General features: G+C 39.0%; 2 protein-coding genes and 1 non-coding gene across 4 annotated transcripts; 1 reads left to right on the top strand and 2 right to left on the bottom strand.

The window, feature by feature from the left end:
- Window positions 1-3,619: 3,619 nt before the first annotated feature.
- LOC140227253 (ubiquitin-conjugating enzyme E2 L5-like) lies at window positions 3,620-24,764 on the bottom strand. The gene is made up of 4 exons (XM_072307675.1): window positions 24,613-24,764; window positions 7,815-7,910; window positions 6,184-6,370; window positions 3,620-4,173 (listed from the first exon to the last, which is right to left on the bottom strand). The coding sequence occupies exons 1-4, from the start codon at window positions 24,637-24,639 to the stop codon at window positions 4,025-4,027; spliced, it is 459 nt and encodes a 152-aa protein (XP_072163776.1). The 5' UTR covers window positions 24,640-24,764; the 3' UTR covers window positions 3,620-4,024.
- Window positions 24,765-34,076: 9,312 nt separating this feature from the next.
- Window positions 34,077-116,851, top strand: LOC140227251 (uncharacterized). Of its 2 annotated transcripts, none has more exons than XR_011901031.1 (3): window positions 34,077-34,317; window positions 74,918-75,003; window positions 76,533-76,659. XR_011901031.1 is itself a non-coding variant. In XM_072307674.1 (3 exons), exon 3 carries the CDS (start codon window positions 113,645-113,647, stop codon window positions 116,408-116,410), a length of 2,766 nt encoding a protein of 921 aa, XP_072163775.1. In that variant the 5' UTR covers window positions 34,077-34,317; window positions 74,918-75,003; window positions 113,540-113,644; the 3' UTR covers window positions 116,411-116,851. The 2 variants fall into 2 exon arrangements, 1 of the variants encoding a protein (XP_072163775.1); XM_072307674.1 differs by lacking the exon at window positions 76,533-76,659 and adding an exon at window positions 113,540-116,851.
- Trnas-gga (transfer RNA serine (anticodon GGA)) lies at window positions 102,592-102,664 on the bottom strand. The gene has a single exon. It is a non-coding gene; the product is annotated as a tRNA-Ser (tRNA).
- Window positions 116,852-144,179: the final 27,328 nt, after the last annotated feature.

The raw sequence follows: 144,179 nt of genomic DNA, 5'->3' as shown, positions 1-144,179 counted from the left end.
AATAGCATTTATTACGCAGCAAACATTCATGTATGTATGGTGTGTATCAGTGTATCATATGTCTTATAATCGATGCAACAAATATGTTTTCCATAGTTTATACGTGACTTTTGTGTCAAGATATCTACAACATACCAATCTGACAAAAAAAAAAGAAAAAAAAAGAAGAGGTCTGGTTATTCAACAATAACTTGTATAATCATCATTCTTAGCAATTTTATTTACTGGAAAATTTATTAGGTTTTACACTATGGATTATAAAATACAGCATGTTCAGACAATGATTTACCTAACTTCACACTATAATGACCACTCCTTCACATTTACTGTATCCTAATCAGATTCTACATGTACTATGTTGGGGAAAAGAGTACACTGGTATTAATGCACATTCTGAACACACACATAGCTTTCAACTATTGTGCATGTAGGTGTTTTGAAGAAAAAAAAATAACAACAACAGAAGACAATGTGTTATAAACTTCACAAATACATCTTATTGACATGAAAATTCTCAACTTTATTACATGATCAAGAACACAAAAGGAAATTATGTGAATATAAATCTACACATATATTCCACTAAGGCATGAAAACCGAAACTTGGCCACAATTACATCATGTCTTCGGTAAACACACCATATTAGTTTCATGTTAAAGTGTTTCTATCGATACTCTATACTACAATGTACGAGTGATGTGGTGGCGTGTTATGCCAGTATACAAAACCAGATGCCGCCTCAAACACACACCAAGTTTTTTTTTCCCCCCCTTACAATACCCACCTGTTAGTTCAAAAAACAAAAACAAAAATGTTTAATAATGCAACAATTTACTAATTGGCAATAGCTGTGACTGTAAGTGCCACGCTCTGGCCACAAATAAAAACAAAACACACACAAACCTGCCAAATATAACGACACCAACATTAGGATCATCATCACATTTGTGCCATATGCCCCCAGTTTTAGATTTGCCTCGCCAACTGCCCCACACTAAGGTGTATTTCTTTTCTTGTTAATTGCAGCAGCCTTGCCAATATACTCCCAACCCCTCCCTTCCTTTCCAACTCCCAAACCTAGTCTTCCCATACAGGCACTTCCTCATCAAAGTCCTTGCAGACATGGGACAGCCACTTTGTACTAACCTCGAAAATCTACCGACAGAGCTATTAAAGACAGATCCAATTATTCAAAAATTTGATCCATTTTTGTTCTGCTTGTTTGATTAGTTGCTGGTTTGTGTGCTTTTGTGTTGTTGTTGTTGTTGTTTTTGCTTCTTTTTTTTTTTTTTTTTGGTCTCCAGCCTGAACAAATTTTGCTCAACTGTCCCAAAGACCACAAACATAGCATTCTGTAGGATTCCAAGTGACAAAAAAAAAAAAGTCTTGTAGTCATCTTGGTGAATGTGAAGTGCAACAAGTCACCCCCCCCCCCCCCCCCAAGTCATGGCTGCTCCCACAAGTACCTCAATGCAATGATTCAGGCTATTGAGGTATGTTCTCCATAAAGTTGTGAATTTTATATCCTCCAATCCTCCCCCACCACCCCCCCCCCTTCCCCCACCCCAATCCTCCTCTAAGCTAAGCAATCGCGGCAAACTATTCTCAGGCGCAAAATTAGGAACACTGCTTTGCTGCTTCTCAATCTTTACTTTCTTACAATAGATATAAACTGAAATATCACCTCTCTCTCTGACCCACTCTTGAATAAGAGGAAAGTCAATCAAAGCTGTATATAGAAAACAAAAACAGAAACAAAAAACAGATTGCAAGAAGAATTATGTTCACCTAACTACAAATATACACAATAAGCACGAGCACATTCTGTGGGATCATATCATGTGGAATTGAGTGGCAGACTCATATATATTCAACGGTAGTCGGTTTGATGTGATTGGTCAACGAAGACATCGAGCCCCTCCCCTTTGTTTATTCCTTCTTTCTCCCCCTCTGTCACCCCTCTTTTTCTTTCTCTTTCTTTTGCGGTTTATTCTCTCTCCCATCTCATACCATTCCATCCTTTTTTGTCTTCTTTCTTCCTCACTCTTCCATTTTCTCTCCAACTGATGAAGTGATGCTGCCATTCAGTAAATTCCCTACATTAATCTCTTCTTCTTCTTCTTCTTTTCGTTATAATGGCAAAACTAAATCTTTTTCAGTGTATACCTCTGCCTTCTTTTTTTTTTTTCTGCAGAATAGACAAATTTGACCAAATGCTACATGTTATATTTCCATCACATCCACACAAAAAGGCAATCAGAATCATTCACGCAATGAGACAGGATAGACTTTAAAAAAAAAAGAAATATGCAGACATAATCCCATTCCTCACAGATCCGATAGTCTGGAGGATCATAACAGGAAGAAGCAGCTACACATTTTTATGAGTGTGGCTACAAGAGTCCACTAAACTCCATTGTGAAATTTGGGAGAAAAAAAAAAGTAAACAGGACTTAAAGGAATGGGGTACTTCTGTTGGCAATGAAAAGTGTATCAGAAGAATTGGGGGTGTGCGGGGTGGGGGGAGGTTGATGACAAAGACAAAATACCACACGCATCAGTTCACCCACTTGTCCAAAAAATACTTAAAAGCACAGTAGGCATTAACATGCACTACCACTTCTTTCATTCTCTTTCTTTTCAAGAGACATGAATCTGTGTTATGTTAAGATAGGAAATTTGAAATAAATTTCAATGAACTGAACTGACGCAACGGAACAAAAAAACATAGGGGCAGTAGTTGCCCCCCCCCCCCCCCCTTGCACTTGGAAACCAATAAGCAAATCTTCAGGTTTCAGACACAAATATGAGAAATAAAAAGAGATCATTCTCTAGGGGTGTGCAGGCCACTTGGCTTGGTCCCATACCATCTGCCAAGAAGGGAGCCTGTGCAAATGGATCTGTCCCCCGTTGGGTCCGAGTGTTAATACTAGCAGTGGACTACCTACGATTGGTGCAAACTACCATGGCAACATGTAAACAACCTGGAAACCTGATTGGTTGTTGCTGTGGCAACCGGCACTGATGCAAATAACTAATAAAGTGACTTGTTCATTCACTACGTTCAGATACAAAAATGCTATCACTTAGATTTTTGCACATTATCAGTTACTTCAAGTGGATACAATGACTTCTTGTTGTTCTGTTCCTTGCCCTTCTTTGCTTCTACTTTGTTTTTAGTTGCTCAATTGAACCACGCAGATTCCAGCCACAAATGACATAAAGCCCCTATGGGATTGGTTTGACCAAATAATGCATCAACTGGTTTGTGTACACTGCTGTAATCCAAGTCAGTGAGAAGCTACCACTGTCATCGAACACATCCCCCACCCCTTTCCATCCCAACCCCTCACCATTCCCCCCCCCCAAAAAAAAAAAATAAAAATAACGTCAGACCCTCCAATCAATGATATGACCAGACCACTTTCTCTGTAGCAATGCCACTGGAACACCTACTCCAAGTTCTGTCCATCCTTGAGCACTTCTTGTTCATGGCTTTGCAAAATAGTTTATTCCCTGCAACTGTCGTGTATGATTATCATGGTTTTAACGCCTGGTTTACCTCGTCTATTTCTCTCTCTCTCTCTCTCTCTCTCTCCCTCTTTCTCTCACTCACTCTCTCTAGGTACATGAAGGAACAGCCCTAATCTGGCAAAAACATCACCAAAAAAAAAAGAAAAAATAAAGAAAAGAAAAGAAATTAACACACGGTACATCATAGTGAAGATCCACTGTACATAGCATTGTAAAAGAGAATTTCTACCAAAAACACACGGTACACTATGCACCGATACTCCAAGATTTCATAGTTTGATTTGCCTGCTTATTTTAAAGAAATATTTTCTCAGTCTGCTAAATTCCTTATATAGCCATTGCATAAAGGAGGAATTTTTCTCTCATTTTCTGATTTTGTTATGTTTTTTTTTTCTCTCTCTCTCCATCTTCCTCCATTTTATATCCTTCTTGTTATGTCTTCTTCGTTATTTTGGTGCTACATTGTTTTGATCTCTCCGGCCTCGCCAGCTAGTCCACCTTCTCGGCGTATTTCCTCGTGTGCTCCTCGGCGTTCTTGTTGAACTTCTTCCTGTCGTTGGTGTACTCCTCGGCCAGGTCGCCCCTCAGGGGATGCTCGGGCTCTGGGTCGTGGATGAGGGCTACCAGGGCCTGGATGACTGGAAGATTTGCACAGATCACAGAAAGAGACAAAGGAAACAAGAAGACATTATTAGATATTGTAGAATGGGCTTTAGAATCTCTGCTATCTGACTCATCAATCATCATGCATTGATTTGCACTGATCCACGTGTCCCGTCAAACTCAAATGCATGGCTCAAGCCTTGTATAGTGTTGTTGGTGTAACAGACGCATAATGGGGAAAAGGGTTGAATTTATGAATTTACGAGCCCATTTTATAAAACGAATGATGCACAGGCCTTCTTCGTGGATCGGTAAGAATTGGATGCTCTTGTTTTAACTTTTGAAACAGTCTACTTTAAAGGGGATGGCTAGTAACTGATCAGTGGGAATCAGTGGGAATGCTGGGGGATGATTGTTCCAATTCTTGTGGGATTCATTTACATGTAAGAGTACATTATATATCTATATATTGTGTGAAAATTATTTGCTTCAGAATGGTCTCATATTCAAGTAATGTGCAGTTTAATGTTTCCAGGTTAGCATGCCTGAACAGTGACGGGGCATTAAAGTGCACATTACTTGCAATTATCCCCCAGCATTCCCACTGATCAGTTACTAGCCATCCCCTTTAAACAGTTCCAAATTTGAACTTGTGCATCCAATTCTAACCGATCAACTCTGTCCTGTGCATCATTTGTATATTACCATCTACATGTATATAGCAAGTTTTAGTGGCGCATCAAAAATGCGTATTGTTGTCTGCTCACTTTTTACTGTGCAATATGAGAACATATTGAACAAAATGCAGAGGCCAATGCATTAATTCCCCACAGGCTACTGTTGTTACTGGTCGTTCAATAATACACCGTATTGCATTGTCTTGTCAGTTGCATGAGTGCTTGCTACATGTAAGTGTGCGGACGCTTGGTATGTGCTAAGTGCGCAAACTTTAATTGTTACAGTTCACAAGTGCGCAAATATCTTGCTACGTACAAAGTACAGTGCAAGTAACTTGTTTTTCAGTCAAGTGTCGACTTCAAAGTACTGTACAGTAGAAGTATGGTTCTTTTTGAAAGTTTGATAATGATTACAGACGATAATAATTATATTATAGCTTTAATCACGGGCGGATTCAGGAATTCCATAAAGGGGGGAGTTTACAAAACTAGAGGTGGACGCATGTGCCCCCCTCCATTTTTTTATTTTTATTTTTTGTTTTAACCAAAAAAAGAGGGGGTGCCTGGTGTGCCCCCGCCTTGATCCGCCACTGGTAATTCATGGAATACCAGGGAATATTGCACTCCTTAGGGCCAATATTGCACTCATCTTCGTTTTGTGCAATATTGGCTCCAACTCATGTAATATTCCCTGGCTTTCCAGTCACTGCCATCCAATATAATACAATTCTATAAATCACTGATTGGTCAAAAGTATATCATGTGACATGGTGCAGTTCCATCTATCATTGCCTCAGGGCTTTGACATATAATTTATCTTACTGTACTTCAAATTGAAAAAAAAAAAAATAAGGAAAAATCACAGCATAAACAAGTTAACGCTTTGCAAGTGGGTGACAACATTCACACATCAAATTCTGGTTGATTGCATAATCCCTAACCGAAACCTTTGTGTGCAATACAATCTCTTCCCTATAAAATGCCCTTCAAACTACAGTGCACTTCCGTTATAATAGTCATGGCTATACTATAAAGAAAATCTCGATGCAACTGAGTAAAAATTCAGATCCCAAAATTATCACCTACACAGTGGACTCTCATTATAACAAAATTCTCAGGACCAGCAATTTTCTTTCGTTATATCAAAATTTTGTTATAACCGAATGAATAAACAATAAAAATACATAGAGTTGACAATGTTGCGGCCCTAAATTCTACTTCGTTGTAACCGGAATTTTGTTATAACGGGAGTGCACTGTATATCTTTATAGACTATATTGTTCAGCCATGATAACGAAATTTCAATATTACAAAACAAAAACTGCAGGTCCCGAAGACTTGATTACAATGGGAGTCGTCTATACTCACTTTGGTCCGTTTTTGTGGCCGGCTTCCAGTTTTCTGGAGAGACGATTGGAAGGCACACTTGGCCCTTGTCGTCGATGTTGGGATGATAGATTTTTGTCTTAAACGTAATCTTGGGCGGCTTGAATGGGTACTCAGCTGGGTATGCTATATTGATAATGAAGCCACCTTTGTTGAAAGGTGGACTACTCTGTATGGAGCGCAGAAAAAAAGAAAGTAAATCAGAAAAGATAAACGTCACTACTGTTAACATGAGGAATGGAAAGAAGAATAATGAAAAAAAAAACCCCAGAGTTTAATCATTTTCTATGCAAAGATTGCCTTGTAAGTTTTAAAAATTGTAACAAATACAATGCATCGTATAGGTAAACAACGAGGGAGAGAGAGCTATTCACTCGGTGTTGAAATTTTCACGTATTTCGCGTAACTAGAAGCTAGCGCAAAAATAAAAGCACGCAAATATTTTTGCGTGTCATACGTTCCAGTGGTGGATGTCTTGATTCCGCAGAATTAAAAACACACGAAACCTATCTTACCCGCACAAGCGCGAAAAATTAGTTGCATGAAAATATCCACTTTTACAGTGTATCCAAGGTGTGACTTGTAAAATGTGCAAGCATTGCTCATTAATAATACTTATGTTTAAAAGTATTTTTTCTTTCTTATAAACTATCCAGAACTTATTTGAAGAACGCAGACGTATTCTATATTGTAAGTTCTCATTTAAGAACAAGGAGTAGATTTTCATTTGATGTTTCATACACACACACACACACACACACACAAAGTTCTTATGCCAAGTAACAATCAGATATTAACAGACTTTGCACATAGTGTAGATACAAGCCTTCGTCCTGACATATGAACTGCATTATACACAGTCCCTGACTGTAAAGTTTAATAGTGTGAGTCAACAGCAATAACTCCTTCAGCATCCCATCTTCGTAAACTCTTGAGTTACTGTTTGAGAGGCAACACTACTAATTGCAAATAATGGCTATTGACATGACATTATGGGTAAATGTAGGGCTGCTACATGTCATGGGTAGATATTTGATGAGGGTATTGGTATCATATATAAAGAAAGGCAGGCTTTCTTTACGTAAGTTTAAGTGAGAAGGATCATCAACATAGGATATATACGTACATAACCCATAATTCATTAGAGGACAGTACTAATAACATTTTACAAAAATTTGGAAACCCTTTTTTCAAGAGGTACATGTAGTTGAAACTTGTAAGACATGTTCTGCATGTACAGAATAAACAAGAGAACTTTAGTGATTTTTTTTTTTTCCAGCTCTACACATTCAATTCAGGGGAAAATTTACCAGCATGAAATATCTTGTCATCTTTCATAGATCAAAGCTGTACAAGGAATCAGCCTAAATATGCGAACTGAGGCACATGTGACTACTGTAAAACCAGAATCATTCGCCATATTGAACTTTCAAAAAATTGGAGCCAAGGGCCAATTTTGCAGCATGATAAGAAACTTTTGCAAATTGCAAAAAGCAAATCTGGGTTCGTCATGAAATTTGCAAAAGTTTCAAACATGCGAAAATGTCTGGTTTATACAGTACTTTGACAAGAGTGTCAGGAAGCTGACCATCTCCGAATCTTGTTGCACTTACCGGCGTTAAAAGGAGCTCCCAGTTGAGTATATTTGATTCGTCTACTTTCACATTCCGTAACACACGAGATGTTCCTCTCCTTATTTCATCTAGCTCCTGCAAATGGAAGACAAGAGATCAAGATTGGCTATTGAAGCATTCATACCTACTTTCCATGTTTAACCAAAAAAAAAAAAAAAAAAAAAATATATATATATATATATATATATATATATGTATATATAAATATATATATAATTAAAAAAAAAAAAACAAACACAAAATCAGTTCACTTCATTCTGTGAAAAACCACAGCAGTTCATTACTACGATAATTGCCACGGCAACGGAGAGCAAGAGACCCGGGGGTCACGCGCTCACCCGAGTATCGCAATTTCACCTTTCATGCATTCTTGCACACTCTTACCTGAGAACATTGGAAACTTAGGTCTGCGATCCCCCCCCCCCCCCCCCAACTCCAGGGTGGGGGGGGGGGGGGCAGGCAGCCCTGGATCTGCAATGAACAAACTTGGAACTAAAGTCATCGGTGTGCAAACTCGTGGTATTACCTTTGCTTTATCATTTCTGGTTCTATATGTAGAGCCCCCTAGGGCCGCCCCCCCCCCCCCCCCAAGGGGGACATGGTGCCCATTTGAAGGAATTGAGATTCTATCCCCCTAGGGATGCTACCTGCTGGTCAAAATTCATCAGGAGGTTTTCAAAAAGAAGATGAACATGTAAAATTCAGGCCCCATTAATTAGGACCCATCCCCATCCCCTCTTCCTGGGTCCCAAGGGGGGGGGGGGGGGGCACCCCTGATTCTGCCAATCCCATGAACAAACTTGAAACTACAGTTATCAATGTACTAACTCATAGTATTATCTTAGCCCTATCACTTCTGGTTCTAAAGATGATTTTTAAAGATTCCTTATTTAGGGGGTTTGGGCCCCCCTGGGGGCCCCCAGGTGGGCCATGGTGGCCCATTTGAACAAATTGAGATTCTATCCCCCTTAGGATGCTATCTACCAAGTTTGGTGAAAATCAGACATGGGGATCTCAAAGTAAAGATGAAAATGTACAATTTAGGCCCCATAAGGACCCCTCGCCACCCCCCTCCCCTGGGTCCCAAGGGGGGCACCCCTGATTCCCCCATGAACAAACTTGAAACTACAGTCATCAATGTACTAACTCATAGTATTAACTAAGCCCTATCACTTCTGGTTCTAGAGAAGAAGATTTTTAAAGATTCCTTAATTTTAGGGGGTTTGGGCCCCCTGGGGCCCCCCAGGTGGGACATGGTGCCCATTTGAACAAATTGAGATCCTATCCCTCTAGGGATGCTACCTGCCAAGTTTGGTGAAAATCGGTCATGGGGATCTCAAGAAGAAGATGATAATGTAACTAGAAATGTCGCTATGGCGACTGGTATGCCTCCGCCATAATGCATGATTCTCCTAATAGGTCTATACATGTGGACAATGTGTGATTACATTTTCACAAAACTGGCAAAATATCAAAATGACATGTCTGTCACAAAAGTGTTGAATGTTCACCTTCCTTGACATAGGTTTAATTGGACGAATAGGAGAGCACGTATTTGGGGATTGAAGGATTTTAACTTGACTTTGACCCTTTCATAAGTTTATGCCTTGAGTAAGTTTCAAGGTATGGAGAAAAAAATGCAATTTCTGTATTGAATAGTAAATTGTTACCATTTTCATCTGGCCATTGACCCTAAAACTCATACGAGAATTACTGTCAGGCAGAACATGCATAAATATGTACTAAGTTTCATGATAACTTGAGCCACTTCCGAGATATGGAGGAAGAAGTAAGTTCAGCACTTTCACTTGATCTTTGACCTTTTGACCTTTTTGGCAAAAAAACAAAAACAAAAACAAAACTTTCTAAAGAATCACTATCAGGTTAAAAATGCATACACCAAATTTTAAAAAAAAGATCCTGCTGGCATTGCACAAATATGAGGGAAATAGTAAAATTTTGAAGTGTTGCCCTTGACCTTTGACCCCATACCTTTGACCCCATGAACCCCAAATTCCCTAGCTAATCACTGCCAGTCAGTACATGCATATATACTATGGTCCATGAAGATACCTTGAACTATTTCCAAGATACAGACAAAAAAGTTCAATTTCACGTTTAGTTGACCTTTTGACCTTTGACCGCATGATCCCAAACTTTCACTAGAGAATCTTGATTGAGTAATACATGTATACACTATAAGTTTCAAGAAAATATCTTCAGGCATGGCATAGATATGGGGGAAATAGTAAAATTTTAAACATTTGACCTTGACCTTTTGACCTTTGACCTTGAGCATGTGCACCCAAAAGTTGATAGGCACAACTTCACCCCCTAATACACATACATGCCAAGTTTCATTAGGATACCTCAAAAGGTTTTGGTAGTTACCCTGTCCAAAAAATTAATTACGGACGGACGGACGGACGGACGGACAACCCGAAAACATAATGCCTCCGGCACCACTTTGTGGCGGAGGCATAAAAAGTTTACGCATGACGGACGACGCACGACGCACGCCGGACAAAGAGCGATCGCCATAGCTCACTTGAGCCTTCGGCTCAGGTGAGCTAAAAATCCTATGTTCTAAAAAAAAAAAAAGCTTAGCTTGTTGTCATGGCATCAAGTTCATTGTGTAATTGCAGGTGTTTCTATCTTTCAAAATCGGCCCAAGGTGATATGATGAGCTAGAAATGCAAGAGCCATGCATAGCATACAGCACAGTGTAAACCACAAGGCCTAGGGAACCCTAGCTCTAGTATTTGAACCTTCCACTGTTGGGTTGCTTTAAAAGCTAACAAAACCCACATTCAACTTCCACCATTTAGAAATTGCTTGCATTACATCAAAAGGTTCTACCAAGAAACTTGTCTGGCTGACGCAATTTGCCAGGATAATGAGTTGTTTTGGAATATTTTAAGATCAAAAGTGTAAAATAATTTTGATTGTTGTGCACAACTTTTATTCCAGAAGTGCCCTCCCCATTCAGTAATGGATAGGCAGAACATTTTAGTACATGATGACAGAATCCTGTCCTAGCAGTAGTAAAAAAACACAGTAACAAGGTGCATGTGATTTACAACTTTTGCAAGATGGATACTGCCATGGCCGTTACATGTACTTGTACATGTACAAACAGTAACTGATGCGAACGATGATAAAACATTAAATAGCAACCATGATTGGGTATGCAATGAGATTACAATACTTCTGGCATACATTTTTGGTTAATATTTTACATTTGTGTCATTACCACACTAAAATCGTGTGTAATACAAAGTATCATACATGTAGCATTATTTCACCCATTTCTTAGAAACATGTCTCCTCTTTCAAAGAGCAAAACACTGAGTTTATGCAGTCATACGGAAATTATGTTTCACCTTTCACACTAACGGTAAACCCACTTTTAATAGCACCAGTGTCACCAAAATCAAGCCTTAGCATACATGCATGTCTGAGCCTTTCGCCTCAGACTATTTATCACTTTGCACAACCCAGCCTTTACTCATCAACAGATGGCACTCTTCCATACAGAGCCAGAACACCTGCAGCAACCAACGCCGATGCTTTTCAATCTCTTCGCACCCAGTATTTGGAATCATCTGCTCCAAAACATGCCCACCACATCCCATCACTAGCCTTCTACAAGTACACAGAGACTTCTGTCATTTGTTTCGACATTGCCTGCTGTTTAAAAATGTTTAAAAATAAACTCAAAGTACTGTGGTACCACTCAACACTGTGCAAAAGCCCTACAAAGGAAAGTGAATTATAACCGACATCAAAATCACTGTATTATGTATTGACTATTGAGAATCATATAATAAAATGAGGGAACAGAGATTTGTCAGAATTGATCATTTATACCTGACATGCATGTACAATGTATGTGCCCTTCTATGCCATATTCTGAAAAGAAAACAAAATAATGTATAAAACAAAATAATCATAATGCTCTGGCATCCTTTGGGGTGAAAGCATAAAGAAAGAATGAAAGAAAGAAAAAATATATGAGGAAGAAGGTACGAAGGGAAGTTCGGGAGTCAAGCCATGTGACAAGAATCACAGACAGGACTATTGGGCAATGTTCCCAGAAAAGCAAAAAGCCGAAAAATGAGCTTACGGTGCCAAGCTCCGATCCATTCTCAATTGGACCATCGAAATCACGCAGACAGAATGGTTATCAGAAACTGACATACATGTAGAACAGGAAAGTTACAGAATTCAGTTACAACCACATACAAAATTAAGAGGAAGTGATGTACCCTAATAATAACAATCCTGCAAGTTACGTTCATTCAGATATTGGTCTGAATATATCACGGTTTGGCTGACAAATCTGCCACAACAATTAACAAATTAGCCTTGTAATGTCGTCCCTGCAGGGGCTATTGTAACACTGCAATATCCAGGATACAAGATCTCATTAAATGTCAATTATTTCAACAACAAAAAACAAAACAAAATAAAACAAGAACAAGAACCAAACAAGGAAATGAGAGAGAAAAAGAAAAAAAAAATAGTACAGATAAGTCTGCATGTCCTCACGATTTTTACATACACCGTATGACATTATCATAACATCTAATATGTAAGTGTAGTTGCAGTAAAATCACTGTTAAAAATGTTTTCCTTGTTTTCTTTTTTTATCACAGATGACAATGTAGCAGAAACATACATTATAATTCCTACATGAATTATAACTCGGGGTAGAGACTTTTTTTTTGATCAGCACGACTAAAGAATTTGTACATTGTGAACATTAGGCCTAAAAAAAAAAAAAAAAATTGTTTGTTTGCCCTTAATTGTCAAAACCCAAGAGGGTCGGTAGGTCGTGTTTTTTTTTTTTTTTTTTTTTTTTTTTTAACCCTTTTTACCCATGTAATTTTGTAACTTTGGCAGGGCATCTTGTAATACACTCATCCTTCTGGCAGTACTTCGAGTTCTAGTTCAACTTTGTACAGGATGTGGCGCAAGTTTAATGCACTCAAAACTCCAAGGGATTCATTCAAATTTACGTCTTGCCAGGGCCTGTATAGGCGAGGCAGAAACACTCACTGACAAACACTTATAACGTTCATCTTTGGGTGCGTTTATCAACTCTTTTTCTTGGCAGAAACAGGTTTTCCAAACGGCTTTCAAGAAATTTTTACGAGTTGATAAACGCAAAGCTGTTTTGATTGTGGGGTTCGGAAAGCCTTTTCGAAAGCCGCAAATTTGTGCTTTCAGAAACAGGTTTCTGAAACAGGTTTCCAGAAACCTGTTTCTAGAAGCCCTTTGAAGCAAGATAAACGCAAAGCTGTTTTGAAACGGCTTTGTACTGCAGTAACACTATATGACCCCTTATTTTGTTAAATTTTGCAAACAGCTCCAAAAAAGTACCTTCCAGTGAGATGCTGGCAACTGAACTCCAAACAGCTTTGGTGCCATGACAGCTGGTGACGGACGCTGCAAAAGTAGCCATCTTGGCAGTCGCGCTGTGCTGCACCGCGGCCGGTACGGTAGCTAGCTAGCTAGCGCATAACTGCGACCAGCAGCCCCATACGCATAGTGTAATGGGGCTGCGGACTGTGTCATTCAGGATCATGACAGGGTAGTATCGCGGACAAATATCAACTTAAAATCGAAAATTTTCTTCAATTTGAAGACTTACCAGTGAAGTTGAAGTACTGACAACAGGTTTCGTGCAACGTTTGGTTCTGCCAATATTCCCTTTCTGCTCGAATTGATGACTTAATGTGACTCGGTCGAGAGGAACCTGGGAAAGCTACACTGATTTGACGGCCAGCGCATGCGCACACATCACATGTGCACAAATTTCAAATCCCTTGACTGGATAAGATGTCTGTTTAAAACCGTTCACAAATTTGCAGAAGATGAAATTTGTGGGAAAAAAAAAAAAAACTTGAAAGAGCAAAAAACCCCCCCCCAAAAAAATGACCCGAAATTTCCGTGATTTTCGGTCGTTCGCGAAGGGCAAACAAACCATTTTTTTTTTTGGGGGGGGGGGGCCTTATGTGGAACTCCTTGAAAAGATGTCTGTCTTAACACCTTGGCAACACAAAGACACATGTGTACACAAATGTACAAAAGTCTGTAATTTCAAGATAGCCTTTATATAATCATGCAAAAAACTCTATTGTAAAAAACGTTGCTGTGGCTATGGTAAAGTTTCACTGATCACATAGGGCAGTGACTTGGCTCAGTCGGAAGCATTACTGCCTACAGATCCAAAGCACCCAGGTTCAATCCCCGAGTCTCACTATACAAGGTAAGCTTTCTGTCCCATGTAAATATTGTATGTGGAATATGGGTCAAAAACTCTGTCCCTCAGATAGGACATAAAATGGAGATCCCGTGTGTGAGTTGATCCAAGACTCACACACGTAAAAGATCCCAATTCCCTCATTCATCGCAAAAGAGCAGGGTGCTTACCTAGTGAAGTGGTCCACCTACAATCATATACCAACGCACACAACATAACGGGTGAGAGATGCTGATCCCTCATGGTTTGCCCTAAGTGACCAGCAATAGTCAGCAAACAGCATCAACCAGGCACATTGTGCAATACGATTGAATGAAATGATCATGTCCCAGCCATTTGCTGTAAGTTGTCAGTGTATATTGTAGTAAATTTGATTTATCATGAAGTCCAACCTATACAACTATTGTCTCCAGTGTTGGCTGAGGTAAACTTTACTTAAAACAGAGCCCAAGTCATCTGTGTACAATGTATACAATGTACAATTTGTACACTGCAGTCTTTAACGCAAACTGAAGTACACGTGTAAGTTTCACTGACCATGTTGTCCAAGGTATCTACATGTATGCACGGTCATCAGTATGACCGGTGGCAAGCTTCCCTATCATATCATTATAACAAAGAATTGTAAAACTTTCAAACAATACCAACCAAGCAAAACAGAGTGGTGATCTGTTTTATTTTTTAACTAGAAAAGCACTCCCGAGAGCGCAGACCTCTGCCAAGCAGCTACTTCTGTACTTTCCACCGATAATCTTGCTCTTCCATAGAGATCAGTGACTTCCATTCATACATGTACATATACAGAATGTAATATGCATGCTGAAAAATCGCCTAATTTCCCAATAGAGAAGCCTTTGTTACGTCATAAACCCTCAGCTGCGTGGCGTGCCTCCCCCTAGCAGAAACTAGAGCAAGCACTTCATTGTGCGTATGAAAACCTCAAAAATGCGCAGCTTGAACTCCCAAGTTCATTGACCCCTACCTTCCAAAGTATTGAAAATCCTTCATAAAATCCATAAACTTTGTGGATCACTACCAAAATTTAATCATCTGTTCCTTGTATCATTGCCGACCTTTCCTGCAAGTGTCATCCAAATTCGTGCACAACTTCTTGAGTTATTTTGCACAGGGGCAAACAAACAAACCAACAAACCAATGCAGATGAAAACATTACCTCCTCCCTTGGTGGAAGTAAAAACACATTTCCTGTGATCTAAATGTGTTGCAAAGACAAGAGACATGGGATACCATTCTGTTTGACATCATTATTGGGAAGAGCTTGGTGTTGAATGTGCCTCAAAGCACTTAGGTTGGGTAATGACACATTGTCCTTACACGCTGCAAGTACTTTTTTCCTGTCACAGATGACTCATCACTATTGGCTCCGTGTACAATGTATTTGTGTGTGTGTGCGTGCGTATGTGTATGATCTGTACAGTTGAACCTGCCTTAATGGCCACCTATCCATAATAGCCATCTGCTTTCCACAGCCACTAAAAACTCTATCCCTACCCCATCCCCCCCCCCCCCCATGAAAACTTCACTGCCAAACAAACAAATAAACAAAACACTTGCATACAACATTTGCCAGTGTGATACAGCCTGGGTAATTGGGGCCTCCTAAAAGTGTGTACTGTTAGCATGTCACACCACTGATCACGACAAAAGTGTAAGGTATAATGTCCTTTACACGTAACTTCCTTTTGAAATAAAGCAGATCTACAAATGTGTGTACATTGTAATTGCTTGAAAAGAAAGACAAACATACTACACATGTACACAACAAATTTATTTCTACATGTACATTGAAGGATAGCAAAAACAGGGTTCAAAATTGGCGATGGTCCGCTGGCCATTGGCCACCCAAAATCACGTCGGACTAGCTAAAAATCATAAAATTCTGAAGTTACTAGTCCGTCTGGCTAGCCAAAATATTGCTTCAGTTTTAAAATTGATTCTAAGTAGTCCCCCTGGCTAGTTAAAAAAAAAGTTAAGTGCGACCCCTGAAAAATCATATCCACCCCCCCCCCCCCCCCCCTTTGGTAATCAGGGCTTCAAAGGCATAAAGACAGGACTTTTGAGAGAAAATGACACCATAAGTAAACTAGACTTGGAATTTGTCAAGACTGACAAATTAGGTGATCCGATTTTTTTTTAATCAATGATTCGAGTCCTGATCGCAATAGGCATGACCATATAGGTTTCATCTGTGTTTAGAGACATTGGACGTGTGATATTTGGATTCTCATTTAGAAAAGAGAGTCAGGTCTGCTATCTTTGTTACCAAATTCGGTATACACTATAACGAAGATACAGAATGAAGTATATTTGACCATTGACCCAACTTTGCACAGCCAAGATGGCATCTGAGCAAAAAGTGGTTATTTTGTGAAATGATTCTTGTAACATGGCCTTTGCGTGTGCAAAATATGGGAAAGATAGGACATGTATTCACCAAGATACAGGTTAAAACATTTATGACCTTTGACCCTAATTTACATACCCAAGATGGTGTCTGATCAAGTAGTTGTTATTTTACAAAATAATGTACGTGACATAAACTAAACATGTGCAAAATATGGGGATGATAGGGCTGTTTTTCTTGAGTTATTGCAAAGAAAGTTGCAGAGAGAAAGAAATATCTCAATACATCGAAGATAAGTTTGATGTCAACCAAGTTTTTTGACGTGATCTCGGCGTCGTATGAAAAAATGGAGAATCACTGATGATAGCCCAAAGTCTCAGCTACAACATTTTAAAATCTGGGAGAAATTTACAGAAGAGTAAGTGAGGTAGTGCTCGATAAAGACCGTCATGTCAATTTTCATTTCCAGAAAAATTCCCTCCCATAGAGATAACACGTAAACTGGTTAAATTTGACAAGGTTACATTATATCCATTTTCACGTGGTGAAGATATCATCCGATTAAAACTTTGATTAACAAAACTTAAAGAGTATTACATTGGCTACAACATACTAAAATCTGGAAGAAATTCACCTAAGGGTAATTGAGCTAGTCGTCGATAAAGACAATCATGTCAATTTTCACATCTAGAAAAATTCCCTCCCATAGAGATAACACGTCATAATGAAGATAAAGAAAGAAGTACATATGACCTTTGACCCTACTTTGCACAGACAAGATGGCATCTGAGCAAAAAGTGGATATCTAGTGAAATGATCCTTGTAACATGGTCTTTACGTGTACAAAATATGGGAAAGATAGGACATGTATTCACTAAGATAGAGGACGAAACATTTATGACCTTTGACCCTAATTTACATACCCAAGATGGCGTCCGATCAAGTAGTTGTTATTTTATGAAATAATGTACGTGACATAAACTAAACATGTACAAAATATTGGGCTGATAGAGCTTGTTTTTCTTGAGTTATTGCAAAGAAAGTTGCAGAAAGAAAGGAATATGAAAATACATGCAAGATAAGCTTTAATTTCAACCAAGTTTTTGGGCATGATGCCGACTCCGTATGAAAAAACGAGGGGCACATTAACGATAGCCCAAAGTCTCAGCTACAACATACTAAAATATGGGAGAAATTCACGGAAGCATAAGTGAGTTAGTGCTCGATAAAGATAGTCATGTCAGTTTTCATTTCCAGAAAAACTGCACTCCCATAGAGATAACACGTAAACTGGTCAAATTTAACAATGTTACTTTTAATCCCTTTTTACGAGGTGATGCCGTCATCCAATCAAATTGTTGTTATTATATATCTGAAAGACCATTTAATAAGCTACAACATATTGAAATTTGGACGAAAATCAACTAAATAATAAGTGACATATGCTTGAATGAACTTGAAATTTGATGACGTCATTTTGAAAATTTACTTTTTTAACTTTATTAAGAAATTTGATATATTTTAATCATTTTTCCAGCATTGCCAACCCATGAGATGACATGTACAACTCATCAGCTTTCAGAATATGTAAAGAAAATGGGGGGTCACCGTCCATCCTGACGAGTAAAATCGGATTTAAAATTGGCGGTTTTTTGGCATTGTTGTACTGTATATCGCCATTGACGCGCGCGCGGAATTTCAACTTTGACGGGCCCGTATGACGTCATTTTGAGTGGGATTGACTTGAAACTTGGTAGAAATATTCCTTGACATTTCAGACATCCGATCAAAGTGAAAAAACGGGAAATTTTCATTGCATATGAGCTGTGCGTGCGTATATGTGCGCGCGCGTACGCGTCCGTCCGATTTTTTCAATTTTTCAAAAAATGCTCCAAATGGTCTGAAACGTGTGCAGAAAAATTTTGAGCTCGATTTGAGGATACAAATATTTCAACGCGCGCGTACGCGCACGTTTTAAGAGAAAATATGAATTTTGAGAATATGAGTAGAATGCGCATAACTTGAAATATATGTGACGTAAATTTCATTGAAAAACTCTATTCCATTAGTGAGATATGATTGAGAATGTGTTTTCATATAATGACGTCACAGTGACGTCACGGTCGACTGATCACTATTATACATTAGATCTGTCGTCTTTGGGACATGATACATATATGGTATAATTTTGAAATTGATAGGAAGAGGACTTTCTGAGCTAACCTCTACACAAATTTTGTCCAGAAATAAAGAAGAAGAAGAAGAAGAAGAAGAAGAAGAACCAACAAAGAATCCGTACAGATACAGAAGGTGATCCGAGAGGATACTCGGATCACCTAATGAAGCTAAGCTTTGATTACTTAAGCCGAGTTTTTCGACGTGCTTTTGTCGTCGTATAAAAAAACGGAGGACACATTACGATAGCGCAAAGTCTCAGCTACAACATATTAAAATCTGGGAGAAATTCATCGAAGGGTGAGTGAGCTAGTGCTCGATAAAGACAATCATGTCAATTTTCACATCTAGAAAAAATCCCTCCCATAGAGATAACACGTCATAATGACGATAAAGAAAGAAGTACATATGACCTTTGACCCCACTTTGCAAAGACAAGATGTCATCTGAGCAAAAAGTGGTTATTTTGTGATATGATCCTTGTCACATGGTCTTTACGTGTGCAAAATATGGGAAAGATAGGAGATGTATTCACCAAGATACAGGATGAAACATTTATGACCTTTGACCCTACTTTACATAACCAAGATGGCATCTGATCAAGTAGTTGCTATTTTATGAAATAATGAACGTGACATGAACTAAGCATGTACAAAATATGGTGTTGATAGGGTATGTTTTTCTTGAGTTATTGCAAAGAAAGTTGCAGAAAGAAAGAAATATTTCAATACAACGAATATAAGCTTTAATTTCAACCACGTTTATTGACGTGATCCCGACATCGTATGAAAAAACAAAATGCACATTAACGATAGCCCAAGGTCTCAGCTACAACATATTAAAATCTGGGAGAAATTCACCGAAGCATAAGTGAGCTAGTGCTCGAAAAAGACAGTCATGTCAATTTTCATTTCCAGAAAAACTGCACTCCCATAGAGATAACACGTAAACTGGTCAAATTCGACAAGGTTACTTTCAATTCATTTTTATGAGGTCATGCTGTCTTTCAATCAAAATTGTGTTATTACATAACTGATAGAGTATTAAATAAGCTACAGCATACTGAAATCTGGGTGAAAATTGACTAAGGATAAGTGAGATACGCTCGAGTAAACTTGAAATTTGATGACGTCATTTTGAAAATTTACTTGTTTTGATTTATTAAGAAATTTGGTATCTTTTCATCATTTTTCCAGCATTGCCAACCCATGAAATGACATGTACAACTCATCAGCTTTCAGAATATGTAAAGAAAATGGGGGGTCACCGTCCATCCTGACGAGTAAAATCGGATTTAAAATTGGCGGTTTTTTGGCATTGTTGTACTGTATATCGCCATTGACGCGCGCGCGGAATTTCAACTTTGACGGGCCCGTATGACGTCATTTTGAGTGGGATTGACTTGAAACTTGGTAGAAATATTCCTTGACATTTCAGACATCCGATCAAAGTGAAAAAACGGGAAATTTTCATTGCATATGAGCTGTGCGTGCGTATATGTGCGCGCGCGTACGCGTCCGTCCGATTTTTTCAATTTTTCAAAAAATGCTCCAAATGGTCTGAAACGTGTGCAGAAAAATTTTGAGCTCGATTTGAGGATACAAATATTTCAACGCGCGCGTACGCGCACGTTTTAAGAGAAAATATGAATTTTGAGAATATGAGTAGAATGCGCATAACTTGAAATATATGTGACGTAAATTTCATTGAAAAACTCTATTCCATTAGTGAGATATGATTGAGAATGTGTTTTCATATAATGACGTCACAGTGACGTCACGGTCGACTGATCACTATTATACATTAGATCTGTCGTCTTTGGGACATGATACATATATGGTATAATTTTGAAATTGATAGGAAGAGGACTTTCTGAGCTAACCTCTACACAAATTTTGTCCAGAAATAAAGAAGAAGAAGAAGAAGAAGAAGAAGAACCAACAAAGAATCCGTACAGATACAGAAGGTGATCCGAGAGGATACTCGGATCACCTAATAATGGGCAAGACTTCCTTACAGTGTATGTTCCCCCCCACCCCCCCCCCCCCCATTCCTACCCCACCACTTTCCAATGTGTTTTGGACTGTGAGTGCATCCATCCGTGCGTAAGCTACCCAGTGTAACAAGGGAAGGGTAGCATAGTGGTATGGGAAAAAAAATCAGGGGGAAGAGGTTACGAACGTAAACTTGTCTTTCCAAATAAAATGCTTATATTTTTGGGGAGAAACCCACTCACCATCTATCCTGTTTATAACGGTAGTATCCCAGAAGAATTCTATGCACTGCTGATACAAAATCTTTTTATAACTGTCACTCTTTCTGATATTGGATTATAACTTTTTAAGGAAAAAAACAACAACAATTTACTAGGTACTGTAGGGACAAGTATTGTATGTGGAAGTTTTTTGGTTTTTTTTTTTTAATCCAAAAGAATTGGAAAAAAGAAATCAAGACTAAACAAGAAGTAAGTTGGGCAATGCTGTAGTCATGTTACTAATTGCACAAGTACATGTAGGCAGACTCCACAAGCTTTTTTCTATTACATACCATTGTACAATGTAACACTAGAAACACAAGATGCAACAACATAGTCTAGAACTACAAGGTACATGTACACTTGAGTGCCATTACTAGACTATCTGGTATTAACATGTACAGCTGTACTAACAGGCCCTAACAAACATGCTTCCAAGACCAATATAGGAAATTTAAAAGTAAAACCTGTTACGCAGAATTGTTCAATCTTACAATTCTAAATTTTACAACTCTGGAAGACAGAAGGAAGAGGGGCGATCTTATTCAAGCATAGTGCATCATCGCACAGATAGACAACATTGACCCAAATTCCTCCAGAAACCAACATATCACGATACCCGAGGACATTCCAAGAAACTTGCTAAGACATGGCCTAGACTGGACATAAGAAAACACTTCGTCTGCCAGCAAGTAGTAGATAGCTCCCAGTTAAAGGAAGTAGACTACTGACAAGGAGAAGAAGACCTGACCCCTTGGTCTTTAAATACTTGACCGAAAGATAGGTCTGTATCTTGTCAGGCATATGCTCCGCGGAGACTGTGTCTGGCTTTACACAATCACCTTTTATTATAGACCGGAGGCTGTCATATGGGTTACTCTAGGGGGATACTGTACTTACGCATGGAAACAGTTTCGCTGGTGATCAGTTATCACCAAAATTGATAGAAGTGCACATGCACTTCTACTATCCTAGTAGTGGGCTACATTGTATGTATCACCTACTGATGCGTCCTTTTCCATTAAAATTCAACTTGTCTTTAATATTTACAACAGCTGCAAGCTGGCAAGCGCATTGGATTCATGAAATGTTCACTTTACTCTTTAAGTTCAACTTTGTTGATCTAGGACTGTGCTTGAATTAGACCCCTGTTACACATACGAAAAAGCCGATCTGAGGCCGGCCTCAGGTCGGCACCAGGTCGGCTTTTTCGTATATGTAAACGGTCACACAAAAGTGGGGCCAGCCTCAGGCCGGCTCGGCTATATGTGTAAACAGTACCTGGCCCAAGGCTGGCTTTTGGAGTTGCGGTTGACTGGTCACATGACCTTCAGCAGGGGCTAGAGCGCGGTGGAGTACCGAAACCAAATTCACAGAGCGAAATATTTGTTTACTTAAAGGACACGCTCCTACGGTAGTCGTAGAGTACGGAAAGGCGACATGAGGCCTGCCCATGTGTAAACAGGGTCCATGAGGAGCGTCATCACTTGAGCCAACCCCGAAGCTCATGTGTAAACGGTCCACAAAGCCGCCTCAGGCCGGCCACAAAAAATAGGCCTCAGGCCGCCTTTCATGTGTATTAACAGGGGTTTCAGACGCAAATTGAAGGGCAAGGTACCTCACCCAATTCTCCATCGTCTAGGGACAGCCTAAGAGAGTCCCCATACGCTACAGTGAAGTATGGCATGCTTCTGTCTGTCTATGGAGAGTCGTAGATGTCAAAAAAGAAGAAAAAAAATGATTTAAAAAAATCCCCCCTGATCCGGACAGAGGGATTTTTCTGTCCAACATTGTTGTCAGACCTATTTCCATATTGGTAAAGTTGCCTAATCTAGAGCAAAAACCTAAATTTTCGGACACTTCAGCTTTTCTGCAATATTTGTCGAAATATAAATGACAATGTATGTTAAATGTACATCAGATTACTTTTTCCCACACTGATTTTGTTAAATACATCATAGAATTTCACAAAATCCCCAAATATTATCACCTTGTCAAATCCCCAATTTTCGGACAGCCTCTCCAAAACTTGGACACACGCTATGCGCATTCAATTTCAATACGCATACAAGGCCGCTGAAAATGAGTGCGCGCCATACCTCGTTGGCGCAAGGTTGCATTGGGGACGTTGCGGCGCCCATTTGTGTCCAAATTTTAGTGACTTGGCACTTGCATTCAGCCCTTGTAGAAACTATCTACATTTATTCACTGCATCAGCACGTACAGAGATTGTCTTTTTGTGTCTTTGAGGATACCATCACACTCTGAGCTTGCGACAAGCAAAAAATCTCGCAACAGAACGGCGTAATTTTTCAATTTTAAGCACTTTTTCGGTGAAAATTCCATAACAAATATAATCTTATAATATAATCTTATAATATAATCTTATAATATATTCTATTATATTCCATAATCTTCTGATGTTAAAGCCACAGTTACAAAACGTTGGTTCGACCAATTGTTGAGTATGCTTCTACAGTTTGGGACCCATCCACCAAGAAGCTAATCCACCAAGTGGAAATGGTCCAGAGAAGAGCTGCGCGATTCACTTTAAATCGCTACCATAACACCTCAAGTGTCACCAAAATGCTACAAGAACTTGATTGGACCACTCTGGAACAGCGCAGAGAAAATGACAGGTTAATTATGATGTACAAAATACACAATAATCTTACTCCTCTTTCAGCACAGGACTATATTATCAAACAGGCTACTCAGTTAACGAGAGCCTCGCAACCACACTCCTATCAGGTACCATATTCGAGAACTGAATCGCATCGCCATTCGTTCTTCCCAAGAACTGTAAGGAACTGGAATTCCCTGTCGTCAGACATTGTTTCTGCGCCATCTGTGGGATCATTTCGAAACCGTCTAACGGTTGATCACAGTGGCTACTGTAAAAGTGGATATTTTCGCGCGACTAATTTTTCGCGCTAGGCCGGGTCAGAAGAGTTTCGCGTGTTTTTAATTCCGCGGAATCAAGACATCACGCACAGGAACGTATGGCAAGCAAAAATATTCGCGTGTTTTTATTTTCGCGCTAGTTTCTGGTTGCGCGAAATGCGCGAAAATTTCAACACCGCGAAAATTTCCACTTTTACAGTAGTTGTTTTCGTCAAATGTTCTATGTGCTTGTAAATATCTGTAAATAAATTGTATTATAATGTAAATAGCACCAGTCTGCAAGAATCTTCAGGCTATTGAAGGAGGCAGACTTAACCAGAAGAAGAAGAAGAACAAAAATGAGATTTTTCATGAAGCATTGTCAATTGACAAGCATAATCGACAGGGTCATGACACCCATAAAAAATAATAGCAAATCGGCGTCGGCCGTCGCGATCGCGTACCCGGGTTGTGAAATTGTGAATATCTAACCTGTTACAGTGATAACGAGGCGCTGGCGCGCTATAGCGCTATCGCGCTATGGCTATAGTAGTATACAGAAGGGGACCCATACAGAATTGCAGAATGATGTAAGAAGCACACGCGTTACCATACGCGAACACCAATAGATGGGACCACACAGTGTGTTCACGCCTAGTTTTGTAGTCATTACAAAGACAGGTTGGTAAGGACATCTTTATTAAACAACAACACTAAATATCGGCAACAACAGTACCGGAACTAAGCCAGGTATCAGTTGAGAATGGAATGATTAATTTATGAAACTGCATTTAAGCGAACAAATAAAAAAATCGTGAAAACAATTGCTTACTTTTGTTAATCTCCTAGTGGCCGCCATGCTCGAAAATTTCAGCGAACAAAATATCTACAGCGCTTACGCACAATACCCAGTGTAGGTTGTATACGTAGTATACGTGTAGAAGCGTGCGCTTCTATCCTCTTTGGTACGAATGCAGACCAGTCAGTATGCCGAAACACAATGCAATGGAACTGGGTTCCCTTTCTTGTACCAAGCACTCGGTTACCCCCTCCTTTATTGCGTCCGCCTCACATGAAAACGCGTCCGCTTACCGCACGTAGCACACATACAGTACAGTGCGACAATCCAGCGACATCAGTGTATGGGCCAAGAAAGGCGACCGACGCTACACTAATCAATGGATCGATCCTGTTACCTATTCATTCGTGAGCCCAGTAACTGTCATCTATTCCTTCCTAAAGACCCTCCTTAGCGACTGGTATCGGCGCCAAGTTATCAAAGAAGAATTTTCTCGACAAAACAGTCCAGTACATTTCCCGAGATGGCAAAACAAGCCGGCATAACACTCAGCATTCTGCAACCACGCCCCTGCCAGCAGACTTGATTGGATTAACATTCAGAATATTATGTCGTAGCACCTTTTTTTCCTTTTCTTTTTTTTTAATAATAAATCAGTAAAGAGCTATATACTATAATCATGAAAGTCCTTAGCGTATTGGTCATTTTATGGGATTTTGTTGATTTGCATTGAATGGTTAACAACTTTGAAAACTGGTGCTATTTGGGCGGGGTAATATATACTTGTAAGAATATCATCTAACTGAAGGCAACTCGGGGCGGGTTGAAAAGCTAAATGAAGTTCCAACTGGCTGCAATTACTAAAGACAGCTGTTAGTTTTCCATGGCGGATAATAGTATTAGTAGTAATGATAGTAATAGTATAGTATTAGTAGTAGAAGTAAGTAGAAGTAGTAATGATAATAATAATAATGTCTTATTTATCAAGGGTAGCCTCTTCAGTGTTGCAACTGCTCTACCAGAGGGTCCTGCCATTATTATTACCCAAGGGTTGCCACTCCAGGTACCCATTTATACACCATGGGTCGCGGCGGAGGGACATTAATTGTGGGTGAAAACATATCTGTCCAAGGACGACAGCACTGGGCGGGAATCGAACTCGGTTCCTCCGATTGGGAGTCGGGAGTCTTATATCCACTATGCCCCTGCCCCCTCCCCCCCCCCCCCCCTCCAAAAAAAAAAAAAAAAAAAAAGATGCACAAAAGAATTCAACAGGTGGATTTATTGTGCCTTTAATGATCAAGAGTTCGATCCATCCGTCTTTCCGATTTATCTGAAGATTCGCTTTGAATGCGAACATAATATTATTCTCGGCTATAGTTTTATCAAATAAAACAAACTTTCACCTAATGATAAAAAACAAAACACAAAAAGATAAATCTAGCCCAGAAATACGGTTCATAATTCTAAAGTTGAGCTATGCATTGTCAAAGTATTTGCAGTATTCATTTATATATATCAGATCAGAGGGCCGATATGCGAAAAAAAAAAATCTCTGCAGCTGATAAGATGAGTCGGCGAAAAGTAATTACTGTATATCATAGACATTTTAAGAGTTGCCATTATGCATTGGCACATGAATTCAGTTGTCTCCTATCAGTGGGGCAGTCCAGGGCCCCATTTCACATAAACTTGATATGATAACAACTCTTGCTGGAATCGCAATATTGTCATGGTAACGACAAGAATCCAGCTTTCTGATTGGCTATTGCAATGGGAAGTTGCCATTTGCCAAATTGAGTTGCTATCATATCAACTTTTATGAAATGGGACCCTTGCCATTCCAGCAAGAGTTGCTATCACCAGAACTTTGATGAGATGAGGCCCAGTTTGCTGGCACCTGTTTATTTCGATGTTTGAGTGGCAGCATCGAGCTGTATGGCATCAAAGGGACTTCATAGGAGTGTAATATTTGTGATGTTGTGACTCCATCTTGAACCTTCTTCACGACCTAGGTGGAGGAGTGGGGCCAGGATTTCGTATAGGCGCAAAGGATGTGTGATGAGGATATAGTCATTGGTGGGAGCCCATTTGGACCAGAGAGATTTCTCAATTACAATACATACGCAGAGCTACCAAGTCTCACGCATTCTGCGTGAGACTCAAGCATTTAGGGGCCATCTCACGATCTCACGCATGGCACCCATTTTTCTCACGCACCGGGCGAAGTCTGCAACTTGGGCCTATAATAATGAGCATAGCTCAAAAGATTAAAGTGATAGTTGCCATTGAAGGTATATTTCCCTTTTGTCTTTCAAAGTAAGTAAAAAATAGTCATAAAAGGGTATGCACTTGATAGCACCATTAAGAGCTAAAAATTGAAAACCGTGAAAACCGTGGGAGGCCACAGGGGGAAAAACCCCTCCACACCCTCGCTCGCGCGCACATTCGCGCGCCAAGATGCCGAGTCATGAAAATCTCACTCATAAAAATGTTTTGAACTTGACATCCCTGCATACGCAATCCATCTAGACGGCTTCGAAAGTTGGGATTCCCCAAATTGGTGTTGCGCGCCAAATGCGGCAGCTGCATGTGAATCCGTTTTACCTGTGGAGGCACTAGCGCACGCAATTCTGCGTCCCGTGTGCGCTGTGGTCCCGTAGGCGTTTTTTTTAAAGACGGCACAGATTGGGGCATGGCGCGTGTTAAACCAATGGGAAAAACGTTGGGTTAGGGTTTTTGGTTAGGGTTAGGATTGGGGTTTGGGTTAGGGTTGGGGTAAGGGTTTGATGGTTAGGGTTAGGATTAGGGTTAGGGTTAGGTTTAGGGATAGGGTCCCCAATAGATTTTTAGGGTCCCCAATCTGCGTCGTCTAAAAAAAACACGCGTCCCGTAGTATACTACAGTACTAATGTATCTGCTTGTGGACCGCGCCTGGAAGGCTGGCAAAGCAGGAAGTGATATAACGAGCAATTCCATTGTACGTGTGCTTAGTTAAACTAACAATATTACGAGTGCGGGGCAGATTGGTCTAGACAAAACCCAACCCAAATACACGCAATCGACACTTGATTGCGTAATGAGGCGTTCTGGCTTAAAGAGGAAACCCATTCCAAATATAAGAAATTAGTCTGATAAAAAGGAGTAAAATCTTACGCGTTCAACAGTTAAAATTTGACTGAAATCGGATGAAAAATAAGGAAGTTATGACATTTTGAAGTTTTGCTAATTTCTGCCAAACTGTTCTTGTACAATGGATATAAGTATGCAAATGAATGAGCTAACCATTATAATTTATTATTGTCATACCCTCACAATTTTCCATTGATCGTGTACAAGAAAATGATGAAAATTCAATGTTTCTGTCATCTATACCTCCACACCTTACAATCTCAGTCGTTGTTCTCTCAATGTCGTTACTTGTAGTAGGTTATAGTTGCAACATGTGACCTTTCTGTATTTTATTCTGTATTCTATTCTGTATTTTATTTAGCAACATTTGATTTGATCTTGTTCGTTTTAATCGGACCCCCAGTTATAGTATGGTCTAAAATATCAGTATATACTTATGCTTCCCCTGATCTGATTTTACCACGGGACCTGCGGCTCTATACCACAAGCTTGCTTTTACGCAGGCCCCACTTTTTCGCATCATGATCTCAGTTTAACTCGCATGTATACAGACCTTGTGTATACCAAGACAAACTTTTGAACATTCCGGTGAAGTTCTATTTTGAATTATGTTCTGTATAGATTTCGTATCAATTTACTTTAATTATTGTGATATCTATGTGAGAAATATGAAATAAATTGAAATTGAAATTGAAGTCTGAAATATGACGTTATTCCTAGTGGAATAACTTAAGAATAGTGATCAGTTATTATAGATGGAGGAATTGAGCATCGGGCATAATTATGTTTGAATGAAAAACTGGAAAAATCAAAATTTTATGTACAAACCAATGGTAAGTTGTGAGGGAATGACATGCTCTCTTTGCCATTTGCATATTCATATTGACTGTTCAAGAACACTGTATAGCAAAACTTCAAAATGTCATAACTTCATTATTTTCATCCGATTTCGATCAAATTTATATTATTATTATTATTATTATTATTTTATTTGGCAGAAAACATACAATTCACAATCAATTACAAAACTCAAAATAATCAATCAATACAATAACACAAACATACCTAAACACTGGATGCACCTGAAGGGCTGCCAGGCATTGGGCAAAGTTAACTAAATAACTGTAGTCCGCGGACCGCCCTAACCTATATCCCCTCCAGGCGCATCCAGTGTTACAGATTTATGTGCCACTGATTATCATAATAAAATATTCATAACTATACAGTTTAAAATCTCTTGCATAAAAATACAAACTATGTAAAAATCCTTATATATTTTCCGACAATATCAAATCACAATTTACAAACTCATGATCACACCAATAAAAGGGTGATATAATTATAAAACAGATCCCTTTACTTTCCCAACCCTCCCCTCACTCACTCCCCAATTAAAAATCCAGTCACAAAAAAAAAATCAACCACCCGTCCCCATCATAATTATTACCTCACAAAATAAATATTGTGAAATACTGTTGAACTCATATTACTCTTACTTATCAGACTAACTTATATTTGGACTGCCGGGATTTCCCCTTTAAATGTTCGAACGGTCACCCTCGTATGATAAGTCTTCCCATATAATACGGATTATGATTATACAACTGCGACAATAGAAGCTCGTTTTTTAAATTTATACATTGCGTAATGAGTGAAACTCTACCACGTATTGCAGATTGCCAAAATAAAAGCTAAATTTGAGTAAGATATCAGACAAAACACCAATGTGATAGCTTCAATAAGATCGGAAAAGTTGAGGAAGTAACGGACCTCGTCTGTTAAAGGGGCTCAATAATGGTATAATATATTATACCATTATATAATATATTATACCATTACTGTATACAGTTTCTGATTATAAGGGACTTCGGGTTTCCATTTTTTTATAGTAATATTTTGAGATAACGAGGAACCTCTTATGAAGTATGAAAGAGCACTATTTTAATTTTCTGAAAAGGAATTCAAAGTTTATTTGATGAAAATTGGTTTTGAAATGGCTGAGATGTTCAAAAGGAAGTGATCTCATAATAAAAGATGTATTGAACCCAACACCTTTCACTAGGATCGCTTTGCTTAACTTTGTTTTGGATATCTCAACGATTTCGTCGATAACCCGTTTTTCATCACACTTTGAACTCCTTTTCAATATGCTCTTTAACATTTCATATAAAGTGGTTTTTAAGTATCTCGCAAAAAAAAAAAATAGCAGCTGAATCCTCATCTAAACATATGGTTATACTATCCCTTTAAATATACTTTTTATTTTCTAACAATTGCAGGGAGAATCACATTTAGGCTCCCTTTTACGGAAAAGTGTGGTAAGCAGGAAGGTGTAAGACCACCTCCCTGATAAAACTGACCCGGAGGGTATGGACCCAGCAACATCCCTATACACACAAGATGTCTTCCCCTGCCCACATGGTGACAACATTTTTTGACGTTTTTTCGGGCGGTGCGTGATGGCAAAGACAAAGCGGTCGTTAAAAACAAAGCAAACCAAAACACAAACACGGTATATGTGGATGCACAGAATACCTCAATTCTTATATAGGATATAGGACACATCCAGTGAAGTTTGAGGGAAATCGAATAATAACTTCAAATGAACTCCTTCTGTCCTTGGGTGGTCCGAGAGGACGAGAAAACGAGATTCGCTATCTCGTCTTCTTGACTTATTCAGTCCGAAAAGAAAAACAGGTGAGACAAAATATAATTAAGATCTCATCTTCTCAACTTCTTGGGCCAGAAATGTAACGGAAGCTTATAAGTCCCCCCCCCCCCCTCCAGCCGATTATGATGCGATGAGGAGTAGACGAGACGAAAAGACGAGCAAACTGAGTTAAGAAGACATAACAAGAAGACGAGGTAAGAAGACCATAGTTAAGACGAGATGCTGGATCTCGTCAAGTCGACTTGATGAGGATGAGGAAATAAGAAGACAAGATCTTTAGATCTTATCAGGTCAACTTCTTCCGGACGAAAAGACGAGAACTCAAAATCTATCCTGGATCTCGTTAAGTCGATTTCGTCATGATGAGAAAGCAAAAAGATAGGATCCTGAATCTCGTCAGTTTGAAATCTGGTTTTCTCGACTTCTCATTTCCCGAAATGGAATGCAGAAGATGGGAAGGCAGGTTGTGAGATTTCGTCTTCACGACTTCTTGTGCCCGAAAAAGGCGCGATGAGAGAAATCGGCTATACGAAAATCTGTTTTCTCGAACCCGAGAAGTTGAGAAGCTTGCTTTAATTGCCTTCTCCAAAAAGACGATATCTCAAGTTATACCTATAGATTTTTCTTGGTATAGAGAAGTTCTGATCTCGCCTTGTCGCCCCCATCTTGGACCCGAAAAGGCTGAGAAGTCAAGTAATATCTCGTCTTCTCGATCACATTTATTAAAAGCTTGCGTATTACATAGAACTTCTTTGCCTTGCACTGTGCAGACCGAAAACAGTCGATGACAACGCCTATATACGCGTGTCTTTTTTGTGGAGCTTTGTGAATGTATAATAAAGAATAATATATCATAAATGAGGGTATTCAACTTATTATTATAGCATGCACACAAAGAGATGTTGCAACAATCATAAAACAAATAACGTGTGGCACATAATATTATTGAAACAAAGTTCATTAAGTGAAGGGGTACAGTAGAGTGAATGCCCAAACAACAAACTGGACATAAGAAGAGGGGAGAAAAAAAAAAAAAAGCAAAGGATTTAGAGGGCGCCCTATAATGTTTAATGTACTGAGTAGTCGATTCTAAAGCTCCGTGCGTAACATTGACCACATTTTTTCTCCCCGAAAGAACGGGTTGTTACACAGTAACCACAACGAACCTTTGAATACTTTTTGTTATTTCATTGCAGATGTCACCATCATTATTCCATCCACGATAGACATAACAAATGTTTGTTTTTATTTTGTTTTATTTTCAAAGGAATTTTCAACATGACTGGCCTGCATATACCGTCCAGTTTCCTTAATCACTTCGAGAACAGGATAATTACAGAAGTACGCTTTAATGGGGAACAAAGATATACCTTGAGATTCTCTTATGTTAATGAATTATTACATGTTCCACGTATCAAGTATTTGCTTCAGGAAAAAAAAAAAACTTCGTGTATTTTTAGGTATATTCTTAGATTTCACACACGAAGGTGCACTCTTTATAGTTAGAATTGCGGTTGGCAAGAAATCCTTATTTAGTTTTTTTTTTTTCTTTCTTCATGTTGAGATAGGTCATACATTTTTTTAAAATCAAAATTATCAAAAAGCGCATCGTGCAATATAAACACAATTTAGAAAATAATGAAGTGTTACAAGAGAGACAGCAATGGGGCTCATGTAAATGCTAATTACTTTGTCATTTATAACGTTAAATAATCTTTGCTATTAATATACTCGAGATCTTATATGTTTTGTTTTTCTTCATAAAAGCTATATACATTTTGGAAACTGTAATGGTTGTTTAACCATGCAACCGTCAGGTTTAGTCAGTCAAACATTGATTTCATTTCCAATCACATTATACCTCCGGAAGTGACGCCTGGCGTCGACCGACAGAATAAAACCTATACGACAAAAATCAGTAGACGATTATTTTAATAATCCATATTAGGTGCTATTTAAAGAATACTTTACTGGCGTTGAACATAAATACAGAGAAAGAAATCACTATAAATTATAAATAGTCTTTTCTATTAGGTTTGCTTTTCCATTTATTCTTTATTTTTTGTCTATCTATGTAATAGCTCTTATGGTACATTTAGTGTCTTTGGCCATCCTCAGCCACCTAAAACAATATCTTACTCTTCGAATTATCCTCTTCAATCACAGAGCATTATTTTTCGATGTGACTATTTTACAAAATGCAGAGAATGAAGCAAGATTCATTCACATCTTATATAGCATGGGCCAACACTCTCCCGCCAATACGCAATGGAAAGAAAAAAAAAAAACGCAAAAAAAAAAAACAAGACAGAAAAACTAAAAAATCCCGAGATCCAAATTACACAAAATCCAGGAATATTGTATCGTGCCCGCTAAATTGCACCATGGACCTAGGTCCATGATCGCACCAAACGCTTGCGTCACTGCACGTTCATGGGGTGGAAAATACGTTGTCACTAATGAACAGTCACTACTCCTGCGTGCTATACCCGAGGCATCTGTCATTTCCTCCAAACCAGCCCATAGTTTGGCGTTGTAGTTTTATGTACTGCTTTATTATATTCCTTGAATCACTGGATGAATGAGGTGGTAATCGATGCTTTGGCGTGACATCACTAGTCGCCTCATCGAAGAAGTTTATTGACCTGCCCTCAGTTTTCACTGACATTTTTTTTTTTTCACAATTAAATAAAGAATGGAGGGCCCAGCCGTTTGCTTCGTTTTGATTTTTCTTATAAGCTATAATGGTGATTTCATGTCAGTCACTCCAGGCACACGTGAATTCGATGAATAATTGTAAAAAGTTGAACATCAGCAACACTCCCCATTGTGTAAATTATATTTGCTGACTCCTTAGCATTGGTACGAAAAGAAAGAATTTACTACAAGGCGTTTTTAATAACTACTTCCAAGTGTGAACATCTGTCAACTTGCAGTTTTGTTGGGAAAATTGAAAATAGTTAGGTCTTACACTGAAATAGATGTACGGCTGAAATAGAATTAAATCAATCAATTCAAATACATCGATGAATAATACTATTTCATGAAATCACCGTATAACTTTTGGTATCGATGAAGTACATCAAAGTGATTTATTGCGATTGATCAACCTCTAAAATCTATTTCGTATATATACTGTTAGTATAAGTCCATAGATTAAAGTATAATCTTTCTTGAACTTTAACTTAGTATCCACGTACTGATTTCTAGGACGACAAATCTCTCAGCGATCATTTTGATCTTCATGCATACCGATTGGTGTCAAGAGTTTTGCTGATTACACCTGTAGGAGAAAATACACTTTATCTTTGATTGGTGTCTTCAGCCACTGATCTCATCAGTGTGGTACATGGTGTCCACGCCTCCCCAGCTCCCAGTGGTTGTTCGCACGGCCGGGTGATGCCTTTGCATAAAGCGTGTACATGTATCCCTCAAAACATGTAACGCACGTACGAACTTTAGCCCGGCCCGCGCCGCGCGTCCGTGAGTGAGTACAAACTGCAGCTAGACAGGCGATTCGCCCAGCCAGCCAGGCCCAGATCATCAGGCGGCGACGGACCGACCGTACCGACCACCGACGCGACGCGGCGATTGTTATTGTGATGTGATCGTGAGTGAGTGCACGTACGAAACAAGGCCGTACGAGAGGTCTATCTCCAGCATCACAACACTGCACTGTTAGTGTAGTGTACATTTCATAAGTTTAGATATTTCTAGTTCTGCTGCCAGATACCTAACATGTTCAACTTGGTTGGTTTGAAACGAAACAGTAACGGTTAGAGCAGCGAACCAAGGAGCCAGTCAGATAGACTTTATAGGCCCTACTAAGTTGGCGAAAATCGGTGAGCCGAAACGAGACCTTGTCCTCGAAGATCAGAGGTCCAGCCGACGACCGACTCTCTCTCTCTGTGTTATTGCTGTGTGGTTCAGTATCGGTACGTTTGTTACAATCCTTTACATAGGCAACCGTTTGATCATGAGCTCAACTGCATCTGATTCAGTCACAATATACACTTGATCCAGTTAATTGTTCATTCGTTATAGGTCTAGATCATGTTGCAGCCATTCTAGTGTACTGTTTCACACATTGGATTTGTAACTCGTTAGGCCTAAAATAGCCTAAGGTTAATTTAATTTACACGTCACAGCAGTGTAGTAATCGGTACACTCTCAGCTACACTAATGTAGCCCCAGGGCCCTTTACCTGCCTAAAGTGGCCCTGGACCCCAGCCGCGAGGAACTTTGCACTTCGCGCACGTCAAGTTGCAGTCTCCCGTTTTCTATGGGTTTCAAGTGGAGAATCTCCTGGTCAGAAGGTGCTTGGGGTTGGAGTCTCTGCATTCTCTCTGCAGAAGTTACCCTGCAATGCATGTAGATCACGCTGTACTTTTAAAAGGTCAAGCTGTGCGTGGGTACACTCAAGCAGGGCACGCAAGGGAAGATTGCTGTACGTAGCAGATCCAGCCAGACGACAAGGATTAGGTCAAAGAGATAATAATTATATTGACATTGACATTGTAGCACCGATATATGCTATTTGTAAAATTGTAAAATTGTAAAAGTAAAGACTGTTGTGTGGTTGTACTCTTTCCTCTGCTGTATGACTACAGTACAATTACAAGACCTTTTGTATATTATCATAAATGATAACAGGAGTGCCAGCCAAGGATAAAAGTGGTTTTCAGATGATAACTTTATATAAATACAAATGTATCCCTTTCTACGAATCAGAGCTTCTGTATGGTACGACGTGTACATCCTTGAGATTTGACTTGACATACTACTAGGGTGTCTGAAGCATTTTTACAACATTTGAAATTCTCTGAAAAATGAATTGTGAACTATTTCATATGAAAGAGAATTACATCATTAAGACACATTTCAAATTTCATGGCGAAATGATGTTTCTATCTCGAGAAATTTAACTTTCAAATCACAGCAATATTACCTCCTTTTTTTGTTGCATTCGTGTGTGGATCTCAAGCAATCGGATAATGAGCGTACAGCGGTTAGAAAATACGCGTAACAAGCGCAGAAGCCACTCCTCCACAATGTCGACTCGTCACACGGCATGTGGTGATTGTGTATACGTGCTCGCTACCCTTACATACCACACACGGCGTAGTTGTTTACTTTGCAGACCCACGCACGCAACCCCATCACTGCGATGAAGCTAGCGCGAAAGCATGCATGTGCGCTGCAGAGCGAGGATGCCATATTAAATGCGCCAGCCGACTGTGCCCATGCCTTTACCATGGCGCGCGCAGTGTTGCCTCTCCGGCAGCTACATTGTAGCCTCGCCACCGCGCGCCAGTATCAGTACATTTATGTAGGCAGCTAGCTTGCATGCACAGCAAATGCACAGGAAGCAAGCTAGTATTCGCCCAGCAGCCACTCGCGCGGAAGTGATGCCAAATTACCACCATCCATAAAAGCATTATTTTATCACAAAAGAGCCTACAGGCTAAAGCAATCTTTTGAAAATATCCATGATTAGAAGTTCAGTAACAAATATCGGTATTCGTAACTAATAGGTCTACTTGATCGTACTCACAGTTTCCTGTTCAATCGTGTCTTCCATGCGTACGCCTTAGGAAGGAATTGACTGATCATTTACAGCTGTGGCTCTATACGTACAACTTGTTTGTTTGCGTGGTTAACTCGTGATAACTGCCACATCGGCTGTCTGAGAAAAGCGAGAGTCAATGTTATCAATAGTGTTTTGTTTGTGACTGTGGTTGTTTGTATGTACATTGTATAAAGCTAGTCTATACGAAGGCACATGGCATTTAGCATTATTCCGAAATTGTAAATTGTGGAATTGGTGTGTATCAAACATCGTGCGTTGATTGCTGTCGACCGGGGTAGCGCAGTTTGCAACACAAGCGGCCCGGTTGACGTTACTGACAGGGCTTGCCCTGGCGGCCTAACTGTTAGAGCTGCCATGCATGCCTGCAGCTGCTGCGATGCCCTAGCTGGGTGTGCAGCGAGCGGCAGACGCGGCGGGCCGTATGTATAAGTACGGTACACACACACACACACACATCCAACATAATACACACAGCATGCACACACGCAATCCAGCTTCGCGGCGTGAACGCCATGTGGCTGCGTTGCGTGTTGATATGCATGAGCCCCAATACGCGAAAGTTATCATGGATCCTTGCATATGAAGCCACGCCTTGAACGTTCGCTGCAGCCGAAAAATTATTGCAAGGGGTACTTTCAAGGCAAAATCCACAGTCGAAGACGTGGAGCTAGCGAAAAACTAACCACACCATTGGATTCAGCATATATCCTAAACTACTCACATGCTACACGCTGGTGCAAGTACCGAAGCAGACGCTGAGATATGGGGATAAACATGTTTATTACACCAATTTATTGAAGGATTCATGTACCAGCGCTCTAATACAATGTGGAGACAAACTTCTTCTTTCATATGATACCAAATTTGTGAGGATATGATGTCGGTATTGACTGTGGAAAATGCAATAAAGGCAAAATCTGGCTCAAAATCGCTTGCGAAAATCGGCGCACCTCGCGTTTTGCACAGCGTCCTATGGGAGTTGCGTGTTGTGAGATAGGGCGCAAAATGGTCCGAAGGTAGGAAGGGCGCGATCCGACACCCTAATACTACATATACAAATTAATGGTCAGATTTGAGTTCTGTTGATGACAAATCTGTTTCCCATTTCCCATTTCTATTAAAAGTCATTGTGGTGTCAGATGAGTCATTTGAGCTCATTTATTTTGACCTCTATTTTATCCCCCCCCCCATGATACATGAAGTGTATACACTCCTAAAATAGTCACCTTGCATCAGTATTGAGGGAACTTCCCACATTCTTTGTTTTCACAACCAAGAATCACTTTGTTGTGGTATAGCATATGGAAGATATTGTCAAAGAATTGATGCTTACCTTTATTTTTACCTATTATTACCTTTCTAATATCATAAATTTTGACATTAGAAACTTGATGACATACATTGTATGAGCAGAATGGCTTATAACTACAATGTTTGTATCTAGGTCAATGACATCACATAATCTCTATACATACATGTACACTGTAGATTCTATGCCAACTGCCATTTTTCTACAAAGCTACATTACATGTTACACACTATGTATTCCGCTTAAGATTCTTCCTACAATTTCTTGATAAACAGTTTCCCTTCAAAAGCATACTGTAAAAGTGGATATTTTCACGCGAGTAATTTTTCGCGCTCAGCCGGGTAAGATGGTTTCGCTTGTTTTAAATTCCGTGGAATTAGGACATTAACTACTGGAACATATGGCATGCAAAAATATTCGTGCGCTTTTATTTTCGCGCAAGCGTCTGGTTGTGCGAAATGCGTGGAAATTTCCACATTGTGAAAATTTCCACTTTTACAGTACAGTTACCTGGGGGGTGTTTCAGCGCTGACAATTTCAGTAAAATCCTTGGCTTTGATTGGCTGAGAAGCTCTGGTCACTGACTGTTACTATGGTAATTGTCAGTGACTGACAACTTGTCAGCACTGACAACTTTCGTGAAACGTTGCCCTGATGGTAATTGGTATACAATGTACACTCTGTTGTACACGTACAGTTTTGTAGAACAGTATAGTTTCTATGACGTACACTAACTATTTTATCTGAAAGTGACCAATCAGTGTTGAAAGCAGCAGTGTACCAGAAAATAAATCAATAAATGTATGAGTACCGGTACTGAAAGAACTTAATATAAATGAATGATTTATTCATAAAATGAAGATTTAAAAAAACATGACCGTGTAACTTTTATTTCAAGTTACATACAGGTACATGTACAACTGTATCAGTCACTGTGGTTATGGGGCAGTATATATTGTATCTTTTTTAAACATGAGACCCATAATTGTACAATGAAATCCTGTACAAAATGTCACAGACAAGCGCTATTCTTGTCCGTAGTAAAGAGTTTTGTAATCAATATCTACCCCAAGATACCGCGTGATCTGTTGGTGTCATCATGCACAGCACGGCACGAGAATACACGTGTACAGTATCCCGTTCATACAATGTGTACCGAATGCATCTGCTGTCTACTTCAACATGTGGTTAGCAATGGTATTATTACACGTATTACTGGTTAAATTCATACAAGATTTCAAATACCAGGTACTAACAATATGATTGGCAATGCCCCAAAGCTTTTTTAGCTCACCTGAGCCAAAGGCTCAAGTGAGCTATTGTGATCGCCCTTCATCCGGCGTCCGTTGTCCGTCGTGCGTAAACTTTTTACATTTTCATCTTCTTCTTGAAATCCCCAAGACCGTTTTTCATCAAACTTGGCAGGTAGGATCTCTAGGTGGTTAGGAACTCAATTTGTTAAAATGGGCACCATGCCCCACCCAGGGGGCCCCAGGGGGGCCCAACCCCCCCCCCCACCCAAAAAAAAAAATTAAGGAATCTGTAAAAATCTTCTTCTCTAGAACCAGAAGTGATAGAGCTAAGTTAATACTATGAGTTAGTACATTGATGACTGTAGTTTCAAGTTTGTTGATGGCAGAATCAGGGGTGCCCCCCTTGCAGGGGTCGCGCTTAACTTTTTTTTTAACTAGCCACACGGACCAGTTAGATTCAATTTTGGCTAGTCCGCAAAATTTTTGACTGGCCAACAGAAATTTTTGACTAGTCCGTCTTGTTTTTTAATCGCATGACTAATGTCAATTTGGGGAGGGCCCCAAGTACATTTCAGTTATTATATCATATATCATATTCATTATCATTACTTCATTATCATCATACATCATCACTATGTTTTGTAACAGTTTCGTGACAGGTTAAATTGTCTTCCGGGTCAGGGGCAAGACATACAGCCTACAGGCCTTCTCGGAAATGTTGATGTTTATTTACGAATGCACACACGCCGTAATCACACCAACACGACATTCACAAGAAGTGAAGAACATGTCGATTATTCATTCTTTTTTTATCTCCAAACAAACGTTTCAGTAGTGACAAATACAGGCCTAATTAATGGTCGATTTGTTTTAAGCTAAGCATCTTTTTGAGGCACCATTATAAACCAGGGTGCTACACAACTTTTTTTAATCACTTGCCCGATCGGGCAAGCAGATTTGCAAATTAGTGTAAAACACTTGCCCGAACAGAAAAAAAAAAAATCAGAAAATATAAATAATTGAAAAAAAAAATCACTAGTATGTCAAGGTTTTAAAGGGAAAAAAAAAGAGAGTGAAGTTGATAAACAGCTGAGGTTGAGAAAAAGAGAGAAATAGCATATTTAAGGCCAATTATCAGGGTTTCATTTTTGAGGACTATTACCACGCTCCTTTACGCCTTGTCAGGAGCACTAAAATAGGTGTAGCTCTCCTTATTTTTTTTTTCACATAATATTGGTACTTCAATATTTAAAATGCTTCTGGTAATTGGTTATTCCATCTCCCCTCTACCTGACTCCTTTCACTATGTACTTGTACTCATTTCACTCTGATCTTTCCACACCTTGGCCTCGATCTCATTGGAAAAGAAAACCAAGAAAACACAACGAGAAAACACACACACACACACACACATATTGCAACACACAACAAAAACCTCTTCCCTACACCTTCCTGATTTCCGTGTTTCTGTCAGGTGAAAGAATAAAACAACAGTACTACATGTATGTTGATTGAAACTCGACACCCATTCATGCCAGCCAGGCCAGGCTGCCATGTAACTTCAAAGCACATTCCGACAGCTGGCTGGCAAAACCACATGGCAAAATTTGCGCGCGCGTGTAGATTGCTGGATTGGGTGGAGCTAGGGGCCTGGGAACAGGCAAGGGTGATTTGATAGTCTGTGAGTTATCAAAAGCAGACCTTTTGAACAATTGAAACGTCATGATACTATCTTGTCTTCCTGTTGGACTGAAAGAAAAACATCAAAAAGACGGGTTGAGTATCATAAATTTTTACATAGTCATGCAAAAAGATTACTACACTCATGTCATGACAAGAAATTAATCAATATTCCAAGACAAAAATAAAGCAGCCTCGGGTACCTGACGGTGACATCGAGACGCCATGCATTTACCATGCACGTTTGGGAGCAACATGTTGGGGTTGGCAGGGGGAGGGGGTGATCCTGGAGTGTGTGAAAACTTCCCGACACCCAGGGACGGGAGGTTAGATTCTCTTCCCGCTGTCTAACCGGGTAGTGAATTTGTCTCGGCATACGAGAACTTTCATATATTTCTGTGATTTAGTTTTTAATCAAGTGATTAATCAATCCCTTTCTACAGTTCAGTAAACATTTAAAATACTCGATCAAGCACACTATTATAATTTATAGTGTAATCGACTGTTCGATATTTCTACTATGGGTCACAAGAAAGGCTATAGAACCATTGTTACTTATAAAACCATGATCTTTGCGATGATTCCTTGAACTCAACTCACGAGCTAGTTCTTCGATCGATATTTCCAGGCTATATTTACACCCTGTTTATAAATTCCAGTGCGCACATTCTTTCGTCTGGCACCTAGCTGGGGTCTGGCACCTGGTTTTGTGGAAATTTCCACAAGGGGAGAGGGGGTGGGGTGTCAAGTTTCTCGTAAGACCAGAGACTGCATACACAATCTCTTCGCTTGTATTTACTGTGGTGTTTTTCCCTTTTGCTGTTAATGAACATTTAGATTTAACTTTACGAAGGTTGCTATCTAGCAAGTGGTTCTTGTTGTGAGGTGTATGTATTTTTTTTTTTTCATCATTCATGGGCCGGAGGGGAAAGAAGAAGTATGCTCAGCAAGCTGTCTTTTACACCAGCATCAGTAATTATCGTCACCATCACTCAGATCATTCGGCCCTTGTCCTATAACATTCAGAAACATGACCAACATGATCACTCGAGATAAACTGCACCTACGCAAACAACAACATCCCGACAACACAAACTCTACAAAAGCTCACACACAGCTGGGATCAAACTTCCTTCGAAATACTGCAGCAAAGCGGAGAAATCGCCGTTACGACAATGCATGTACAGTGCCAGACACTTAAATTAATCACTTTTAAATACTAGCTTCGAAATATAAAGGGAACGAACAGAGTGACATTAAACGAAAGAAATTGTACCAAACTAGTGATACTCACGATAATATTAGAAACCACGGAAGAGAATAAGCCCTAGCGGAAGTTTGCAGCACCGAATTCGAACGCCAAGCGAAATACACTTGTACAATGGAAACTCGGTATGACGAGCTCCTTGGGACCGAGACAATTTGTTCTTTGTAATCCTAATGTTTATATCAGTAGTCAATAAACAATACAAAACAAAGGAAATGAATTCAATGGGACCAGAGAAATCAGTTTGTTATCAGATCTCCGAAGGCGAATGAAGGTCTAGTCACTGTATATTACAACTATATATCGAGTTTCCACGGTACACGGGAAACAAAGTTCGAACACTTTTCACCTGCACATCGTCAAAGTATGAACACATGAACAGAAACTCACCTCTTAATTGCAGAAAAATGATGCAATAACATCGTTAAGATCACACAGACAACACTCTAAAAAGTCAGTTCGTACTTGGGAGGTAGGGGAATAAGCGGATGAAGAAGCAAAGAAGAGAGAGAGAGAAAAGAAACAGACATTGGACAAAATGCATGTAGCAGCATGTGCATGTGGCTGGCCAGACACACAATACAACTACCGGTATTCGGTATACATGCAGATAACACGGTGATTGATGTAAACACCAGGGTCCATGGGCGTCCGCTAGTTTGCAGGCACAAACCCTTTTAGGTTGTGGAAAAAGTCTGCATGCGCCAAGACTACAACACGCACCACTGGCACTGCAGCCTCTCCAGGGAGAAGCTACAACACGGCCTATATATATATGAGACCGTGCCAGGGTGGTGCATGTAGTAGTCTTGACGCAGACTCCTTTTCAGGATGCACAAATGGACAGGATGCACAAACGGACTAGCTCCGTTCGCCCGCTGCACACCTACATACGCAGCGATTTGCGTTCAGCGCTTGTCACAGCCAGTATGCTGGTAACGACACTGGAGCAATATTTGGCTGGCCGCACGGACTAGTAACTTCCGAATTTGATGATTTTTAGCTAGTCCGACGTGATTTTGGGTGGCCAATGGCCAGCGGACCATCGCCAATTTCGAACCCTGCCTTGGGACCCAGGGGAGGGGGGTGTGGAGGGGTCCTTTAATGGGGCCTAAATTGTACATTTTCATCTTCTTCTTGAGAACCTCATGACCCATTTTCACCAAACTTGGCAGGTAGCATCCCTAGGGGGTTAGGATCTCAATTTGTTAAAATGGGCATCATGCCCCACCCAGGGCCCCCAGGGGGGCCCAAACCCCCCAAAATGAAGGAATCTTTAAAAATCTTCTCTAGAATCAGAAGTTATAGAGCTAAGATAATACTATGAGTGAGTACATTAATGACTGTAGTTTCAAGTTTGTTCATAGCAGATCCAGGGGTGACCCTCTTGGGGGCAGGGGGGGGGGGGGGGATTGGGAAGGTCCAAATGGGGGCCTGAATTGTACATTTTCATCTTCTTCCTGAAAACCTCATGATGGAATTTCGTCAAACTTGGTAGGTAGCATCCCTAGGGGGTCAGGATCTCAATTTATCAAAATGGGCACCATGCCCCACCCAGAGGGCCCCAGGGGGCCCCAATCCCCCCAAATTAAGGAATCTTAAAAAATTTGGGCCCTTATTGTACATTTTCATCTTCTACTTGAGAATGCCTGGTCAAATTTTATTAGAGCTGTGAATAATTTAGATTAGTGACTGCATGAAAGGTGAACTTGCGATACTCAGGTGAGCGGTAGACCCGCGGGTCTCTTGTTTTTTTCCAGGTTTCTACTACAGTAAAAATGAAGGTTTTTTTGGCAATTGATTTTTAGTGCTCTGTCGAATGAGAAGAATTTTGAGCACGTGTTACAGGTACAATTAATGTCTGCCAAATTTGTACAGCTTAATGTATGTTGGTACTATTGGTAGCGCCATACTTTTTTGTGCCTCCGCCACGAAGTGGTGCCGGAGGCATTATGTTTTCGGGTTGGTCGTCCGTCCGTCCATACGTCCGTACGTACGTCCGTCTGTCCGCTTTCGTTTACGTGATAACTTGAGTAATATTTACTGGAATTTTACCAAACTTGGTCCAAGTATGAAGTATGATGGGGCAATTATTTGATTAGATTTTGGGTGAAATCGGCTAAAGGTCAAAGGTCAAGGTCAAATCATGAAATTGTATCCGTTTACGCGATAACTCAAGACTGGGTGGAGCAAATTTCACCAAACTTTGTTGGAGGATGATGTATGATGGGACAATTACTTGATTAGTTTTTCAGTGAAATCGGACAGAGGTCAAAGGTCAAAGATCAAGGTCAAATCCTAAAATTTATCTGTTTACGTGATAACTCAAAAGGGCAATTCCACGGTAACGGAAGGACATTCAGACAGAATTTTCACAGTTTAAAAGAGTACTCTAAGAAAAGTTTGATGGATACAGCATTTCAAAGTATAGAGATGTATTACCAGAGCCAAAGACAATAATTTCCACCAAAATTTTTGTTATACCTGTTAAAGAGTAATGAAATATGCATATTAATGAGGTCGGTAACGGAAGGACATCAAAATGGACATGGGTTTTCAGGCAAATTAGTTTTTATCAAAACTCTGTGAAGTTTATGGAGCAATTTTAATTTATTGGTATACAGTTTAATTGCCATAGTTTTAGCTGTAATGGAATATATTTGACTTTCAAATATGTTTACTTTTTTTTTAATTAGACCACATAATGTCCATGTGTGTTTTGTAACGGAAGGACGGTAACAGAAGGACATGCAGATTGTCCGTGTAAAGTGTATGGGGAAGATGGGTTATGGTTAGTTTTTATTAAACCTCTCTAAGGTTAATAATTTTTTCATATGTGGCTGGTATACAGTTTGATCCAAATAGTTTTAGCTTTACTTTCATGTATTTAACTTTGAAACATGTCAACTGGTTTTTTAATTACAACACATTGTTTTCATTAATGTGTGGTAACGGAAGGACAAAGAGCTTTGTGTGCATACAGTGAAGGATGTTATTTCCAACTTTAATGTTCATCCTTGTAGTCCAATGTGATATTTTTTCTTTCTTTTGCTTAATCCCCCAAATAGCCAAATCTTATGGACTCATTTCACAGTGTGTGTGTGTGTGTGTGTGTGTTGGGGGGGGGGGGGAGGGGGGTTCTTGGGGGCTTATCCTCAGGCCCTCCCCCCCCCCCCCCAATCTCTAACACTGTTTACATAAATAAATCATGATTAAAATCTGCACACATCACCCTGGAGAGTAATCTACACGAGACCATAGTTAGATTGTTCAAAATATGAATTGATTATGCAGATTTATTCAATAAATTACATTTTAGTCCGTAGAATACTAATGTGAAGCAATTTACGGACATTTTTTGGTGTGGATCTTCATTTTGAGGTATTAAACAAATGTAGTGATAAACAATTGCAAAATCAATCTCAATTCTTTCATTTTTTACTGTTTCTTGAATTTCTTTTGTATTTCTTTGTTTTTTTTTCCTTTTGTTGTTTGTTTTTTTTCCCAAAGAAAATTGTCACAGACCACTTTTTAACCATAGTTAGGCAAAAGTCAAGTAATCAAAGTGATCAAAAGAAAAAAATTATCAGATGTTTATGAGTTTTATGAAAGAGCACTATTTCCCATAGGGTTTGTACACACAAAATTACAAAATTGAGCCAATTTTGGGTCGACCTGCATTCAGGAAAGAGGTGTGGCTTCATTTGTTATTTGAATTTAGTCAAGGGTACTTAGAGTAGGTTCTGACACATTTGTGTTCTCATCTTAGGGACATTAAATAGCTAAAAACAGACTCTAAGTCCTTCCATTACCACAACTTTGTCCTTCCGTTACCAGCTTCGGTAACGGAAGGACATTTTTAATTTATTTATAATTATTCAAAGAGGAGGGGTTTCGTGGATGGATGGGTGCCAAGTTATAGGCCTACCTAAACTTGCTTTGCACTGAAAATTTTATGGTTTTTATATTACTATTTTTGATAAAATATTAAAAAGACCTCTTTTTGTGGTAACGGAAGGACAAAATACAAGGTCATCTTTAGGAAGTCACTGAAGTGTAACAAATCATGGAAACCATAAAAATATTAAATGAACTGTTTCTTTCATATTTACTAAGTTCTAAATATAACAATTCATAACATTTATTTCTCAAATATTGAATACAGGCCATGCTACATTTGTATTATAATTTATGCATTTTTGAAAATTAATAAGATTAGTTAAACAATTGAAAAATTGACCCCGAATATGTTATAAAACTAAACATTTTTACTCAAATCCATAAAATTCAAACTTTAAGCTTTCATTTGATACCAAAATTGCGTGGGAAATATGAATTTGAAATTTTAGATGTCATGTCCACTTTGGCGTGGAATTGCCCAAAACTGGATGAAGCAGCTTTCACCAAACTTGGTCCAAGGATGATGTATGATGGGACAATTAGTTGAGTAGATTTTAGTGACATTGGCAAGAGGTCAAAGGTCTAAAGGTCAAGGTCAAATGCTACAAATGTTGCAATTTCCCCCATATCTATGCAATGCAAGTTTCTTGAAACTTGGTGTGGACATGTACTACTGCGTAAAGATTCTCCAGAGAGAGTTTCATGTCACAAGGTCAAAGGTCAAAAGGTCAAAGGTTAGGTGAAAATATTGCAATATTACTTTTCTCGCAAATGGTTCAATGTATCTTCGTGGAACTTGTTACATATGCATGTACTGTCTGGCAGGGATTATCTAGGGAATTTAGGGGTCATGGGTCAATATTCTGGGGTCAAAGGTCAAGGTCAACTCCTCAAAATTTTACTATTTCCCTCATATACTAGTATATGCAATGCTTGCATTATTAGTTTCAAAACTTAATACATGCATTACCTAATGGAGATTCTGCGGGAAATTTCCAGCCAGAAGGTCAAAGGTCAAAGGTTAAGGGTTAAAGAAAAGGTCAAAGATTTCATTGCCCCCCCCCCCAAAAAAAAACAAACTATTTTGTACCGTCATCACACTCTTTCTTCGTACCTTGGAAATTACTCAATGCATAAACTTCCCCAAAATTCCCCAAATATGTGTACCTGCACTCTTTAATAGAAAATTATAGCAAACCCAGTTCAAAACATTTCTGACAAACCTGTCATTTCAATATTTTGCCAGTTATGTGAAACTATCATGGATCACACATTGTGAAGACATTGTACTATACGCCTATTGGGAGAATCATGCATTATGGCGGAGGCATCAGTCGCCATAGCGACATTTCTAGTTTTTTTATTTTTTTAATCCTGCAAAAGCAACTTTTTTTAGGACTGCAACAGTAGAGTGCACTTTCATTCTATGAAATTTTGTCACTCTGAGTGAAGTGACGATAATCAATGGGTATAACGCTATTTCTTCTGCGCCAAAGTGAAATGTTGTCGCATGGTTAACAATGCCTTACATGTGTACAAACCATAGACGTGGTTCCAGTGCATCACAGCAATGTTTCAAAAGGTCAAGTACTTGTGAGTAACACTTTCACTTGTCTGTCACATCTTGATTGGGAACATGTGCAATAACCATGCCACAATCTGCAGAATAATTACAAAAACAGTAGACAAACTTTGATAAGGGTATAGATAACAATACAAATTATGTGTGCGTTTGTGCATATTTTTTTATTGTTCTCCAGGAATGTACAGTAGTGTTCACTGATAGCTTGTTACTGAACATGTCACGTGTGAAATAAAATCAGAGTGATATTGTTGCCTTTCAAGATTGTGGAGTGGTGTCAGAATATTCTAGTGCTATCCTAAACTCTGTCCTAAACGAAAGTGCACTCTCAAATAATATGCTTAAAATGTACTTCGGGTTAAAAGAGTAATTATGTACAACAAATAGAGGAATGAGATGTACACATGTACATTATATTATTATAGGGCAAGTCCAAGATATCGCGCACCTTACGTATGGGACATTCAGAGATTTCAAACCTCTGAAAAGTAATGAAGGAGCACTTGGATTTTATTGTTTATCATCAGGAGGACTGGTATCCCTGAGAAGAATATTGTGTTTAAGTTTGATGTCATTTGACCTTGGGTTAATGGTTTTATTAAGAAAAATATGCCAACTTACGTATGGGACCAGAGAAAAACTGGATTTTTCAAAATAAAGTTTGAACTGAAAATTCTCTGAAAGTACCTTACTGATCAAGTTCTGTTTGGAAGTGAAGAAAGGTACAATACTGAAGTATCTTCCAGCAAAGTTTCACTGCAAAAGAATAAAGCATATTTTCATGAAGTTGGTTTAATTAACGAAAGTACACCTTACGTATGGGACATGGCTCAACTTACGTATGGGACATTTGTCTTTAGTGCACAAATGCATTCATGGGAATGACTTTAAATTTCCCCATAGTGTCATATTCAGTTCCACAAATCATGCTACAACATGTAACAAAGGAAATAGACTTCTAAGTGGGTACTTTCCTGGTTCAGGTACCTAGCAAAAGCTAAAATAAAACAAATAAAAGTAATTACCAATTTACAATTAAATGTCTTAGTTTGGATTCCGTCATGCATTAACACTGTCCTCATGATGTCTGCACATACAGATATAGTGTACTGACACTCTATTTCTAGCCCATTTGTAATTACTCTAGTCAATATTTTTTCATCAAATGAAAAAAAAAATGAGCGAATTCTAGCTTGTGACCTTGATATAGCATACATGTACATGTACAATAACTAATTTGTAGTCTTGATAATTTCAACTTTAGAATCAAATGTCATGTACAGTGTAATTTGCAAATACAGTTTGAAGTGGGTACTTTCAGTAGCTCTAGGCTTACCTTGCAAGTTGTCTGAGTTTTTATAAAGCTTTTATAATTGTTTGAAATGCAGCACAAAACACAACAACAACAAGAGTACTTCATTTTGCTCTGTAATCATCATGTTTTGCCATGTGAATTTTAGCTGAACTGCAAAATCAATCAAATTTTAATGAAAGTTTTAGATTTCAAGGAGATAGAAGAATGTATGTACCAATGCTGTTTTTTTTTTTTTTCAAATTGCTTGGCTTCGTGTCTATGAAACCAAAGACGACAAAATTTGTGTTACTTTGTACATACATACATGCTTGTGTAGCGATACAGGAAAGATTATCATTTGCACATTCAAATCTAGATTTGAAACACTTAAGTTACTCACTGATCTGCAAATTACAATTTTGAATAAATTCTAATAACCTCATTTGATCATACACTACCAGATTGCAATGTATGTTGATAATTGTGTAGATGTGGGGTACAAAGTAAGTATGAGTTGATGAAGGTGTCTCAGAGCACATCTGTCTCTTCAAACACAAAATAGAAAAGAATATTGAATTCCCTATTTGTTTGTGTAATTTGTGTTTTTAGCACTCCAACCACAGAACCAGTATTGATATTGTGGTTTATAGCAAATGTAAACTATAGTCTTCATTTTACAGGATTTTCAGAAATCATGTTCATGACCTTGATGTTAAAGTCATGACATATTCTGAGGGTGAGCAGTTGAAATATTAACAATCATATCAAAATAAAAAGTATTCTCATAGGGTTTTTCCTTTGCTATCAACTCTAGTAATGACAAAGTTACCTGCTCACACCTTAAGTGATTTTTCTTTTCAGTAAGACCTATAATGTTGTCATTGATGAGCGCCATAAGCACAATTGTTTTGATTTCGCTTTTGAGGCTGTACAACCTGTGGTACATGCTGAACAGTGTACTGCACCTAAAATGACATTCAGAGAATCCCATTCTTGGACAAAGTCATTTTGTAGAGAGGTAAAGTTGAAAATGATAACTGAATTAAGAAAATGTCCAATATCAAAATGTTAACGGGGAATGTTAATTTAAGACCAGCTGCACAGCCTGTAATGAAAATAAGAAAATACAAGTATAAATGAATATTCTTTATTTTCCTTTCTTAATCATAGAATGACTCAATAATGCTGTTCTTACACTCTCCCTGAGGTCAACTGAGTAGGAGAGGCAGATATATAGACATTTCCTTCAGAGTAGGTGCAAAGATAACCATTAACCAAACAAATGTAAGGACATATAGCATTCATGTCAAAAGGCGGTTTTCCCATTCACTTTGCATGTAATGTCCCATACGTAAGGCATTTGTCCCATACGTAAGCAAACTTTAATTAGTTATAAGATGAAGGACTAATTAAATTTCCTCATTTAGTTTTGCTAATCTGGAGTTGACATGAATAAATTAGAACTTCCTAAAGTATGATTGGTCAATGTTACAAATCTTCAGAAAAAACTTAAAAAAACATACTCAAATCCTTACGTATGGGACACTATGTTCTGGGAAAGTGCATAATTTGCATAATTAATGTGCTGACCTTGTCTTACCAATTGCAGATTATACTAACTCATACAGGGGTCATGTCCATAAAGGAACTAGGTCAAGGACAAATTCAACTGATTTTAGATGAATATTTATAATTTGTCCCATACGTAAGGTTTGTTTTTGATTTATGCAAATCAAGGCCATATTTCTTGCATAAATTTGCATAATTCAATATTTTCTTGCTGGAAATATATGATTTAACTCTTTGGCTACAACATGATATCAATAACTTTTTGATAAAATCAAGATGAATTTTGAGCATCTGAGGGGACATTATCTTGGACTTGCCCTATAGCAAAACAGAGTACATGTAGCTTTTGAAATTTGCGTGTTCTCTGTAATCTAACATGTATCACATGTATGGTTGGGTGACCCGCACCTCGTCATAGTTAACATGTTTCAATCACACTACGTCACTGAAATTCTATGAAATCCCATTCACATATCAAAAGGAAAAATGCTGAAGATTCAAATGGAATCACAAGTTCAACGATCGATACCGGAAATTTGCAGCTATCATCGTCAAATGTGAACGATGCGGAATTTATGTGCACTATTAAGGAAGGGGCCCGCACCTCGCCACCCCGCTCTCTTGAAATAGACAAAGCACGTAAAAGATGTGTGTGGGTGACCGTGCTGATACTGATAACACACATTCCTTACATAAATGTAAGATTTTCAAGAAAAACTGTTTGGTTTTCACCTCGGTTTGCTTGGTTGTGGTAACCCTGCAAAGTTTGAAGCATACTGAACACAGTTCCGGCCGTTGATTTTTGTTCAGTGCGCTTGTAGCAATTTTACGCAGGGTGACGATATTCAGGCTCCTGACGAGGTGCGGGTACCTCACTATACACGTACAGTATGGAGATACAATGTAGCCTTTGCTGGAGACAGAGAGGCTAACTTTTACTTTTTTGCAGCATTTGTACTGTTTTTTTTTTCCCCCCGAAACACTGCAGGTTTCATTTTAAATACTATTTTTTCCCCCAAAATTTCATTATAATACATGTCTATTGTAGGAAAGGTGAAAATACGGATTTACCACCAAAAATACTTTTTGCGGCCACAAGAATACTGCAGTGGCACTTTAGGTTGGTATCCCTGTAGAGATGAATATATGGTAGATCAAACTACATCTATAAGTACTGTAGAAAAGCAATCTGAGAACGCAGACCTCCGCCAAGCAGCTACTTTCCACCGATGATCTTGCTCTTCCAAACAGATCAGTGATTTCCACCCACTGAAAAATCACCCGATTTCCCAATAATTATAAGCCTTTGTTACGTCATAAACCCTCAGCTGCGCGGCGCGCCTCGCCCTAGCAGAAACTTGAGCACGCACTTTAGTGCGCGTATGAAAACCTCAAAAATGTGCAGCTTGAACTCCAAAGTTCATTGACCCTGCCTGTCAAAATATTGAAAATCCTTCATAACATCCACAAAAATTTATGGATCACTACCAAAATTTAATCATCTGTTCTTTGTGTCATTCTCAACCTTTCCTGCAAGTTTCATTCCAATCCGTTCACAACTTTTTGAGTTATTTTGCACACAGACAAACAAATAAACCAACAGTAGTGAAAACATAACCTCCTCCCTTGGTGGAGGTAATAATACATTGCAACTGTTACAATGCTTCTTATGTTAGTGATACATACCATTACATGTATTTTTCAAATGCACACTCATTTCTGAACGTAAAAGGCATCATGTGTACAATGCACGTATACATGTGTACGTGCAGAGGAACTACAATATATGTAGTTGTGCATATGAGGCTTTGTTAACGGCACAGTCCTGTTTTGATGATCAATGGTTCAAAGATCAGGGACAGTTGGCTTTCACTTTGGGAATGTGTTTCTCCAGCAGTCATATCCAAACAGTGAGGTTTTGAGCAAACACGATATTTTGCACATTGCTGTAAATCAATGCTATTGTCCACCTACTTGTAAATTATGTACAAATGTACAATGTACTATGTGGCCATAAAACGTAGTGCTCTATGCTGGAAATCTGCTGCTCACTTTCTGTTAGTCTCACAATGGAGTGGTTTTACATGGTAGTACCAAGGAGGTTTTATATATGGAGTTCCAACTGGCTGTAATTATTCAAACATTTGTCAGATTTCTATTGATGTACAAAAGAATTCCACGGGTGCACTTGTGCCTTTGATAATCGATGTTCGACGCCGCCGTCTTTGCTGAGCAATCTGAAGATTTATTTTGAACGATATCATAATGTTGGCCATATTTTGCCTATTTATTCATTAAATGAAATGAAATTTCACTTAATGATAAAGCATGTAAAACAAAAATCAATTCCGTCCAGAAATTTGCACAAAAGTGTATATCAGAGCTGTATCATGTGAAAGCTGGAAAGCATGGAAAGCTGGTTTTATCACTTTTTGGCTTAATTTCCCCAATTAAAAGTAATATGGAATAATCTTCAAGTATAATTCTTTATTGATAGATATATCAGATTAGTGCCCACATACGTATGCCCAGTCGAGTAATTTTCAGCTTTATTTCAGCATTTTTTGCTCAATTTCTGTTCGTGCATCCTCGTGTCTGTACTACCTACCTTTTATTAAGAAGGGGTAGCGAAAAGTAATTACCATCACAAAGACAACTTCCTTTGAAAGGGGCCGGTGATTCAAATGCAGTGAGACACTAGTCAATTATCTTCCTATCTGTGAGGCAGCTCCAGTTTAGCACATACTTAAAATATTTCTTAGTGGCGGCATCAAACATGAGATCAAAGGGAATAAACTGTTGTTACTCCATGTATAAAACCTTCTTGGTAGTACCGGTAGTTATAGACAAACCTTCATTATACATGTGGATTGAGTGAATGCAGCAATGTCAGTAGAACACAAGTGAAAATTTTAGGAAAATTGGGCAGTCTGTTGAAAAGTTTTGATTTTTTAAAGTTTCATTACTGCCATTACTGCTGGATGAAAAGAATTTGTGATGCCACATGTGTATAACGATATGAGGAAAATATAAAGAGAATTCCAACAAAATTCATTAAAAAAAAAAAAAAAATATTACACATTTCTTCACCTTGTTATTGATGGTTCCATGACATTTGCTCCTGCGACAATTGCTCCCATGAAATATCTGCATGCTATCAAACCAAACATAAATTCTACCCACAAACATTTGAGTAACCCTAACCCCAATCGTAATCCTCGCATCAAACTAAGCCTGAAATTCTATGTCCCGCATAATGTGTAATAACAGAGACTCCAACTCGCCTGCATTCGGCGGGAGATCTCCCGCCAAAAGCCCATTTTCGCAAAATCTCCCGTTCTCCCACTTGAGATGAAATTTCTCCTGCCCTGGCTCTGTGTCTCCTGCTTGTATGGTTAAATTGTAGATGCCAGTCAATTTCATATGCATGCATGAATAGCATTTGGTGATATCTCCAAATTCAAGCAAGATATGTTAGAGCATGACACTTTTGAGCAAGTTGTGTTGGAGGTATACATTAAAGTCATTAGGGACTTTTTGATTTGCACGTTGAGCCAGGCGTCACCCTGTTATGACGTAGTTTTTACGTACTGCGCATGCGCGAGTGTCGACCCTCGGCTCATCGCACAAATTTCGAACGCGTTAACCCCGGTTTATCACCGTCCACCCAAATCGGTTGCGCCGCGCTCAACCCACCCTTGCTATGACGTCACACTCCTCTCGGGTACCGTGCGAATGAGCACGATGACTCTCGGGAAATCCGTGCTCAGTTCACCTGTTTTCCTTTTTCTTTCGAGAGAATATTTATATTCTAATTACATGAAAGCTTATGATCTTGATACGTCACAGCAGCAGCGCTGATATACAAACTACAGCCTCTGGTACCTACTTTATTTGCCCGTTTTCACTGTTTCGCACTTTGCAACTGCCTAATGTAGTCCCACACATGCATTTACACGTAATGCTGTACGCAAACAGATTTTGGTGCTTTTGGCCTAGCTAGTGCAGCAGTGCATTTGCCTAGTAGTCTTACCATGCATCATGTTTTAAAATCCACATAATTCCTCCCAGGATACGCATCTAGTCAAAGACAAAATGAATATTACAAGTACAGAAACGAGTCACAAATTCCGCGTATATGCACGCAAGGCACAGGGCCTGGTTGCCTCCTTCACACGCCACAAGACGTGACGCCGGCGCCCGAAATCGAAATGTGTTTTAGCAGCGGGTCAACGTACAGACGTGACGCCTTGACGTACGGTTGCGCTCGGCGGCACGTCCTTCTCGTTCACCCAATCGAAAACTCCCTATTATTAATTTCCCATGCACTACAATGATGTCACAATATTTCCATGTTTCATAATTCAAAATGTAAAATGGAATGAAATATAATATGAGTGGAAATAGACTGCATGTATTCTCTTAGTCTTTGTTCCTTCTAGCAACAGTATTTTGATTGGTATAATTACACACTATATATCTTTTTGTAGTGGTCAACATTTATGTCTTATACATGTATTTCTCATTTCCTTGTATGATTTTCTTTTGTTGTTTTGTACTTTCACTATTTCAGTAAAGTTTTGTACTATATAAAACACAAAGACAATCATGTGCCAGTCTACATAAATGCATGTCTGGATTTAAGAGATCTAGAAAAGTGATGACCGGATAACTGAGGTCAGACTGTACTTATCCTTGGCAGTGAGTGTGCATAGATTTTTCTACAGTAGCTGCACTTTGAAACGTTTTATATGTACATTGTAGGCTACATTTTTTTTTTTTTTTTTTTGCGTACATTGTATACATGTACATACACACATTCGGGTGCCAATACTGTAGATCTGATTTCTCAAAGGCTGGCTAACTCAAGTCAAGAGGATATACTCATGATAATAATATTGTAACCACAAAATACTGTACATGTACATTGTATTATATCCTGTTTGTTTGCATAGAATATACTGTGAAACGAGGAATGTTCGCGTGCATTCTAATTTCACGAATTTCACGAGAGCCAAGATTCAAGAAATTAAAATGCACATGAAAGTTCTTGTCTTATACTATACACAATGAATGTTAGAGGCAACTCGCAAAAATATTGTGTTTTACAGTACAACAGAGACCCCGTTTACAGTGCGGGGCCGGGCTCGGCCGCGGCTCGGCCACGGCCGATTCCGGCCTCAATTGCGCGGCCGAGCCTCGCAATTTTGTCCGTTTACACTGCTGGGCTCGGCCGCGCTTTTGATTCAAACCTTTCAATATTTTGTCGTAGTGGCGCTCTGCTTGTAAACAAACGCAATTTGGTATTGTCTGGTTTTCAGACCCTTTGCCAAATGAATTCCGTGGCGACAAAGTCGCCGTTCGGGCAAAGGCCTTTGCCGAAGGAAAAAAAATCCTTTGCAGGACAAAACCACCTTAAACTATACTAGTTTTCGACGTTGAGGGGGTTAATATCCTGAATAGCGAAAGATACAGGCAGAGGGTTTGGAAGCCAGACTAAAATTGGCCGCACAATTGGCCGCGCATTTGGCCCAGTTTGCGTTTACACCAAGAAGAGGCCGGGCTCGGCCGCGGCCGAGACCACCTCCAGAGCGAGGCCAAATGCGAGGCCAATTTTGGCCTCGCATTTGGCCTTTTGCGCGTTTACACTGAAGCGGGGCTGGGCTCGGCCGCGGCTCGGCCGCGGCCGAGCCTCGCACTGTAAACGGGGTCAGACTTGTACAATGTATTCCCCATTCTGCCTGTTATTGTGCGCCATGAATCCTGTGTGTGTTTCAAGTGCAAGTACGATGTGCCCAACTTGATGTAACAGCATCTACAGGGGTGTACAAGTGTAGGTCATTAGGCCCTGTGATGTTTTTTTTTTATTTATGGAGGGCTACAGGAACACAATGTTTGTAATGGTATACCCACTCACTGTGCAGGAAAGATGGCCCGGTCGTGTGACATTGTGCTCCTGATGTAGGTTGCAGTCTCACAGGAAGTCGGACTATCTCTTTTACAGTGGTGGAGGTCACTTGAGAATCCGTACTCAGCACTATTAAAACGGATTGTTAAAAAACACACATAACTGCATATGCACTGAGTGTATACTATTGGTCATCATATGTGGTTGCAGAGCTTGTTGGCACAAAGCATGGCCTATTCAAAAAAAAAAAAAACAACCCCAACAACAACCCCAACCCCAACAACAACAACAACAACAAAAACAACAAATGAATTGAATGATTATTCTTGTTTTATGGATTATGTCTCATAACTGTAGGAATATCTACATGATTTATGACAGATGTTATGTAGAATGTGTGTAATTTTTTTTGAATTGTTAAATTCTCAAAGGAAATGGAATTAATAAAAAGTTCACTGAAAACAAAAAAAAACAAAACAACAACAACAACAACAACAACAACAACAGCAACAACAACAACAGCAACAACAACAACAGCAACAACAACAGCAATAACAACAACAAAAACAACAGCAATAACAACAACAAAAACACTCTGTTTGCATGAAATTGTACTTCTGTCATTATGTGTCACACGGTCCGAATCTTTTCATGCCAGAACCCGAACGCAAAGGCATCATGGAATAGCATTTTAAGGGCAAGAAAAATGTTGAGGACATTTGTCCGTCAAGGCAACTGCTAGCATGATTTCTGAGGTTTGACCCTTCATTCACGGATGTAAATGCTAACACAAAGGAGGTAAAGGAATTAGGCTAACCAGTGTTCTGTATATATGTGAGTGAGTTGCATGACTGTTCCTGCTGACTGTACAGACTGAATGATGTGGGTGCATGAGTGGCGCTGTGACAAGCATTATTTCATGAGCAGTTTTGTTGCCCCATACTACTATATAGGGGCTGGCTGTAGAGAGCAAGGAGACTAGTTGGGGGGGGGGGGGGGAGGTGGAGGTGTGGGGGCAACGTAGGTATGCAGTCTAATGCCATTCATATTCTACAATAAATGAAGGTTATTACAGAGGACATTCTCTTTTTTTGGGGGGGGGGGGGAAGTAGGGGGCACTCCGCCCTGTTGAGTGAATTGTGATCTTATTCCTCCCATGTTGCAAATGATATGGCCAGATACTTTCGAGATTCTTGTTTGTGTGTGCATGTCTGTCAAATGCGCACTGCTTCTTTAAGCCATTCAACCTAGTGCAGTGTGTACAATAGATGCATTTCGAACAAAGCATACAGTGTACTTGCATATCAAAACCTGTACTCAATGCTGTGCTAGAACGCAAGGACAAATGGTCATATTTTTGGTTTTTGTTTTCTTTCAACTTTTAACATGGATAGCGAATCCTTAATGCATGCGTCAGTCACCGTAGTAACGATGAAAGCTGATAAAGTTAATGCTTTGTTTCCCAAGTCTGTGTAAATGCAGCCTGTTTGGGATTGTCCCTCACATGATGCTGATTACGGTAGTTAAAGCCATTAAAATCCTTGTGAAATTGGGCCAGCAGCCCATCAAATGTAGGGAATCCCATCTAGAGGCATGTGGAGTTCATCATTGTTTAATGTCATACCCTCATACATTTACATGTACGAACGGTAATGACAACACACATATTGTGCTTGAAACACACACCACGTTTGTAATCTAGATTTTTAGGAGGGGGTGGGGATGGGGCTGAAGAGATCAGTTTGCAAGCAAGGGAGCATAATGACTGAGTGGAGGAGAGGGGGGGGGGGGTTAATCCCATGGTCTCAATAATTTTCATGCAAAGGCCTTGTCAGTCAAGTCAAAACAGTTTTATTCTGGTTTTGGATGGAACGGATTTGTGAAACTTTTAAAGGGCACGTACAAGATATTTTCCCCTCTTTCTGAAAAAACTTGCATGCACAAAATGAGGAAAAGCCCCATATGCGTAGTTCAACAGGCAGTTGCCAGTTCATATTGCCCCATCTGTCAGGCTAAGCCATAAATGCAGTAATATGCTTGTGATACAGAAAATGTGTACAAGTGTATCACCAGCTTTCCTGCCATGCTGTATAAAAACTACATGTGTTCAGACATCCTCATTCAAGCACTCTAATTTGGGTGAGTTGGTATCATCAATGCCCTAATAAAGGCTTGACAAGACATACTCGCATGCCATCCGAATGTCAAAAATTCAGAGCTAGACTTTAGCCTACATATGTATGGCTTTATATCTACCAAAGATAGCGGAAGGATGGTACTGTACTCATTATACAGAGTATCTCTATACAGCTTGATGTGCACCGACAGTGAGACATGAAAAGAGAGATCAATGTTAAATATACGCATTACCTGAATATCACCTTCTTATAGTGTTTGAATAGCTCATTAAAATATTTATGTGAATGTTCCTGTATAGTATACATACATGTAGTTACATGGGTATGTTTCATAGCCTTTCATTACCTCCGCCAAGGGAGGAGGTATGTTTTTGTTACCGTTGGTTTGTTCGTTCGTTTGTTAGTTTAAAATTTGGTTAGTTTGTCCGTGTGCAAAATAACTCAAAAAGTAGTGAACGGATTTGGATGAAACTTGCAGGAAAGGTTGAAAATGTCACTTGAGTAACAAATGATTAACTTTTGGTAGTGATCCGAGAATTTGTGGGGAATATATGAAGGATTTTTGATATTTTGGCAGGTAGGGTCAATGAAATTGGGAGTTCAGGCTGCGCGTATGTGAGGTTTGCATGCAGCTGAGGGTTTATGATGTAAAAAACGAAGGCTTCAATATTGGGAAATTGGGCGACTTTCAGCACACAATGCTATAAAATACGTATGGGTGGAAATCACTGATGTCTCTATGGAAGAACAAGATCAGTGGTGGAAATTAGCTGCATGCTTGGTGGAGGTCTGTGCTCTCAGAGTGCTTCTCTAGTTTTTAGCTCACCTGAGCCAAAGGCTCAAGTGAGCTATTGCGATCGCCCTTCGTCCGGCGTCCGTCGTCCGTCGTGCGTCGTCCGTCGTGCGTCGTGCGTAAACTTTTTACATTTTCATCTTCTTCTTGAAAACCCCAAGACCGATTTTCATCAAACTTGGCAGGTAGCATCCCTAGGGGGTTAGGAACTCAATTTGTTAAAATGGGCACCATGCCCCACCCAGGGGCTCCCCAGGGGGGCTCAAACCCCCCAAAATTAAGGAATCTGTAAAAATCTTCTTCTCCAGAACCAGAAGTGATAGAGCTAAGTTAATACTATGAGTTTGTACATTGATGACTGTAGTTTCACGTTTGTTCATGGCAGAATCAGGGGGCCCAAACGCCCCAAATGAAGGAATCTTTAAAAATCTTCTCTAGAATCAGAAGTTATAGAGGCAGAATCAGGGGTGGGGGGTGAGGAAGGGTCCTAATGGGGCCTAAATTGTACATTTTTATCTTCTTCTTGAGAACCCCATGACCCATTTTCACCAAACTTGGCAAATAGCATCCCTAGGGGGTTAGGATCTCAATTTCTTAAAATGGGCACCATACCCCACCCTAAATCTTCTCTAGAATCAGAAGTTATAGAGGTAAGATAATAATATGAGTGAGTACATTAATGACTGTATTTTCAAGTTTGTTCATAGGAGATCAAGGGGTGCCCCTCTTGGGGGCGGGGGGGGGGGGGGGGGGGGGTTGGTTGGGAAGGTCCAAATGGGGACCTGAATTGTACATTTTCATCTTCTTCCTGAAATCCTCATGATGTATTTTCGTCAAACTTGGCAGGTAGCATCCCTAGGGGGTCAGGATTTCAATTTATCAAAATGGGCACCATGCCCCACCCAGAGGGCTCCAGGGGGCCCCAATCCCCCCAAATTAAGGAATCTTAAATTTGGGCCCTTATTGTACAGTTTCATCTTCTACTTGAGAATGTCTGGTCAAATTTTGGTAGAGCTGTGAATAATTTAGATTAGTGACTGCGTTAAAGGTGAACTTGCGATACTCAGGTGAGCGCTAGACCCGCGGGTCTCTTGTTTATTTTTTGATTGAGTGATTCATGAACAAGAACAGTTTTGAGTCACATGTGTACTGCAGATTGACAGAATGTGCTGCTATTAAGGATGTTTACAATAGTTTTGATATAGATTTTGTTCTTCCCTTAAAATTCTGTTAAAGGCAAACAGTTCTATGATTTCTTTCCTCTTTATCATTTTGTTTTTGTTTTTTTGTAAAGGAGAAAAATTTACTCTAGGTCGTCAAAATTTAGAGACAGATCTGTAGAAAAATTTGATTATACTGGCTTAGACGGGCCACTTGGAAAAAAAAAAAAATCACTTCCTGAAAGGCTTGGTATCAAAACATACAAACTAAGGAATGTTTGGTATGTACAATGTATGCACAGATGTAACTAAGAGCAAGAGTGAAAATCAATCCCCAAAGATTGTGTTAGAGGAGACAGTTTTGTGCAATGCTAGGGAAGTGAAAACAGCTTCCTTGTTTGCATTTTCTGATGGGGTACTGCAGTATTACACCGCTTTGTGTGTGTGTGTGTGTGTGTGTGTAAAGAGTGTGTGTTCTCATTCCAGAGTCAGCCTATATGTACAGTTGTATACAATTCTTAGAAATGAACACATGTGGAATCCAAATGATATTGTGTATTTTAAAATGGGTTCAAGAATGTAGCCAATCGGAAGCTTTTAAATTTAATCATGCTATTAAATGCATGGGTGTAAAAAAATGTGTGCAACAAAAAAGCATAATGCACTCTACTGTTGTACTAGGAGTGAGCACTCAATCAGTTTGAATTAAGTGTGAGCACAATCATTTATTTACTGTGTACAATTTCTATGTATTTGTGTTCAACATGTTTGGAACATTTCTTCAGATGTCTTAGCTTTTGAACAAGTCCTACAGGTACTTGTAACTGACTGGTGTTCACCCATAAAAGTAAAAGAAAAACATATTCCGTAGACATAGAAAAAAAAAAAAATGTGCAGAATTTACGATTGTGCTGCCACAATGCAGTTGAGATGCAACACAGTATTCACGATGCCATGCAACTTGCGCAAAGCGTACCGGTAAATGAGGGCATGTTGTACTAACTGTATATTCAATTGTGCTGCATCTCCACTTACTAAATGCATACTCACCTGTGCAGTATTATGTTGTATAATATTGCAGCTTAATTTTACAGTACACTTCCATACCGTATCCAAGTGAGCTTAAATATTCTGAATGGAGCAAAATCAAACAAACGGACTGGTTGAGGTGTCGTCGAGATTGGACCTGAAATAAGAAAGTAATGGAGTTTACATGATTGCACATAGCAGTGATTGTAGTGGCAGGCTGTTATGTCTACTTCCGAAAGAGACACGAATTTAGGAAAACTGGAGGCATGTCGTAGGTTCAACGTGGTTTAATCACGATCCATTTTGTAACTCTCCTAGCCTTATTCCAGGCCGTTTCATGACATAAAATAGTCTTGATTCAGACTTAAACGATGTATTAAAACAGTAACCACAACACAGGCACATCTGCAGGATGAAATAAAGTGATGATGTCATGCCCACATATACATTGTATGAAGAGTCCCACGGAGCTTCAATATTTTTTTCTTTCCTGAAATCAAAGTGAAAATCTTGTATCCTTCTCAATTTTTTTTTGTTGTGTTGCAAACACCTAGCAGTGATTGATTAGTTGGTGAATCACCAGCCCAAAACATGACAAGCATTCCTGAGTATTTTTGTATGCAAACTTTATATTTGTAGATGTGTTGGTGTGATTGTACTCTTATTTTTGAAGTTCTTGAACTCAAACTTGGTTTTGAATTGTACTCTAAAGACTTTTGCAGCTCTCGTCTTGTGAAGGAAAACTTGACAAGGGTGTCACCCCGGTCACGGAAAAAAACAGCAGAAGTGCACTGTGTGCAGCATGCCCATTGTGGCTTGTAACTGTGACTCACTTTGATGGCAAACACACACTGTGTTTGATCCCGGAGCAGAGAGTAACATTTGCTCGAGAGACCAAACATTTTCCTCACCTGACCCGAAGGGTGTGGAGCTGTTCAATTGTTTCATCCGTCTCCAAAGTCTGTAAACCACACTGCACCGTGCAGTAAGGGACATGTTCCATGGTGTCCCTCAGATGGAAATTATAAGGGGAAGATGTGTCAATTTAAAGGGATGGGAGAGTATTGGTACTGAGGTGAGGATTCAGCTTTGTACATTTTTTGAGATATTTAAAAACCACTCTATGAAATGTTAAAGATTCTAAGAGGAATTGAAAGTTTATTTGATGAAAATCGGTTTCGAAATCACTGAGGTATCCAAACACAAGGTAGACCATAGAGATCCTCATAAAAGTTGTGGCCTGTCACATTTTGTTAAGATTGCTTTTTTGTGTGGATATCTCGGCCATTTTAAGACCAATTTTCGTCATATAAAGTGTGAATTCCTCTCAGAATTATGTGTTCTTTAATATTTCATCAGAGGTTTCTCACTTTCTCACAAACACACACACGAAGCTGGAAACCTGCAGCCCCATTTAAACCAAAACTGTACCATCCCTTTAAAGAAGAAAAAGTAGGGGAAAGGAAAGGAAAGCAATAAAACCAAGCAACAAATAAGAGAAGAATTTTTCAAATTAAAAAAAAAAAGTCTTCTGAGCCTCCTTTAGGTACATGTACGTTGTACAATGTGGTACATGTAGGCTATTGCTCATTTTAGAAGCAACAAGACCAAAGACCAAAGAAATTCTTAATCAAGTACTGAGTATACCTCCAAATATATCCACTATACAAATTAGGTTTAAATTAGCTTTATTGAATAGAGCTAATCTTAAAAAGAACATGGTACCTTTCAAAACTGGATATGTAAGTTCTTGATTCTTGAACAGTGATGATTATCACAATATGAATATATGCAAATTAGAATTAGGTGATGATGGCTTTGCCCTTACTTTTAGCCATATAATTTTCCTGACACAAAATTATCAAACTAACAATGGTGACTTTGTGGAGAAGGATAGTAGTTGATACATTATCCACTATTTATTTATTTATTTTTTATACTATAAGGGTATTTTCATATTTGTACTCAAATAGGACAGATATGAGGCAATAAGTTAATCAGTACATCTAATTTCCATAGATGTTACTGAGTCACTGTTTGTTGAAATGAGTGAATATTTCAAATTCCATGCATTCTTTTTAATTACATTCAATCTTAATTAAACCCCTGCTGATTCGTTTGTGTATTCACTCTCTTTCTCCCTAAGAGACTCAGAGTGAGAAATACCCTTTTAAGGATATTTTTATGGGACAGTGATGCAATGTGTAAAAAAAAGGATTGCAAAGCTATTAAATTGATCTTTTCGACACAAGTCCCAACACTGTGTACTACTACTTCATCATGTTGTTTGTGCATTGACCGCATTACCCCTGCACATCTGCGTAGCTGCGTGTTATTGGAAGGATGCTGCTGATGAGGGAACCTGCGACAAGTTTGCAACAATGGTGGCTTGAAAAGGCATCGAGGGGGCAGAACTCTGATAACTGCACTAAGCTAGAGTTCATTGCCCTGGAATTTTTCCGATGTTGTCTTGAGTGCGAGAGAAAACCCAGTTGTCAGTGAAGGTTGAATCCCTTGTACACTGTACCTTTCTCCCCCACCCTTCCTCTCCCCACAGATGAATAAGACTTGACAGTTCCCTTCAAGTAGTTCTTTTCCTCACATTCAGTGGAGAGCATAAAGCCAGTGCATTTATCTTTTTTTCCTCCCCAAATTCAGTATCCAACACACATGAAGCAAGAAACATTTGCCGCATGAAATTTTTGCAAAATGGACCGACAGCCTTTTTCGCAGTTTGAAATCTTCGAAAAATTTGCAAAATCAAACTGCACTGGGAAATTTGATGTTTTACAGTGGTTACTTGCTAACCTTGCCTCCAGTTATCCAATATCTGGCATCTTTTCATTGTAATCATGCATTGATGTTTTGTCATTTGCAACTATAGAAACAGCAATGCAAATTAAGAGCCAGTGTTTCATGTTGTAATAGATTTCTTTTTATGGAATGCCAGAGGCAATTGCGAAAGTTTCTGGTAAAAAAGGCTGTCGGCTCCTATTTGTGAAATTTTCATGACATGATTTTTTGTTGTTGAAGTTTTACAGTACTTAGAATTATGACATCTATTTGTGTAAATTACGGAAGAATACATTTTCATGAGGTCTTGATTTTTATGCCTCCGCCACGAAGTGGTGCCGGAGGCATTATGTTTTCGGGTTGTCCTTCCGTCCGTCCGTCCGTCCTTCCGTCCTTCCGTCCGTCCGTAATGAATTTTGTGGACAGGGTAACTAACTATCAAAACCTTTTGAGGTATCCTAATGAAACTTGGCATGTATGTGTATTAGGGAATGAAGTTGTGCCTATCAACTTTTGGGTGCACATGCTCAAGGTCAAAGGTCAAGGTCAAATACATAAAATTCAATTCAATTCAATTCAATTCAATTCAATTTTATTGTCCGTTTCTGGAAATTTGTTTTGTTTGCATGCATATCCGGTTACATACATAATATACAAAGCACACGTATGCGTTGTAACATAGATACATAGGCATGACAGACATACAAAAGATATAAATCAATACAATATCACTATCATTGTCATAAATATATAACATCAAGAAATATTAATCTGTATAAGTCAACATTGTATTGGATGTGGTGTGCATAATTGTTATATACGGGTGTATAGATAATATGTGTCAATTGATAATTGGTATGTTTGAATGCATTGAATGCAAAAATTTCACTATTTCCATCATATCTATGCAATGCCTGAAGATATTTTCTTGAAACTTAGTGTATACATGTATTACCCGATTAAGATTCTCTGGTGAAAGTTTGGGTCATGAGGTCAAAGGTCAAAGGTCAAAGGTCAAAAGGTAAAGTAAAAACATTACAACTTCACCTTTTTTCTTTGTACCTTGGAAATTGTTCAAGGTATCTTCATGGAACATAGTATATTTACATGTACTGACTGGCAGAGATTATCTAGAGAATTTAGGGTTCTTGGGGTCAAAGGTCAGGGGTCAAAGGTCAAGGGCAACACTTCAAAATTTTACTATTTCCCTCTTGTTTATGCAATGCCAGCAGGATTATTTTTTTACACTTGGTGTATGCATGTATAACCTAATAGAGATTCTCTGGAAAGTTTTTTTTTTTTTTTTTTGTTTTTGCCTCAAAGGTCAAAAGGTCAAAGATCAAGGGAAAGTGCTGAACTAAGTTTTTCCTCCATATCTCGGAAGTGGCTCAGGTTATCTTGAAACGTACTACATATTTATGCATGTTCTGCCTGACAGTGATTATCTAATGAATTTTAGGGTCAAAGGCCAGATGAAAATGGTAACAATTTACTATTCAATACAGAAGTTCCACTTTTTCTCCATACCTTGAAAATTACTCAATGCATAAACGTTTGAATGGGTCAAAGTCAAGTTACAGTCCTTAAATCCCAAATACATGCTCTCCTATTCATCCAATTAAACCTAGGTCAAGGAAGGTGAACATTCAACACATTTGTGACAAACTTGTCATTTTAATATTTTGCCAATTTTGTGAAAATGTAATCACACATTGTCCACATGTACTATCTAGACCTATTAGGAGAATCATGCATTTATGGCGGAGGCATACCAGTCGCCATAGCGACATTTCTAGTTTTCCTTATACTCTGACTCCCCACGACACATGAACCTGTCGAGGTGTATTTACAAATTTGTATCAGCAGTTTTCTGAGTTCCACATGCAAGTCATGATGTTCGAGAAGAAAAACCACCCCAAAACAAAGCCTTTCCGGTCTGAAACAAAACAAAACGACAAGAAATGAGGACATCATGTGATGTATACTGATAATTAAAAGGTGACCCAGACCGAGTTGTGAGAATCGCAGTACAAGTGGTCTGCTTTAAGAAGACAAGATTGTGTGTACATCTGACAATTTAATCGCCTGCCCATTGTGTTTTAACTCTACTTTTACGAGTATCCGTGCCAACACAAGGAAGAAAGATGTCATTTCCCGTTGTGATATCAACAGGCTCTATAAAGCATCACTACCCGAAGTTTAATGGGTTGCCGTACTATGGACGTGGGGATGTTTGGTATGCACAAGCTGAGAAATTCTATCTTCTCACAAGACTCATCCCTGCAGATTAACCGTTGAGGATGGACTGATTTTGCTGTAACATGCATTTTCCATAGACACCTACCAGAGGATTCATAGGATTCGTCTTCAATGGGTTAAAGGGATCCTTTCTTGGTGCCACCACTATTCCTTAATACTGAGGATTCTCTTAGTTGTTCATTCAAGCATATGGCACAGTGTGCCTGGTTGATACCATTTGCTGACTTATGATAGTCACCTGGGGCAAACCACGATGGGTTGGCATCATTTGCCCATTTTCTTGATAACGGGACCTCCATTTATTGTCCTATCCGAGGGACAGGGTGTTTTGCCTCTTAATAGAGGGGACGGAATGCTTACACTCAACATTGCTCAGTGAGACTTGGGACACAAACTTGGTGCTCTTGGATGTGAAGGTACATGTAGACGCGCTACCGACTGAGCCATATCCCTACCCTTGCCTCCAAAGTAGCTAGATTACAGGCGTACGCCACAACGCCGAACCCTCTTAGAAGTAAAATCACTAGACACATCGGAAAAGGCAGATGGTAGCCTATTGAGAGCTGCTCAATGTCCTTTCAGATGTGTGTGTGAGGAAAATTGATTAGAGTGCCAGTTGGCACAGAAAGCCCCATAGAGTTGTACACCCTGTCCAAATTCTCTGGCACAGAGAGGGTTAAAAATCCAACAACAACAAAATGAAAATACTAATTTCCACTGAAATTGCAATATAAATGCATTGCAGGGAACCTTCCTTTTCCAAGGTTTTAAGTGATGGCATGTTAGTCTTGGAGATCTGTATTCATTAGTTACGTTCAGACGACAAGTCCTAACCTCGAGGTTAGGAAACCTCGAGGTTAAGCTCTTGCTCCCTAACTTCGACGTGCGTCCACATGACGAATCTTAATCTTGAGGTTACGAAACCTCGAGGTTAAATTCCTGCCCCTTTGAATGCATTGATTTTTGTGTCCACACGGTGCTTAACCACGAGTGGGGACCCCCCCCCCCCCTCCAGCGGCTCGTGGTTAGAGCGCTATTAACCATAAGATTTCTTGTGGCTCTTAACATTGAGCTAACCTCGAGGTTAGCTAACTACAAGTGCGTCTTCACGGTCCCTAACTACAAGCTTAACCTCGAGGTTAGGGCTTGTCGTCTGAACGCAGCTATTGTTAGAATTGTTCGTTTATGTGATGTAAACCTCTGCACAAGTTAGAATATCTGGATTGTGCATGTTTGCTTGTTTGCTTGTTTTGGTGCCTATACTGTAATTTGTGTACCCAAGGGAAGACAAATCAGATGTCATCCCTCTGAATTTTGAGGGATCCAGCTGGAGCACATCTTCGGGAGAAGAATTTATCATCATCCAATCCCAACCACAGAGCTGACAAGATGCCAATATTATTATTATTTTTTTTTTTTCAGAACGTCAGACGATAAATATGCCAATAGCTCTGAGATTCCATATCCAAGAGGGTGGAGCAGTCCTTTGTAGGACTCACACGGGTTAATATTTCCCCATAGAGATTCAAAATTCAAAATTCAAAAAATTCTGTGAAATAGCTGTTAGAAATGAGGTGTTTCATCTTCACTAACCTGAAAAAAGTGAGATATACTGTACCCTTTCATCCATCAACTTTCCAAGGGGGGGTTCTCCAGCTCAAACTCTGTCCAAGAGTTCGCAAAGCCAGACTACGAGTTCTTTTCACCGAAAAAGATTACCCTTTTTCTGTACATGCACCCAATGAAATATAGTCCCTTCAAAGTTTTCATCTTCCAAGCAAACTGCAGTTTGTAGAGGAATTCAAACTCAATATGTGCAGCTATTCATTTTTTGCCAAACTGCATTTCTGACTTTTAATTATTTTTTTTCTTCATTTATTTTAGTATCTTTGGTACGATTTTGTGAAGTCGTCAGGGACATTCCATTATATTTACAGGTGTGAGCCCCGTATAGCTGGCTTCCATTTAATACTTTAACCCCTGAGCCACCAGAGGGCGCCACACTAACAAATCAAGTAAAAGTCCCAGTGGCTCCCCATGTGTGCAATGACACTTTGTGTGTGTGTGTGTGTGTGTCTGTGCTTTCTTCATCTCATCCTTATGTCATCGTATGCTGCCAGATAACCTTCAAAAGTACACAGACAATTTGTCTCTTTGAAAATCCATGGGTGTAAAATTGTGTCACATCTATCACTCCTTTCATTGGGTAGAGGTTGATATATTTCAAGACAACCTCTAGGTTCTGAAGGCTTGTAAAGAAGCAAAAGGGTTCACCCCTCTCTTACCTGAATCAACATGGGTGTGTGATCACAATGGTTGAAGGCACATTTAACCCATCCACGTCTCATCCCACAAAAAACGTGGGAAGCATTATTTATGACCAAAAGAGGGCGTCCTCAGACCTCAGGCTTGGCCAGGAGCTGTAGAATAATTTTAGCCAATCACAGAGATCCTTACTGGGACTCAGAAAAATAATTTATGCAAAGAAACCTATTTTAGAATGTCTCTTATTGGCCAAAACACCTGCCAGGGGTTCGAGCCTGCTGAGAAACTAATCAATATTCATGTTTACAGCGCGCATGTATCTTTGTTGCCCCAGCAACTGCAGTGATTCCTTACGCGCGGTATCGGTGATATCGATCTCCTCATAGAGTGCTTGACGATATCTGATTACACGAGCTCTTGATCCTTGTGTGTACGGCGCGACGGTGTGTTGTGTGTGTGTTGAATTCCATTTACGTTAGTGAGTGTGGGTAACTTCTCAAGGTTTCCCGTCCATTTCTCTCTCTTTTCTCTCTTTTGCTTTCGTATCATTCTATATCTTTTATTCTCAGAGTACAATCGTACTTCTGAGAGTGTTTTGTTCATTTTTCTCAGTAACTATCTCGTTTGCAACAATTTAGAGGTGAGTTTTTGTCCTAGTGTTTGTTGAGTTTTTGGATTGAACACGATGTAGCTTCTACGTGTGTGAGAGAACATCGTAGTTTGTGTGGTACCCACTCGTTTGTTTCCGTGTAAGCATTTTTACCGTAAAGTGTCTTCATCGTTCGTCTTCCAAGCATCGTGTTTTCACCCTAGTTTTCCTCATCGTAGTTTTTTACCTCGATTTTTTTTGCGGGGCAAGATGTTCTGTGTATTTTTTCTACGGTAAAATGCCATCGTTGATGATCTTCGTGTATTCATTACTAGTTTTTCACCTCCGTTTCATTTTTATGTCTAACGTAGCGTAGTTACAACTATGTTTAGAGCTAGTTAGCTAGGTCTGCGATGTCTGTATCGTTTGCTGATGTGTTTTGTGAGCTGAGAGTGACTATGATGGGAGTGATATTCACGGTTTTGCTGTGGTGAAGGTGATGGAAAGATGCAATTTATTTCGTGTAACCATGCATGACGTTGATGATGGCGAGTAAAACTACGACACGAGTAGCCTAGCCTAGGCCAATGACGAGAGCGACACTGAAGTCAAGAAACGGTGCTGATGCTCGCTGGTGCACGGGAGTGGTCTAGAGACCTGCATTATTTATAATTTTTTCCTTTTTCTTATCCACTCGGGTATCTAGTGCTACAAACCCAAAATTCGTGTCTCTGAAGAAACTCAACCAAAAGCTTGACAACAAGTTTGCATCAGGTCTATTCTGTAGTAAATATTAGATCTAGATTCTAGGCCTAAATGGCGATGCTAATTTAGTTTTCATTTAGAACTCGACGAAATCCATTTTCTTTGCTCATTTTTCAACTGATAAATTATTTAGAACTGTACTAAAATTCTGATGTACTGCATTCACCATTGTAATAAAGAACCTGCTGATCAGGTGTTTTATTCTATCCTTTTCATTTCCTCCCTATCCTTTTGGTTTCCTTCCTGTCACTTTCTTCATTGACCCTGGATGGAAAAAAAAAATCCCATCTTGCCATGTAAAGACAGAACACATACCATCATGAAATATCATGACATTGAAATAATAATGAAAAATATATAAGTGATCAAAATACTTGTTTGTGAAAATAAATAACAAATGAAAGGTGATTTCTTATGGAGCACTCTCACCTAGCTAGCTGCCATGTGCCAGCTAGTCACAGTGCATGTTCACCGCGCACAGTACACACGTTGTAGCCAGTTCACCGATCTCATTCCTGATCTCGTGCGTGTAGAAAATTCTCTCAAAACTAAGCCAGACATGATTTTGGAACATACATTACAGTGTCAAGACCTTTTCAGTGGACTTTGAATTCGCTATTTGTCTGTTTTAGCTCTTGAATGTACGACTTCGAACGTCCGATTTGTTTTTTACCATACCACGTGGAGCTAGCTGCGTGTTTTTTCAGCCCCATGCTTCTCCACACACGTCATCACATATGCACACAAGCCATCGCGATCGAAGTTGGAGCGATAGCGATAACATGTGTAGTCTGGGCTCCGTCCCCTTTTCCTTGGTGCGACCAAGAGAGGGCGCAAATTTTCTGATTGCGATAATCGAGAGACTGCGCGCCCAACGAAATTTCTTTTTTCTCGGGTATCGCAGTTCTCGGCGTATCGCAATCCTCGGGTGTCACGCCCTCATACGGCTCGTCGCGTACACTGACTACGAGTAAAAAGAGTCCAGAAGCTAGACTATAACATGTGCGGAGCAGACATGCGGATTTCAGCACAGGGTAAATGAGTAGTTGAACGTATCACGATTGTAAAATAAATCTTTTTCTATGTCTCTGCAAATTTGAATTAGGTTATCTCAGCATATAGATAGATTATGATACATTACAAAATAGATTAGCCATAGCAAGAACTTGCTTACATGAGCGTTATTAGATAACGTTGCAAAATAAAAACCCCGTCATTGAATGGAATGTTCCAGCGCTATCTCTGGGGGCTCGAGGACACTATGGACACGTCTATTCGCAAGTGGGTAAGATGTGATTACAGATGGCTTGAAATGAAGAGGATTTATGAATGAAATACACAGAAACAATATTTTTTTCATAATTCCTGCACAGTTTATTATTTCTTTTCATAAAATTCACATAAACTAGTGCTGCATTGAGTCAAGTAAGTGCATATTAGCACGAGTGTACACGCATCATCCCTCCTGCCTAGTGGGAATGACACAGGCAGTTTTTCAATGACGTATGAATGCTCTTCGCGTGTAGATCGCGCCGTAGGGAAGATCGCGCCCAAGTTCATGGCCAACTTACTAGGCAGGCACGATTTTACAGATTACACAGAGGCCCGTACGTGGATGGGTTAAATGCAAGTGCTGCTACATGTATAATATCTAGATCAAGGGACAGTGAACCAGGAACTGTTTTTTTAGTGTATCACATTGTACATGAACACATTCAACCTGTGCTAAATGTACTTTGGGTAGTTCCAGGATTCATACTGCAACAATAATGGTCTCCAGTGATGTAAGCTCTATGCCATCAGGTTCTCATCCTAGTTGTGATGAGTAATTTATGGAGCAAAAGTCAAGAGTCACCTTTGACCCTACCAATGGTGTCAGTGCCATGCATGTCAGCAGTTTTCTGTATACAGATGATCTATGAAGTGGGTTGTGGTTTGACGATGTATTGATCCATTCATCAAAATTTGCTTATAATGTGGATGTACTGTATTTTGTAGATCTGTGATTTATTCATTTAGTATTGCATTCATATTTCATGCATTCATTCTTTCGTTTCTGTGAAGAGAAGGGATAAAAATAGCCAGAACGGCTGAATCTATTAGTGATGCTTAAAAAGAAAAGAAAAGAAAAACAAAACAAAACAAAACAAAACAAACTACAGTAACAACAAAACAGAGCAAACAGTATTCCAGTTTTACAGTAAAAGGAGGTTGAGATTGTCTGGTGATTTGTTGCACATAGGAACCAAATTAATGTCTACTGCCCTCTACTGATTCAGCTGTACCATGCTGACTTGGAACAAAACCAGCACTGTGATGTGAGGTTGAGACTTTCTGCACCTTTGATGTGATTGTACTTCCAAAAAATAATCAGTAAAGATACCTACATATTGTTCCCCCTTTTTATTGATTGAAATGAGAGTAAGATATACTTTTAGAATCATTAGATTGTTTTGGGGGATTTTCCATACCGTACATATCAGAATAATTTATTGAGCCTCTGTTGTGAAATATTAAAGAGATATGTCTGTTTCTGCTATTTTGTGCCAATATGAATGCCATGATTAGTTGCCAATAAAAGTCTCTAATCATTGTGGCAAAGCCCATGAAGTTAGTTTGGTTTTTAAAACCCAAATTGATTTTCAATGATTTTGCAATTTATGTTTTTCTTGGTATTGGCACAATGAATGTCCTCATTATATGAATCATCTTTTGATACAGCAGTGGGTTGAATGTTTCTTATTCACTTATGAAACGTACATATAAAAAAAAAAAATAAATGCAATCATGCATTGTTTGCTGAATGTAGGAAATGCTCTGTATCATACCCACAACATTTCAATAATATTAGATTATGCGTGGTTCCTGGATTTGTTGAAATGCATAATACGTGTGTTTAGACACAGATTTGCTACAGCTGCAGAAATAATCAACATCAGCAGTAGTTTGTCCTTATAAAATCTTGCTGACCCTGTGGGATAAACAATGCAGAAATATTCCATGCATATTGTTAGACCGATTAGCGGTAGTTCTTGCCGCAGTGTTGAAATTTGATATCATTAAAGCTTGCTGTGTCACTTTGTAGCAACTATTGCCAAGTTGTAAAATTCCTGTATTAGGCGTGTCTGTACCATACACAGATTTGTAGCCCCATCCCAAACAGTTTCAACAGCTGCTTTGGTTGACCAACATTGGACTTGACGCCCTGCAAGAACTCAGTACCGGTACATTGCACTATAGAATACGTAGCAAATCGCTTGCGGCTGAAAAATTGATCTGGCATTGTTTGTATTGGAAATGCATGAGATAGTATTACTCATTGTGAGTAATCCGTGTTCGTGAGGAGAACTTCATAATTTTCCTCTTATTTTTTTCCCCCATCGGGGCGATATATATTAACACTCATTTCCTTTACTGGATTGCTCAACACATGTAAAGCATTATGGTCATTACAGCCATTGAGGTTTGTTGGCTACGCACACACACTGGCTACTCTCTTCAACATGCTGTGAGTGTGTGTGTGTGCATGTATGCTTTGGAGGCTAGCCTTTTATTTTGATACAGAGTATCCAAGAGTGACTCACAGGGATATTCCTATTTCATTTTGCATGCAAACCTCCAGGCTAAGGGGGGTTCCTTTAGATTTCTAATCACAACCTACTATACACTCGTGTTGTATGCACATAGTTGTGTTTGTATATTATGTGATTTGCAACAGAGCTTTATTGTAAACAAAGTGAGGGCAGCGTACTGTCTGGGTACGCAGAAAAGGATCAGTTTCAAATGTTTTCAAAACTTGTCTAGTCATGTCAGCCAAGCGCAGTGCTTTCATTTTCTTTTCTTTTTTTATTTCTTGCTTGCTTAACCCATTGAGGACGAGTCCCGAGTATACTCGGGCAGGTGTCTATGGGAAATGCGTGTTGTAGCAAAATCAAACCGTCCTCAACGGGTTAACAGATTTTAGACATAAGGATTGATTCCTTGCGCGCATTATACAATAATGAAATCTGACATTATGCCCATGTTGTTTACATCCCTAGAATACAAATTCTTCTCATACTGTTTGGTCGATTCAATGATTATGCAACACTCTGGTTAACTAGAAATAAAAGTAAATGACCCGCTACAACAAAAAGGTCCTAAAGTCGCGCATGGTCGAAGCCGTGAAAATCGAGTTTGAAGTCAGAGCATTAAAATTGGTCAAAACTTACGATTTTCTGATTTTGATATATTATTGGAGTCTAACATGTCTTCTATCATCTGTCGATATTTTGAAGCAAAATGATCAAAGGAAAGACAAAAAAATAGCGTTTTTCTGAGCCATGTTTTTTGGCGTTTCAACGAAGCAGAAACTGGTTCGAAAATTTGGATTGAGCGCCACAGATAGGTTCCACCCCTAACAACGACCAGAGTGATCTCATTGGTCAGTTTGCTGCTTGCTGCTAACCGAAGCGTGAAGCTCGCACACTGCCCAGTCGACTGGTGCGTGCAGGCGGGGTGCGCTATGCTCAGCCGCTTCTCACATCCTGGTCACTGATTGGTTGGTGAGGAGACCGCCGACGCTGATGTGCTTGAATGAACTCTTCGGGGGTTGCTAGGGCTTACCTTCTATTGTCCAGAGGTGAAAACTGACTTGCGTGTCCGTTGATCGCGATTGCGTCGAAAGGAAGACTTTTAGGGCGCTTTTCTTGAAACAGTGATTTTCCAGACGTCTCGACATGCTCTCTTTTAAACATCGATATCTCCGCAGCCGATTATTTTTATAAAATGTGTTATATATCAATCTAAAGCAGAAAGATTAGGGGATTATATTGTGCAATTTTCAAATAATCGACCTCGCCCGACTTTAGGATCATTTTGTTGTAGCGGGTCACATATTTAGATATAATATGTTGTTTTCCCCCGAGAACCCGAGAACCTACATCGTATGATATTATCAACCTGTTGACAGTTTGATTTTGCTACAACACGCATTTCCCATAGACGCTTGCACGAGTATACTCGGGACTCGTCCTCAACGGGTTAAAGCTGTTGTTGATTACCTCTTCTTGCCACAATGTTTTCAGTTGTTGGAATTCATATCTGTCTAATTTCAGTTTATACTTCTCCAATGATTATTGTTCATTTGGCGAGCGTTTGGCAAGGTTTTGAATTGCCAGGAATCACCTCCCCTGTATACAAGTAGACAGAATTTGCTAAAATGGGTAGAAAGCTGATTTCACTGTGCTACTACATGTACCAGTGGTGAACATTACATTGCAGTAATCAACTCTGCCACATCATTGTACATAAGGTGTCCTTGAATAACACAAGTTAAAATTACATGTATTTATAACCATGAATCTACCTATTTCAAAACACTTGTTGCTCATTTTGTTTGTTTCACTTGCAGTATCACCGACTCCTTAGTATTGGTGGAAGTGGAGTCTAAGGTTCCAACCGTCAAAGTTCCTGTTGATGTTTGAGTATCAATCAAAGGTAAGCAGTACTGAATGTGTGATCTGGGGGGCATTTCATGAAGGAACTTGTCGGATAAATTGTCCGACAAGTCAATTATATGCGACAAGTTTTGAGAAATTCTTTAGTCTGATTGGCTGATTTCTCTAAACTTGTCGGATATAATTGACTTGTCGGACATTTTATCCGACAAGTTCCTTCATGAAATGCCCCCCTGTTGTTGAAAATTGTCACTATATTTGTTGGATGTGTACATTACAATTTTCAGCAATTCTGAGGGTAATATTACTACCATGAGAATTGCTGAAAATTGTATGATGTAAAATTTGCAAACAGTGTGTTTAAAGTCTGACTGAATGATAAATCTGAGATGTCGGCACATTTTATGAATGAGAACGGTACCAAGTGAATTACTTTGATATCGATTGCCATGGTATTTCACCAATGAGGACATACTGTGGTAATTCCTATATGAATGTACTGAATTTATAAGTCAATTTTAGATAACACCAGAAGTTTATGCAGTTTAAAATGGATTTTTACTGGTCCCATCTTGTTTTAAATTCTGAACCTTACGTTGATCTGGAGTAATATTAACATTGTGTTATTTTTTTTTTTTTTGTTGTTCATAGTAATTATATTGGTATAATGATTTTTTTTTCAAGTTTAGGCTATATTTACAGCATACAAGTGCTGAATACAGTACAGTGGGGCCCGTTGCATAAAACTTACCGTTGAATTTCAATGGTAACTACCGTCAAAATTAGGCGTCACAGCCAATCAGCATCAAGGATTATAAAATTTACCGCTAATTTGAAGACTTACCGCTAGAAAGGAGCGGTAAGTCCAGCGGTAAAGGTTTTATGCAACAGTCTGCAGGTAAACACTTTAATTCACATTACTGACCCCTTTGAATTGGAAGTGATTTGTCAACAATGCTGGCTATTCTTATTTTGAGAACTTGGCACAATCTTGCTTTTGCTTTGTTTTTGAAAAACAAATAGTACAGATTATTAGGTGGCACCTGAGAATTTCCTGTTGAATCTGTGTGCATTTCCTTGTTCATTTTTTTTCAAAGTTTAGGCTTGTTTACAGCATACAAGTGCTGAATACATTTCCACACTGTTTAATTCACATTACTGACCCCTTTGATTTGGAAATGATATGTCAACAATGCTGGCTATTCTTATTTTGAGAACTTGGCACAATCTTGCTTTTGCTTTGTTTTTGAAAAACAAATAGTCCAGATTATTAGGTGGCACCTGAGAATTTCCTGTTGAATCTGTGTGCATTTCCTTGTTCATTTTTTTTTCAAGTTTAGGCTTGTTTACAGCATACAAGTGCTGAATACATTTCCACACTGTTTTAATTCACATTAGTGACCCCTTTGATTTGGAAATGATTTGTCAACAATGCTGGCTATTCTTATTTTGAAAACTTGGCACAATCTTGCATTTGCTTTGTTTTTAAAAAGCAAATAGTACAGATTATTAGGTAGCACCTATGATTTCCTGTTGAATCTGTGTGCATTTCCTTGTTCCACTTCAAAGTTGGTTGGTCATCTTGCGTGGAGAGGACCCATGGGAAACTTTGAAGACGGAAATACAAGCTCGCAGAGATATCTCAAAACAAATAGATCCTGCAATGTGCTTTACATCATTACACAGTCCTACAATGTATGTCTGTTTTTGCATGGGTTTTATCTTCAGTCATACAATTTGTACATGGAGACTGGAAATCTGTCATACTGAGAGAGCTTTCACACTAGCCAAGGACTTATTTGTAGACATGTTTGAATATATGTTTCATTCCCATTTTGCATCTTTGCATTTTGTGGAGCTCTGGATGCAAATATAAATCACATTATACCCAAACTAGAAATCTCTCAAATCATGTGTGTTGGCCAGTCATGGTACTGAAGGATCTGTCTTCCAGTCAGCTTTTGTGTGATATCTTGGGAGTGTGCACGTATGTAATCTGAACAGTTCTTGATCGCCGAAACATGGTTGTGAAGATGGAGCCTATTTGAGATTGTATTCACTTTTGCCATGGTGTACTGTAAAACCAGAAATGTTTGTGTGCTTTTTAGCTCACCTAAGCCAAAGGCTCAAGTGAGCTATTGCGATCGCCCTTCGTCTGGCGTCCGTTGTGCGTCGTCCGTCGTCCGTCGTGCATAAACTTTTTACATTTTCATTTTCTTCTTGAAAACCCCAAGACTGATTTTCATCAAACTTGGCAGGTAGCATCCCTAGGGGGTTAGGAACTCAATTTGTTAAAATGGGCACCATGCCCCACCCAGGGGGCCCCCAAGGGGCCCAAACCCCCCAAAATTAAGGAATCTGTAAAAATCTTCTTCTCTAGAACCAGAAGTGATAGAGCTAAGTTAATACTATGAGTTAGTACATTGATGACTATAGTTTCAAGTTTGTTCATGGCAGAATCAGGGGTGCCCCCCTTGGGACCCAGGGGAGGGGGGGGGGTGGGGAGGGGTCCTAATGGGGCCTAAATTGTACATTTTCATCTTCTTCTTGAGAACCCCATGACCCATTTTCACCAAACTTGGCAGGTAGCATCCCTAGGGGGTTAGGATCTCATTTTGTTAAAATGGGCACCATGCCCCACCCAGGGGGCCCCCAGGGATGCCCAACCCCCCCCCCAAAAAAAAAATGAAGGAATCTTTAAAAATCTTCTCTAAGATAAGCTAAGATAATACTATGAGTGAGTACATTAATGACTGTAGTTTCAAGTTTGTTCATAGCAGATCCAGGGGTGCCCCTCTTGGGGGCAGGGGGGGGGGGGGGTTGGGAAGGTCCAAATGGGGGCCTGAATTGTACATTTTCATCTTCTTCCTGAAAACCTCATGATGGATTTTCGTCAAACTTGGCAGGTAGCATCCCTAGGGGGTCAGGATCTCAATTTATCAAAGTGGGCAACATGCCCCACCCAGTGGGCCCCAGGGGGCCCCAATGCCCCCAAATTAAGGAATCTTTAAAAACTTTGGCCCTTATTGTACATTTTCATGTTCTACTTGAGAATGCCTGGTCAAATTTTATTTATTTATTTATTTATTTATTTATATGTTTTATTTTCACAGGGTGGCTCCGTCAGTGGGTTAAACACTGTTGTTCTTGGAGGCCCTGCATGAACACATACATACCGTACAAATAAACACAAAAATGTAAAGATAATCATACAATAACTACAACAAAATCATATTTGCAGTACGGTATCAAATCTGGTGTGCAAAATTTTAGTAAAGCTTTGAATAATTTAGATTAGTGACTGCGTGAAAGGTGAACTTGCGATACTCAGGTGAGCGCTAGACCCGCGGGTCTCTTGTTCATTTTGAGAATTTTGCGAGAGCCATGATTCACGAAATTAAAATGCATGTGAAAGTTCTTGTCTACACTGATGCATTGAATGCCAGTGGCAATATTCACGAAAATTTCATGCTGCGAAAAAGGCAGTCGGCTCCAAGTTGCCAAAATTTCATGCCATGGAAATATATACTAGTACCTTATTGCTTTACAGTGTCATCGCTTGGGTGACAAGGCCGTCTATCTCAATAATAATGAATTTCCAGGAGAATAAAAAACTTTCATTTTAATCACACTTTTGCAAAATAACATCAATGTTTGCATCAAATGATGTAAAGACATTGTTTTGGAGTATGTTGAAAATTGTAACGTTTCAAAACTCAGTTAATTGACATGTTTGATACAAAAAAAAATTGGTATGTTGTTGAACATAATATGCCAATTGAGATACAAGGTCTTGTTACTCTAGTGATGATATATTCTCAAATTGTATGTATTAAAGTGTATCAAGTGTTGTGTGTTTGATTGACAAGCCTTTGTGAATGTGGCGCGGCTGTTGCATGGAATGTCATTCATAGTTAGCGATCTGCAAGAAGATTAATTTTGAGCAGTGTGTAAGAACTTTGTGGCTTTAAACACATGTTGAAATATCTTTCAAAATCAATAAATCACATATTTGCCTTCATGAGTTTTTATCTATTTGTTTATTTTTTTTTAATAAGGTTTGAAAGCCCTTACTAAATGCTGGCATAAAACTGTTATATTCCAAGACAGTATTGTGAATAGGGTAATTGAGAAGAAAATGCTTCCCATTTCGTATGCGAGCAAGCATTCGGAATTATTCAAGCATTAGCGCCATAGTATACTATTTTTGTTGGAACAGTGCACTGTCATAGCAACTAGAATATTTTTGTTGTCAACAGGAACTGCCAATTAGGCAGAGTCCTGTGCATGAATCGAGCAGGCAAGAAAGAAAGAAAGAAAGAATACAAGAACACCCCCCTCCCCCTCAAAAAAAAAAAAAAAAGTGTCAAAGACAATGATTCAAGGTTTAGAAGTGCCAACATGGATATGTATGTGGGACAATACATTACATGTATTTTCTATTGTATCTGTCATCTGTAATTTTGTAATTATGTCAGCAACACAAGTTTGTCTAAAATTTCAACACGTCTTTGCCCCAGCCTTGCATGCCCACGTGTGATATTATTGGCTAGTATAGTTGGATCAAGATATTTTGCATTTCTGCTTAATTATGTTTTTCTGATCATTAAAAAAAAAAATCTTAAAGGGTTCTGGAGCATTGTCAAATACTATGCTATTTGCGTAAGTTAGCCCAGCTCTGTCAAAGTTGCTTATCTCATGTGTGACGGATATTAAACCCTGTAGCCCTACCCTACTTGTATACCCTGTGCTCTGCGGGCTGCACGATCCAATGCTAACTGACTGCCGATTTATTGTCACATGAGGGCAGCATTTGAAACAAACAATGACATCAGTCTAAGAAATTATGTACTGCTTCTCGAGCTAATAATGAGGTAGTACTAAGCAGGTTGATGTCTGGTCTTAACTTGGCTCTTTTATGACTTGTGAATTTAAGATTTTCTGTCAGGATTTATGGTGAAATTGTATCCATACCCCACCCCACTCCTCCCCCACCATCTTTGACCAGCTTCAGATTCATGATGTGAAGAACCAATAAACAACATTTCTAACAGTCCAATCACTGGTGATTTATGTGGCCAAGGGCATGATGTGTAGACATGTTCATCACATTGAAGACATGCATGATGGTATCAGACATGATTGAAAGCAAACAGAGATGGTGAGCTTGCCCGAGAAGAATGTAAACATGTCAAGCTCATCGATCTAGCTGATTGTGTGATGGACAGTTTTTGTAGTGTTTGCGAAGATATTAAAGGCATAATTTACCATTTGCAGATGAAACAAAAACCCAGCATATTAAAGTGCTTTAAAATAGTTCTAAAATGTGAGTTAGGGATAGAAACAACCACTGTAAAAATTTGAATTGGTAAAATCGATATTAAGTATTGTTAAATATACAAAATGTGAACAATAGTTCCAAAAAAAAAAATTTCTAGACTACAGCTGTAAACCTTCTACAGTTACGTTTTATTGAGAAAAATACAGATATCTCCTTATATTTTAGGCTTTATCATGAAAATCCTATATGAAAGGATGTTTTGTGGTACAACAAACCTACACATATGCGTTAAATGTCATATCTTGAAATTCATTTAAATCACTGTTCCCAAAGGTAACGGGACCTTTAAAAGAGGGTTTCGTAACAAAATCTCTGGTTTGTTGACTTAAATCTATTTTCTCTATAATGTGTACTGTGTTTGTGTACTGAACATCTTGGGTCAGTCACATGAACCACTATGCCATTCCTGATAAGGGCACATTGTCATGGAACGAACAAAACGTAAGAAAACAAAACAAAACTTTGCCCTGGATGTATTGCAGTGCTGGGAATTCCTGGGCATTGTTTGGCTAGTCTGTCCAGTCGAGTAACAAACAGGAAATGGTGTCAGCTCTGGAGGCGGGGTCCATCTTCTGCCCACCTGGGTCTAAGATCTGGACCTAATCTGGTCTGTTCCTGGTCTAGTCCTTGGGCCCAAGGATTGTTTTTGTCATTTGTTTTCTTTTGCATGTCCCTGCTTTGGTACAGCCTTTGTGCCTGAGCAATGATGCGGTATCATGTTTGGAGCGGTTGGAGCGGAGGGTTGCCCGGGCGGGCAGGCGTAACCAAGTACAGGGTTTGCCCTGCCCCCTCTTGCCTCTACTTCATTGTGAATGAACTCTCGTCAACTCTTGACCTTTATAATTGGTTGCTATTAGCGCACTTGGTAAACAAACAAATGCCACCACAATGTATACTCAAGACAGTTGATGAGCAGATTTACTTTCTGTTGTGAGGTGAAGATACATATGTGTAGATAGGCAGATACAGTGTACTGTACATAGAAGCTACAAAGGCACTTTCAGACAGTCAAGAACATAAAGGGATGTATGAATACTGTTTTGATAAAGGAATGCTGTGCTTGTGCATATTATCAGGGCTGCACACTGGCGCCGGTCCGACGGTCAAAGACCGGTAAAAGTCACTGTCGGACCGGTAACTTTTCAGGAAATCCACAAGTTACCGGTCCGACATGACCAGTAAAAAAAAAACAAACAAACATTGGTGGGGTCAGTAGAAAGAAAAAGAGCAGCCCCGATCAGGGAGAAACAGAATGCAAGATATCGCACTGTTCAACAAGTTTTACGCAAGTTTTCGTTTATGTCTACCGGTGCAATTTGTACAGTAAACGGGATTAGTTTTGAGCACTACTAGCAGTCGACCAGTTATCGGAGTCGCGCTAGCTTGCGCATTTGGCGCTGCTCACGCACTGCATGCAATGCAATACATGCAAAGCATACCATGTATACAGTGTAACTGCTTTTCGATTGCTTGCGATCGGCGGTCATGCCAGACAAGAAGCATCGATAGAAGCGCACGCATTTCTGGGTCATTTTACTCATGATTTTTAACGCAAGATCGATCCGATCCCGGCTTCGCTGCAGCGTGGCAGTTATGTTAGAACTAATATACTAGTGTCGATTTTTAGAAAAAGTAAAAACACATTCGATATTCAGCGATACAGTAAATGGATCTGATTGCGTTTATTTTCATTGTACACAGTCATTTCACAAATGAATATTTTCATTCGCCCAGAATGGTCTCATAATGAAGATAGGCGCAAAAAAGGATCACAAAATCGGCCCTTCCGTGAGCTTTTTAAGAACGCATGCACAAAATGTGAAGAGATAATACTAGGGAGAAAAAACAATCATGAAATCATGGCAGTCCCGCTTACATATTTGAGGTAGAAATCGTCCCAAAAGGGATCATGAATTCGACCGGCCGCGTCGTATCTTTCAAAAGCTTATGATGTACGAAATGCGAAGAGATTATAGAGGAGAAAAAAAAAAATAAAGGAAACAGTTTGGTGAGTGCATCATAAAAGATTACAGCCGAATAACAATTCATGAAATCAACGCAATCCCGTTGAAATTTGAGGAAATAATAGGCGCAAAAAGGATCTTGAATTCAGTCCTGCATGCCGTGTTGTTCATCAAAAACGCATGCACCAATGCGACGAGATTGTCGGGAGAAAAATAAAAAACACATTTTTACCCTTCTGGTGCGTGCATTACAAAAGATTACACCCGAAGTAATTCATGAAATCGCCACAATCCCGCTGATATTTGCAGGTAGAAATAGGCGCAAAAAGGATCGTGAATGTGAACTCATGTACGAAATGGGAAAAGATTAGCGGGAGAAAAATAAAGGACACATTTTCACCCCTTTTGGCGATTGCATCATATAGATTACAGCCGAATAGTAATTCATGAAAATTTGGCAATCCCGTTGGAATTTGAGTAAACAATAATAGGCGCAAAAAGAATATCGAATTGCAATGTATAATTTTGAAAACGCATGCACAAATGCGAAGAAATTATCGGGAGAAAAATAAAGAACGTATTTTCAACCCTTCTGGTGAATGTATCACAAAAGATAACAGCCGAAATAATTAATGACATATCGCAATCCCGCTGATATTTGATGTAGAAATAGGCGCTAAAAGGATCGTGAATTCGGCCGTGACGTATAGGTATGTACGCAATGCGAAGTTATTATTGGGTGAAAAATACAGGACACATTTTCAACCCCTTTTGGCCCGTGCATCATAAAGATTAGAGCCGAATAATAATTCATAAAATCATCGCGATCCCGTTGAAGTTTGAGGAAACGATAGGCGCAAAAGAATCATGATTTTTGGCCGTGTCGTGTATCTTTTAAGAACGCATTTACGAAATGCGAAGAGTTTATCGGGGAAAAATAAAGGACACATTTTCAACCCATTTTGGCGCGTGTATCATAAAAGATTGCATCCGAAGTTATACATGTAATCATCGCAATTCCGCTGATATTTGAGGTAGAAATAGGCGCAAAAAGGATCGTGAATTCGGCCGTGTCGTATACCTTTCAAGAACGCATGTACGGAATGCGAAGAGATTATGGGGAGAAAAATAATGAACGCATTTTCAACCATTCTAGTTGGTGCACGCATCACAAAAGATTACATATGAAGTTATTCATTAAATTGCCACAATTCGGTTAATATTCAATGTAGAAGTAGGCGATAAAAGGATCGTGAATTCGGCCGTGTCGTATACGCAAGTACGAAATGCGAAGAGATTATTGGGAGAAAAAAAAGAACACATTTTCAATCCCTTTTGGCCCGTGCATCATAAAGATTACAGCCGAATAATAATTCATGAAATCATCGCAATCCCGTCGAAGTTTGAGGAAACAATAGGCGCAAAAAGAATCATGATTTTTGGCCGTGTCGTATATCTTTTAAGAACGCATTTACGAAATGCGAAGAGTTTATCCGGGAAAAATAAAGGACACATTTTCAACCCATTTTGGCGCGTTATCATAAAAGATTACAGCCGAAGTTATTCATAAAATCATCGCAATCCCGCTGATATTTGAGGTAGAAATAGGCGCAAAAAGGATCGTGAATTCCGCCGTGTCGTATACCTTTCAAGAACGCATGTACGGAATGCGAAGAGATTATGGGGAGAAAAATAAAGATCGCATTTTCAACCATTCTAGCCGGTGCGTGCATCACAAAAAGTTACATCCGAAGTAATTCATGAAATCGCCACAATTCCGCTGATATTTGAGGTAGAAATAGGCGCAAAAAGTATCATGAATTCGGCTGTGTGGAACATCTTTAAGAACGCACTTACGAAATTCGAAGAGTTTATCGGGAAAAAGTAAAGGACACATTTTCAACCCATTTTGGCGCGTGCATCATAAAAGATTACAGCCGAAGTAATTTATGAAATCGTCACAATCCCGCTGATTATTTGAGGTAGAAATAGGCGCAAAAAGTATCATGAATTCGGCCATGTGGTGCATCAAAGAACGCACTTACGAAATTCGAAGAGTTTATCGGGAAAAAATAAAGGACACATTTTCAACCTCTTTTGGCGCTTGCATCAGAAAATATTACAGCCGAAGTAATTTATCGTCACAATCCCGCTAATATTTGAGGTGGAAATAGGCGCAAAAAGTATCATGAATTCGGCCATGTGGTGCATCTTTTTAAGAACGCACTTACGAAATTCGAAGAGTTTATCGAGAAAAAATAAAGAACACATCTTCAACCCATTTTGGCGCGTTATCATAAAAGATTACAGCCGAAGTTATTTATGAAATCGTCACAATCCCGCTGATTATATGAGGTAGAAATAGGCGCAAAAAGTATCATGAATTCGGCCATGTGGTACATCTTTTTAAGAACGCACTTACGAAATTCGAAGAGTTTATCGAGAAAAAATAAAGAACACAGAGGTCATCTTCAACCCATTTTGGCGCGTTATCATAAAAGATTACAGCCGAAGTTATTTATGAAATCGTCACAATCCCCCTAATATTTGAGGTAGAAATAGGCGCAAAAAGTATCATGAATTCGGCCATGTGGTGCATCTTTTTTAGAACGCACTTACGCCGTGAATTCGAAGAGTTTATCGGGAAAAAAGTAAAGGACACATCTTCAACCCATTTTGGCCAGTTATCATAAAAGATTACAGTCGAAATAATTTATGAAATCGTCACAATCCCGCTGATTATTTGAGGTAGAAATAGGCGCAAAAAGTATCATGAATTCGGCCATGTGGTGCATCTTTTTAAGAACGCACTTACGAAATTCGAAGAGTTTATCGGGAAAAAATAGAGGACACATTTTCAACCTCTTTTGGCGCTTGCATCAGAAAATATTACAGCCGAAGTAATTTATGAAATCGTCACAATCCCGCTAATATTTGAGGTGGAAATAGGCGCAAAAAGTATCATGAATTCGGCCATGTGGTGCATCTTTTTAAGAACGCACTTACGAAATTTGAAGAGTTTATCGGGAAAAAATGAAGGACACATTTTCAACCCATTTTGGCGCGTTATCATAAAAGATTACAGCCGAAGTAATTTATGAAATCGTCACAATCCCGCTAATACTTGAGGTGGAAATGGGCGCAAAAAGGATTGCAAATTCGGCCCTGCATGTCGTGTGCCTTTCAAGAAAGCATGCACAAATGCGAATAGATTATCGGGCGAAAAATAAAGAACTCCTTGGAGCGCGTACATCAGAAAATTTCACAGCTAAAATAATTCATTAAATCGTCGCAATCCAACTGACCACCAAGAGCAGGTTACGCAGCAAGTTCGTGCGCCGATGTTTAGAAAAAGTCACAAACGCATTTGATACAATCTAATTTTGTTCATTATCATTTTACACTTTAATTCACAAACAAACATTCTAGTTTTTCCTATCTTTTTTTTTTCTTGTGCAATAGATAATGCAAGTTAAAAAAATATTAATCTGTAAAATGTACCGTGGGTAGGGGGGGGGGGTACGTCCATAAAAAACAAGAAAATAAGTTTATTTTTTAGGTTGTCGTTGTTGACCGGTAAATTTTCTGTTCAGACCGGTAAAAAATGTTAAAACGGGGCATTTACCGGTCCGACAGAGACAGGTTGGACCGGCAGAAAAAATGGGTTAGTGTGCAGCCCTGATATTATACATTGTGTAGCTTAACTTGCTTGTTAAATAGTCTTGAAAGACAGGTAGTGAGGTTTTAATGTACTGTGTATGTGTTTTTTTTTTTCTCGTAAAGCTAGTAGGTATGTTAGGAATAATTGTAATGTGTCATTTTTTGGGAACTGATAGAGAAAGAAAGGTAGCTAGATTCGTAGATAAGTAAATAAACCATAACATGAATATTTTGATAAATTTTAAAGTTTAACGCTTGAATGAAAATGATGAGTTCAGTAAATGAATTGAAATGTTATTGATGTTCCTATGTGATAATGTTAACAGTGTCACAGTGTACCGTAAAGTTCCATGTATAAGACGCACTCCTACTTTCGGACATGCAAAATTAAAAAAACAAACAAACCAACAAGCAAACAAACAAAAACGCACACACACAAATTTCTAGCAACTATTGCGTGTGTCATACATGTTATTTCAGCCCCAAATTTTCCTAGAATGCAGCATGTATTTGCTCTATTTTTTGTTTCCTTTTAAACTTTCTTTTCACGGTATTCATCGGACATAGGCGAAAAAATGGAAGACACAAAATGTGAAACTTTAGCAATACTGGTACTGTATACGGGCAGCCTGTATGCCCAGGCATTTTTTTTCCCCTGACAAATTGTTATAAGCTACTGAAATCCTTGCATCTAATTGGCTGAGAGCAAACTTGTCTGACAAATTTGCCAGACACAATGCTTCATAAAATGCACCCTAATTCTACTCTTTTGTAAATGTCTGTGTACATTTTAATTTGCAGATTCCACCATTGGGATATTTAAAGTAAGTAAAGGGCGGGGGGAGAGGGACAAAGAATGAATAGCAAACATACAATGTACAACTGCATCACTCACCACTTCACTTAGCATGATTAAAGTGGCTCTTTTTGATGATGAACCTCAAATAGTATATTGCCCATGTCAATGAAACAAAGTTACCGTCATTCAACTTTTTTCTTGTGGATGTGCCTGTGTGTGTGTGTTTTGTGTTTTCTACTTCGTAGGGAATTGCACTATCCAGCCTTATTGTATTCGCTGTAAGATGTTGGAGATAGTGGAACCAATATTCTTCTTCCTTTTTCCTCCTGATCCAGTATATTTCCATCAAAGTCATTGTGGTTTTGCTGTCCCTCAGGTGTTTTTTTTTTTTCGCTCTTAATTGCCCTGTTTTTGTTTTGTTTTGTTTTTGTTTTGTTTTTTTGAGGGGCGTGTGACTGGACCTGCAACAGGGGAATTTGTCTTGGCAAATCCTTTCTCATTTTCCCGATAACAATGGCCGGCGCAGGAGATCAGGAATTATGGTAACCTCTCCGAAGTTTGTCCACCTCCTCCTGCCCTCGTTGTCAAAGCTACTGAAGCAGTTTATCATGGGAAGGGAAGAAAAAAAAAATTGTAATTGATGTTCAGGGTAGAAGACAGTAGAATTGATGTCACTGATATGATTCTTGAAAGCTGAATGAGTGAAATCCTAGTCTATTCATTCATTTGAATGTATCATTTGTAACATAAACAAGAACTAGGGCATCCTTTCACAAACTGTGTTCTGCACAAATTACAACCTCAAGGGCTTAATAGTATACTTGTTTGTCATGTGTGTGCTTGCGTGTGTGTGTGTGTGTGCTTAAAGCTCCTATGCCTATAGATATTGTTTGGCCAAGTTTATATCTTGAGGGCAGATGACATATTATTAAACAGTAACTACTAAAAATTATATACCATAGGTCTGCATTACGTTACTTATTGCTTGCATCGTGGAAATTCATGACCTGAAATCATACATAAATAAGGCTCTGAGAAAAAAAGTAGGAGTGCAGACAGTAAAATAATAAAAGTATTGGAAATATATCAAAAATATTTTGGTTGAATGGTCCATGGGCTTTATGTCTTCTTGATTGATATTCTTAGCATTTCCTTCAAGACCAAAGCATAAAATCTTCATAAATTATCAAATTGTTGTATCGGTATTCCTTACATTGTGACAAAACAAAAACAAAAACAATTTAAACAAAATGAAGCAGTGTATCCTATAATAGATCTACACGTATGTTACATGTATGTCATGTACAAACAGCAAAGGGTTCAGTATAATGCCAAATATGGCAGATATATTCTAATTCAGCAACATGTGCATGCTATTATGCGACATTTTCTGTAGTGGTTTTTGTTGAATACAATTTTTTTGTTTAAGGGGGTTGTGAGAACGAAAGGCAAAGTTAAGGGATCCTGTAGAAAGCTTCGTAACATCCTAACCTTGTACAGAAATGACTCACAGGCAGTCTGAAGTGTTCAGGCAGTGCCGATCTTAAACTCTGCATCCCGTCTGCATTGGCACCAAGTGGAATGCATAGTCATCATACTGCACGAGTGTATTAAAGTGCTTGCAATATGTTGCCTCCTGTATGAAGGCAGGGTATGATGGTCCTAGCTATATTCTACATGGTTAGAATGAATTGCAGAGCCACATACCCGAACATGGCATGAAAAACACAGCCAGATGATGGGTTTTGATGAGGAATTATCAAAGTTGCTCATCTGATGGAGTCTGGGGCACACTGCAAAAAAAAAAAAGGGGGGGGGGGAGGGGCTTCCCATGCTAATACTAATGCAGTGGTCACTCCATAAAAATGATATTAACCCATATCTCACTGGAGAGAGATATGTTTTACATTGAGTCAGTGGCACATGCAATATCATGTAAAGTTAACTGATGAACATCACAGATTGCCAGTGAATATGATACGTTCATAATAACAGCATAAACACAAATATGCTTGGGTTAAAGAATTGTGATTTGATAATGATGAAATTTCCATATCTGATAAAAAACACAGTGTTATTGAAGCCTGTGCAGTTTGAGAGAATAAGAGAGGTAGGATATGAATTTATCAAATTATTAAATGCTGTTAGACTTCATACAAAGACTGATGCATGGCATGAATAATCTTTTGATATAATGACATAAGAATATGATCTGGTGCTTTGAGCTCTTTGCAAAAATCTATATCTTTGTAGCTACATGTGTACAACTGTAGTTGTGATGTGTATCTACATGCAACATTCCTCGGCATTATCTATGTTTACAGAAACATGCTGGCAATCATGTTTAACATTGTTTTCATTAAATATGACTGATATCATTTGTATCATCATTATATTGTGATGATGATTACCACAATATTATTATTATTATCATCATTATTGTTATTATTATTATTTATTTTTTTAAATTTATTTTCATTATCATCATTATCATTATTATTATTATTATCATTATTATTATTATCACCATCATCATCATCACTATGACCATTTCTAGTGTTGCCAAGTTGTGCTAGCCATCACTTTTGTAAATAGTATAATAAAAAAAAAAGATGTATCTTTTCTTTGTAGTGATACATCAATGCATCATTATATCCATTCAGTGCATGGCTTCTACAGGTCTCTATGAGCTTTTGCATTATATATAGACAGCAGACTTTGTTTATACGAGCTATATGAAATGTTCTCTAAACATGGCCAGTTGTTTTTGTGAGAACACGGTATTATTAAAGGAAATCAGAAGGTAAAATTGTAGCAATGAACTCTCGAGGTGAACTGCTGTGATGTTCCCTGCTGCCCTGCACAATGCTCAGATAAACAATATTGTCATTATGACATTCCTCTCTGAAACTCATCTACACTGTAAATGGTAAGAATGGACTTCCAGCAGTAAAACAACAACAAAAACACCACACAAATGGTTTGAATACGAAAACAATATTGAGGAAACAAAATAAACCTTGTGCTTTGTAGGTACCTGGTATGTACCCAAGATCACATTTCCCCCTTCATGTAGAATTAACTTGTACGAATGTAGTTGCCTTCCAGGTATGAAAAATATAATGTATAGCTACCGTTACACTTGATCTGAGTATCGTGATTAATTTGCATGGGTCGAATTTGGGCAACCGATTCAAAAGCAGAAAAAAGGTTTGTTTTCCATAGTGTCACTATTCAGAAGGTAAAATGTGTGTGGCTGAGAAAGCTGTTTCAGAAACTGGTCATACCATATCACAATGATCACTAAATGCCATGCCACTGTAAATATCCCGGGCCCTGTTTCATAACGCTGTTCGTAAAGTTACGAACGACTTCTGAGCGACTGGTGATCAGTTCTTGTGCTGAATGATGGAAATTCTGATTAGTATAGCACATCAGAACTGATCACCAGTTGCTCGTAAGTTGTTTGTAACTTTATGAACAGCTTTATGAAACAGGGCCCTGATGTCATAATCTATCATAGAGTACTCAGTGGCAGTTGTTTGTAGGCATTGGTATTTTTTTTTTTTAATTAAAAAAAAAAAAACAACTCTTCAGAACATCTACACAACTGTACATAATTTATAGTATAGTCATTAGGTAGCCTTGTGTAAAGAACACAAGAGCTGTAAACAAGTGTATTATATTGCAGGTCCATTGACCCTTTATGTGCCAAGGCACTTGATAAACTTAGAGGGATGGTATAGTATTGGTGGAGATGAGGATTGAGCTTTTAACCTTTCGCAAGATACCAAGAACCCACTAATGAAATAGTGCAGAGCATAATATACCATTCTAAAAGGAATTCAAAGTTTATTGATGAAAATCAGTTTCGGAGTCTTTGCTAAAACATTCAAAAACAAAGTAAGACAAAGTGATAGAAATAAAAGATGGGTCCCATATTTTATTATGATTGCTTTGTTTTTGATATCTCAGCTGTTTTGAAACCAATTTTCATCAAATGAATGTTGAATTCCTAGTGAAATCACATGCTCTGTCATATTTCATAAGAGGTTTCTCATTATCTCACCAAAATGAGACCTAATCTAAAGTTAGGTCTCAACCAAAACTATCTGATCCCTTTAACTTGCCAAGCATTTTCATCAATATTCAATATTTACAAATCAATCCAGTCTTGAAAGTAGTTGTAGATTTGTAGCAAGCCTACCTAGGTGTAGCAATGTGCCTCAGTCCATCAGGTAAGCCTTGCAGACACAACAGAGATTAAGGGGGATTATGTATCATATTCATTGACTTTACTTTCCAGATATCTGTGCCAATCGTTGAAGAAAGTCATCTAGCATGCAAGCAAAGTATAAGCAAAGTCATCCAGCATGCAAGCAAAGTAGTGAACAAAGCAAAATATTAAGGGTACTGTAAAAGGGCAAATTTTTATGGTGTGGAAATTTGTGTGCATTTCGCGCAACCAGAAGCTAGCGTGAAAATGAAAGTATGCAAATATGTTTTGCATGTCATATTATATGTTCCAGTAGTTAATGTTCTGAGCCCCGTTTTATCAAAAGATATAATTGAATTGAAATTTCCTAATACACAGGCTGCCATAGACTTATGATTGAAATCAATTATAACTCTTCATTGAACAGGGCCCAGCTGATTCTGTGGAATTAAAAACATGCGAAATTCATCTTAGCCACCTGAGTGCAAAAAAAGATCCACTTTTACATTTTATAATACCATTATAAAGGTTTGATCACTGTTGAATTCCATGGACAAAGAAGAGAGAGAGAAAGAGAGAGAGGGAGATAATGGACATTTTCAACTCCAAACACTCAGCATGATGTTAAATGCATTCCATGGAAATCCTGATCCAGTCTTTGCACTTTACCAATCCTGTCATTGCCATAGCAACCATTTTATTAATGATCAATAAAGAAGGATGGGGGAGATGAGGGAAAATTATAACAAATAATACAGTTCCCTTCGATACATAACACTTTTGTAGAGTCCTTGCTAAAAAAAAATGAGAAAAAAAAAACAATGTCAAGAAAATTACAGGCTTAAAAAGCTATTCCTTACATAGTAATTCTCTGTCCATTCAGTTCTTCAGGAGCTAGGAACCAGTAATCTAAAATGCTCAATAAATCTGCCTCTTTCAAAAGAGGAAGGAAAGATTTCTTACAGGAATTTCCTGCTTGGAAAAAACAGCTGAATATGATAAACAATTTTTACAACCAGCAATATCTATCTATCTATCTATCTATCTATCTATCTATCTATCTATCTATCTATCTGATCTATCTATCTATCTATTCTATCTATCTATCTATCTATCCATATTATATCCATATATCTATCTATCTAGTGATAAAATATGTTTATTTATTCATTTATTCATTTATCATCTATCTGTATATCTAGAGGGATAGACAGATATTCAGATGTAGATAAAGATATGTAGAGTTTATTTGCAAAAGGGGCTAGATCCACTTTCAGTATTTTGGAGAAAAATTGGTTTGTGAGAATTTGTACACAAGTGTACGGAAAATCTAAATCTAATTTTGTGATGATTTATATTCAAACAGTAATGTTGTCTGGAGTTGACATTTTCAATGTAACTAACTTACTCAAATGGAATTCTGTGCAGTGATGCTGATAACTCAATTTTCATCAAAAATGGATCTAGCCTCTTTTGCAAACAAGCTCTTCATAAGAGATAGCTTTACAGATATCTAAGATATCTATCTTCACTTTTTATCAAATATACAAGAGATCACTCAATAGGCTGAAAACGGGAATTTAATCACCATGGTACGATCCATTCTTGAGAGGGGGAGAAGGAGAAAGAGAGAGTGAGGGAAATAAAGAGAAGAAAATGACATCAGATTCTTTATACATGACTGCAGTGACCGACAAAGCTGTGAAGTTCACTTTGTGGGTGGTGAACGGGAATGGCAGGCAGGTCGGAAATTTCCTGCGACCCAAACCACGGAAGCTACGGTATGTTGAATCTGCGGAAAAAGTGAGATGGCAGTCTGTTTTGCATGTTTATATCTGGGTATGTTTCGGATGTTGTGATGATTACACATCATAATGCCTGACCAGTGGTTGTGGTCAGGGGTTAGGTGAGGCCAGTTTGCATTGTCTTTAAATGTGGATACCAACACAGACTCTAGGCTGTTGGGTTGGGGGGGGGGGGGGGAGCAAAGGTCATATTTAAAGAGGCATTCTGAGTATTGTTGTTTTGCTAGTGTGATAGACTGGATATCATTAAAGCTTGCCATTGATTGGATATTAAATACTGCATCCTTAAGAGATTCCTGTGTCCTTGGCACCACAAGCTCTCAAACTTCTTCGAACCCTCACACAAGTGAAACAAAATCAAACTAGAAAAAGAAGCAAAACAATGGAGATGCCAATCATGACAAGAGTTATTCAGTATTTAAATACAATTTTAACAAATGTAACAGCAGTTATACCACAATACCACCTCCTCTACTCATGTAACAGAGTGGTTTAGTACCCCCCCCCCCATAGGGTATGATATGAAAATGCATTGTAGATGAAGTAAACCATATTGCTCTTTTGTTTACAAAACAAGGAAGATTTTTGAGGCAAGCAACTATCTGTCACCTGACCTGGACTGTGGTTTTGAGGTTACCTTTAGGGCACCATAATATATTGGAAATCTCACAAACTTTCAGAATATTCTTACTTTTTGATAGCATTGCTATTTTGTTTACTGTGCTGTGGCACTTTCTGTCCAATTTGACTTTCAATGGAGAATGCAGAACAGTTGAAGAAAGAAACTGTCACATGCATTAAGGTAATCAAGATAGTAATGGAATTTTTTGAGTTCCAAAAGTTGTTCACACCATGGACCTACTAGGTCCATGTTCACACAGCTGCTGTGATATTTTTCAAGGTCACTCTACAAAATGAATGACACAACCGTGTTGCTGCATCACAGGTGGTTTCACATTTTTCGCTTGTGCTGAAATATTGCTTTGATTTTTAAATCTCCAGTGTCATTCACGCAGCCTTCCCATATGAGTAAAACTTAATATCAGATGAATCTGACTCATTAGTATAGTCTCATGTTACCAGTTGTTCTGTATAAAATGTATGGGACATTACATGCATGTATGTCCATTGTCATGGGATTGGGTTTGGCTGGTGAGATGCCTAACATGACTGGTGAATGCAAAGATGGTGAATGCAAGACCTGTATGTCTTAATATGGAATATGAAATGAGGGAATATACATACCAGTAATAGGAAATGGGTCTGAATGCTTGCCGAAAAATGATATTTAGTAAACTACTAGCCACAGACATTAGATTTCAGGTTTTGTTGCTATCCAAGTGCTAATGACATTCTGTGCGATGAACTTGCTTGTGGAAATATGAAAAAGTGGATGCCCATCCCAGAGAATCCCAATATTGTGATTGCAGCATGATTTTGTCTTACACCAGTTACAGGAAATAAGCATGAATGCTTGCAGAAAAATGATATTTAGTAAACTGGAAACTCGTAGCCACTGACATGAGATTTCAGGCTCTGTTACTATCCAAGTGCTAATGACATTCTGTGCGATGAATCTGCTTACACAAGTGGAAATTTGTGGAAAAATGACGAAAAAGATATAAACTGAAAACTGGTAGCCACAGACATTAGATTTCAGGCTCTGTTGCTATCCAAGTGCTAATGACACTCTGTGCGATGAACCTGCCTATAGATACAGGAAATGTGGAAAAGGGGGGATGCCCATCCAAGAGAATCCTAATATTGCGACTGCAGTATGATTTCACCTTATACCACTAATACTGAGGAAATGAGTCTAAATGCTTGCAGAAAAATGATATTAATTTAAAACTGGTAGCCACAGACATGAGATTTCAGGCTTTGTAGCTATCCAAGTGCTAATGACATTCTGTGCGATGAACCTGCTCATGGAAATTTGTGGAAAAGGGGGGGGGGGGGGGGGAATGCCCATCCAAGAAAATCCCAATATTTTGATTGCTGCATGATTTAACCATGGTGCTACTGTGCATAGTAGCTCCATGATTTAACCTTCCCGTAGGCGGGCATCAATGCCAAGCGTGGTCACAGCTGGTGAAGCTGAGCTTCAGTCGTCAGTCAGAGTTCACCGTGAGGACAGTGGCTGATAGGTCAATCTGCTGTCTTCTGAACTTTGAAGCTCAAGAAGGAACCCACGGTCGGCCGCCAGCTTCACTTGGTGTTTGTTTTTGTATGCATACAGTGATTAGAAAAGAAATCAAGCAGTGAACGTCTCAAGGTCTCGCCTACTCTTTGTCTGTATCTCAGTTTTAAGTGTTCAAAAATGTGAAGTTGCATATCAGATAGCAACTCGAAGGGGCTTGGGTAAGGGGTGGGGAACAAAAAAAAACAACAACAAAAAACCCCAACATTTTGATAGAATTGCGAGTATGAAAGAATGGCATAATCTATTAAGTGATTTTTGTAAGCCAGGCAGCACCAAATGTTTATTTCTTTGTTCCTCCTACCCGTATACTCAAGGTATTCATGATTCATATCAGTTGATTATTTACGCTGCAAAAGAAGGATAATACTGTATATTAGTATCATATAGTGTAGAGTGAGTGATAAAGCCAACAAGCACTGAAAATGATATTCTTCCTCCTACCTACATTGTAGTTGGTACACCAAAGTATTGATTCTTATTTAATGTTTATTCCATTTTATTAAAACAAATAAACTTGATAATCATGCAGCATGTGTCTGTGAGTAATCGGTTAATAGTGCTGGAACTTTCTATAAAAAACACAAAACAAAAACAAGTCTCTTGCCATTACAGGGCATCACCATGGATTTCCAGCACATTGTGTCGCAGAATACTGCAAAGGGTGGGGGCTAATTATCTATGTGTGAAATTTGTGCACATTTGACTCATTCCCACAAAAAGGGTTAAAAGTATAAATAATGTCTTGGCCATGTGACCTTGATGTATCATGAATGCATGATAGCTGATTGTTGAACTTTTATTCTAGCATTTTTTTTTTTTTTTTTTTTTTTACGGGGGGGGGGGGGAATTGGAAACCCCTTTAATATGATCTATGATAATGTGGTAATCAATTTAATATACAACTGTAGATATGATCTTTAACATAGGAAATTGAATATCACTTTCAGATTTTTCTTAGAATAATTTCCAGTAATGCATAATAGTCATATATGCATACATTCTCAATTCCGCTAGATTTATTTCTTTACACTCCAAAATATTTTTAAATACAAAATCAGAATACTGACGAGATTTTGAAACATGTTTTTCCTAAAGTTCACGCAGCATCAAAATGTGAAAAGAAATCAAAACTTGACTAGAAAGTACTAGTAAGTTGTTATTGTTATTATTATTATGCAATTATTATTATTATTTTTTTTTTTGGGGGGGGGGAGGGGTAGCCAATATATTTGATAGTCTGTAGATGCAAAATAATTTTGTCTATTCATGGACAGTGTTTTTATTATTTCATCACTGCATGCAAAAAGGCATTTCATTTCATGACTAATATCAAAACATTTAATTATGACCATCAGAACCATGCATTTACAATGTCACGTTCATGTGATCACTTAACGATGTCCGCTTAAATGCAGAATTTATTCTGTACACTCACGTTGTCACATCTGGCAAAGTAATAAAATCTTGTGTACTTGAACTGTTGACTGAGTTCAACTTCTTGAGCGACCATCCCAACAGTTTCAGTGTGCGCTGGCTTGTTTGTGGAGAAAAGTCTTTGCTTGTTGCGAATAGAAACTGTGTGTGTGTGTGTGTGTTATGTATGTGGTGTGTGTAATTGTGTGCCAAAATCATAGTCCGCTATGAAGGGAGTGTATTTGTTAGTCATTCGTGTACCCCCCTTCGTCTATGTGCGCCCGCTCATGTGTGTTTTTAATGTCTCTGTGTGTGTGTATGTGTGTGTGTGTCTAGTCTTTGTGTGTACTACAGGCGTACATACCCTTTTCTCCTGCTCTGTGCTAAATACCCACGCACTAAAGGGTTCAGTTCCCTACAACTTCCCCCATTGACTTGGCACTGTCAGCCAGCTTCGCACAGTGTGGAATTGTACAGTATGCCTGATATGTGTCGAGGATATTGTGCAGTTTTCCTGTGGTCTGCTAGCAGGCAGTTCCCACGTTACACGTTCGGGGAAAAACATATTGCGCCTCTAGATCTTCTCGGGTTTGCCCTGTTGCTTCGTGGCCTGTATACTGCTGACAGCAATGTGTGTGTGGCTCACTCACTGAGTAATATCAGGGAGGTACAAGCGTGGACTGACATATATCGGCAGTGACACGATTTCATCAAACCCTCTGCTGAAAGCCTATGTTTGTGTGTGCCCACAAGGATTGCATATGTTTGCCGTGTAATCCTGTGAACTAGTGGATGAGTTTGATGGTAAGATTCTTGTATTATGAAAATTGCCTTGTACACAATTTTAGAGTGAATGATCTGGTACTTTCATGGATACAATGTAGAAATGATGAAAAAATTGTTGACTGTCAAATGATCGCAAAGACAGACGATAACATATTTCTCCTCAAGGTCTGTGATTTAACTAGACTATTGTATCTTAAATACTTGCACTTTACAAGGAGACTGTATTTGGTGATGTTCTGTGGGAGTTGGTATAAATGCCTTGATGTTGCACGGCAGCATTGTACCAGGTATATGAAATCCTTGATAGTGCTCAGTATTATACTGTACAGGCTGCTGAAAAGTCTGAATACTGGTACTGGTTTCAGATTATAGAACTTAAATATCATATTTTCATATATCTCTTGAGAAAGTTTTACATTGTGGTTCTTCATCAAAAGGATTATGGTAAAAAATACAGCCACGAAGATATATACACATTACAAATACAATTGGTATTAAAGCTGCACATTGCATATATGGAATTCCGGTATTCTGTCAAATTATGATTTTTCTTTCTTTGGTGCTTTGATTTTTTTTGTAGAGAAATTCTTCTCTGAAAATGTTTTGTCTAAATTGATATTGAAGAACTATTTGCTTGTCATAACTGTGGAATACGGTTGTGCGAATTTGACTACTGTAAAACACTACATGTATATATTCGCAGCATGAAATTTTCGCGACTTGGTGATTAGGGTAACATGTTGATAAAGCTATCTAGTTTTTGATTAATTTTTGACAATTTTTTTTTTTTTTTTTTTTTTTTTTTTACCCAGCTTTTCATTGATGAACATAGAAATGACTTAACCAGAAACAGATTTATCACCCCCCCCCCCCCCGGCAAATTTACATTCTGCACGTTCTTATTCTCTTGCGTGGTGTATAATGTCGTATGTTTCATGTTTTGTTTTTTTTTTGGGGTAAATTTTGGAAGTCTTTGCTATATGGAATACAGCTGTAGTAAAACACACAAAAACATTAATACTTTTGATCCAGACATAAAGGTGACAGGCTCATGATACATTTCTTTGTCCATTGCTGAACTTCACTAATTGCGAATTTAACCACGTGCGAAATTGTGGTGAAGTGCCAATTTGCAAAAACTTTGACTGTATATTAAAATTTTGTATAACGGCATTTGGTAGTGGCCTGTACAAATAAATCTTCCCTTTCTATGGTAAGCAGACTGAATACGTCTACACTATTACAGTAAGTGAACTTGTGGACTATTGGAGTTTCATGGAAGGCCTATTGCTGCTCACAACATCATCACCCAGCTGTGTAATGTTTACATTGAAAGGCTTCTGTGAATTATGGTAGATTCAGTATCGTTCAGTGGGACGCAAGGCTGGCATTTATATGGTGTTCTGTAGAATTTATGAAGAATAGGGATGGGATGTACGTATGTATACGGGTACATGTACAGTGTGGTTGTAGACAGCACTGTCCATTTTATATGACTATTCTATTTCTCCCTAGCACTTTGTGTGGTGGTCTTGCGTATAATCCCTTGTACACACACTGTAGTGTGCAACAATTTTGTTCTATCGCCTTACAATAGTTAAGACGTGTCATTTACAGACATACTATGGATACGATGTACAAGAATTAACACAATGCATTACGATGTACAAGAATTAACACAATGCATTACGATGTACAAGAATTAACACAATGCATTCAAACAAAATGCATCCTTTTTGTGTTGAATGGATTCAGAATTCTATTGTTTTCTTTATGCTCAGGGAGAAACGTAGGGATTTTGTCCAAATTTGTAACTCCATCGGTCTGTGTATAAACACTTGTTCCCACTGTCATGTGCTATACATGCCACGATTGGCCATTAGTAGTTGATGGTGGAATTTTCATTTGTGTCTAGATCATAAACTGCGCCACTGTTAAAATCATGGTTGGAATTGTGGAGTAATCATGGCATTCTAATGAGATCTTGAGGTCGGTCGTGGCAATCTCGTTGATCGGAGACGAAATTTTTTCTACGATCAATGCGATTGCCATGACGGACCTCAAGATCTGATAGAATCTGTATGTGACCATCACAGTCACTCCATGATATACAATTGTAGACCATAATTTCAATCATGGCACAAGTTGTGATTCATATTTCAAACAAAACTGTCACGATCAGCTCTACTATTAGCCCAATTGTGGCGGATTATCAGATCACACGACAGTGAGAACAAGCCGTAATCGATTATACGTGAAAGTGGTCTTTAGAGAGATTAAAAAAAAAGAAAGAATGAAAGTAATTTCAATCTGTGAGTCACAACCTGGGAGCGAAAACCAGAGAACAATATCAAGATGCATATCAGAGAAATCATGAATTTATTGTGTAGAAGTCCCATCATCTGGTCTGCGTTCCTTGAAGTGGACGTGAGCTTCATATCGAAAAAGCTACATTGTATGTACTGGAAAACTGTATTTTCACCTTCATACATTTTCTTAGAGAGTGTGAGCTAGCTGCAAATGTGTGTATTGTATGATTGAATGTGTAGTGGAATCTGTCTGATGCTTTTTTTTTTTCCTTCACAGTGACATTCAATAGTGTTTTCATGTAATATCCAAGCAACATCACGGCCTTGTAATTCTATGAGAATGTGGAAGGGGAATGTTCTTACCAGCTGTAAATACACAGCAAAGTTGGTTGGTACCTCAAGTATTAGCAAACATTAAAGGCATAATTTACCATTTGCAGATGAAAGCATTAGTGCTATAAAATAGTTCTAAAATGTGAGTTAGGGATAGAAACAACCACTGTCAAAATTTGAATCCGTATAATCGATGTTAAGTGTTGTTAAATACACAAAATGTGAACAATAGTTATAATAAAAAAATTTCCAGACTAAACCGTATACAGTTACGGTTTGTTGAGAAAAACCCTGATATCTCCTTATATTTTAGGTTTTACTGCAAATATTTCATATGGTAGGATGTTTTATGATACAACAGACCTACACATATGCATCAAATATGATATCTTGAAAATTTTTGAAATCACTGCTCCCAAAGGTAAACTGGACCTTTAACATGTCTACCGGTATGTATGAACTTTATATAATGTGTACACAGTGCCATACAGCTTGTTAATCAGGGGCATATAACCAGGGACTTGGAAAATATGGACTATACTATTTTGTTTGCGATGTTTGCGAACATACTATTCAATGGAGATTTACAGCTATATGCATGATTGTACATTGTACTAAGAAGTTGATGACCACAAACTTAGAAATGATTACCAGTAGCTTCTTAAGGCAAAATGTGCACACATACATTGTGGTGTCCCTGTACACGTTGCATACAAGGCCTACTCATACATTATGGGATTAATATATTTCCTGTGTTGGACTACATTGTATTTTGGCAGATACATATTTTGGCCTCTGCTAATGTCATGGCAAATTCACTATGGGCTAAGTTTGATGCCTGCTTTGTTTAATATCAATCCTCTTTATGATTATGATGATACATTTTGTAGTGATACATTTTGTTCTAATGATATGATTTTTAATAATGATAATACTTAGACAATGTACAGTGCTAATGATAGCAGCAATACATTAGTAATGATACTACATTGTATCAACTACAATGTATGAATGATACATACATGTAGTACTAAATTGTGAAATATAGTAGGCCTATATAGGAAGTACAAGTGTTGTATTACAATGATATTTAATGATAGTAAATGATATACTAACATGTTTAACAACAATATCATGGTGCTACTGGGGGAATAACAGTGTGCTTGGGAAATGAAAACTCACTGGTTCACACTGCACTTGCCTGTTGCGGACTCAGCTCTTTCCCACTTTGTCAAGGTTACATACATGTGTAGTTTGCATAGGATGTGAATCATGTGGCACGGTGCCCTTGAAAGATTGAGCATGAAGGCTGCATCTGAGGCTGCATTCTGTGGACTGCTGCGATGTTAAATGTAGCATACTGTATCCCCAGCCTGTGTCTGTGATGAATGCGTGCAATTGGGCATTTCCACAGTAAATGGGTAGTTTTAGGTTGGAAAAACATGAAAAATTAAAATTGTCTTCAGAGTATCCATATTTCAGAGTTTGGTTGCCTAATACCTATATTAAATAATTTTAAGTAGGAAAAGATAACTTTGTATTCAAATAGAGCTTGAGTGGGTATGTAAGTAAGACATGTGTAATAGGTATGGGGCGAACGCGTGTAACACATAGAGTAGGACAGAAATATTGGAATGATGGATTCCTCATACACAGAATACAAATATTGATTTGAAATCATCTGACACTATTTATTGTACTGATACATTATGATAAGAACAATTTAGGTTGTCCATATTTGTGAAAACATACATTATTTGTGTCATTTTGAAGTGTGCATTCATGATTAATGCCAGAAAATTTGTGCATCATATCCGAAAGGCGAGATCGTGTTTGTACCAAGGTCCTCCATAATCGGGCGAAGTGTTGTCATATTCATATCTGTGTGGGTGCATGTGTGTGTGTGAGGAAAAGCCAAAGCTTCATTGCAATAGAGTTTCTTGAAATTCCAAAGTACATGATATGACATGTATCACTGCATTAGTGGTGAACGCATGTAACACAAGAGTAGGACAGAAACTTGAACTTTACAGAGTTTTTTAATTTCCAAGGTTAACAATACACTCCCGTTCTCCAGTATATTGTGTATTTCATTTTAAACCACAATGTGCAGTATATACAAAGGCTGAAATATCAAAATACTGTATGCAAAGGAGCATTTTGCTGTTGTCATTGGGTCAGCAGTTATCATTTTGTGTCCATTACACCTTGATATTCCTAGATACACGTATGTAAATCAAGTGGATTGTATTTGCCTGTCCAAATTTAAAACTTTTTTTTACTGATACAAAAATACATGTGTATTGATACAGTTTATAGGGACTAAACTAGAATTTCAGTCATCACATCCCAAACTCAATCAACACACAGGCTCTGGAAACAAGAATTAAAACTTGCATTGTTCATTTTTCTATTGCATTTAATGTCCATCAGCCACAGTTAGAAACATAAAGCAGTTAATGTACCAATAACTGATTTCAATGTGAAAAGAAACTGTTATTTGATAGTGCAACAGGTAAATCTGTTCATTTCAATTTACATTCATTCGAAAATGAATAGTTGTAACATTCATTAGGGAAATAATCCTTATAGGGAATCAATACACAAAGAATGACACTTTCAGAATTGTTCAGGTACTGTACGACAACTCTTAACTTTACAACCCATGAGGTGATTTGTAAATTAGAGAACAAAGCATCCTTTGCAACTGATTGACAATTTGCCCTACATCAACGTAAATAAGCACTGAATTGATCAGTGTTTCTGTAGTAGCCATGATATAAAAAATCATGGGCGTACATACTCGAGCAGGATTTGAACCTACGACCCCCTGATCTCCGGACAGGCGTCATCTCCACTAGACCATCGAGCTTCTGCCTGACAGCAGAAAAAAAAAAAATGTTAATAAATCATGGACGTACATGCTCGAGCAGGATTTGAATCTACGACCCCCTGATCTCCGGACAGGCGTCTTCTCCACTAGACCACCGAGCTTCTGCCTGATAGCAGTGAAAACATCTTGACGGAAAAATTCCATGAATTTGAAAGCACCCTTTTCTTTGCCTGCCAATTCAATACAGTGTGCATTTTTATATGGTGTATAGGGCCTAAACTTGAATTTCAGTTATCACATCTGAAACTACATCAACATACAGGCTCCATAAACAAGAATTAAAACTTGCATTGTTCACTCTTCTATCGCCTTAATGTCGGTCAGCCATAGTTAGAAACATATGCTTTATCAAGAATAATACTGATATCTCCTTATACTTTCGGCTTTATTGCGAACATTTTAAATGGTAGGATATTGTGATACAACAGACTGACACATATGCATCGAATGTGATATCTTGAACATATTTTAAATCACTGCTCCCAAAGGTAAACTGGACCTTTAATGTAAATCAGCCACAGTAAGAAACATAAAGAAGTTAATGTGCCATCAACTGTTTTCAAAGAATAACACTTTCCAAAATGTTCAGGTACTGTCAGAGAACTCATAACTTTACAACCTATGAGTTGATTTGTAAATTAGACACACACACACACACACACACACACACACACACAAAAAACCCACCCTTTTATGTGCCTGCCCATTCGATACATACGTACAATGTATTCAAATGGTGTATAGGGCCCATTCTGGAATTTCAGTCATCATATTCCAAAACTCGATCAACATACAGGCTCTGAACACAATAAAAATTGACATTGTTCGTTCTTTTATTGCCTTAATGTTCATCAGCCACAGTAAGAAACAAAGCAGCTAATGTAACAACTTTTTTTATTCAGTTGTATCCCTGTTTATATCTTGCTTTAAAACAAAAGGGATGGTAAGTATTGGTTTAGGTGATGACTCAGCTTTTAACTTTTTGAAATAGCATACAGGTTCTCTTCAAGGCATTGAAAGTTTACTTAAGTGAAAATCGGTTTTGGAAAGGCTGAGATATCCAAAAAGAAAGTTAAACAAAGTGATCCTAATAAAAGTTGAAACCCAGATCTTCTATTTCAATAACATTGGTTTACTTTGTGGCTTCATACCTCAGCCATTTGAAGACCATGTTTCATAAGCTAAACTTTGAATTCCTTGTAGAATTGTATGCTCATAAAAATTTCATAAGTGGTTTCTTAGTACATTGTATTAGATCTTGCAAAAAGTTAAAAGCTAAAGTCATACCATCTGATATACTTTACAACTTGAAGAAAAAAAAAAAAAAAAAAACTGCTGTCTTGTGGTGCTTTGCTCCTCCAAGAGAATGGGATCAGGCATTCTGCACAGGATGTTGTTTGTAGATTCTCCTGAGATGTCGTCTTTGGTCAACCACATGAAAACTCCATGCCTCTTTTTTCCCCATTAAGTCATCATCCAGGATGTCTTTTACCTGTCAAAAAAAAAAAAAAAAAATTATATACATAATCAACAAATACACATATTGAGTTCATTTTATCAAAATTTTTGAAAGTTTGGAATATTCCTATATACTGAGCGCAGATAAAAAGATTGTTCAAAAGGCATGTACATGTCACCTGCAATTGAAATATAGTTGAACATTTTGCTGCATCGTTATTCCGTAAACCAAGCAATAAAATACACAAACTACAAATACAGTAGACTCTTAAAAAAAAAAAAAAAAAATCTATCAACCCACCTAGCAACCTTTCCTGGCCAAAGTTTCAAAAAAAGGATAGGTGTAATTCTTGGTATCACCAATACCTAGGTGCCGTGCGGAGAGCAGTGTTTTAGATGCATTATGAGATAGCCTACGGGACAAACTTGACCTGGTTTTGGCTGCACATGCACTAAGATCATGCTTTATCTTTATCCAGAGATATTTTTTGTTGAAGATTTCTTCACTTTCCATCATGTGACCAGCACATTGAAGCCTTGCAGTAGTGAACCACGACTCTAGTGACCGCAAATCAGTAAAACTAGAAACTTTCAACTCTTTTCAGCTGAATTTTAACCAAGAAAAAAAGGGATGGCAATGGAAAAGCAGACGATTAACTCCCTTGAATCATTTGGGAACTGCGACCTCTACTTAGCGTGAGACAACCAGAAGTGAACAAGGGCACAAAAGAATCCCACAGTGTATCTGTGACAGAGCTCTTCAGCATGCACAGAAGTTTTTTTGCACACTGGCGATACAGAGAATTGATTGCAACGTCATGAAAATATAAAAAAAATTCAAAAAGATATCTATGATAAAATCTTCATAATAAAAAAGAATATGCCATAGTGTAAAAAAATAAAATAAAAATGGAGGCCATGGCTTCTATCTTTGAGGGGTAACAATTAATGTTTGTTTTACACTGTAGAAAGCAATTCAATATCTCCAACAAACATCCTACACAAATTGCTCTGCAATCATTTATTCATGTATGCACTATAAATTTATGTGCTTTAAAAATGAACAAGAAATAGTCCTGTAAATAAAAGGAACCTTTTTTTTTGTCATGGTCTAAAAAAAAAAAAAATATATATATATATATATATATATATATATATGCAACCTTAACATATTTAAGAGTGCCAATGTAGCAGCCTTTTTGGCCAAAAGAAAAAAAAAAAGGATTACATAATAAAACGAAAATATGCATTCACACCTTATCACTACAAAGCAGACAGGCTAGGCATGATGAAGGGATGCTCTGGGCATTCAGAAAATCTCCACCACAAGCTGTAGAACAGGGCCATGCAGCTTCTATAAATAAAATGATAATCGTATCAGAAGAAAACCCCAAATACGCAAAGATGTGGCTACATGACAATGGACCAAAATATCATGGAAGACAACAAAATGAAGACTACAGTCTGTAGTTATGTACCAGTTCTATGACATCTACAAATAAAATATTTACAATACATAATAGCATGGCATTAAAAATATGGAGGCCATGGCTTCTTTGAAAGGTATTACTGTTACTTGTAATGTCTGTTTTCCACTGTAGAAAGAGATTTCATTTCTCCTACACAATTTGCTTAGTGGTCATTAAATCATGTATGCAATACAAATTTACAATCTTCATTAAATAAATACAAAATAGCTCTGTACATAAACATAACATCGGCATCGCAGAATTTCTGCGAAGTGAAGTTGCGGAACTTCGGTCATGTCATATATTTATTAGAGCAGAAAGATTTGGGGCTGATTTCATCACAGGGATCGTTTTTAGGACACAACACAGGCCAGCAAAGAGCAAACATGGTGGATGGTGCAACAGCTGGAGTGAGGCTCTGCACAGACAACTGTCCAGGCCACACAAGACAGGGTGTTATGAACAGATTGTACATTGAGTCAGGGTCGCTTAGCTCCAATGAGCCCCCCCCCGCAAAATCATAAAAATATGTATACACACCTCACCGTAACACTGGAAAGCAGACAGGCTGGGCACCGGCATGATGATTGAAGGGACGCTCTCGTCACTCACGACATAATTATTGAATCACCACTATTGCACTAAAAGGTGCAGAACAGGCCAGCACATCTTCTCACATAAGTTGCTAGTTGTCTAGTCTACATCAAAACATAGAAATAGAATCTAAATAAATAAATCACATCATGGAAATCATGAGAGAACTGCAATGAGTAGACTGAGCTCATGTGGCTGAAAGACAACATCAACAACGTTGGAAGTCGAGTTTGCACTTTGGTTGCTTACATTGTTACTAAAATGTTAGGCAGAAATAAATCAAGTCAAATCCCGATGTAAACCTAGTAAATTCTCTTTTCTAACTTGTTTGATCATGGGTGTCTACATACACTAACGTTATCGTGTGGTTACACTTGGGACTCGTGTCACTAGCGTAGCGCTAGCCTGGCTTTCTAAATTCTATATTAAAAGTAAAACGTTACAGTTAGATTCTAACTGTTACAGTACACTCGTACAGTGCGTCAGCTCACGATGGACAATGGGTGTTAAACTTGTATTCAGCCATTTAAAGTACCACTCTTGGCTTAGCTTTCGTTGTCAGTTTGGTTTTATTTTGAAGAAAAAATATTACGAAAAGATGAAAAGAAAGATTATTTGAAGCTGGAAGCAACAAAGAATTTACTGACAAAAAATAACACATGTGGGACTAGGCTCAGTTATCGTCCGTGTAAACTCGAAAACGAGTAGTGAAAGCTAGCATACAGAGAAGCTCAAAAGAATTTCTAATAATGCCAGCAGGGCCATTAATCCTAAAACTACGGAAGATTCTACTCTAGAATGCAAAATTTACCTTTTGTCAGCGAGAGTCGTAATCACCTACGTCATATTCAGATCTGAGCAGTCGATGGGTTGCACATACGCAATGCAGACATAACACGGGAAATTTCATGCGAACGATACGCAACCTCGGACAGAACGGCGCGAAACAACGAGGTAGACAAGACATGGGAACAATCTGTCTGAGTTACGCGCGTTCAGAACACACGTAACGAAGACCGATTGGCAATTCTGTCCACCGTTCGTGCGTCCCACCAAGCGGAGCGTAACCACCGAACGCACGTAACATACTGGACAGAATTAGAAAAGGAAGCTGAAGCTAGATAACTAAATGTTCTGAAAAGACAGCTATGCTTGTGGCGCGAAACCGAAGGCAGATGTCTAACTTCAGGGTAGTGTCCGCGTTTCTGTGTTAAATCGAACGACACTGGAGTGTCTCAACTAGCAGTTACGTACGTTCGCGGCGTGGACAGAAAATTGAATTTGGTAACTTTGAATACGGATATTAAATATTTGATTTAATTTTCTGTTGAATTAGTGAAACCTAACTTGAAACTGTCGTCAGCAAAGTGTATTTAACACAAAATAACTGCACTCTGACGCCTGGAAACCAAACGAAATTGAGGCCGAACGTACGTAACTGAAGTAGGACAGAACGCCGATCTTTTCGGTCCAGCTTGCTTTCCACTCTCTCAAAACTCTTGTAATCGTTCAGGGCGAACAAGAAAATGATTTTTCGGTGCGTTGGTGATAAATTTTGAATTATAATCCACCCAGGATGCGTGTCTTCTAAGAAAATTTATTTTATACAAGTTGCAATTTATGTCAATTTTTATTTCAAATTTGCACATTATCAATAATACTAAATAAAAACAAACAAACCAGCACATCACAAAAAAATAACAACAGGACTCAACGAGGTTGAATATTTTATTTCACCTTGCCACATGTATTCAAGAAATAAAGAAAAAAAGATGATTCAAACAAATATTTTCAAATGAAATTGCTCCATGTCTTGAGTGCATAAAACTACCCATTTACCGTGGAATTGCCCAATTCTTTAATAGCTATTCAGGAGCTTTCAGGATATAAACGTCAACCGGGTGGCTCTGGCTATTTAAAGCTTATGATATTTTTTTTTTTTTTACTCTTGGCTAGAATTACAAGTAACACGGAAGAAAATAAAGAAGGGTAGGCATCTTATTAGGGCCTACTGTATGTGAATTTTATTGGCATATATTCATATCTGAGCTTGGCAGATTTGGGAATACATCTAATGTAGGAAAACTAGTCTGTTCTCAAAAATTAAACAAAGCCATGTAAATCAGTACAGTGATGGTGGGATTGTACAGGGCACCGTGTCATGGAAGTTGTCAGCCCAGACAAGTTGTCATTCTCTTACAATTACTGCAGTACCAGTCAGTGACCAGAGCTTCTCAGCCAATCAAAACCAAGGAGTTTTAAACTGAAGTTGTCCGAGAATGACAACTTGTCAGGGCCGACAACTTTCATGGAAATGTTGTGATATTTCCTAGCTAGAGTGAGTTTACCTTTTCACAATTTAGTGCCCTCTCCCATTGTAACAAAGTCCTCGGGACTGGCGCTTTCTTTCATTGTCGAAATTTTCTTACAAATAGCTGAACTGTTAAGTATATAAAAATATACTTTTTTTGTGATAATTTTGAGACTTGAATTTATCTTTGTCGTAACGAGAATTTTGTTATAACCAAATTCGTTATCACGGGAGTGCCCTGTATTTTGTTGCGATAATTTCTCAGAGTGATGTGTCGGTTTTTCTGCTAACATTTTTGTTTGTGCTTATATGCCATTGTTGTATTTTAATAACCCAAGTTGCCAGTAGCAATAATGAGAGTCCCTATACCCAGACAGCTTTGCTCAGCTGTTTATAGGATGTGTACACATAAACATGGAGATTACTGCACTGTACTGAAAAAGCTGTTATTTTCGCGAGGGTTTAATTTTAATGAATTTCGTGAATCACTGTTGGGCGGTGAATTTAACAACACACGAAAATATCGTGAACGATTTGATAGGCATTAGTGCACTAATGATAGTTTCGTTGTCATATTGAAAACAGCATCTTATGAAAATGTCGGTGACCTCCTCGTTTGTGGAAATTTCTGTACATGAAAATAATGGCTTTAACCGTATGGGAAAAGTACAATCAAAGTGTGTAGATGCTGGCAACTTGTGTGTGTTGATAGGCTTAGAGAATGCAAGGCATGTCAATGTCTGGTATACAGATTAGTTTCTGTAGTTAGTATTAGTTGTAGTGGTACATGTAATTTTCAAATTGTAGCCTGATAAAAATATCAGTAGTTTCCTCTGCCCTTGAAAATGTTTTTTGTTATTTGTTAGAATGTAAAGGCTGCTGTGTTAGATTGGCATGCGCACTTTGAATATTAAACATTTCAGAGTTTTTGTTTTCTAAATCTTCTTTGAAAAATGTTTCATATCATACAGAGTGTAGCTACTGCTGGGTTGTAAGAAATTCATTGTGTACAGTGTAGTGTGAAATGTGTCATCTGTAACCCCCCCCCCCCCAAAAAAAAAAAAAAAAAAAAAATTGTCCCAGATCTAGTGATAATTGTAATACAGCTATGATTCTACATCATTAGTCTATTTAAAAAAAAAAAAAAAGTTGCCATTGCAACTTATTTAACTTTTTAATCATGAAAGTTTTTTTTTGTTGTTGTTCTACATGTGTAGTTTAATAACATTCTGTTTTTCCTTTTCATGGGGGGGGGGGGCTATCTACATTTTTGCTTGCTCAAATGTGTGTTGTTCTAATACTGTAAAAATAATTATGAACCAAAATGAGGCTTAGTTTTTTTTTTTTTTTTTTCTTTTTTTTAATAAAAACAATTTCTTATACCTTGGCTTCAAATACTAAGTACATTTCCCTGCCTTCATCACATATAAAGAACCCCCACCCCAAAATGATACATGAACATGTTAAAACTGATTTCTTTACCTTCCTTTCATTTGAGTTTGCATGCAAGCATCAACACCTCTGCCCCCCCCCCCCCCAAATTGACTATTACAGTAGCTGGTGCCTGTGCACAATGTAAACCCCGGTTTTTTAGTGGAGTAGAACACCTGTTGCAGATAATTGACTTAGTTACATTGTACAGGTAGGCACTTTAGAAAACTGCAACCATCCAACCGATGCAAAAAAAAAAAAAAAGAAAAAGAAAAAAAGGCAAAATATACAGGTATCTTGAATGTCCATGTGCAGTAGGGTTTTCACAAAGTACTGGGCCGGACCACGTTGCAGTACGTGTGGTGAACTGTTTTGTACGTTTAATTGCCTGCTGGCAGGGCATCGGTTTACATAGTGATCGGTGTAATTTATTTTATTGGCACGCAAAGCCAGCCTGGTTGCAGAATTAGGCTCTAATTGAGATGTTGCAGGTCACGGGATGAACGAGAATTCTTGCCCGGGTAAAATTTGTTGGAGGGCGCAGCATCATATTAAAACTTGGAAGCTACTTGTAGTGGCACTCATTGCGCATTCTTGCAGACCGGCCCAAGTTTGTCCATCATTGGCCTATGAATGAGGTACAAGTGCTATGCTGTTGTGTGTGGCTGCATTCACTGGAGATCATATGGAAATATGTTACAGTGGTAAATTAGCTCTCAAAAATTTGCGAAATTTCGTGAATTTGAGGAATGACCAGAGCAAGATATTCTACAGTCATCTTAACATGAAATATGATATATTTAACTCAGAAATGCTGTAAACTGAAAGGAAACTGGACTGAAAATGGAATGTTGTAACATTACTTGTTCTTCATGGACTTATCTTTTAAGCAACCAAATGCATTCTATTGGTGCCCCCTGTAGTTTTGTCATTGTTTTGTGGTGATTATGATCCATTTCTATGCCCTTTGAAGGGTAAAAGTACCTGGTATTTACTACAATGTAGGTGTAAATGTGAGCTATAATCATAGTGCATTGCTATGTGATGCTTATTTCACCAAATTTAAGAACTTGGTAATCCACCTACTGTAACTGTACAGACTGTATTACCAAAGAGACTAGATGAAACTGACCTATCTATGCTGTGTCACAGACAGTAGTGCCATTGAAATTCCATGTATTAAAAAAAAAATTCTTTTGATGACCGAAATTCAGCTGTGGACCCGTTTGCATTTATGAGCACACCAAAAGTCAGTTTGCAGCCTATGCTGCCAATATTTTACAGACATGGTAAATCATGAGTGTCTGAGCCATGTATGGTGTGGTGCGAGGACGCACGTCACTGACAATGTTGTCATCTTCCAGGTCGAGCCATAACGATGTTTATGGAACTTGGAATGCACATTTTATTTGTTTGCACAGAGATGGCCCAGTCATGACAAAACATATCTATGTAGATTAGGTCATTAAATGCGGAACAGTTAGCCATGTAGCCCTCGTGCGATTGCTCATAGGGTGCATGAAGCACAGTGGCTCAAGGCAAAAGAGAATGAACCTGTGTAGTGTATGTGTTGTGTGTGTGTGTGTGATTCAAACGAGTTCGGATAAATTGACAGCCATGGATGATGTGTACGTGTGAGCCTCACATGCAGCTTTTTCGAAACCATATTCGCTGGAGGACTTTGCTTCTTTCGGTAGTCACCCCCCGCGACAGGATGCGCCTTATTTGAGTTTCCCCACGAAATCTGCTCGCTGAGACAGAAATAGATGCAAATTTGAGCCAAAAGTTTTATTTTTGGAACCTTTCTTTTTCATGTACCCCTAGACCCAGTGCTGACAAAAATCTTGCACAAGTGTGATCATATAATATGCATTCCACACAATTTTTTTCCAAATTTATTCTCTTATCTGCCTGCACATTGTGTGGAAGGTAAATTTAGTATAAGAGAGGCACCACTACTCTTGGTGAAGGGGAATAACTATATCATGACATGTCTCTCTTTATCATGCATTATTAAGGTCCTTAAAGACACAAGTCAGAAAAGAACTAGCCACTTCAGCAAGGCAAAATGCCACAAGCTGCAGCCTACATGTTACATATTAACCCTTCAAGTCCAATAAACCACATACCATGTCTGCAGCTTGGTGCTCTATCTTTTTATTATCAAATTGCCTCAATTATTAGTGTCATGGCAAAAAAAAAGTATTAAAAATTTTCCCAATTTGAGTTCTGTTCATGCATAAATTGTTTTGGTATTATAATTTTGAAAAGCATCCTATTGCTTCATGTAACAGATTTATATTATGATAAGCAACAATGTTTAAAAGTTGAATGTTTGCAAAGTCCTGAATTTGTTTTTTGTTTTTGTTTTTGTTTTTGTTTTTGTTTTTTTGTTTTTTTTTGGGGGTAAATTTTTCAAATTTTGTGCAGATTTAGTTACTTTCTTTCTTCTTTCTTTCTTCTTTCTTTGATATACTGTAGGGTATGCAGTAAAATTCAGAATTGCCATTTCAATAAGGACAAGATGATAATTTTTACATAAAAAGCAACAAAATTATCACACAACTGCAAGGGCTAGTAATCCCATGCAGTAAAGTTATTGTGTAAGTATAAAATGTTTCTCAAAACACGGGCTAGGGACTATGACTTTATTTTGGAAATGTCATGTTACGTCAAACTCATGACGTGGTTAGCTTTCATAAACTTACCTTTTCAGCGTCATCCTTGAGATTTCAAGTCACAGCCATTTCAGGCTGCAGCCTTATTCATTGTCTTATTTTTATCAACTCACCAGAATTTGCTTGCCCAAATAGCACTTGGTTGCCATGAAGCAAGTGTTTTTTTTGTTTTTTTTTTGTGTGTGTGTGTATGTGTATGTGTGTGTGTGTTTGGAGTTTGTATCGTCTGTGCCCTTTGCATGATGTACAATGTTCTACCACCAAACTGCAACATGTGATGCTCTTATATCACCAGAACTGAACAAACAATTGACTTTGAAAACTTTGTCGGTATATAGATCCACCGCAAATGTGTTCCCATGGCAGCCACAAAGTGTGCCTGTGTGAGCACACGGTTTCTCCACAGGGTGTACTTTTTTTTAATAGCTGTTTGAGCGGAGGTATAACAAACATGGCGCTGTGACCCGAAAGTGCAGCCATTCTCCAGTGTACTTTGCAACCAGCTCAGGCAAATGGGAGATCTATGGTGTTAAATGTGTACATAACTTTACAAGGAAATTTCATGAGATGTTCATTGCATTTCTAATGCCGTTATTGCTGTTGAATTCTCCTTTGTTTCGAGGCTGGAAAATGTTTCTGAAAATGGGGAAAATGTTTCTGAAAATGGAGAAAACATTTGTTTTCCCACTTTGGCAAGTGATGGACAGACAGATTACATACATTGTACCATAACTATCAGTGCTTACCTGTAAGAATTCATGTACATTTTCAAAGATTTGCTGCATTGCCTTTGGTCAAAATGAGATCCTTGTAAAGGAGGATGTGATTGATGATATTGAAATTTGCATCTGTACACTATTATGAGATTATATAATCAGATGTTGTCGCTTTTGTGAATTTGTTATTACTGCAGGTTCTTGTTTGGTGTACCTGCACTGAGCCCAGGAAGGAGAGGAGGTGATGTCCTGAGATGCTGACTTAGCCAGCTACTGACTGTGAGAGTCGAGAGAGAATCAGGATGACTTTGGTTGCACTACCCGCTGGAGGTCAGCAGCCGTCCACGTCGGGACCCCAGTGCCGTAACGGAGGAAACAGAATGGCGGGCGTCACCTCATCATCCAAGCCGGAGATGTATAGCAGGGGCGTGCAGACAGGCTTCCCGCACGCCCCTCAAAATGATGAACTTCCCATCTGCATCTGTGGGCAGGCTGCGGAAGGAAGCTGCTGGTGCGAGAGTCTAGGGATCCTGAAGGAGCTGGAGGCATGCAAGCTGGTACTTCAGAAGGGCTGCCGCCCGTCGCGGGTGGCCATTCTTCTCAGCATCCATGAGGAATTCTGCAGAACAGCCCGTGGAGATACCATCATCAACACCCGCAGGAGGGGAAGTGCTCATGGGGATATCCGTGTGCGGCGCTCAAAGGTAGCCCCTCCGCCGACGCTTCCACGGCCTAGGGCTCAGAGTTTGATTGTGCGGAATTCAAGGGCTCTGAACAAGGCTAATGAACTACGACAACAGCAGAACTCCTCTGGTAATGTCGCACAAAAAGGTCAAGATTGTGTCAGGCCCAAAGTACTTGAGCAGCCTCCTGTCAAGCAAGCAGTAGATAGATCAAGTAAGTTAGACATTCGCACAAAAGCCATTTTGAAACAGGAAGTTGGAAAGGGGAATAAGTGCCTTGATGAATCATCACCAAAGTGTGTCACAACTCAGTCTGAAAAGACAAGTCCCAAGCCAAATCCTGAGAGCGGCATTGACAACAGCAGTTATGTCTCAAAGGCTCGTCTGGTCTTTCTCGGTGTCCAGAATAAGGGCAGAGGAGACAATGTTCGGCCAACTAAGAGTGGTTCAAAGGACATTGAGCTGTGCAAAGAAACAGTGGCCAATAATGGTACTACACACCAAAGAGTCACCAGCCGGTCTGACCCCATCAAGGACCAGACTTCCCAAAGCAAAACCTCTGACAATGTCAACAGAGTCCAGGGACACCATGTGCAAACCGACCTAAATGCCAAGAGAGCTGAATCCCTTGAAGGAAGACAGGAGAGTGCTAGGCTTTCATGTGATGAAGCAGCTACCACTGCACGTGCACCATCACTAGTAGGTGCTTGCTCTCCAGGATGGAAGTCAGATAGCCAAGACAGAAGTGTGAAGGACAGCGAGTGTGTTGGGTCATCAGTGGAGAGAAGTCCTGTTGACACATGCCTTAATACTCCTGGACAGTATGAGTCGGAACGTAATGGGGCTAGGGAACAGAAAAGAAAAGAAACATATCGACTGGTGAATTCCCGTGTACCCTCTCCATTGCCGCTCAGCAGTGCGACTGATGGAGTAATTCGTGAAGAAAGTGTTCGGGCGGAAAGTGCAGATGCAGAAGGGTTTCTTGAAAAAGTGGAAGAACGTGCGCAGAGCAATCGTTTGTCTTGTCGTGACAGTGGAATAGGAGATGATGTGTCCCTGAGTGATGTAAGACTTTGTGTCAGTCAGGACATTATCGTTGAGGATAAGACTGAAGATTCTCTTCAGATCTCTCACTCAGAATCAGAGGATTTGACGAATCAAAGGGTTTCTTGTGTTGAGGATTCCAAGGAGAGGAGTGACCATGTAGGGACAGAATGCAATATTTCTCCAGAGCAAGGAAACAACTCACCTGCCAAATTGAAGGAGGCTCCTGAAGCTGTCGAGGACAGTCCTGTGTCAGATGCCACCCTCCAGACAGATGAGGAGCCCTTGCTTGGGGCCTGTGCAACGTTTGGACTCACTGACGACTCAGCCACTTTGGCAATCAAGGAGCCAGAGGTCACTCTTGATGCCCTGGCATTGAGGCTCTCAGAGGAAAGCCCCTGCAAGCGGACTGATGCTGAGTCTCCAGGTGGTGAAGCAAAGCAGGAGACTGATCCAGCACAGCGCTCTTTCATGTCCTCTGCCTTTTTCATCAGGAAACCAGACACTCGCTTCAAATCTGAACATTGCCTTTACGTTCTTGACGGTGAAGTGCGGGCAGAAAAACCTTGTAAACAGGTGTACCTCTCTGGTGCCAATATTCATCTAGCCAAGGATCAGAAATTTGTGTCCTCTTTGGATGTTAACCCACCATTGGATCAGAGCAAGGAGATACAAAGCTTGGATGAGGTCGATGTGCCAGTAGAAGAAACTTGCCCAAAAAAGGGGAACAGGCGATCGAGAGAGCTGAAGCCGCGCCGCCCCTTGAATCCCCTGAAGGTTGGCACCCTGAGGTATCTCATAAGCCAGAGCCCGTTGGTCCTGTGTGAGCCATCGGACAGTGATTACGAGGAGTCAGACAGTGAATCAGACGAACCGTACGTGGCCAGCAATGAGAACATATTTGCTGTCATGCCTGTTGACATAGTGGCTAAGATCTTTAAATATCTTGACACTCGTGATCTTGCACACCTGAAGTGCACCTGCAAGGACTTTGAGTGGCTGATCAACACCTTCAACATCAAAGGCCAGGACTCCAAGTGGGTGGAGATGGACTCGTATCGCAACGACCCGTGCATGCAGTGCGGGAAGATCCGTGACCCATGGGGGGACGTCTCCCTTTGCTGCTGGCACCCCAAAATCTACTACCGCAATGGTCACATCGGACGACGCTACTGGACCTGCTGCCTCAACACGGACGAGGATGCTGTAGGATGCATGATTGGTCTCCATGACAACAACTGGACGACATCCAATGTCACCATGAAGAGCATCCCAAAGCCCTGGCGCAGCCGCATGTGGCACCTCTGCTCCCGCAAGGACGTCTGCTGGCCAGATCTCTGAGGTATTGCCGGCAGAATGTAGGAGTTCGCATGCCCCCATAAAGGAACGCATCTCGCAACGGAACTTGGTGGTGTCAGCCCTTTCAATAAAACAAGACAAAAAAAAATACATGAAGTGCCAACTCTCAGGAAGATGATGTAGCCATTGCAATTTTGCCATTCATGTCAGATAACTATCGTGTAAGTGACCTGAAATTCTGAATGTTTGCTGTGTGCAGAGGAGGAGATCTCTGTCTTCTAGCATCTAGAGATGTGTATCTCTGTTTAAGCTGTGTACCATGATCTTTGTTGATGAAACTTACAAGATGGAGTTGTTTGCTTGTTTCAGATTTTATGATCATTTCTTCTTCACTTTCCTCCAATATTTGCATCATTTGATGCTTTCACTTTTCCAGAATGATTTACCACGTTGCCTTTACTTACTAACTGTTCACTCTGAATGTTGGTCTGTTGATTTATCTGTTACCATGACACATGTACATGCCACTCAGTAGTTCATTGAACAACTACATCTTTAGGGAGTAGTGTGCTACTGTTGGCAAAAGTGTTAGTTTTGGGTGTCCTCCTAAGTCATGTTCAAACCTTCTAAATACCAAATTGGGGACATCTGTAGCAGGTAAAGAGGATTGTGTAATATCGCTTTGTTTTGTTCTTGTTGTCATGTGAAGGTTGTTTTACATGATTTTTGTGCGTCTTTTTTGTATACATAATGTTGTAAAGGGATAACATCATTAAGAACATAGTATGGTATCTGCAAGTTAATCACTTTATTTTTTTTTTTCAGGGCTTTGCACTACTGCCACTAAGGAAGGCAAATCTTATTTTGACTATTCAAAGATGATTTTGCAGGAGAAATTCTGCAGTGCCATGTTGTGATATCGTTTGGAAGGTGATTTTAAAAAAGAATAGTTACAGATATTTGTAGCTATGTAAGAAGTTAGCAGTCAGATTGTCAGTCATCAATTCACTGCCCCGTTGCGCCAGCCTCAAGGCTTTTCTGATTAAATCTGATGAAGGGATAACTTAACTGTTACTAGGCAACAAAAGAGTAAAGAGTGTGGAATTCAACAAAGTGGATCATCGTTTTGGCAAGCAAGCAGGATTTTTCTGAACTTTGTTTTCCTCAGTAAAGGGACATGCATTTACCAGCATTTATATCTCATTGTCTTTGTTGAGAGATGTCTTTAGTTTGTGCACTGGATTAAAAAAAAAAAGAGGGTAAACAGTGAGAAGAATTTTGCTTTTGATATACCTATTACACCCTTCTTCGTTCCTTTTGCTTTTTTCAAAGACATTTACCATTGTGCAAATGTATGACCACAAGTAGTGCACAATAGTTACAAAATAATTGACTCCCTGGAGGGCTAGATACCAAATGGGATCTAGGATGCGTGATACTCATCACCTTGAAAAAATGTGGGGGGGGGGGGGGAGTAGATAATGGACCACCACTCTAAATTTCTGTGAGACCACATGAAGCGGACGTTGCCACTACACATACATGTATGTACGGTAGTCTGCCTGGTCCTGAACATTCCTACTCCTTTCTGCAACTGCCCACTTGCTGACCAAAACTTTGGGACCAATCCTTAATTGTGATCATTTCATGCTGCGACTCCCTCAATATACATATGGCACATACTGTGCATGTATGAATATTTTGTGCATGGTTGCAGTGCTAATTTGAAATACTGTTGCTCCCCCTCTCGACTTGCCCAACCCCTCTTCCCATTTCACATTCGAAACTTGCACCTTTGAAAGCCTCTGCAAATCTGCCATCGCTGCGTAGACGTTACAATTGATGGAAATTTAACTGACAAGTAGCTCTTGGAAAAGGCAATTGTCTTCTCTACTCACTCTCTGGTTTTGGCGGTCTGTGAGCCTCCAAACTCTGTACTTAACGTCGTTGGTACTTGCCACCCAGAAATTTATGTTCGAGTATGATTAGGGAGAGCATCTGCATTTGGCATGTCACCCAGTGATATTTTGTTCTTCTTTTTGCGAGTATTAGTTTTATGTATGTCTGGTTGGCAAAATATTTGGAAAGAAGTTGGGGAGCTGCAAGTACTACCACACACCTGTTGGTGGAAGCTCCAAAATTTGCAGAGAAACATTTGAAGAATACAAAACTGGTTAATTTTCCACCCTTACACTTGGACAAAGCTGAAGTCGTTGCCCTCAATAAATGCTTCCTCTGTCCCTCTTTCAGCCACTGTATTTTCCTGTCTCTCTGTTTGTCTTGTGTGTGTGTGTTTGTGTGTATTGTCCCATCTGTATCTGTCTCTGTTTCTGTCATTCTGCATGTCTGTCCCACCATTGAATCTTTGCCGTATAACACCTAGGGGTAAAAATATGTCCGTAATTATCATCCACTTTGCCAAGTTGCATCATCATCTTCTTTCTCGGGGTGTAATGTAGATCTCTAAATCTCGTGACCAAACCACTGCCATAATTGCGTAAAGTCTGTTCAGCCCTACCTCATGAGATATTAGTAATTCACCCCCCCCCCCCCGAATGACTGGAAACTTTTTCTCCCCCCCCCCCCCATTTCGATATTGATATGGCATTAACCTCTTTGTTACTACTGACAGTCTGCTGGCACACAGCGTCTATAGCATCTTGAGTTGGTGCTAGAAGGGTTAACTTGTAATGTATTTTCTCAGTGGGTTGTACCTATCAGTTTCTAGGTAATTTTGCATTCCTCATTCTCAGAGACATGACAATTGAATCTTAGCTTACCTTTAGTCTTTTTCAAGACTCCTGATTCTTTTAGATTTCTAAGATTCACTACAGATGGTCGGAAGATTTAAAGGGGGATGCTTTGTTCAAGTGTAGCGTGAAGATAGTTACAAAACTATAGTTTCTGTGAGATTAATGTATTGGCCGATGATAAATTTCTGCTTTAAGATGGGAATTATTTTGTGGCAAGAGGCTAAACATTGAGAAATCTAGGCAGCTTTCCAAAAGTTCACAGTTTGAATGACATCTTTTGCAAAACATGTCATGTCTAGTAATAATTAAACTTTCTCATTTGGCTCCATCATGCAGGAAGAATTAAGAGTGAAACTGCATTATCATGGGTCGTGAAAGTGGGCAAAAAACCTCTATGACAAAAATTTCTTAAATATCCGCAAAGAATAATCTTTGCTGTGGACGAGCCACTTTGCAAAATTAGTTTCTTTTGCCTCTACCAGCTTTTGGTGAGAAATAGTGTCCTCATTGCTGCATCGTTCTTGCAGTACAGGACTTCTGTTATGCGGTCGTGATTTGGCAAAAAGGTGTATGTCTGAAAAATATCATGTTTTTGGTTTTTACCATTTGGGGGGTTTTCGATGCCGAAATTTTCATGTGACCAACTTTCGTAAGTCATCGATCCTTTGTTTCCGAGATACTTGGGGCTATCTCTGTATTATTTTATCAATTTTCCTGCTTTTGATTAGGCAAAAGGGTGTATCTTTACATACACCCTTGACGTAAAATGACGTACCAGGATAGAGAACTACATGATTTGGCAAAAGGGTGTATCTCTAGATACACCTCTAACCGTGCACGCTGGGGAGAGCTTAAAGATTTGGCAGATAGGTGTATCTTTAGATACATCCATCTGCCGAATGAATCATGAATTATAGTTGCGAAGTATGATAAGGCAGAAAGGTGTATCTTTTATACTCTGTGTATATTATATACTCTGTTATACGTGCTGCTGGCATGTATGTGTACCGTTTCACCGGTCGGTGCGGTGGCGGGCCATGCTCCTGACTCAAACTGGCAGCCCGTTGCACTGCAGAAGTTTCTCCTTGTTACTAGTCGGTGAGTAGATAGAACCTAATATCTAGAAGTTCAGATCTAACGTTTGTCCTAGACTTCTATGGCCACTTCTATGCCATTAGATGCGCAGATTCGTAAAATCTAGCATTTCTGTTGAAATGACAGCATTTCCGGTAAGTGTGGCTGTGGGATGAGAGTTCTCTACGCTTCAAAATGACAGTGATCCCTGCACTGTCCGTGCAGCAGCTGTGCAGTGCATGTAGAAACCTGTACATAGTGTAATGGTGTGCTGTGTGACTGTAAGATCGGCTACCCATTACGCTATGCATATGGGGCTGTTACCTAACAGACATTTTAGTGGCAGTTACACACAAAGGTCTAGAGAAAGATGTGTCCCTGTCTTTGGAAATGATACCAATGGATGTACTGCTCAAAGTGCTCAGTGGATGCAAACAGTTAAATGATCCTACCTGAATTTTCACATTTATTGAATTTATTGCAAAAATTGGGAGCAGCATGATAACTGCGTTTTTCAGAACAGATACATGATGTGCAAACAACTGCCTTTTTGTTTGCTAAAGCATTCAGTAGAGAAAACAAACGAACCTTTTGTCGAAAAAAGGGGCACAAAGCTAAAAATATAATGAATCATCTCATTGGAAGTAGAAGTTTTTGAAAAAAGGGAGGAGAAGGAAGAAGAAAAATTCTTCAGCTGTAATCCTTAACCATGCATATCCATGAGACCATGTTTTGTTAATATTCAGACTCTAGGGTGAGTTGTAATTTGCGCACATTTTTCTATGTTTGATGAACACGTTGTGCATCCTGATATTTTTCTTTATTGTTATTTTTTAAATCTTTTTGTAATAATGAAGTAAAGATTGTCAAGAGTTAACATTTGATTAGAAATGGTCTCACATACACCCTTCTCCCTACAAAATCTCTGGTATATTTTGTTATCCTTTAATTTGGCAAAAAGGTGTATCTCTATACATACACCTTTTTGCCAACTTAAATGCATGATTTCTCACGGTGCATGAGAAGATACACCTTTTTGCCAAAATAGCGTGGGTTGCAGTCCCTGTAAACGTGATTTGGCAAAAAGGTGTATCTCTATGCATACACCTTTTTGCCAAGTTAAATGCATGATTTCTTACGGTGTATGTGAAGATACACCTTTTTGCCAAAATAGCGTGGGTCGCAGTCCCTGTAAACGTGATTTGGCAAAAAGGTGTATCTCTATACATACACCTTTTTGCCAAGTTAAATGCATGATTTCTTACGGTGTATGTGAAGATACACCTTTTTGCCAAAATAGCGTGGGTCGCAGTTTGTAAACGTGATTTGGCAAAAAGGTGTATGTCTCTAAACATGCTAAAAGTGCTAATTCTGAAGTATTCTTTAAAGTTAGATGCAAGAAAATTATCAGGAAATGAAATTTGAAGTGTATACTAAATCATGGAATTGAATCCCTGAGCGTTGCACAGTTTAGGTGGCTTCTACGGTCAAGGAAACTGCCAAAACTTTAAAGTCGATTTTCTCGGCTTTGTAGTCGCTGTAAAACGGCAGACATACACCTTTTTGCCAAATCACGACCGTATGGCTCTAGGGCATCACCATTTTGTCAGAGGCGAGGTTGATGATTTACCATGTTGCATCCATGTCACATTCTTGCCACTGGGTGTAACTGGTTTGTCGTCAGAAAGGATTTTCCAAACTCCTTACACTGGCTGTTGTGGTGACGGCTCAAAATCATGTGCCCATATTCTCAATGCAAACACCATTTGTTCCCCTCAAATCATTCCTAACCTTCTGCAATAGCAGTGTGCAGTTTTGAGATCTATGTAGTACATTCTACCTGTGATTTTTTTGTTGTTGTCTAGATTGTCTCGCCATTTCATTTTTCCACAATGACATTGATATTGTCTGCAATGCTGTCCAAATACGGGGTGACTTTGAGTCAACAATAACCTTGAGTCTTAACCATCGGCCTAGTGCGCCAAGTATTTGTTCATGGGGGGGGGGGGGGGGGAGGTGAAAGAAGTGAATTAAAACCGAACCAAAAACGAGAAAGAGTGGTGTGGGGGGGGGGGGGAATGAAATCTGAAAAACATACTCGAGTTGTTTGTCCAATGCAGGTGACAAGGTTTGGCTAGAGTGAGAGAGAAAAAGAGAAATAGAAAAGGCTGCCCGGATACTCAATGTAAATTGAGACAGACACGTAGATGGGACTGCTTGTAGAGCTATCACTACCAGCTCACACCTATCACGACACTACATTGTGCACATATTCCACTCTCATCTTGCACAAGGCGCATGCTTGCTTGATGGCTCTCTGGTGGGATAGGGTGGGGCAGGGGTGGCAAGGGGGGTAGGGGGAGAACATGTTGGACACATATCCTGTTGTCGTGGAAACCATGCAGATGTGCATGCTTAATGTTGTCAGGCTGGCACATGCCGATGCACCTGTTTCACATCCCACCAGAGGTACAGTCAAAAAGACAATTGCCATGCTACTCAAGGCAAAACAACAAATGAGTGGCAATGACAGGAATGTCTTGACCTGATTCCCCCCCCCTTTGATTTTTGTCAGATATGTATTATGTTCCTCTTGTAGAGCGATAAGAAGGTGGCAAAAAAAAAACACAATTCAAAATATATGACTACTACCTCAAGGGGCCAATTTCATCAACCCCTCCCCATGAAAAAAGACCAAAGCACCAAAGCAGAGAAAAGAACCAATGTAACTGTGAACTTACGAGTTGCAGAATTATTGGATATCCTGTAATTGAGCATACTTTACATTGTAGCTACAAGCTCACCTCCCTGCTACAAGTGAAATGCTTGCACTCGATTGGTGATTGCCTTTTTGCCACCATGAAGACTGTAACTCATTTAAGATGTGATTATTCAAACAAGATGAGTTATTTTATTTATTTATTTTTTTTTGGGGGGGGGGGGGGGATGTCCAGAGACTAACACATGTGTTGAATACTTCAGACAGACGTAGTAAAATGTCTTGCCCTCAACTGTGCAGTTGAATGGGGCTAATATGGATGAAATATTTAAGCGTATGCAGTGTATATGATCTTAGAATTGGTATGTATATTTTTTTCTCTCCAGGAACTCTGTGTCTCTGTGTCTTTGGCAATAATATTCTCTTGTGATGTAATAACGCCCTGAACCGGAATCACCCTCTATCATTTTTGCTGTCTCACAGAGGTGTCCTGCCATTAGCATATGGCCAAATACGGCCGTGTCGATTGTTTGAAACCTCCTATCAGTTTTATGGAAGCACAGCTATTAGTCACGGATCTCTGATGCTGCTTGCAGGCACTGTGGCTGGCAAATCCCCAGACCCACTTCACACTCGCAAGATAAGTCTCACACATCCCCACTAGTATTGATCCAGAGGAATTTGTCCAGAGGTGGGCATCATTTCATCATCACCCTCTTGCGCATACTACCTAGATTAATTAAGCAGGCATCTTGCTCCGTTAACATAAGCAGACTCGTGGTAATTATACAAGAAATTTTTGGAACACTGGAGTCATCAATAAGCACTCACAAGCACTTTGTATTCAAACTGGTGCTGACTATCACTAGTAGGGTGTTGGGAGATTGCTACAAGTTGTAAGCGCTTCCCAGCACGATTTTTGTTTGTGTTCTAAAGACTCGGGCGCTGTGAATGCCCAGTTTTCCAGCTCTTATGCAATTTTCACACATGTGAAATGGGGTCTTGGTCGATGAGGATTAACGATATCCCAGGATCAGACTGTGTAAACATAATGCAACAGAATTTTGTTTTGTTTTGTTTTTGTTTTTTGTTTTTTGCAGAGATCACCAGCTTCCTGACTCCGTCCTCTCCTTCACATAGGTTATGCCATTGGAATCGCCATGTAATGGACTGTGTTTAAAAGAACGGTATAATTTTAAATGACCTGTGGATACTATATCTCATATCATCTTCTTGATACTACTTCTTTGAAAAGGAGTATAACACGTACTGATCTGGAAAAAAAAAAATCATGCAGTTTGACAATATTTACCCAAGCGTTTAATGCCCCCTTTTCTCTTTTCCATCATAGGAGAGTTTCGTAGTGTAATGTTTTTACATCTTACACTCAACCTAAGAACAGGAAATTTTTATCCAATGAGCAGAAAGCTTGTCCAGCCTTGTCCTGTATAGCACCAAACACAGCGGAATGCTTGATGGATCAAGATTTTTGGATTGTTTTTCAGATGAATGAAGTGCAAATCTAAATCGGATCATGCAATAGCTCAGTGCACAGAGATGTGAAGTCTCCCTGAAAAGCTAGATACCTCTTCATGTCCTGACAAGATAGAATCAATGTCTCCTTGATTCCTTGGTTCAGGGATTATTATTATTTTTTTGCTCACAAGGCTGCTGGTTACTCACAAGTATTTCCCCCGATTGCTCTTTGGATGGTCTCGGATTTCTATGTTGGAATGAAAGTAGCCCTGAAAGCACCTGCAAATCAAAATCCATGGCCAAAGTTTCCCCGATTAGCCAGTGTAAGATTAGGTAATGAGCTGCAACTGTGTACCTAAAGGATAAACATGCCTAGTCTGGGTAGCTACCTTTGATTAGTGTCACATAACATGGCACGTGTAGCAATAGACACTTCTCTTGTTCATTGCATTTGAAAATGAAGCCTTTTTTTCTCTTCTTTCTCCCCTCGGCAGTTCTGCCAAATCCGATCCATACGAGGAAACCTTATCTCTTTTCGTGTGGCACATCGAGGTCAACAGGTAATGACGTCCATTCCGTATGGAGTGACACTGTGCAGGTCATGTGACCAGATGAAATCTGGACGAAAACGAAAGTTTGTCCATTCGTACCTTTGTCTCTTTCCCTCATTAAAGAGAATTTCTGTGAAGTGGGACAGAGTTTGTGGACATCCCCTGATTTTTACCTTGGATAGAGCTGGCTCGTTTTTGCCGATTGATTCAATATTTGTACGTGCAACTGTAGTGCAAAGCAAAGATGAGTTTATGTGACCCCAGGTGGTGACATTGCAACAAAGTCAAACACAAACCGGAAAAAAAAAAATCTCTGTGATTGGAACAAAAAAAAAAAAAAAAATCATATTGATCCATATTGTTGGTCCAGACCTGCAAAGAATTAAGTAGAGTTTTATTTCCCTGTGGAGCTGGATCAAAATTTCTCAGTTTGAGTTTTGCTGTCACCGCTGTTTAGTTGGTATGAATTATGATTGGTTTGCACTGTTGACCTTTAAACTTCTAAATGTTTTTGAAACATTTGACTCAAGTGCTCCCCTCCCCCCCCCCCCCCCTTCTCCAATAGGGGCCTTTGTGATGTCCCGGTTGTCAAATTTACAGCATAACTTCACCTTGTGACCCCATGTTTCCGTTATGACGTGAGAAGTGTGCAGTTGTGGTATGATCCAGGAGATTTATGGGCCCCGCCGCCTATATAGAGTGTATCGATAAGAGCACTTTGAATTGCGGTGGAGGGGCTGAAAGGGAAGTTAATATTTGTTGGTGGTCGGAGCAAACATTGACAGGACTTGCTGCCATGATTTTCTTTTTCTCTTAAAGCAGGAAGCTACCCCTGTGCTGTGGGTCATGCCATGAGCTTACTCTGAAAACAACCGACTGATACAATCCTTGCGCTTGAGATCGATTTCCTGCGCCATTCCATAGCCATCAAGCTCACAATAGGCAGCCAAGAAGAAACGAAACAAAATAAAACAAAGAAAAATGCGATTGTATCGCAGGTGCCTTTGCGGCCATGGGTTGGTGTTCACAGGTGTTAGCCGTAAACTTTTGACAGCCCGGATGAAACCAGAAGTGGTGCATACTGTGTCAAACAGAACTGGAAAGAGGGCAAAAAATTTTGGCCTATAATGTAAAGTTGACAGGTTGAGAATAAAGGTGTCTTCAAGGAGAAAATGAGAAAAACAATCACAGCAAGTTTAACTTCGCATGAAGCAAAACTTGAGCATAGTTGAACTTGCACTTGAAAATGAAAGGGAACACGAGCGAAATGTTTTACACAGAATTTCAATGAGCCATGCGTTACACCCAGTGACTTCAATGCAAGGCACATAATTACTAATTGTTTCAGACCATTTCACAGGCAGAATGGTGTAAGTACCCTTAGCAGGTACAAATGTATGTGACCCACAACCAGGAAGCTAGAAATGGCTGATAACGGCGCGATAATGGCATTTACACTGTAGCTACTTACTTTAAATATCCCCTCTGGACAACCTCCGCCGAGTTATGTAATGTGGATGGTCACTGTTTCCCATGCTTTTATATTACAGAGGATTTCCTTGGCAACCCCATGTTTTCCTATTACCATGTCTCTGTTATGTCTCGACAATAGAGCAGTCAAATAGGGTATTTGAATTCTATACAAACTTTTATAAAACAAGGGCTATTCCTGGTAGCTAGAAATACTACTCTGGGCTTGACCAACACGGCAGCACATTATTGCATGCAAACCAGATTCCACACTCTAAAATTTATATTTAATCCTATTGATATGTAAAACCAGTAAGCTTGTTACTAGCCTTAAAAGGAACCAACGAGCAATACAAGAAAAAAAAAATTAAAACAAAGAACAAAAACGAAACAATATCCTCAAATTTGCATATGTTAAACTTAAAGTAAATGAGCCTTTCCATTTTTTTTTTTTTTTTGGTCTGTATTCAGCTGGTGGAAAGATAATACTGTTTACAGCTGTGTTCATTGTGTTTACAAATTTTCTAATTTGTTCAAAACAAATGGCTATTGTTCCCATGAGGACAGAGTTATTGATCTTTTGCATTCACATTTCTCCTGCACCTGTGAGCAAGCGCCAGACAATAGCTTTCCGGTTGCCGTGGGCAAACTCTGTATAAATAAAGGTGCAAAGGTATGCATAAAATTTGCATAAATTAGTAAACTGATTTGAGTACATTCCACAATGTGATTGAATGTCACTAGGAGAGAGAGTCGAAGAGAGAACGATCTATGGTTTCAATATATTGTTATAAATGTGGTCTGAGAAATTGATCTGTGATTGAAAAGGTAAATGTAATAGGGTCATGGAATGCCAGTAGTTTATGGCATGAGAGGAATGCAAATATTGCAGGCTACCTGAGCCGTGATGTTGCTATGTTTTTCTCTCTCTCTCTCTCTCTAGCACGCGGGCCAATAGTAATCTCGTTTAGAGAGACAAAGTCGGCATTGTTGATGCCAAGTCTGTGGAATGTCTAGTCATATTACGCGCATGACGTGTCACCCGGACGCCACCAGAGTATGATGTCATAGCATAACCAGAGCGTGATAGTGAATGTCTTTTGATCCATAAATATTTTTTTTTCCCCCATTGCAAATATTCAAGCAATAATGCATGTTGTGTATGTTTTTATCCTGACTCGGTTTCTCTGGGTAGAATTGATCATGCATGCATTAGAGTGTACAAGGTTCAGCTAACCACACGTAAACACTTGGCAAGCCTTGTGGTTGTCATGGAAACTTGTGTGAAAAAAATTAGCTGAATTTGAGAAAGTGTATGAGATCTTTATCATGCATCATGCATTTAACTCATATAATGTCAGGAAATTGCACTAGTGTGTGGAAATTAATATATATATTTAGACATGGAATTGTTGAGTCTGCTCAATTCATCTCCCCTCGTTGATGACTCAGGAAAACACACAAACAAAAATGCAAACACAAAAATATGCAAGGATAAATTTAGTCTGGAAAGATAGATTATGTTGTTTTCAACAGTTAAAGGTTTTGTTCATAACCTGCAGCATTTACAAAAGATGAATAAAAATGGCTGACCTGGCGGCTGAGAGAACACCAGCACAATTGCGTTGGTTTACCAGGGCAGCCCCGGACAGACGTGACCGCTGAAGGCCGCGACAAAAATGACAGGAAATTGACCAGAACTCGTGGGCTTCTTCTGGTGCAATTTATGGCCCTTTTCCTGCGCTGAGGAAAACTTACCAGCAGAATATGGTTCCTTAAGAGCGTTTGACCCACACAACAAAAAAAATGTATTGCAGATTTCTATACGTGCATTTGCCATGCCGTTAGCCTATTGCTCCAAACAGTATGGTGCAATCAAGTACAATGTGTATGCTCTGTCATTGCAAACCGCATATTGTTTAGAGGTAGGTTGTATTAATACCATCTTCTTTAGTTTGTTTGCTTACCTTGAATACTGTTCTAATTGTGTACAATGCATCATGTTTTTGCAGGGATCACTAAGTGAGCAAGAGGAAGGTAACGGGAAATGAAATTTGATTTTGCCTTGTTTTTTTTTTTTTCTGTCAAAACGTGCTTACTGCGTCAAATAGCTGTGAGTCACGTCATATCCAGTGCACATGACAAGCTAATGTGTTTGGAGCCAAAAATATGACCAAATAGAGCAAATGCACCATATAACTAATTACAACTTCATAACATGCTGCACAAACTTTCTTCAAAAAGGCTTTGCCTGAAAAATATTCCCCCGATAATTTGTTTTGGGTTTTGGGTTTAGGGATGTGGTTTTAAAATGAATATTATCATGTGCATGAAAAAAACAAAACATAGATGGTAAAGGACATAGGTCAAGACATAATTGATGTCATCATATCATGTGATGTACATGTATAAGCAAACACTGCCGCCAGTGTCAAAGACACTAGAGCTGCCAATGAGTATGTTTTTTAGATAGTACAAAATTGTACTTGTGCATACAATGTTTTTCTCACTGAAAATACATAGGAAACATATACAGGTATTTTTGTAAATGAATTTTTTTTCTTTTTAATTTGATGAAGCATGTTTATTAGTTGTATTTTTTGCCATTGCTATAAATTAAAAAAAAAACATTTTTTTTCTGCATTTTTCTTTTCTTTTTTCTTTTTGTTTTATTATTATTATTATTATTATTATTTATTTATTTATTTATTTATTTATTTTTTTTTTTTTTGGGGGGGGGGATAATGAGGGATACGATGTAGTGTGTCATTTGATCTGTAGAGGTTAGCAGCCATTAGACACAGAGTCTGTTTACAACATAGCATGATGGATAAAGATTGAACTTGTTTGTTGTGTGCTGTAACAAATGGGCTGTCCTGTCTTGGAAATGACAACGGCAATACCTGTGGGTTCCCTACACAGCATGTCTGTAATGAGTCCAACATGTCTGTGACATCAGATGAAGCAATTAGATTAGCTGCCGGGGTGCTGGAACCGTTGTTGTCAATGTGAGAAATCATGAGAAACGGTGAGAAAAAGCAAGCCTTTCTTTTTTTTTTTTCTGTAAAATCTGAGAAGAGCTTGTTCATAAAATTGTCATGGAGTATTTATATATTGATATTGTATAACTGACTAAGTACAGTGTAACCTCCCCAAGAGCCAATTTTGATACTTGAACTCCGACTTACAAATTTTTTTTTTAATTTTTTAATTTTTTTTTTTTTTTTTTGATGAGGGTGGCAACAACCAAAAAGTATTATCTTAATAGTCCCAGGTGTTCAAATCTGTGTAGATGTTTACAGTTTTTTCAGTGTTTTACAGTACAGCTGTACCTTGAATATTGTCAGCTTTCTACTGAGATCACATTTAAGTTTGGAAAATCCTAGAGGTGTGTGGATTGTGAGACCTGGGAAAAGTTGTGACCAAGACAAAAAAGCAACAGATCCCTCGAGCCATGCTGGAATGGCATGGAGTGAGTGCAGGGAGGCTGCCTGTTGTGCTATTCTAAAACCTTTATAAGTTCAGAGGAACACTTCTACGAGTTAAAGGGTCAAATGCGTCCTAGGTTTGGAATTTGCCATTGCTGATCATTTCCAAGACTGATGTGCCTGTCTGCTATTTAATAGTTTTGTTTTTAATATCTCATCATCCCATCATTGTGTGTGCCACAGTAGAATTAAACCCTATTTGCACCATTGGATATCAGTGGCATTTTGAGATTGTGTCCCTCTGGGGTTAATTTTCACATCTTGGCCAAATGTGGCTTGGTTAGATTCCATTGGGGTTGTACACATGTATACTTCATCACCCATGGGGTGACACATGTTGCCATCTTACTATAAACAGAAATGCCAGGAAAGGTCATATTTTTTTTTTTCTTTCTCTCTCTCACTCTCTCTGCGTAATTACTCGACCCCCAGAAGAGCCTCATTATTACAGCAGGCTTGATAAAAAGAGCACCACGGGTTCACTTTAAACACATTGCAGTCAAAGCAAATAAAAGTCTGCTCAATCTTGAAACCTATTTTAAATCTGGGATCATTGTAACAATCTTACTCCTTTTAATATGGAGAAGGGAACAACTTGGAATTTGACAGATATTGGGGGGGGGGTATCTGATTGTATCTTTTGAGTATGTGCATACAAAAAAAAATCTGATTGTAGCTTTGTTTGGAGAGGTGATTTAAAACTCGTCTCCATGCCTTGCAAGAATTATGACCAGGAAAAAAGAAGAATTAAAAGAGGATGCAAATTTGATTGAACACAAGGTTGTGGGGTAAGGTGATGCAGAGATTGAGGTGGAGATTTTGCAACTGTTTCTGCTTTTAGCGGAGTTTGCTCGACCTTCTTTTCTTGTTCGTGAGAGTTAGGCGTTAATTTATGGTTCCTCTGCGTATGATGTCCTTATAAGGCGAGTGCCTACCCCCTTCCCTCCCCCCTCCCCAACTTCCCAGTTCTAGGGAGGCGCGTTTCAGCCCATGCCACACTAGGCCTGATGGTAGATCGCTGCATACCACGCAGGAGAAATGGATGAGAGCGCGATGGTTGCCCCGGCAACAGATTAAGACCCTAATCTCACATCCTGATTTAATTGGCAGAATCTTGAGTGAAAATTGAGGCCGATTTTGCGATTTTCCTGTTTTTACGCAGGGAACGGTGCCTTTTTTCCCCCCTCCTTCTTCTTCTTCTTTGATGCCCATCGTACTTCAGAAGTCAAATTTTGGAAGTGCAGTAGACACTTACAAAGGTCTTCATTTTTCGCCCCTCTCGCCCCTTTCACTTTCCCACTCTCTCTCTCTCTCTCTCTATTGCTCTCCATCTCTTTTTCTCTCTCTTTCCATGTACTTGTAGTTCTCTGTATATTTTGTGCTGTGCTATGATTAAACAAATTTGTGTCAGAAGTTAGGTTAGTGACATTGTGTTAGTATTGTCGGGACCTTCCCCCCCCCCTCCCACTGAAAAAGAAAGTTAAAGAAATAGTACACTTATCCTATTAAAAAGATATTTCATGACCTCCATAGGTAATGCAGCTTTCGTGATGATGGTGATGTTATCAACATTATTATGATTCTTGATTTTTTTTTCTTGATTAGATTTTTTTGTCTCTTGGGAAATACATGTATTCCACTGGGAGTCTAATTTCATTCCCCATACATTTGTATCTTGAGAGAATCTTGACAAATGAATGACAATTCTCCATCTTAAACCGAGAAAACCTGACCAGAACCGACCTCGAATGACCCTAGTAGACATATTTGTACTTAAAATCATTGCTGTCACATTGTATTGTAGTGTTAAAGAACCATATCGACAAAGTCACTATCTCGCATTCATACGAGCACTGTGATGTGCCAATTGTCTTGAGCTTGCTTCCTTGAAGTGGCCCTATCCGTAGGGGGCATCCCCTTGTTAGGCCACGGAGATACCAATTTGTAGTCAATGTGTGATGCGAGTGCTCTGGGCACTGCTCCCCCAAATGTGATTCTATTAGTTGTCTCTATCGTGACAGACCAAGGTTCATTCTATTCCCCTATTGTTTCCACTGATGCGAGGTTCCAGGCACTCTTCTGAAGACGTTCCATCAAAGAGAACCGTCTATTTGCATGTGCCTAGTGACTCCAGGGTCATTGGCCCAGCTTTTGATGGGAGAGGCCGTTTAACTTTGACTTTTAATTCTTTGTTGCCCCCCCCCCCCCCAATCTATCTCTCTGTGTGTCTGTCTGGCTCAAGTTTACTATGGTATCAAATTACCATCTGCTACAGTGGTTGCTTCTGGAATGCATTACCAATGAATGGTCAACTGGTTTTGATTACTCTAACCTGTCTGTGAGAGAGTTCAATTTCATCCCGTGCACTATTGACATGTAGATAAGCCGAGGGCGAGCGTTCGACCGCTTTTCACAAACAACCTTTCGGGGGCAACAGATTGTTTGTGACTCAGAGGTAGACGTTAAAATGGCAGTCGCACTATTTAAGCTTTTTCAAATTAATCTCACCCCCCCCCCCCCTTCCATTTGTGGATCACTAACTTTGCTGGTTGTGATCCTACTCGTGACAGACCGGAGGAAAAGAGAGGAAAAAAGAATGGAAGTTGCCACATGTTTTACCCCTCTCAGTCCCGAAGCCAACATGTGTATGCACAATGTCAGTTAGCATATTAAGATGGTTATCTGGTAGGGATTAAACATGTCATCATTCTGTCATCCATCCATTCATTCACCTGTTACTGTTTAGTTTTGATCTTTCAATCACATCCTGTCCTTATATAACTGCGACTCCAATCAGGTTCCTTGTCTTGCTTCTGCAGAGTTGCTTGTCGCCCCAAAATGCGATATTGATTCCTGCGCTGTTGTTCAAGGCTGTGCTGTTGTGTGGATGAGGGATAGGGTAGTGATCACAGGATACCTTCTTGAGACCAAAGGGTTAGGGTTGGGGGGAGGGGTGGGGGCGCTGTCTGACAATTCCCTTTTTCGCGTGCCGAAAATGAATGGGTCATTCGTTCCTTTTCATCCGTGGGGACAAGTTCACACCCGAGGTTTCATGGAACCCATTGAATCATTTTTTTTTTTAAACACAGTAAGAAGTTCTCACCCCGTGATTTCTCTCCTCTGTTCTGCTACATATGTTTCTTTCTCGCACAATGCTAAAACCGGCAGGCGTGTACCTAAGGGCTTATTGTCCCCCTGTGACATGACGTGTGCGTTGAACCGCAGACTGATACATTTACGTGGGGATTAAACTAAAATACCCCCGCCAGCTGTTGTGTGCCATGGTGGCTGTTGAAAAGCAGGCACTAAAAATATGGAAACAGATTACTACTATACACATCAGATTGAACAGATTGCACTGACTTGCTGTGAAGTGCCTGTGTACTGACTAAAGGGGATTTGTAGAAAAGATCTACAGGTTCTCAATTGGTAGACTTTGATTACCCTCACTCTTTTTATGCCGTTTTTACTTTACTTTGCAGTTACACCTTGGATTATAGAGTGGGTGCATTTTGAACTGAGGAGGCACAGTTTATTGTTATGCATTTATGCATGTGATAGTGCACCTCTCTTTCAAATTTTGTTGTTTTCACAGAAATTTGGAATCATGAAAGGAGATAAGAGAGGTAATAAAGATGCAGATAAAAATGTTCCCAAATATGTAAAAAAAAAGAAAAGTGTTTCCTTGTAGTTGCTTTGTACCAATCTACCCTTTTCTTCCCCTTATTAACTGAGAAATGAGCAAAGAAAATGGGATTAACCAGGATTATATTTGTACATGGGGCAACCAATTACTCCTGTCAGCTTTTCTTTGCTTGCATTTCCCTTTTTTTCCCCTTTGTTTGCATTTTCTCCCGTCTGAGCAGTGATTGGAGGGGAGATGGGTGTGGTTAGGGGTGGGGATGGGGCGTGGTTCTCTTCACCCCTTGTATGATCTTGCCCCCTCCAGTCCCTATCCCCACCCCTCCCCCCCCCCCCCTTTTCCGTACAGCTACCGCTGCTGTTCACAGGAAGTGACCCCGATGTAAACTTTGCCTAATATGGCCTCTTGTCGACACAAGGCAAACACACATGCCCAAATCTCCCCTGGTTTCCTCCAGTTTGGAGAGCTGGGGCCTCTACCCACGGTGTACCTTTGGGCTAGTCTCATTCTTTGGAGACCCCCTATTTCTCTTTTTTTTTTTGGGGGGGGGGGAGGGGAGGAAGAAAAGGAACACATCAATGATGATAACTTTTTTTTTTTTTTTTTTTTTTTTTCCCAGGGGTTGGGAAATTAGGAATGAGGAAGAAGATAAAGAAAGACATCTCTACAAGAGTAGTTTTGTTGGAAAAGAGGTACAAATTCTGTTGTCCCAGACCTAGCTCACTGTGAAAAGTTGGTATTTATATATTAAAAAAAAAAAAAAATTGCTTGACCAAAACAATCAACTCCAGTTTAATTTGACTATATGCTTACTGATGTCGGAATCCAGGACTTGCAACTGCTGATTCAGTGGCCAGAGATGGTTTGGCTAAATTCTGTCTACTTCCTACAATTTCACGTCGCACTTGTGCGCGTGTGTTCTCTCTCAAATGGGGCTCACCTTCGTGATCAGCCCAAAGCTTGCCAATGCCTTCCCTGACCTAGCAAGAAATACTGACGAATACAGTTACTTCAATCTTTCTAGACGAGATGCTACTACTTATTAAACCATAAGATAAAAGTCCTCTCTTGCCCCATCAATTCCGTGGTAATTCAGTTGCACAACACAATATTAACTGTAATTTAGTTTATCATGTCAGACACCTACAGCTACCATGGCTTGCCGTGCTTACGGAGACTGAACGAGGAGACTACTTGACAAGTTCAGCAGTTGGTTTCGCTTGACTGTGCAAAATAATCATTTGAGAACAATTTCGATGTTCAGACAAGAGTTGATGTGTCCAAAGTGTGTTTTTGGAATCAGAAGGGAGATCGTAATTTTGTTCATTTCCAGAGAAGTGTCACCCAAGGTAATTTGTTATGCTACACAGAAAGGCTGCTGTTATCCATGCGTTAATTGTGTTGCTATCTACTCTAGCCATTTTCAAGCAATCGGGGTGGGGGGGGGGGGGGGGGGGTGAACTGCTCCGTTGGAAAAATGTTTGAAAGAGTTGTGCAAAATGTCTGACTTTTGGTCCTGAAGGTAATACTGACTGCAACAGGGCAGTGATTTGCAGTGACCGTTAAGAATGTCTTATTTTTTTCACTTTGTCAGTTTAGAGTTGGAAGGCCATTAATTTAGTATGTACAAGTTTGGTGTATCTGGTAGTTAACAACCTTCTGCTCCTAACATGCGACATGGGGACTTTGCTGTCTTCAGAGTGCTTCCACAGCATACAAATTTATTTTCAATATAACATGCAAAACAAAACAGATAAAGCACATCCTGCATAGTCTCCTTGTATATTAAACAGTAAACATTGATAAACCACTTTGTATATCACATTAATCCTCTGTGGACAGTGTATGTACATTGTGCTAACGTCAGAACTCACATTGTATGTATAGAGCTGCGCTGTTCTGCCAATTTGTTATCTTATGTGATTCTCCCAAGCAGGACCAATGACGTCAGGGGCAGACTAGAATATCCACTCCAAGCATTTTTGATAAGTACAGCGAGGGGCTTTTTAATGCTGATTTTTTTTTCCCTTTTTTAAACGTTGAGTTTTCGCACAGAATTATCAATTTTGCTTCATGTTTAAAAAGAAAATCTCTCAGTAGCCTATTAATAACATTTAGAACAATGATGGCACAGGATACACCAATGTATAGTGTCTGAAAAAAGGAAAGAAAAGAGGCATGTCATGCAGTTACAAGATATCTAAATTAGAAGCCACTTCAGCCTTACTTCATGTACAGATATTCACAAGGTTCTATGGGGTAGCATCTCTTTCCAAGATGTCTGCTGCCCTCATTTGCCTAAAGACAGACAGCCTATCTGTATTGAGCTACAATGTTGGAGAGCCCCTCTTACAGTTTATGCAGTTGCCTAACCGAAACATGGTACTTTGTATTTCTGTTTATGAGTATTACTATTTGTTGTCTGCAGGCAAACTTTGATGCTATCATTTGTTGATTCACAAGCACAAGAGATACATGTACATGCATAAAATGGTTTGTGTTGTATGCCAATGCTAGGATGATGTGTATAATGTTTTATTAGTCTGTGCAACATAATGAATTACTTGATATTAACATATGGGTTTTTAAGTCACAAGTATACACTGTGTTCAGTAGGAAGACAAATGATCATATCAGAGTAGAAAGGGGTGGAGTTTGTTGTTGTACATGTTAACTTTTACATGACAGACTCAAACATCTCAGAGTGAGGAGGGCACATTTTAATAGTGAGTGATGCAACAATTGCAACTGGAAACACAACTGTATACTAGCATGTCTTTGTTTTGTGTCCATTTCTAGTCTTTACGAGATATATGAATAATTTTGATAGTGCTCTAAGCAACTTTGTGTTTGAAAAGGAGAAGAAAAATGATCATATTTCATTTCCATCCATCCAACCTGAGATTGGTGTGAAGTCTTTTTACTTTTGCAAGATATTTGTGAAATCTCTGTCACACGTTTCCACGCGACATTACTCTACTCTGCCTTAATTCATGTTGATTCCATGTGCAACTTGTTGTACGAGATTGCAACTTAACTCACAGGCATCATTGTCTTAAATTGTCCCTGCACGGTTTTCAATAGTCTGTACATGCCAAAAGCTATGTTTAATTGTCAATGAGACTTTGGTCACTTCGTAATAGCAAAAACAGAAGTTGTGTGAGAAGTTGTGCAAGTAAACATGCATCACATGCCCACTCATCTCTGGCAAATTTAAACCCATTGGCCCGAATTCACGAAGGTGGTACAAACAATACCATGGTCTAAACCATGGACAAAAACCATGGAGCGCCAAGTGTCAAACAGAATACTTCGTTACGAAATTGGTCATTTCGTCAACAAAATGACTGTTTCGTTAACGAAATTATCATTTCATGGGACGAAATGTTCATTTAGTTACAAAATGTTGTCATTTCTTTACAAAATAATCATTTCATCGACGAAATGACTGATTTCGTAGCGAAATATCGCATGCGACACTTGGCATTCCATGGTTTTTGTCCGTGGTTTAAGCCATGGTTTCATTTGTACCACTTTCGTGAATTCGGGCCATTGCGTTAATGTAGAGGGCAAGCAACTGATGGAATGGGTGAGATTCCTCATGGATCCTGAGGATTTACACTGCCATTTTGTCTGTATTATTAACAACTCCATATATCACTTGAGTTTGACACCAGTACATGGAAATACTCTGAAAGTTGATAATATCACTGCTGGGTCAACAAAACCTTGTACCTCACAAAATATTAAATGTTCAGGAGAGTGAGAGAAAAAACAAAAAAACATGGCAGGCAAGGCACTATAACAAATGGGATCATCTTTCCTTTGACACGCGTTGATGGTGGCATTTTGGGGGTAAGACAGCTGGGATCTGGATACGTCATCACTTGACTGATCATTTGACAAATTAATCCTGAAAAGTGATTTTCACCAAAATTTGGGATACAAGGTCTTGTCACCCCAGCGACGATATGCATTATCTCCACTCAGACACAATATGGTACAGCAATAGCATCCATTCAAGAATGCGATGCCCCTCCAGTCTTTGAGACAAATGAGGACTGTTTGTTTGTTTGTTTGCTTGTTTTGTTGTTGTTGTTGTTTTTTTTTGGTGTGATTTCAGTTCCCACTGCAAGGATAAAGTTTTTGTGAAAATTTAATGTGGTTCCAAACATCAAACAAACATGCAAACAGTCAATAGAAATAAGCAACTACTTACAGAGTAAAAGGTGTGAATGGTTGTTAATGGGGTGATTGCTGATAGTCATAGTTTTGACATTTTGGATTTCTTGGCTAATTTGTGATGCCAAAAATGTGAGTGTTCTGTGTGTATGTGTTTGTTATCTATAAGGTGGGTGAAGAATACATAGAGAATTTTTCTGCCTGAAGTTTGTGAACATGGAATCTGCTCAAGAGAGGGAAAAGAGATTGTACTGGGTTTGTTCTCACAATTGTGAAAGGCTAAAGAGCACAAAGAAATATCTAACAGTAATTTGAAGAAATGTGAAGTCTATGATTTGTTGAACTGTATGCTGTTTTTGCATTGCAAGGTGAAGATGCTTTGATCATTGGAAATATCTCTGTTTGATCTAGACACTTTCAGACACAATGTTTATGTCAAATGTCTGACGTACGTTATCTGTTGTTTACTTGCTTGAGTAGAGTATGTGAAGGTTACAATATGTATATTACAAAGTTTATATTGCAATACCAGAGTTATATGATATTATATTAATCCGGTTCTTGTGGCATTTTGTCTGTGGAAGTTCATGTTTATATATTTCCGTTGTAAATATCCTAGCAGAGTGTTGAAAAAAGAGATCGGTGAAATTTTTTTTGTGGTAAATCTATCATCACTCTTCTATAGGACAGATGAGATTAATTATTTTGCACATGTCATGTAACAAGGAGGTCATGCAGTGGTGATTGGATTATGTTATTCTTGACTTGTTTACTTTTCTTAAATCTTGTAGTGTTACTGTTCCCTCTGTTTTTTGTGAAAATTCCTCCAGAAATATGAAAGATGATATGGAAGTTATTATGAGGAGAATTAATCCTTTGTGAAAAAATGAATAAAATTCCAGAATGGATGATTGCACATGATATGAAATTTTGCATGAGTGTTTTGTCAGTTGTGTACATGTATGCTTCCTATGATGTCTGCAATGAGTTCAACATTGTGTAACATGTGTTGTAAAGCACAGAAGTAGCATAAATATTTCTTTGTGATTGCATGTATCCAAATGTTAGCATCTTATAACTGCTATTGCTACCACTGTATGGCCCAAATTCACAAAGGTGGTACAAAAGAAACCATGGTTTAAACCATGGACAAAAACCATGGAGCGCCAAGTGTCGCACGGAATATTTCTGTACGAAATTGGTCATTTCGTCGACAAAATGACCGTTTCGTTAACGAAATTATTTCGTGGACGAAATGTTCATTTAGTTACAAAATGTTGTCATTTGTTATGAAATAATCATTTCATCGACGAAATATTCCATGCGACACTTGGCGCTCCATGGTTTTTGTCTATGGTTTAAACCATGGTTTCATTTGTACCACCTTCGTGAATTCGGGCCATATGTGTGGTCACTGGTGTCTGTCGCAGTGATTTTCGTGTTCGCAAATTTGCGAGTCTGGTGATATTTGTGTAATTAACATCTCACAAACCTAGCAACTTTCATCTTAACGCAAATGTGCTGAATATTGTCGCCAAAATTGTAAATCAGTAATGTTTCTGTTGGAAAGGGACACTTATTTCTAGTTTTATCACTATGGTTCTCGATGGCGACATCAACCACTCTTGAAATCTGCATTCTACTGTAGTTACAATTCGTGAAATATGACACTTGCAAAATGTGTGGTATATACAGTATTTCTTTGACCACATAAAATTTACTACTATTATATCATCACTACTACAACACTTGTAGTAGTAGTAGTAGTAGTAGTAGTAGTATTAGTACTACTACTACTACTACTACTACTACTACTGCTACTACTACTACTACTACCACTGCTACTACTACTACACCACTACTACTGCTACTACGTGTACTTACTACTACTACTACATGGTATTAAACTACCCATACTACTTAATTACCACGATGCACACAGTTTGTGTAAAGTAAATGAAATTGTACAATTTATGTGGGGGGGGGGGTCAGAGATTGGAAAGATGATCAGAGATCAGATTTGAAAGATGAAACATAAATGTCCCAGCTCTACTGATGAGTGTTGGCGACTACAGGGTGAAATTGTTTGCACAAGGAAGTATATGAAACACACCAGAGGAAATGTTGTGTCATATTACATCACAAACGACCAGTTTGAGAATTCCTGTCGCATGTCACGCGGGGATTTTATCAGACGCTGGAAAACTCTAAACTACTTTTATGACATGTTTACACGTACCACCCAGTTTACAAAAACAAAATTTACCTACATACACTAAGATAGGCAAAGCAAGACCATCGAAGAAGAAGTTTGGTTGATATAGGGGTAGGTGTCATATGTCTTTGAACATCATTTGTGCTGTCTTAAATGTTATAGTTTGTGCATGTGATTTGTGTTTTTTTTTGTCTGCTGTACGTGTGTGTGTGTGTTCTAATGTATGTGTGCTATGCATGTGCTGTGTGATAGAGTTTAATAAATGTTGTGTGTGTGTGTGTGTGTGTGTGGGGGGGGGGCAGGGTTAGAATATGAACCGAATTGAGCTTAGTGTAGATTACAGCTCATTTGTCGACTTTGCTTCAGCATGGTAAGAGTACAGTGTTAATACAGATACGCACTGCTTTTCGGGGCATGGTTGATATCACTGCCCCACCTGAGGGATCTCTTCTCCTTGCTATAACCCGAGGAGCTTGCTCCAAGGGTCATAGTAAGGAGTTGAGATCCCGAGGGACAATAGTATCAACAATTCAAATTAATGTCGGGCGGTTACAGTATCAACAATGCCCTGAATAAAAAACCCAAATTATAACCCTAACCCTAATTTTTACTCTAACCCTATCACTTACAGGTATTTGCTGGGGGTAATTGTCTTGATAAGCTATTTTACATCCTGAATAAAATTAAAAGAAATTTTATTTGGGTTGATCCTGGTCATGCTCACATGGCCAGTTCACGCATAGACATTTACATTGCAAAAACATCATAAATGGGTCAACTCTTGCGCTATTGAAGCCAAGTGCTTTTAAAGGGATGGTACAGTATTGGTGGAGATGAGAATTGGAGATGAGAATTTGCGAGATACCAAGAAAACACTTATGATATAGTACAGAGCATACCAATTTAAGAGGAATTCAAAATTTATTTGATGAAAATCGGGTTTGGAGTGACTGAAACATCCAAAAACAAAGTAAAACAAAGCAATTGTAATAAAGTGTGGGTCCCACACTTTATCAGAATCGCTCTTTTTTGGATATCTCAGCCATTTCAAAACCAATTTTCATCAAATAAACATTGAATTCCTAATAGAATTACATGCTCTTTCATATTTCATAAGAGGTTTCTCATTATCTCACAAAAAAATGTTAGAAACTTGAAATTAGGTCTCAACCAAAACGATACGATCCCTTTAAGGCCGACAGTGCACTCCCATTATAACAAATTCCTTGGGACTGGCAAATTTTCCTTCGTTACATCGAAAATTTATTGTAGCCGAACGGTCGGCCCTATGTTGTACAAAGATGTATAGATTATAGCTTGGTGAATCTGAATTTCGATTTTGTTGTAACGAGAATTTTGTTACGACTGTGTTTGTTTTAATGGGACGCATTGTATTATGTACCATGATGAGGGCAGTTCAGTGCTTTGGGACCATTTGGCCCCATGGGGACAGATTTGGTACAAAACTGTGAGGCTAAGGGCCGATTTTAACAAACTGCAATGATTGAAGATTTATCAAATGACGTATACAATGTAGAATGGATCTTAGTCAGTATTGATAGACTCTTTTGACCACGAGCTGAGTGAATGACATAGCTCGATTGCATTAAATGATAAAATTAAAAAGAAAAAAAAACTGATGGTGTACTGGTACATGTACTTTCGGTTCTAAACATTGAAGGTCCTCTTGATATCTTTAGCGAGAATTTGACACAGAAATGCACTAATGGTGCAGAGGATGAAAAAATTCTTACCACACTGGTCTGAATCATGATCATGATCATCAAAATTGGACATTTTCTTACTCTACAGGCATGAGGGAAAGCAAAAATTGTAATGACACCTGTTTCCTTTTACACTTTCATTTTCTCAATACAGTGTAGGCCTACATATTGTATATCTGTATATATATATATATATATATATATATATATATATATATATATATATATATATATATATATATATACATATATATTTTTATTTCTATTTATTTCTTTTTTTTTTGTCTGTATTCCCAGAAGGCTTTCCTGATGGCTAAATCTGACATCTTTTCATGACTTTTCATTTTAGACACTGACTTCATTTTTTTTTTTCTTCATTTTTTTCATTTTTTTTTTTTTGTGGGGGGGGGGGGGCGCTGTTATACATGTGATATGAGTGGAGTGAGAAATGAAACACACACACACACACACACACACACACACACATCAAAACACATCCAAACACACACAGACAGACAGACACACACACACACACACACACACACAGAGTGCTCAAGAAAAGCAAAAAGTATTTCAAGAGGTACCGGTAATTCACAGTATGGTATGTTTTGCTACTAGAGTAGATTGAGAACATTTTTGTGTGATTTTCTGGTACATGAATGGTTTTTCTTGGCATGCATGATTAACAGTCAGTACCCTGTAGGCCTTTTCTGAAGCAAAGTCATGTTCCTTGTGCAGACACATTCCAAGGATGATCAGAAGGGAGGCTGCCACAGTTCTTACATCACAGTGGTTATTTCACATCTTTCATGGATACATGTATTTGCGTACTGTAAAAGTGGAAATTTCCACGGTGTGGAATTTTTCACACATTTCACACGACCAGAAACTGGCGCGGATATAAAAGCACACAAATATTTTTGCTTGCTATATGTACCACTGTGTAATGTCTTGATTCTGCGGAATTAAAAACACGCAAAATTCAGCTTACTTGGCAGAGTGCGAAAAAAATTTTCCGCGAAAATATCAATTTTTACAGTACTTTAAATACAGGTAAATCAGTTTTCAATATATGAATCAATACCAGGTTACTGATCTCAGTAAACAACTTTACAACTGTAGGCCTATTCATATCTTGCGTTTGCATTTTCACCTGAAAAGGTTGTTCTTGACAACTCAGCACAACTTACCAAAGAAGCTTGCCTGGCATAGCAACAACTAATAAACATATTCACTGGATACCAAAGACTCAAAAGTATTCAATATAGCAACAGTAGTATACCAGGCAGGCCTGCTACAACATTCTGATCTGTGGATCTTTGTTTTTTTTAATGATGGTGATGGCCTTGCTAAACCAGTTATTCAACTTGTCTGTTACACGAGAATAGATTTACCGATTGTGTTGGTAAACTAGTTCACGGAAAAGCCCATCTCTGGATGCTTGGTGGGGGGGGGGGGGGGGGGGGCAGAGAGTTGTACAAACATTCATATGTTTGAATAGTAACCTGGCCTACCAACTGCTGTCTAGTTTAATAGTGTATGAGGAGCCACAGGGTATGTATGGCAGAGATTTGGCGTACTTCCCCTCACACGTTTTACGGTGCCATTGCGCAATATAGTTCTTGTCTGAACTCCGCACAATTTACAGGACATCCTTCTTTCCCCGAAAATGATGTGTAAAGCATGGTGTGACATGGCACAGTGACAGAAGTTTATTTATCTTCTTTTAATATTCTTTTGTCTGTGTCTCTTTTTTTCCCAGTTCTTTAAAATTTTTTAGGGGTTTTAGGGATTCCCCTGAAATGTACAGGGCAGCAAGTTGCATAGAACTATCACATGCTCATATCCCTGGTTTTCTTCGGTGGAGGTGGGAAGAGGGGAAGGGTATGTACCCCATGCCACAGTAAGGAGCTTTAGCATTTTTTAGCTGTAAATCATGCAATCTGGTGCATAGGTCCCACAACTACAATAATTTAGCTTGGTAATCTTACATTAAAAAAAAAAAAAATAATAATCGCCTCAAAATGTGACTGGAAATCCATGTATTGTTTTGTTATGTTTGTTTGTTGTTGCCTTGTTTACTTTTGGTGGGTGGGTTGGGGGGGGGGGGTTATTGTAAGGTGTGAGAAAACGGATGACGTGTGCATACACAGCTAGGGCCGGCAGACCGGGACTGGGGGGGGGGGGGGGGGCTTTTTTTTTTTTTGCAACTTCCATAGGAATACATGGGGTGTCATCACTTTGGGCCCCCCAACCCCCACTTTTTTTACCCTGGGAGTGGCACAAGCATGAGCATGGTAAGGCCTTTGTTTTTTGAGCTGACTCTTTTTTTCTTTTTTTAAAAATAATTTTTCCATTTTTCATTTTTTTTTGCTTGTTAGCTGATCAATGAAACCTGGAAGTGACACCAAAAGTATGAAGTGGCCCCCCTCCCCCACTTTTAAAAAAGTGGCACGAACAGTGTAAGCATGAGAAAGACCCCTGAGGTGTGAGTCTCACACCTAATGCATGAGACT

The sequence above is a fragment of the Diadema setosum genome, chromosome 4, assembly GCF_964275005.1.
Source record: "Diadema setosum chromosome 4, eeDiaSeto1, whole genome shotgun sequence".
NCBI classification, from domain to species: Eukaryota; Metazoa; Echinodermata; class Echinoidea; order Diadematoida; family Diadematidae; genus Diadema; species Diadema setosum.
Note: the sequence above shows the minus strand (reverse complement) of the source record. Positions and strands in the feature narration are given on the sequence as shown.

Excerpts from the sequence above, each read along its gene's own strand:
- LOC140227253 (XM_072307675.1), bottom strand. The coding sequence starts at position 24,639 with ATGGCGGCCACTAGGAGATTAACAAAA. Across the intron at positions 7,911-24,612 it reads CCACTAGGAGATTAACAAAA|GAGCTAGATGAAATAAGGAG; the intron begins GTAAGCAATTGT and ends TTCCATTTGCAG. Across the intron at positions 6,371-7,814 it reads GGGAGCTCCTTTTAACGCCG|AGTAGTCCACCTTTCAACAA; the intron begins GTAAGTGCAACA and ends CGCTCCATACAG.
- LOC140227251 (XM_072307674.1), top strand. The coding sequence starts at position 113,645 with ATGACTTTGGTTGCACTACCCGCTGGAGGTCAGCAGCCGTCCACGTCG.